The sequence below is a fragment of the Nelumbo lutea genome, chromosome 2 (genome assembly GCF_056320005.1).
Source record: "Nelumbo lutea isolate HS-2025 chromosome 2, American lotus-T2T, whole genome shotgun sequence".
NCBI lineage: Eukaryota > Viridiplantae > Streptophyta > Magnoliopsida > Proteales > Nelumbonaceae > Nelumbo > Nelumbo lutea.
In genome coordinates this window covers 12,011,190-12,155,368 of record NC_142685.1, presented here as the reverse complement: position 1 = coordinate 12,155,368, position 144,179 = coordinate 12,011,190, and the positions used below count along the sequence as shown (strand labels likewise).

General features: G+C 39.3%; 4 protein-coding genes and 1 pseudogene across 6 annotated transcripts; 4 read left to right on the top strand and 1 right to left on the bottom strand.

Annotated features, from left to right (window-relative positions):
- The first annotated feature begins 17,988 nt into the window (after positions 1-17,988).
- On the top strand, positions 17,989-19,181 carry LOC148868599 (PRA1 family protein B1 pseudogene; annotated as a pseudogene).
- A 13,489-nt stretch (positions 19,182-32,670) lies between these two features.
- Positions 32,671-36,135, top strand: LOC148868598 (putative leucine-rich repeat receptor-like protein kinase IMK3). The gene is made up of 2 exons (XM_088968327.1): positions 32,671-35,084; positions 35,223-36,135. The coding sequence occupies exons 1-2, from the start codon at positions 33,098-33,100 to the stop codon at positions 35,834-35,836; spliced, it is 2,601 nt and encodes an 866-aa protein (XP_088824453.1). The 5' UTR covers positions 32,671-33,097; the 3' UTR covers positions 35,837-36,135.
- Positions 36,136-37,728: 1,593 nt separating this feature from the next.
- Positions 37,729-47,980, bottom strand: LOC148868597 (sorting nexin 2A-like). Its single transcript, XM_088968328.1, has 5 exons — positions 46,397-47,980; positions 46,021-46,230; positions 45,376-45,636; positions 40,686-40,772; positions 37,729-37,966 (listed from the first exon to the last, which is right to left on the bottom strand). The coding sequence occupies exons 1-5, from the start codon at positions 47,459-47,461 to the stop codon at positions 37,886-37,888; spliced, it is 1,704 nt and encodes a 567-aa protein (XP_088824454.1). The 5' UTR covers positions 47,462-47,980; the 3' UTR covers positions 37,729-37,885.
- A 13,919-nt stretch (positions 47,981-61,899) lies between these two features.
- Positions 61,900-124,392, top strand: LOC148868596 (Tetratricopeptide repeat (TPR)-like superfamily protein). 3 transcript variants are annotated; one of them, XM_088971791.1, is made up of 19 exons: positions 61,900-62,299; positions 69,057-69,213; positions 69,337-69,455; positions 83,163-83,237; positions 86,051-86,144; positions 86,251-86,369; positions 88,879-88,949; positions 91,711-91,852; positions 91,989-92,164; positions 95,896-96,098; positions 96,246-96,376; positions 103,447-103,523; positions 105,896-105,970; positions 106,128-106,320; positions 111,490-111,609; positions 111,715-111,853; positions 112,340-112,380; positions 119,333-119,596; positions 123,429-124,392. In XM_088971791.1, exons 1-19 carry the CDS (start codon positions 62,153-62,155, stop codon positions 124,122-124,124), a joined length of 3,039 nt encoding a protein of 1,012 aa, XP_088827917.1. In that variant the 5' UTR covers positions 61,900-62,152; the 3' UTR covers positions 124,125-124,392. The 3 variants fall into 3 exon arrangements, with proteins under 3 accessions (XP_088827917.1, XP_088827919.1, XP_088827918.1); XM_088971793.1 differs by having other exon boundaries at positions 61,957-62,299; positions 68,962-69,213; XM_088971792.1 differs by having other exon boundaries at positions 61,957-62,299; positions 68,938-69,213.
- Positions 124,393-131,252: 6,860 nt separating this feature from the next.
- Positions 131,253-134,447, top strand: LOC148868595 (laccase-12-like). The gene is made up of 6 exons (XM_088972116.1): positions 131,253-131,421; positions 131,491-131,642; positions 131,743-131,987; positions 132,186-132,314; positions 133,028-133,984; positions 134,098-134,447. Exons 1-6 carry the CDS (start codon positions 131,308-131,310, stop codon positions 134,226-134,228), a joined length of 1,728 nt encoding a protein of 575 aa, XP_088828242.1. The 5' UTR covers positions 131,253-131,307; the 3' UTR covers positions 134,229-134,447.
- The last annotated feature ends 9,732 nt before the right edge of the window (positions 134,448-144,179 follow it).

Here is a 144,179-nt window from a genome sequence, read left to right as displayed (position 1 = left end):
AGGTATGGTATTTTGTATTACTGTGAATGACTTTTTTTTTTTTGCATCTTTGTCCTGAGTCTGGACAAGTGGATTGGTTGGAAACAAAACTATACACAACCTAACACGAGTAAATATATATATAAGGTATGGATCTCATGTAAGACTCATGTATATAGAACATTTGCGTATTCACTCGTGATAGGTTCTTCTCTCTCTCTGCTGTGTATGGTTTTGTCTCCGGCCTATCCGGTCCCTATTGTGTTAAGGTTGATATATTTCTAATTCTAAACGCAGAGGTGAGAAAGAACAAATGAAAGCTTTCCATACGATTATTATCTGACCGCTACTGCTAATTTGATTTTTGTTTTGGAACATGGATCGATTATATTAACAATTAGCTGAATTAATACTTGTCAGTAATTATATGGTTCTCTTTAGGTAAGATAAGGCTGAACCAAGAAAGGGATGAGAAGGGACGATTCTCCACGCACCCAGAAAGAGAAGACGAAAATGATGGAGAATTTGACCCATCATCCAGTCGAACTTGATGAGCCCTCCCTCCCCCTGTTTTTCCATGATTTGGCTGAAAACGCTGGAAACCAAACATCACACGTTTGGGAGGATTTTCATCGAAGTCTGAGTCTTGACCATTTTTATTAATATTTCTGTAGAAGAACCCGCGCCTAACTTAGGTATATATGCTTAACTAAGCCTTAACCTCGAAGTAGTCTAAATCCATTTAATTGGGTGTCGTTTGGCATTTTTTTTAAGATTTTCCGGTATATCTGACAGAAAAAGCATGATATATTAAGATTTTAATAGTCTGAAGACTATTTGTTTAAGGTTTGTTTTTCTGCACGATGCGGGTTTTGTACGTCTTTTCAGGACATCATTTTTTGATGATGAAATCTTTTTCTAACTAAACAGAAAAAGACTAAAACACCAAACAGACCTTACTTAGCAAGGATCTCTTAAAGTTGAAGCATACTCCACCCATCCTTGCTACCATCACCTTGGGTTTGACAGTGTAAAACGTCAAACCTCTTTGAAGTTTTCGGCACATAGTAGCTCTTAACTGTTAACTGGGGCACAACGATTCACGTTTTAAAGATTCAATTGGATTCGAGCTTCAAGCATTTCTTTCCGTTTTTCCTCTTTATCTCCAATTGAATCGGATGGTTCAATGTTATGACTGCAATTTAAATAAGGTAATTTGGAAAATGTTGAATATAACCTACCTATCATGGGGATCGTGGTGTCAATTGGATTGGATTTGGTCCAATCCGATCCCAGTCTAATGTAAATTCATTATAAATGGATAAGGTTTAATCCAATGCAATAAATGTTTTGGACCAAGTTGGACTGGTCCAATTCAATGTTTGGACCGTTCAATTTATTTAAATTCATTTTGATTTAGATTGATTTCAATTTAAGCCCGGTCACTCTCTTTCTCTCTCTCTCTCTCTTTACATATATATATATATATGTGTATATATATATATATATATATATATATATATATATATATATATATATATATATGTGTGTGTGTGTGTGTGTGTGTGTGTTTAGATTGGTTTCAACTTAAGACCGTTCAATTTATTTAGATTGGTTTCAATGGACCAGATATTGGCTTAATCCAAACCAATCCAATATAAATTTGTTACGAACATACCAGGTCCAATCCAATTTAATAAATATTTTCCACTGGATTAATCCAATCTAAAATGTCTTGTTGGTCAATCCAATCCATCCAAATTGATTTTGGATTGGGGTCTACTCCAAAATCAGTCTATTGACACCCTTAACCCCAATCTCATGTCAATGGGAAAGTGGGAGAGGAGACGAAAAACTCCAGTGATTGGCCTTGAATGACACTCAAAGAATCGGATTCTATGCTTAAAAGCTTGCATGGGACAACCAATTATATTGACGAAAAGAGCTTGACCTTGGGTAAGCTTTGTTGAGTGGCATCTATATAACCGAGAACAGATTGGCGCCCCACAGCGCCTCCCACCTAGACCTGTTCATGGGTCAGGCCAGGCTGGGCTTTTACTCTTTATTAATGGAAATATGTTAGGCCCGAGCCCGAGCCTGAGCCTGGCCCAACCAACGGGCCTACAATTTGGGCCCGAGCCTGACCCTGATAAAAAGCCTGAAGCCCGAGCCTGAGCTAATAAAAAAAATTAGAATTTTTCCTATTCAATAATTAATATAAATTAGAATTTATTTACATTAAAAAGAATATAAATTCAAAATTTATTTACATTAAAAAAAGAATATAAAGAAGGGAAAAAGGATGTGGAGAAGAAGGGTTCGGCTAGAAAAATAAGGGAAAGATGTGAAAAAAAAGAGGGGTATTCAACTAGGGTTTTTAGGTTTAATTATAGGTTGGGCTAGGCCGGGCTATTTTGGCAAATCCTGAGCCCGGCTCGAATTTATTGTGGGCTGGGCTTTTTAGCCCGAGGTTAAGCCCACGGGCCCATATATCTGTTCAAGCCCATCCGAGGGCCAGGCCGGCCCATGAACAGGTCTACTCCCACCCGCATATTAGGAACATCTCCTCTTGATAGGTATGCATGCAAATATTTAGTGTTGATTAATATGATATTAGTGTAATGATGCTTCATATAGTACTAGTGCAAGGGCATTTTCTAACATTGTAATCAAATTTAACTTTGATAAACACCAAAATCAAGACAATTATTTACTTTATATAGTATAGATATAACATTAGTTTCAATCCTCACAAGACCGTGCTCATACTGTTCTCACAGCTTTGGCATTAGGAACATCTCCGTACTTGTATGTTTTTCTTCATGGGAGATATTCCCAGGCTATAATGAGACTGTGAATAGTGTGAACGTGGTCTTGTGAGAACTGAACCCAATTTATATAGATAGATATACAAGTGTCCTAATATTTGGGGGTCGTACATTGTAGTGATGGATATTGGGTACAAGTTCGTAACTCACAATTTCATAGGCTATGTTTGGGTATAAGATTGTTAAATTTTTCTATATTTTCTTTTAAACCAAACACAGCCATAATGATTGAGTTAGGGATAGGGCTAAAATTATGAACCAAATTCAACATTAAGTTGGGTTTAGGATTAAGGCCTTTGGACAATAACATGTGCACATATTTCTATATGTGAATATTATATAAACGGGTGAATCTAATTACCAAAAAAAAATGTAAAAATCTATATATGAACCACTGATCAATACCATCTAATTGCTTACCAGTTTCATGATACCAGTAGATTGGTTACGAGTTTTCCACAATCTGTTTTATATATGTAATTATGTTGAAACTCGTTCACCTTACTGATTAATTCTTTGACTCAAAAAGAATATATCCTGCATCAGGTTTGGACTAAACGAAATTTGGCCAATCCCAGCTGAATCTGGGGTAAGGGTTAGGGTTGGGGTTCAACGATTCTAGTTGGGCATGGGAGCCCGATTTGTATTACAAATTTGAATGTTGCCAACTGAGAAGTAACTTTGTGGGAAAAACAAATTCTAGGATTTTCTTTGGGAAAATTATTAAAAAGAAATACAGTTTTAATCTCTCTATGCCATTTAAGGATATTGTAGTAAAACCTTCGTACTAAATTTCCTTTTTTCAAAAGTTACAAGTTACAACCACAAAGTCTCAAATCAATTACCAAGAAAAACTGCTTTTAGAAAAAACAAAATTAATAAAAAATAATACGAACCTTCATTTTTCTTGAATCCGTTTTCTATTCTCAGTATTTTAATAATAAAAACTAAAAAAATTATTTTTTCATGCCTTTTTTATACTATTTTGCTTCACATAATAATTAATTCTAAAAAGATATTTACTATATAATGGCGATACTTGCTTTGGGCGGATGGCAATTTTCCTCGTCACCGATGGGTACCCGGGCTCCCTGACCCGGTGGGGCCGGATATGGAGTGTTTTGGCAAGGTCGGGGTCGGGGATGGGGCTAACATTGAATCCTCGATCGGGGACAGGGACAAGGGTGGGGATGCAATCCCCGCCCCACCCAGGCATTGATTAATAGGGTTGTTCATAAGAAGGCCCAACCCAGACCGGCCCAACCCAAGTCGATCGGGTTTTCATCAGCACCGGCCAGTTTTGGGTTGTATAAATTCATAAATCGATGGTTCGGGACGGTTTCAGTTTTTTTGTGTGAAAACTGAAACCGACCCACACCGAACCGATTTAGTTCCTACTTAACTAAAAACTAAAATATCTGAAAATATATATTCCGATATCTATATCTAAAAAATATATATTATGAAATGTGTTAGATATGTATTTCCAGAAAATATATATTCCAATATATTTGTATGTATATTTTTGTTTATATATATATATATATATATATAAAAAAGTATATATTTCAGCTTTAAATATATTTTCAGAAAACTAGGTGGCCATGGGGGGCATGGATGAACTTAGAGACCAAACTAACCCAACCCGACTCAAACTGACTAGGTCGATTTTGCTTAACATTGGGTCAGTTTCGATTTCCATCTCAAGTAACCCGATCAGGTCGGGTCGGTTGGAAAAACCTCAATAAATCAATCCAACCCTACCCGATCAGGTCTGACGTTTGGCAGCAGCACTCTAAACGGTCACCTGCCACCACCACTGACGCCGCCATCTCCAGTTAGACGGTTAGGCAGTGACGGTTCTATCTCAGCAGAAAGGACGACGGCCGAATTGACAAGCACAAGGGTAATCATACCCGATCTGACAAGGGCCTCGGGACGAGTACACGAAGTGACTATAAGAGCCCCCTGCCCCCCGACAACGGGGGTATGCAAACTTTGCGCTATCTGGTATTACCTTGCTTTTGAAGGATTCTAACTTGAGCTTCGGAGCCTCTACACCGAGTTCCCCTGGAGCTTTCCCATCTCCTGCGTTTCAGGTTCCCTGCGACCCCGTTCGGAAGCAAGGCAGCGGACAGCTAAGACCAGCCGGATCGCGCTCCATCACTTTTGATTTTTGATTTTTGAAATCTCAAACAGATTACAGATCTGAATCTACTCACAAGTCGCAAATCCGGAATCTCTCTCAAGTCGGGGATTCGGATCTCTTTCCCGTTGGGGTCAGGGACGGAGGGGAATTTCTTTCTCCGACGAGGATCGGGGACGGGGGATGATCTGAAACTCAAAACCCTAGTATGGTAGTGCCCTACTCTTCTTCTTTCGTTGACCCGTTCTTCCTTCTCTCTCTCTCTCTCTCTCTCTCTCTCTCTCTCTCTCTCTCTCTCTCTCTCTCTCTCTCTCTCCAGGTGAGGCAATGCCGCAACTCAAAGCCCGTAATGGTCCTCCCTCTCTCTCGATGCTTTTGATTTCTGATTTTTGAAATCTCAAAGCATCGTTCTGATTTTTGAAATCTCTCGATGCAATCTCAAACAGATTGCAGATCTGAATCTACTCACAAGTCGTAAATCCGGAATCTCTCTCAAGTCGGGGATTCGGGTCTCTTTCCCGTCGGGGTCAGGGATGGAGGGGAATTTCTTTCTCCGACGAGGATGGGGGACGAGGGATGATATGAAACTCAAAACCCTAGAATGGTAGTGCCCTTTCGTTGACCCGTTCTTCCTTTTCTCTCTCTCTCTCTCTCTCTCTCTCTCTCTCTCTCTCTCTCTCTCTCTCTCTCTCTCTCTCATAGGTGAGGCAATGCCGCAACTCAAAGTCCATAATGGTCCATTTGGCCTGACCTCTCTCATGTGACACGTGGCAGAAACAATTGCTCGGCAAAAGGGGTCAAGCCTAGGCGGGAACAAGGGGACACACTTCGCCGAACTGACCCTTGTAACAGCTCGGGGTACATTTCGTCGAACTGACCCACCTTGTAACAGTTCGGGATACACTTCGCCGAACTGACCCACCTTGTAATAGCTCGGGATACACTTCGCCGAACTGACCCACTTGTACCAGCTCGGGATACACTTCGCCGAACTGACCCACCTTGTAACAGGTCGAGATACACTTCGCCGAACTGACCCACCTTGTAATAGCTCGGGATACACTTCACCGAACTAACCTGCCCTATAGATACCTCCGAGCTCAAGACCGCCTCGCTCAGCACTTCGCATCACCTTCTGGGCACCAAAGCCAAACAAGTCATACCATGCCTGACATTGGGGAAGTCCATGCCCGAGGGCGCCACGCCTGACTGACTTGGGATCTGACGTTTGGCAGCAGCACTCTAAACGGTCACCTGCCACCACCACTGATGCCGTCATCTCCAGTTAGACGGTTAGGCAGTGACGGATCTGTCTCAGCAGAAAGGACGACGGCCGAATTGACAAGCACAAGGGTAATCATACCCGATCTGACAAGGGCCTTGGGACGAGTACACGAAGTGACTATAAGAGCCCCCTGCCCACCGACAACGGAGGTATGCAAACTTTGCGCTATCTGGTATTACCTTGCTTTTGAAGGATTCTAACTTGAGCTTCGGAGCCTCTACACCGAGTTCCCCCCGGAGTTTTCCCATCTCCTCCGTTTCAGGTTCCCTGCTACCCCGTTCGGAAGCATGGCAGCGGACAGCTAAGACCAGCCGGATCGCGCTTCATCAATTGGCGCCGTTTGTGGGAAACGCTTCAAAAAGCCTCCCTCAAAACTTCGATACCCCCTTTTTTCTTCAAAAAACCCAACACTCATGGCCTCCTCCAACAACACCGGACGTGGCACGGAGACAAACGCCACCGGGAAGCAACTTCAGGTCCCCGTAGTGTGCGTTGGACAGTTCACCATCCCCCTTTCGGCGGATGGGATCCCCATCTTGAACACGCCACAAGCAGTGGCACCCGTAAACCCTCCTACCACAAGCGTCCCCTTTCCTCTCCCCATTGAGACAACCTTCACTGAACCAACTGTCGTCCCCCTAACAGCTAGCCAAAACTGATTGGAGGACCTGATGCAGTGCATGCGAGCAATGCAAACCCAAATGCAACAGTTCCAGCAACACCAGCTTCACCAGCACCAAGTGCTGCACAACATCTCCCAGTATCACTATCAACAGCAGTTCCCCCAACTGCCACTGAACCAACCACTACTTCCAGCTCGCCACCCCGCTCCGAGGCCGGTCAAGGCCTCCCCGCAGGATGGGCGCCCCCGCCAGGCGAAGGCCTCCCGGCCCCAGAACCACCCCAACAGTTAGGCCTCGTCCCCAGGCCGAAGAGAGAAAAATGTCATCCCCGCCTCGCAACCTGCAGGTGGGTCGGGAACCTCGCCCGCGAGGTCGGCACCCCGGCGCTCCAAGCCCGAGCTCCGGCTCACCGAAAACCGATTCAGCGTCCTGGCGGCAGACTACCAGCACTCCGGGCCCATTGAGCTCGGTAACACGGAGGCCAGCAGCGCCAGCACAAGGCCCGCTCAACGGCGAAGGCGACGACGAAGTCGCCAAACCGCCACCCGTGCCTTGTCGGAATTCAGAGGCAAAGACACGAGCTCGGACGAGGTAGGGGCTGCCCCGGCTCTCTCCGTTCCTTCCCCCCCTCGCATCGGAACTCCTGGTGGTCCCCTTACCCAGAGACTTCAAGCTCCCACCTCTGGACAAGTACGACGGGTCCTTCAACCCCAACGACCACGTTGACGCCTTTCAGTCGCAAATGCACCTCGCCAGGGCTAGCGAATCGTGCATGTGCGTGGCCTTTACCACCACCCTCAAGGGGGTAGCCCGCACTTGGTACAGGAACCTGGCCCCCGGGTCAATAAAGTGCTGGGCCCAGTTCGTGCAAGTCTTCACCACACACTTCGTCACCAGCCAAAGGTGCCCCAGAACAGAGGAAAGCATCTTCGGAGTGGTCCAAAGAGAAGGAGAATCTATTCGGGGCTACATCAAGCGGTTCAACGAAGCATGCTTGCAAATACCGCGGTTGGACCCCGCAGTGCAGCTCGCGGCAGCCAAAAGAGGGGTGACGCACAAAGAGTTCAAATGGCACATGGTGGCCAACCAGCCCGCGACCGTGACCGAATTCCTCAAACTCACGGATAAGTTCATGAGGACAGAGGAAGAAATCAACCAACGAACCGAATGCGGGAACGAGAAAAGAAAGAGAGAAGGCGAGCTCTCCAACCTGGTGAATAGAAAAAACCCGACCCGGGAGCCGAAGCCGAACCAGTCCTTCCGGGCCCCCTAGCAGTTCGGACGGACTACACGCCATTAAATACGAGGCGGACAGAGATCTTAATGACGATCAAAGATGCTCCGTACGTTAAGTGGCCACCTCGCCTAAAAGGAAATCCGAACGAGAGAAACAAGAATTTGTATTGTAGTTTCCATAGAGACCATGGTCATAGCACCGAACAGTGTAATAACCTCCGGGACGAGATAGAGGGACTCATCCGTCGCGGATACTTGAGAAACTTTGTACAGCACAGCAATAACAATAAAGCATGTCGGCAAAGGGAGCACGAAAAGGATGCCCCCGAGTCTAGCAACAGACCTGCCGAACCGTTGCAGAAGTAGCCTCCAGAAGAGAGGCCAGTTCAGGGAACCATCCATGTAATAGTGGAATGTTCGGTGGTAGCGGGGTGTACCTCGGCAGCAGCCCGGACTTCAGTTCGCGAAGCGGCCCTCGAAGAACGGAACCCCCCAAAGAGACCAAAGACCGAAGAACCAATCTTTTTCACGGAGGACGACGCGCGAGGAGTCCACTACCCCCATGATGACGCGCTTGTCATTAAGTTAAGGATTAGCGACTTCGAGGTCAGGCGTGTACTCGTAGATTCGGGTAGCTCAGCGGACATCCTCTTCAAATCAGCATTTGACCAGCTGCAGTTAAAGAGGAGCGAGCTGAAGCCTGCGAACACTCCCCTGGTAGGTTTCAGCGGAGAGGAAGTCAGGCCCCTCGGAAAAGTAATTGTCCCTGTGGAAGTCGGCACATGGCCTTGTGCGGTCATACTCAACCATGATTTCCTGGTAGTCGCGACCCCCTCCCCATACAATGCCATAATAGGGCGGTCGATCACGCATATCCTACGGGCGGCGGCCTCCACCTACTATTTGGCCATGAAGTTCCCTACGGACTTCGGTATAGGGGTAGCGCGGGGCGACCAGCTCGAGTCCCACAAGTGCTACGTTGCCGCCCTAAAGGGAAAAACCAAGGCGGCCGACGACCTCGAACTGGAGTGGCCGGTGGAGCAAGGTGAGGAGCGAGCTTCACCCACGGAGGAAACAGTCGCAATCCCGACTTTAGCTATGGACCCAGCTCGCACACTAAGCATCGGAGCTTCCATCGAAGACCCCTTACGAGCCGAACTGGTGAGTTTTTTACTTCAAAATTTAGATATTTTTGCCTAGTCCGTGGCCGATATGCCTGGCATTAGCCCCGGACTGATAACTCACAAACTTAATACTAACCCTGTAGTCAGACCCGTTAGACAGAAGAAACGCAACTTAGCCCCAGAACGCTGGAGAGCGGTCGACGAGGAGGTTGAGAAGCTCCTCGCAGCAAACTTCATAAGGGAAGTCCACTACCCAAGTTGGGTGGCCAACCCGGTGTTGGTAAAAAAGGCAAGCGGCAAGTGGCGCATGTGCGTCGACTATACCGACATGAACCAAGCTTGCCCGAAAGATTGCTTCCCCCTCCCCAGAATTGACCGCCTAGTGGACGCGACCTCGGGAAACAAGTTGCTCAGCTTCCTGAACGCTTACTCGGGCTACAACCAAGTTAGGATGGACCCATCCGATGAGGAAAAAACCAGCTTCATAACCGAGTTCGGCCTGTATTGCTACAAATTCATGCCCTTCGGACTAAAAAATGTCGGGGCAACTTTCCAAAGACTTGTAAATAAGCTATTTCGGCCCCTGATGGGTACGAAGATAGAGTGCTATGTAGACGACATGATCGTCAAGACTCAGTTTTCACAAGAGTTAATACAAGACTTAGATTCTGTTTTCCAAATCCTGCGTCAGTTTAGCATGAAATTGAATCCCAACAAGTGTCTTCGGCATCACCTCGGGCAAGTTCCTAGGCTACATTGTCAATCGGCGCGGTATTGAGTCAAACTCGGACAAAATAAAAGCCATTCTAAATATGAAACCACCTCAGAAAGTAAAAAGGTTTAGAGGCTAAACGGCCACATAGCCGCTCTAAGCCGCTTCTTGTCTAAGTCAGCAGACCGCTGCCTACCCTTTTTCAAGGCAGTCAAAGGCAAAGGGTTCGAGTGGACCCAGGACTGCCAGTTCGCGTTCGACGAACTAAAAGGTTACCTCGCTAGTGTGCCAACCTTAGCCCGGCCTGAGGTGGGCGAGGTCTTAAAACTGTACCTCTCGGCGAGCGACGAGGCGGTCAGTTCGGTACTAATAAAGGAAACAGACCGGGTCCAATGACCCATATATTATGTTAGTAAAATTTTGCAGGGAGCAGAGGCAAGGTACCCGGAGATAGAAAAACTAGCATATGCCCTAGTAATAGCAGCTCGTAAACTCCACCCGTACTTCCAGGCTCACACCGTCATCGTCGTAACTGACAAGCCTCTTAGACAAGTTTTACTCAAACCCGAAGTCTCCGGTCGACTGACGAAATGGGCCATCGAACTCAGCGAGTACGACCTCCAGTACAAACCGAGAACCGCTATCAAGGCCCAAGCTTTGGCAGATTTTATCACCGAGTGCACTTTCAGCCACGAAGCCCCACAGGTCGAGCCCGAGGTCCCCAGTTGCAGCGAACCCGGAGCTCCTGAGCCCGTAGAGTCCGAACCCTGTGAAGTAGCAGCCAGTGTGGCATCTCTCCTGGTCAGGCAAAGCGCGAACTGGGATGAGGAGCCCTAGATCCTTCACGTGGACGGTTCCTCGAATCGGCAAGGCAGCGGAGCTGGAATAATCTTGTGCGGCCTGGGCAGCACAAAATTAGAATACGCACTACGCTTTGAGTTCGCGGCATCCAACAACGAGGCAGAGTACGAAGCATTGATCGCCGGGCTGGACCTAGCGTGAAAGGTTAAGGCAAAACACTTGGTCATCTGCAGCGATTCTCAGCTCGTGGTAAACCAATTTATCGGCGAATACGAAGCACGCGATCTCTCCATGATCGCATATTTGGCCAGAGTAAAAGAAGCCCTGCTCAACTTCCAGTCACACATCATCAGGCAAATCCCGAGGTCAGAAAACACTGAGGCCGACGCCCTGTCCCGATTAGCCAGTACGAGTCACAACAATATGAAAACTGTGTACATAGAAGACTTACCTCGGCCTAGTATTCTCGGGGGGACAGAGGAGGTCGCTCCCGTCTTAGAAGCAGAGCCGAGCTGGATTGATCCGCTCGCGAGCTTCCTGATAGACGGAACCCTCCCTGATGAACGCAATGCGGCCAAGAGGGTGCAGCGCTAGGCGGCCAAATACGTCATAATAGACGAACGGTTATACCGACGGTCATACACGCTCCCCTATTTGCGGTGCCAGCGACCTACCGAAGACGAGTTCGTACTCTGTGACACTCATGAAAGCCTGTGCGGCGGACACTTGGGGGGCAGAGCACTCGCCCAAAAGGCACTTCGACAAGGATACTACTGGCCAACGATGAAGGCAGAAGCTATCGAGCTCGTCAGAAAATGCAACAAGTGTCAGAATCACGCTAACATCCACCATCAACCTACCTCCGACCTCAAATACCTCGCCAGCCCGTGGCCCTTTGCACAATGGGGCATCGACCTCCTAGGGCCATTCCCACCAGCAACAGGCAGAAGAAAATTCTTAGTTGTTGCGGTAAATTATTTTACGAAGTGGATAGAAGCCGAACCTTGGCAACTGTCACGGCTCGAAACATACAGAACTTCTTTTGGAAGAACATAGTATGTCGGTTCGGGTTACCTTGGGTACTAATCTCCGACAACGGCAAACAGTTCGAGGATATCAAGTTCCAAGAGTGGTGCCAGAACAAGGGGATTTGGCAAAATTTCACGTCAGTCGCGCACCCGCAGGCAAACGGTCAGACGGAAGTAATGAACAGAGCCATCCTGCGCGGACTGAAAGCACGTCTGGATCGAGCTAAGGGATTGTGGGCCGAAGAGCTACCAAGTGTCTTATGGGCTCACCGAACGACCGAAAAAGCAGCCACAGGAGAAACCCCCTTCAACCTCACCTACGGCACTGAAGCGGTGATCCCGGCGGAAATCAAAATACCAACGTTGCGATTAGAAACATACGACGATCGGATGAACGGAGACGAGTTACGCACCAACCTCGACCTACTGGACAAGGTAAGGGACCTCGCGCACATCCGAACAGCGGCATACCAACAGCAGGTAGCTCGCTACTACAATAGTAGAGTAAAGCAACGAAGCTTCCGAGTCGGCGACCTGGTCCTCCGTAAGATTATGGTGCCCAAACCCGGCATCGGCAAGCTTGGACCTAATTGGCAAGGGCCCTATAAAGTAAAAACAGCGCTCGGGGGCGCATACGAACTCAAAACCTTGGAAGGCAAACGAGTACCCCGAACGTGGAACATCGTGAACTTGAGGCGATACTACCTATAAACCACCTAGCGAAGTGGACGAAATCAGGCCCTATGTGCCACAAGGCAAGCCGAGGAACTTCGGCGTAGACAGCACATTATCAGCTCGGCAAAAAAATTAGTTCGCGGCTTAAAAGACCACGGAAATTTAAAAACACGTCAAAGAAACAGCTCGGGGAAGATGAGCAAGGGGAAAAAGACAATCCATTGCAAGAAACAGTACATTGGCAAAAAAAAAAAATTTACATGCCCGGAGCCACTTCTTCGCCATCGAAAGGCACTTCAACAACACCCGAAGGCCCTGCCTCTCCTTCAGAGTCCGGCTCGCCATCGGCAGCATTGGCCATCTCCTAAGTTATACGCGAAGTGGTTATGGCACTTACATCGAGGTCGGGGTATGTATTCCGGATCATCCACTGGTTCAACTTGAACCCCCTCTTGTAAGAGTCCACCATCAGATCGTCAAAACGCGAGGAGGCAATGTAGTCTTCAACTGCCTTCTTCTTGGCGTCTTCAATGCCTTAGGAAAAAATATGTGTTCTCTCCCTGATGTCCTCCTGAAGATACTCGACTTGATGCTGCAAATCCAACTTCAAGTCCGCCATATGCTTGACAACTACCCCCATGGCCTCGGCGTCACGCTGAGACCTCGCCTGTCTGGCCATCGCGACGCGAGCAGCCTCTTCAGCAGCATAAGCAGCCGCCTCAGCAGCCCGGGTATTTGCCTCTACAGCACGGAAGGCTTCTTCAGCAGCATGAGCGGCAGCCTCAGCAGCTCGCGCCTGTCGCGAGCTCCTCTCCACTTGGACCGCCAAGGCATGAATCGAAGAATTCACCTACCAAAAGAAACAAGTGAGCAAATGACAGCAGAAGCAACAAAATAAAAAAGGAAGACAGAATCTAACTTACCACCATGGCATGTGTTACGGCGCGGCAAGCGACCTGATTCAAGGGAAGATCGGTCCACGCCGCGACCTCCTCGGGGAAAGTAGCATCCCTACTCTTCTGAAGTGCGTAGTTCGGCGTCAACACACTCCTAAACTCCCCTTGAGCTCCCGAGCCTGAGGACCCAGCCCGCGTATGAGCAGACACGGAGTGAGCAGAAGCACTTGAGTACGCAGGAGCGCCCGTATGAGTGGTTTCAACGTAAGGCGCCCCGGCAGTCTCGTGCACCGGTGGAGTCACTTCGGGCTCCCTGGGCAGATCCTCTGGCGTATGGTCTGGGGCTTGGGGCTCCTCATCCAGGGGCAGCTCGGTAGGAGTTCGCTTGGCGACCTGCTTCCTCCTCTTCATACCTTGGAACAAACGCCCCCCACGAGTTCTCTCCGCATCCATCACACCTACAGAAACGAGCTCGACATAAAAAAAAAAAAAAGAAAAAAAAAAAGAAAAAGCCGCATAGCCAGAAACCTACCCGAACTCAGGCCGGCTGCAAAAAGCTTGGCCTCCGTTAAGTAGTGGTGGCACTTTAAGCCTTGCCGTGCCCATTGCTGGAGACCCTTCACCGTCTCTTTATCAAGAGTTACGCCCAAATCAGGAGCGGCCTCACCCCACCCGGTCTGAAAGGGCCATCCTTGTGCACTTCGCACGCCGAAGTAGTCCCGCTTCCAAGCCGGGACCTTATTAGGAAGATCGTGCAGAAGTTTGAAACCCTGGCGAGGAGAAAGGTAATACGCCCGTCTCCCCCCAGGAAGAGAACCCACCTGTCTCTTGAGCATCAAGATAGAGGAGAATATCTCTAAGTCTAAGGGAAAGTTCTGCTCGCAAAAAAGGGAAATTGTCCCCACCAAGTTCCGAATAGAGTTCGGATGAAGCTGGCCAGTGGTGACACCAAAGTGGTTTATGACTTCGACGAGAAGGGGATGGAAAGGAAGTCGCAACCCTGCAGCAAGCTGCTCTCGAAAAATCACGATCTCGTCGGGACCGTGTTCCCAAGGAAAGCTACCCGAAGGAATAAAATATGTGTACCCCCTAGGAAGATTATAAGACAGAAGTGTAGATTGAAGCCCCTCAGGCGTCATGGTCGAAGGGCCAAACCGGTCTAGCATCCGACCTCGGCGGGAGGTAGACGCCAAACTGCCCGAAGCGACTCGACCTACTGGTTCGTAGTCCTCAAACTCCACCTCAGGATCACTGAGGCAGTCTGGGGACACGGCTCGGTTGGTGGAACCTACATCGGCCCTACTCGAAGAATCGTCTAAGCTATCAAAGCTAGACATTGGGGAAAAGACGAATTCAAGAAAGTACTCACCGGAAAGTTTGAAGAAAAACCAAAGAACCGTGAACTGTATAACCAGCCTTGACGCGAGCTGGAAAAGACTTGGACGCGAGTTGAAAGGTTGGACGCGAACTCAGTAAACAAACCGCAGAAGTGACAACAACCGGGGTCCCCCACTATTTATAGCTACAGTAACCAAGAATCGACCGTGCAGACCGAAGACGATCTGACGGCCCACGTTCTTACCAACCGCACAACCCTTAAGGACGAGACGTGATTGGCGCACGTATTTCCGAAAAAAGTGAAACGTCAGCGCGTCTTTTTGAAACCGACGTCGCTTTGACACGCGTCTTTTCGAGACTGACGCGCCGCACGTCTCCCTGACAGTCGACCACGCACGTACAGCAGTGGCGTGCCTTTTTGAAGTGACCCGCCGTCACGTCCTAGCGGCGCGAATTGGTTTGAAATTTCAAACACGCGGTCACAACCACCAGCGTTCTTGAGTAAGCACGTTTCCAGCCTTCTCAGAAACCGAAAGAACCCTAGCAAAAGCGTCTCGAACAGTGAAGGTTCGAAGGACGGAACAAATCCACCAGCTACCTCGCGAAAACTCCCCGCACCATGGCAAGACCCCCGGCGCAAGGAGTGGGGGGCAATTGATGAAGGAAGATTTGGCCCGACCTCTCTCATGTGACACGTGGCAGAAACAACAGCTCGGCAAAAGGGGCCAAGCCTAGGCGGGAACAAGGGGACACACTTCGCCGAACTGACCCTTGTAACAGCTCGGGGTACACTTCGCCGAACTGACCCACCTTGTAACAGCTCGGGATACACTTCGCCGAACTGACCCACCTTGTAACAGCTCGGGATACACTTCGACGAACTGACCCACCTTGTAACAGGTTGGGATACACTTCGTCGAACTGACCCACCTTGTAACAGGTTGAGATACACTTCGCCGAACTGACCCACCTTGTAACAGCTCGGGATACACTTCGCCGAACTGACCTGCCCTATAGATACCTCCGAGCTCAAGACTGCCTCGCTCAGCACTTCGCATCACCTTCTGGGCACCAAAGCCAAACAAGTCATACCATGCCTAACACTGGGGAAGTTCGTGCCCGAGGGCGCCACGCCTGACTGACTTGGGATATGACGTTTGGCAGCAGCTCTCTAAACGGTCACCTGCCACCACCACTGACGCCGCCATCTCCAGTTAGACGGTTAGGCAGTGACGGTTCTATCTCAGCAGAAAGGACGACGGCCGAATTGACAAGCACAAGGGTAATCATACCCGATCTGACAAGGGCCTCGGGACGAGTACACGAAGTGACTATAAGAGCCCCCTGCCCCCCGACAACGGGGGTATGCAAACTTTGCGCTATCTGGTATTACCTTGCTTTTGAAGGATTCTAACTTGAGCTTCGGAGCCTCTACACCGGGTTCCCCTGGAGCTTTCCCATCTCCTCCGTTTCAGGTTCCCTGCGACCCCGTTCGGAAGCAAGGCAGCGGACAGCTAAGACCAGCCGGATCGCGCTCCATCACTTTTGATTTTTGATTTTTGAAATCTCAAACAGATTACAGATCTGAATCTACTCACAAGTCGCAAATCCGGAATCTCTCTCAAGTCGGGGATTCGGATCTCTTTCCCGTTGGGGTCAGGGACGGAGGGGAATTTCTTTCTCCGACGAGGATCGGGGACGGGGGATGATCTGAAACTCAAAACCCTAGTATGGTAGTGCCCTACTCTTCTTCTTTCGTTGACCCGTTCTTCCTTCTCTCTCTCTCTCTCTCAGGTGAGGCAATGCCGCAACTCAAAGTCCGTAATGGTCCTCCCTCACTCTCAATGCTTTTGATTTCTGATTTTTGAAATCTCAAACAGATTACATATCAGAATCTACTCACAAGTCGCAAATCCGGAATCTCTCTCAAGTCGGGGATTCGGATCTCTTTCCCGTCGGGGTCAGGGACGGAGGGGAATTTCTTTCTCCGACGAGAATCGGGGACGGGGGATGATCTGGAGGTCAGGGTCGGGGATGGGGAATGTAATCCCCGCCCCGAACCCACCCTATTGCCATAGACAGCTTTGGCCTCACAAACCATCATTACGAGTCCAGATGAACTGGAGACAAAATTGTATACACCCAGCTACCTATCACGGTTGAATACGCCAGTATCCAGTACAGATGGGATTCACAAAAGCGCTGGCGTGTTCACTCGTGATAGGTAGTCCACCTGGTGTATATGATTTGTTTCCAGCTATTCCGCTTACTATCATTATTTAGATGAAAAATATAAGTAGAGAATAAAAAGTATGCTTTACAGGCCTCGTTTTGTATAAAAGTATAAATATAAAGGAAAAAGACTTCTCTCTGCCTCTCTTTAAAGATAAATTCCATTTGCTTTTTATCATTATTATTATTATGAGAAATCACTACAAATGATCATTAATTGACTATGGACGATAAAAAATAAAATGCCGATATCAGTAATTATTTAATTTTTAATGAAGCTTCTCATCCTGTTCAATTGTTCAATTTCAATTAAGGATGCAAATCTGATGGGTTGGGCCAAGTTTAAGCTCAACCCAAGCCTAAACTTAAGAATTGGACTGAAAGCCGGAACCTATAGCGAGCCCAATTCTCTAACTCAAATCTAGTCCATACAAAAATTTTATACACTCGGATTGGCTCGAGTCTGAACCGGGCATGAATTAATCAATCAATCCACACTAATATATATGTATATAAACATTTATACATGCAAATAACTCTGTATTTATATATGAATGCATGTATATGACTGGAATACGCTTAGATTCAGACAAGTTCAGACTAGGTTTTGGCTGTACTTACTTGCCTGAGGGTTCCGAAATTTTGTACTAATGGGCCCGATGATCGAAAATTGAAGCCCAATCCGCGTAATTTTACATGGGCTTGGTCGGGGCTCGAATTTTAAGTTGGAACTGCCCAAATTGAACATGTAGATTCAATCAATCACCCAAAGTCCAAACTACCTACGTCACCGTCTTGCATCCAAGACCTCTTCCAAGTTAAACTTAAAACGTCGTTCCCAAGTCCCAACACGTGGGCTTCCCTTCTGTCTGCGTACCAACTGTCAAAGTCGCATTACCGCGTCTATCTTACACATTACATCTCTCTTGTTTGATAAGAAACAAGTTACGGGCTAGTGGCTACCGCTTGATTTCAGAAACTAATCCGTTGTGGCTTCCAAATTCAACACAGCATGGTATCTCGCAATACATTCTATCAAAACTTAACACCCTTGCTAATTAAGAAAAGTAGAAAAACAAACGCTTCTTTTCCCGCTTTCTTCGCTCGTTCTCTCAGTCGTCGCCCTCCCCACCCCACCTTCATTTCGGTTTCTCTCCGCTAAATATCTCCTGCCTCCAACTCCAGCTGATCCAAATCCTCGACTCCTCTGGAACCGGCGCCGCCTCCGCCCTCCTCCACACTTTTAACCTATATACGGAGATAGATTACAACCCAGATATTCTCCAAGCATGTCGTCTGCTCCTCCACACGCCACTCTCCCCATCTCCAAACCGCAACCTGTTCCTACCGCCACCCAATCTCAGCCGCCTATCGCCACACCTGCCTTCCATGCCTTCATCACCCACATCACCGATTCGGTCCGCCAAGGTTTCTCCCAACGCCGTCCATGGTCGGAGCTCATCGATCGCTCCACCTTCTCCCGTCCCAATTCCCTCGCCGAAGCCACATCACGTCTCCGCAAGAACTCCTCCTACTTCCGGATCAACTACGTCATCCTCCTCGCTGGCGTCCTCGCCCTCTCTCTCCTCTCTCACCCCTTCTCTCTCATCGTCCTTCTCTGCCTCCTCGCTGCTTGGCTCTTCCTCTACCTCTTCCGTCCCTCAGATCCCCCTCTTGTCCTCTTTGGCCGCACTTTCAATGATGGGGAGACCCTTGGCGGTCTGGTTGTGTTGACTGTCATCGTCGTCTTCCTAACCAGCGTCGGATCGCTCCTCATCTCCGCTCTCATGCTCGGCTTAGCGATTGTCTGCGTTCATGGCTCCTTTAAGGTTCCAGATGATTTATTTCTCGATGAACAAGAAACTCCCGCAACTGGATTCCTCTCGTTCCTCGGAGGTGCAGCCTCTTCTGCCGCAGCTACCGCTGCACGCCCCGCACCTTCTGTTTCTGTACGCATCTAACCATCCATTACAATCCGATTCAACTTTTCAAGGTTGGTGAGGGCAACCGACTCCGAGTTGTTCATTGTTCAAATTTCCTCTCATATCATTTATCATACTCCTTTATTAGGTTACAAAACAAATGATTGTTTGCGCCTTTTTTTTTTCTTTCATCTATAATCACATATTAAGGCTTTTTGTTTCTTTTATTTTTGTATCTTATTTTCTTCTGTTCTATACTATACTGTAGATCAGATCTGTAACCAACAAATGTAGACATGTTTAAGTAGGTATCAAAATCTATGTAATTTCCGACTGTGGGTCTTTACACTCCTCAACGTTCTGTAATTCTGTTTACGATTGATTTATTATACAACTAAATAAAGATCATGTTGATGGACACCTTTTGCATGGTTGGGCTTATGAGATTTTGTGAACCTTCCATCTAGTGTCCATTCCAGTCTGAGAGGGAGGGATTTTGGGACGCAGCTTCTGTCGTTCTTCGTTCTGAGCTGTGCCTCAAACTAGAAAGCCACGGAAAAACTACGGCTGTTGGGCTTATTTGACTTCAATGAGCCACTTTGAAGAGCTAATAAGAGCATGTTTGGGAGCTGCATTGACCCAAAGCCCTCCCATTCATGTACCAAAAGCTTTTTCACCAAATAGGGTCCGTTTAATTTATGGTCAGGATCCAAATTGAAATCAGAATTGGAATCGTATTGGATTCGTGGTGGAATTGGAGTCGGATTTCAATAGCTAGCTACTATTTGGTTCACTTGGACTTTAGGACTTCTTTAATTTCTAGGAGTGAGCACATGGATAAGTCAATTACAAGGTCTAGGGATGTATCCTATCCAATTGGACTTAGAAAAAAAGCTTTAGAACTGAACTTGCCTTAAAAAAATCTCAAAATACTTTGAAGATGTAAAGTTTTGAATCCAATCACTCTTGGTTGCAAAGGTAATGATCTCACTTGACTATTGAGTAGTGATTTGATTTTTTTTAATTTAATATTTATGTATAATACGTAATGTACAAAATTTAAATTATAATGATAAGTTTGGAATTTTGTTATTGTTGTTGTTGGGTGGTTTAATGGATGGGCATTAGAAACGATCTTGATAGAGTATTTTTTGCCTTAGAACCAAACCAAATTGACCCGTACAATCTCACTTTGAAACTCTGGAATGAGAATCCTATTACAAAATGACTTGGAATGGTCATTTCCCATATGAAGGAATCCTATTCTATCAAAAATGAAAATTGGAATCTCATTCTAACCAAGCAAACGGTTGAAATCATAATAGACCTTTCCAAACACCTATTCTATGTAGTCAAACGAACCCATAGTATTTTTAGGCTTGTAGTACTCGCCCTGCAAAGCCAGAAAGTGCTGCATTAAAGCCCTCCCAAACGGGCACTTAGGTACCGCTAATTTTTTACACTCCTTTTAGCAAAGTTTATGCGAAGTAAAGATTAGGTCCACGCCATGGAATGTTGCAAGCTTTAATTTTGAAAACCAGGGTTTAATCAAGTTGGATTTAAGCGTGGTATTGAGTTCATGATTTCTGGGTCCACTATATTGAATACGCATGCACAATACAAAAATATAATAATAATAATTAAAAAAATCTAATAAATATAGAATAAATTAATGAACAAAAATGATGAATTAAATGAAAAAGTTATGAAATCACCAACCGGTAGTCTCCCTTGATTGATTGATTCAATAGTACAAACGTTGGAGGAAAGAAAGATGCAACACATGGGTCCCAAGAAGAGAATCTAGGTATTGCAGAGTCAGAGATGGTTCAGAGAGGTAGTTCATGGAGTGTTTTTGATAATGAATGGGAGAAAGACAGGATTTATATATAGATTGAACGGGTGTCATTTTGCCTTTTCCATTGATGCGAATGCGATGACCCGGGTCAACAAAATGTTTCAAATAATAAGCCAGGTCTCAGGGACTGGCGGTCTGCACTCTGCAGGGTGCAGATGAGGATAAGTCTGGGAGGTGGGCCATACAGACTATTCCACCTAATGTAATAATAGCATACTTCAAAGCTCAAAGTAAAGGAACCACTACCTGGCTTTGCTGGCTCCGAACTGCATCTGCGTGGCAATACTTCTGAAGTAGTCGTGTACCCAGTCATCAGTGGGGCCACAGACAGTCTGATTTGTCACGAATATATGCAGGAGTCGCAAACCCACTCGTGTAAGGAAGAAATTTGGCTTCTAAATTCTAATCTTCTGAAAGATTTAAAATTTGTTATTCTATTAGAATTTGATGTCATTACATTACATAATTAATGGATATTCACAATTTAATTTGATTCAGATTCAGATATAATCAATTAAACATATATATATAAATATATATTCTTCTCTTTGTGGGATTCAGATTCAGATTCAGATATTCTTCAATACCAAAGAAGATCGTATCGTCCATATCTCTAGTCTCTTAAAAACCCACTCCAAGTTGCAAGCTAAAAGAGTGCTTTCAGTTTCGGTAAAAGTTTATACAATATTGCGAAATTCCAATAATTATTGTTTAATCCAGTAATCTTCAAGTTCATATATGATATACATAATGTACGTCTCGGGACTCGGGAGGAGTTGATCCCGTCTCCGCGTGAAGTAGTGTATTTTGACCAAGTGCCGCCTACAAGAAAAACATCTAGGACTAGGAGCTATATGAATTATTATTATTTTCACTTTTGCAGGTTCCAAAATAAAGGTGATGGGTTTTTCAAGTAAGGAGATCTTTCATATGCACGGCTAAACGTGCTTTGAGCTCGGTGTAAGACGCATTCCATGAGGAGCAGATCTAAGGCTTCGGGGAGCTCACATCAACGCCTCACAAGGGCGGCTGGGCGCCATACAATGCCCCAAAACACATCCTGACCTTATATGCCTCACACGGGGCGCTGATGTGAAATCTAGTGTGAAAGTATTTTATTATTTTAATTAAATGATCTAATGTTTGATCTTTGTCAATCTCATTATCATGGGTGTACAAGGAGGTCGGGGCGGCACTCAATACCGACCCAACTGGTGTAGGTTCTCTCACCCTCTTTCGATCCATCCCGCCGCCGGTGATGGTTGTTTGTTGCCGGCGGTAATAATTGTTAAGTCGCCGTCGGATGGATGGGAGAGAGAGGGAGAAGAGAACCTACGACACTCGAGCGAGAGGAGGGGACTCGAAAAAGTGGGTTTTGAAAGCTAACGGCGTCAAACGTTTCAAACAACCTCCCTGCATGCTTCAAACGTTTACACAATTAGAGGACGCATGGCGCGTCCTCCAATCGCGCGAACAGTGCCTGAAGCTGCCTGGACTGAAACCGGACTCCTAAACGATGTCTAATTCAGAAAACTTTGGTCGTTGGGAGCCAACAGCCCATAGGCTCAGTTGGCCCCTAACAGCCAAAATTATCCTAAGCCTGCGCAAATGGTATTCAATTGTGGAATGGTCAAATTCAAATTTAAGGGTGATACAAATTTGATCGTTTTATAAATTGAATATGGATCCACCACTTTTTTTATTCAATATCTATTAATAAAGTTGGGTTGAGTGTTGTGTTTTTATTAAATTGTTCTATGTTTATTTTTCATACAAGTAATTTTTAATTCATTTTATTCACAAAATACAATATTAAAGTCATTTTATTTTTTTTATCAATAATGTATATAATTTGGATCCGATGGATAAGATTCAATTTGAATTCAAATATAACAAATAAAATTTGGATCCAAGTATATCTAATTAAAAGCTTCAACTATGATATTGAAAACATATGATATCTGAAATTTCTTTTACCAATAGTAGCTAATCAGGTATCATTTATCAAAATTTATGGGTGGGTTTTGGTTGGTCAAAACTCTTCTAATACCATGTATTTTCCTCATCATAAATTTTCCTAAGAAGAAAATCCAAATTCCAAAGGCACTATAAAATTAAATACAGATATAGACCACCCCACAAAACACACGAAGTCAGACCTGGCAATTGGGTTGGATGGATCGGGTTCAAGTTGGGTTAAGACACTTTGAGTTGATTTTGGGTTTGGTTGTCAAATGCTATAGACCCTACCTTTAAATGTTCAAACTAGGGTTGACCCATGGATTAATTCAGGTCATCCCAAAAAATAATTGCAATTTAAAATATAAAAAAATACATGAAAATGCCAAAATTAAAACAATTAATCTTAAAATTTTAAATAAAAAATAAATAAATAATTGAAATTTTAACAATTCAACAAGTAAACAATTAAGAGTAACACTAAATAGTAAAAATTAAAGAGTAGAAACTTCTAGTAATGCAAAAATAGTCCCGGTTAGATCTGAAATTCGGGTCAGCAGGTTGACCCTGATACAACCCAACTCAACCTAATTTTTTTCCAGGTTGGATAAAATTAGGTCAATATCAAATTCATGTAGTTAAAAATGAGATTCTAACCCTGTTTTTTTTTTTTTTTTTTCAGATTACAATGGATGAGATACACAGGTGGGGTCAACTTTTTGCCATGTACACACAAAGATTTAAGTGGGTGTTACAAAATCTCCCAAACTACCAAAACAACTTCTGTGCACTCACTTCATTATCAAGAAAGATTACTTTGGGCACAAAACGCATATGAAGTATTTATATGTGCAGAAAAAGGCCCATAGTAGCATAACATAACGGGTCGTATCTACCAGCTAAATACGAATTGCGTCCCTATAAGCCATCAACTATATACCTCAATTAATTTTGGGGCAAATTGTTTAGATTATCTCTAAATTTAGGAAGTTGACCAACTATATCTCTACTTGTCTTAAATTACGCTTATTATTTAATATTCCGTCAAATTCACATCACGTGATGTGAAAAAACCAATTTTATCATTCACTCTCTTACTTTTTCTCTCTCTCCTACTTCCCCTTCGTTCTCTCCCCTGTCTTGCAGCAGTGGGTCCTTCCTCTTATTTCTGACCATCTCCCCCCATTATTTCTGGCCCTTCCTCTTCCACAAATGTCCAAACTCCAAACATCTGAATACCAGCGCCTTTCCTCTTACCACCTCCAAACCCATCGTCTAATTCATCACCCAACAACAGTGATACCACGAATACGGCGTACCCACCACCAGCCATTTCAAGGCCACCGCTGCTCAGGTGCTTGTCCATTGAGCCACACATTCGTGCCACCCTCCCGTTCATCTCATGTTCTTGTTATCTCGAGAAGAGAGACCCTACACTCATTGTGGGTTCTTCGTTTGTCCCACTGGAGTAGGATCTCCGAAAGACCAAAATGAACTCTGAAATCCATTCACCCTTGCATTGGGGCCAAGGATTTGGAGCATGATCCACTTGAAGTTCACTTTACAGAAAGTTGACCAGAGGTGATCGGGTCCCCTGTTTTATTCTTGTTCAAACTAAATAACCACCACCGCTGCAACTTCCGTCGGCGGTGGTCCTCCTCCTCTCTCTCTTTTTCTCATTCCCGAGAGTTGGGTCGGATCCCTCTCGCATGTAAGAACTCTTATTCTTCTCCTATTGATGGGCTTTTCCTGAGAAATGCCACGTAGATTCCCATTCATCTCCATTCCGCCAGCCAGCACCGCCGCTGCTGCATCAGCTGCCTTCTCCTACCTTTGGACTTCGATCGACAGTGGATCGATGGTGGAGATTATCAGACTCATGAGCTGACGTTCTAAGATACAGTAGGGCCCTAGTAGATTGCCTTTAAGGCAACTCCGACCCCCTGTTCATCTAATTAACAATTAACAAAAATTAATATACACACCCCACACCCTCAATCAATAGCAATCTAGATACTCGAATAACAACATCCCATTTTACATATCAGTGTATTTCTTCAAGTGGAAAAATCAGAAAGGTGTGCAACAAAGTAAATATTAGCAGCCCTTGGTTGTTGAACTAAACAGGGATTCTAACTCAGCATTACTTAACTTTATACATGGATCATAGTTAACAAACTAACATCTATCAACCCCGTTGCAAGTTGCATCCCACAAAAACAAATGCAGACACGGGTGTCAATCGATCGGTTTTGGGTTGGATTTAATCCGATCAAAATCTTATTAAATTGGATTTAGAGCATGATTTTTAAAATCAGATCGGACCGGAAAAATTGGAATCAGTCAGGTGGCCATTTTTGTTTTACCTCAAAACCGTTATTTCGCTAAAAATCATTAATTTGGTCACCGTTTTTATTTTTTAAACTTTTTTATTAGAACGGCTCATCCATTCGGTTCGAACGATTGGACCATTTGACTTGGGAACCAGACCCCTGACCAATCCATTGTCCAGTTTAGTTTCAAAAACCTTGATTTGGACGACTCAATATAATTATTGGATTGGACCAATCCAAAATAAATTGGTCCATATTCTTATTGGTGTGAATTGGACCTAAACCAAATTTCTAATAATCCGATCATGAGGCCAAACCATTGTCCAATTTGAAAACGATCAAAACTAAAGTCATCATAACATCTCTTTTATGAAGGCACTTTTACATAAACACTTTTATAAAAGTAATTTTATGAAAAGTACTTTTACGAAAGCATTTTAATAAAAGCAATTTTATAAAAGTAATTTTACGAAAGTACTTCTACAAAGTACTTTTACACGAAAGCACTTTTACAAAAGAACTTTTACACGAAAGCACTTTTACAAAAGAACTTTTATGGAAGTATTTTTATAAAAGCACTTTTACAGAAGTATTTTTATACAAGCACTTTTACATAAGTATTTTTATCAAAGTAGTTTTCTAAAAGTACTTTTGTGGAAGTACTTTTATGAAAACAATTTTATAGAAGTACTTTTAGCACTTTTACAAAAGCACTTTTATGAAAGAACTTTTACGAAAGCACTTTTGTGAAAGTACTTTTATAAAAACACTTTTGTAAAAGAACTTCTACAAAAGTATTTTTGTAAAAATGCTTTTACAAAAGCACTTTTATGAAAAGTGCTTTTTCAAGGCCAAAAGGGTATATTTTGTAATTTTTTATATGTTCTGTTTTTTATATAAATTTTATATTTCATTTGGTTTGGATTGGATCCAATCCAATCTATTTACATTTTAATGGATTGGATTTGGACTGGATTGTGTCTAGTCCATTTGTAAGTGGACTCACATTGGACTGGATCAGGTTGGAACAAATCCAGTCCAGTTGGCACCTCTATACATAGTGAGGGAAGCAAGACAGATAATGAGATGCGAAGTACGGATAATTGGATATTGCAATTAGACCTGTTCATGGGCCGGGCTCGGGCCGGGCCGGGCTTTGACTCTTTATTAACAGAAAAATGTTAGGCCCGAGCTCGAGCCCGAGCCCGGCCCGACCAACGGGCCTACAACTTGAGCCCGAGCCCAGCCCTGATAAAAAGCCCGAAGCTCGACCTAATAAAAGAAATTCAAATTTTTCCATATTCAATTAGACATTATCTATTTTAATTCAGATTTTTCCCCTATTTAAATGAACAATGGGCCTACAAGTGAATCAACAACCTTCTCAAATCAAAAAATTTATTCAAATGGACATCACATAGGGTTTTTACTTAGGTTTAACTATAGGTCGGGCCGGGTTTACTTAGGTTTAACTATAGGTCGGGTCGGGCCGGGCTCGAGCTGGGTTATTTTGGCAAAGCCCGAGCCCAGCTCGAATTTTATGTGGGTCAGGCTTTTTGGCCCGAGGTTAAGCCCGCGGGCCAAAAAGCCTGTTCAAGCCCGTCTGAGGGTCGGGCCGGGTCGGCCCGTAGGGCCACCCGGCCCATGAACAGGTCTAATTGCAATCCAAAGAGAGAAAACGAAGAGGATGGGGAGAGAGAGAGAGGTCCGCGATGCTGCCCACCTCATCTCATATCAAGGAACGTAGATCTGGGCCTAGGTGGCAAAGATAGATCGAGGAGACAAAGAAGAACCAAAGGAGTAATTCAAGACATGACGGAGGAAGACAAGCCTTAGCAATATGAGAAAGATGTCAAAAGTTTCATTTTGAAAATTTAAGGAAGAATGATGGGCAAAATAGTCTTTTTAATCCTTCTATTAAAGAATACTGATGATAAGAAAGATTTAGCCAATTGTTAGAGACAGTAGGGATACTTTAGGACAATTTCTTAAACCTTAGAGGTAGGTTTAAGAAATTTGCCCTATTTTTTTTCCAAGGCTTAAAAAAATGGGTCAGAATTTGAAGAAGATTGCAACCAAGGTTTTAAAAACCGATTCGGAACTAGAACTATTATGGTCACCGGTTTTCAGGTCGATAGTTCAATTGTCCCGTTTGAATGAATGACTCTTCCAACTAAAAATTTAAAAATTAAAAATAATTACAATAAAAAAATGATCAAAAACTATTGAACGGATCAACAGTTCAACCACCCGAGTCAATGAATTGTTGACCAATTCAATAGTTTTTTGCCAAGGATCGGGTTGGGAGTAAAATAGAACCATTTGCTTAAACGATTCAACCATTCGTATCAACAATGGTTCAAAAACACTGATTGCAACAACAAAATAGTTTGCAAACTTAAAAGATTGGAACTGCCTTATTAACCTATTGTACTAATGTGGTCATGTGGCTAATTAGAGCCTAAACCGAGTTCAGATATGCTCCTCAGTCTACAGGTGTAAATCGGGCCATGATGGGTTGACACGACACGACCCTCATGCTATATGTGCATAGTGTGGGCCATGTCGTGTTAGTTTGCGGGCCAAATTGAACCGTGCTTCCCTCCCCTGTGATACTTTGGGGGGTCGGCCCGGTATAGCTCAAGCCCGCACAGGCACATGCTGCAGATTAGGTTGGTCCATAGGCTAAGTTGTGGATCAAGCCAAGTCTTTTTTTTCTTTTTGAAATTTGTAACATAAATTAAAACAAAAAAAATTAAAAAATATCTTAAAATTTTATTCTGTGAATTTTGATATATACAATTATGTCTATATGCAATAATTAAAAAGATCTTAAAATTTTGATGTATACAATTGTTTTATATAGGCCGTGCTTTGTCAACCCATGGACATAAAACCCAAGGCTCAGCACAACTCCCACTCCGTCTTGCTGTGCTAGTGGCAGCATGGCCTGATTTACACATCTGCTCCTGCTCCTCATAATGCATTGGGAGCATCTTCACATTAATAATAACATCTTATGCATGCGATAGGTCTTCTCAATAAACACCTACTATATAAAATTGGTGTGAGGCGCATTCTATGAGGATAAAATCCAATCTCGTCTAAACCACCGAAGCAAGGTGCCAACCAACTGATTGGTAAGGTGTCCCGCTGATTGTAGAAGGGACTTGACGATCAAATCCCGTCTGTATCTGGATTGGGGGATGGATTACCTCCCGTTGTCTAGCCCTTGCATTCGAGTCGAAACCATCTTTTGGATGCAAGAAGCCAGGAACTTCTCAATTGGAGCTGTTCGTCCTGTAAATTCACTTCGACCCCATACCTTGCTTTCGAGTGTGCCTTAAATCGTAGATTCAAGGGCTTCATTTAGCCATTTATGAAAAGGTCATAAGTTGAAAAGCTTCATAGGACAGTTAGAAACCATTCTATTTTTAGATTGAGGTTATGCAGAGAAAGAGAGAGATGTTGTAAATAATAGCATTTAATATGGTGATTACTTGGCATTCCCATGTGTGCCTGTGCTTCACGGGGAAATAGGGAGAAACAGAGGAGAGAGGGGTCTGCCGCTGCAGTGGGGTGATGAAACAGGGGAAACAGGGAGAGAACAAAGGGGAAGAAGGAGAGAGAGAGGGCCGGAGGTGGAGGGGGCTATCGTCACCGGTTAAGGACCGAGCTAGCTCGATTTGTTGCTGGTAAAGGTAAAATTGGATTTAAAAAAAAAAATTATATCATACATGTGTACAAATTTTGATGGAAGTAAGGGCAGAGCTAATCAATTACAGTCACACATCTCTTAATTCATAATAGAGATGTGGAACTCGGATCGTTCCTAGGGGATAAAAAATTCTGTCTCCTCCGATGGAAATCAAACACGTCGTTCTTCTTAAAAAATTTCAAAATTAACGGAGTCCAGATATTAACGGTAGTCTGGACTCCAAAGACTTGTCAACTGTGGTTTAAGCGCCCTTTAGAATCCCACATTCCAAAATTTCTCTTCTCCGTATTCGTTCAGCATTCTTTTCCCTCTCCCACACAACAAATTTCGCCCGCACTAACATCATCGCACACCGCCATTGCAATCGAGCCACCATTGTTCGTCCGCTGCAATAGCCGAAGTCTTTTTCAACCACCGCTCATTCCACCACTGCAAGCTTCCGGAATAATTTCACCGCTCACTGCTGATGTTCAGAGCCATCGGTGATTCTTTCCAGAATCTTTCCACTACAACTCTCTATTTTGCCTTCTAAGACAGTTTCTATTAGAGTACCAATGAAACCTGATGATCGAAGAGAACAACGATGAACCTGATTATCAGAGAAGAGGAGGCTACCAAGTTTTCCCTTTTCTTTCTTTTCATTTTAGCTGCGCTTATTTTGGCTTGAAGCCGTTTCATCTATGTTTTTTCTAAGTTTTTTTTCCTTTTTCCCTATATCTTCTTGTTTGGAAAAATTCCGCACTATAAAGGTGTTTTATTTCTTCTAAAATTCCTTGTAAATTAATTAGATGGAAGAAGAAAAAAGTTATACGAGTCTCTCTCTGACTGTGCGACGTATGAGTTGCAAGCATATACTGGTGATCCTAACACCGCTTGTTCGTATTGCATTCGGATTTTCCGTCCACGAGGCTTATGTCGTAGAAATCATTGTTAGTGCCGTTGACACTGGTGAATTCGGCGAGTGTAATGGGTGGTGCACCACCGCCCGCACACTTCAATCCACTGCAGTCTCCGGTGATGCATTTACCATTTCCCGTATTATCAATGTTACATCTGGTGCGAGCCCAAAGACGACAAGACCATCCAAATGGTGCGATAAACTGTGTCGATACAGCGGGTGCCAAAAACAAGCCACCTCTTGTTGCGAAGCCTTAAAGTCCAGATTAAAGGGTGGAATATTGCCAGAGTGTTTTTTTTTTTTTGTAATAAAAGGATTACAGAGAAAAAGAAAGAGAAACAGATCAAAGAAACCCAATTACTTAACCATACGGTGAAGAGGAAGAAGAAAGGAGGAGGGAGGAGTTCATTAAAGCAAAGAAACATTTTGCCAGGATTCCATTAACTTGTTTTAATTAGGGTCTCTTCTCAATAGTCACCTCGGGCGAAAGAGGGCCGAAGGAAGAAGAGATACGGCGGATGGGCGGTGGCCGGTGGTTGTTTTAATTAGGATCTCTTCTCAACAGTCACCTTGGGCGAAAAGAGGGAGTTCATTACAGCGGAGGGAGGATGGTTGGTAGTAGTGGCAGTGAGAGGAGGGAATTCATTAAAATTGAGCGGGTTAATAAAATTTAATGTATCTTGGAGTCCGGACTGTCGTTTAAGCTGGACTCTATTAAATTTGAGTTTTAGACAAATAGATGCCGTGGCAGTATTTTATTGGATGGGACAGAAAATTTTGTGTTCCGTTCCTAGGGGATAGACGATCAGCTATGTAAATCCAATTCACGTCGGGTAGGAAAAGAGAATAGAAAACCCCGAGTGTTTTCTTTCTAAGATGAACTTATGTTGGGTCATGGGTGGGGGATTAAAACTTTGGCTATCAAGTATCAACAGACGCGCGCTCTCTCTCGCTCGCTCTCGCTCTCCCTCTCGGCTCTCTCTAAGGGACATATTAGTGCATACCAAACCAAATGCTCTGAGTGCTACAGTTTTTCTCTCTCCACGTGACATGTTAGTTCATACAGTGAATATGGGTTGAGCTACCATTGTTTGAAGTTGAGACGACGACGTACAACAAAAAATTGTTCAAGTTGAAGGGCTTTGGACAAGACCGTTGGGCGCTTTGGGGTTGTGTCTGGACTCTGGAGCCACAACACAATACAAAGCATTAACACCAAAATGGTGGGGTCTCGTGCTATCATTTCCATCTCGGTAAATAACGGTAGACAAAGAACCGTAGAGAAGGAAGCATCTCCACTCTCCAGGAGCTTCCGAGTTCTATCTATTTGCATGATGAAGAAGAATATGAGAATATGAGAGCGGGGATCCACCACTTCAGCTTTTACTGCACCGCTGCCATACGGATTACGGACCGACCTACCGTAATTTCATGCCATGGAAATGGACGCGTCTACTCTCTATCGGATTCAAGCCCAAAGCTTCTCTTTTGTTTTTCACTCCCACTACCGACATTTTACTTACATCTCTTTTGGACCGATCATAAACCTGTTTTAATCAATGTCAATCCTGTTTTAAATTTTAATTAATGCGTCTGTCAGATTTCAGATTCAGACCAGTTATAAAACCGTTTTGGTCGTCATCGGGTCATGGCGGGATGGACGATTCAACCATCGGGAACGATCATCTAGTACTTTTTTAGATTTTATACTGAACACCATACTGCTGAGTGATGATACGTGAAACTGAAGTTCTCTTAGCTCCATTTATTCCACCATTAAAGAAGCACAAAGCTTTTAATTTTTATCTGTAAAATTTCTTATAAATGATGATATCTGTTTACCTTGACGATACTTATAGAAAGAGAGGGACGGCTGTCCTACCTAGCTTGCATTTGCATATGTTTTTTGATCTACATGGATTTTGACTTGAGTCACAGAAAGCTGAAAAGGACATTAGCCATGGTTGGTAGAAAGGGGGGAGAGCCATTAGCCATTCCACCCATCCATCGATCATCTCCAATTAAAATCTTCTTCCTTCAAAACTATATATTACTAAAGTTTTACAAGTACTTCAAGCTCCTCCTCCTCCTCCTCCTTCTCAACTAGCTAGACTAGACTAAAAGCTTCAATTAATTCCAGTTTTATGTGCACTTTGTGTACTGTAATTAAACTACTAGCAGTGTCAACACAGTACAGTACACCCATAAAAGCTAAATCTTATTTATTAAAGAAAGAGTGAGATCCAGAGAGAGAAATCACGAAAACCTACTGTATGTATTGTATGGTCATGATCAAATTGTTGTGGTGGGCCATATATATACGTACTTACAGGATCTCAATTCAGACTTGAGAGATGGTGAGACACGTCAACTCACTGGCCAATCCCCACCCCCACCTTTAGCCTTCTGGCTGGTTTGTTGGCACTCACTCCCATCGTCCCATGCATGCGGCAGCCACAGGCCCACAGGGCACAGCCAGCAGGTCTCAAGACTCAAAGGCAAAATGACGTTACTAGTCTCTTTCTGGCTCACACAACTTTGGTGCTCCGGTCGACCCAGACCGTTTGGTACGACCAGGTTCGATTGTACGGCGTAGTAATCCGTTTCATCCGGTCTGGTTCCTTAATGCTTGATAAGTTAGAAGAAAATGATGAAGCGTCACCGTCGTTGCAGTGCCATGACCATGATGAGACTGATGCAACCACTAACCAACCAAACCAACACAAGGCAAGATTGCAAGAAGCAGGTTCGAATTTCGGAAGGAAGGGCGATAGGGCATAATCCCACGTCAGAAGAAGACAAAACGTCAAAATATCCACGTGTTCAGTTCAGTTTTTTCCCCTACCCTTGTCAACTCAACATCTGTAAGAATTACGACTGATCTCATCCTCGTCATCAAACCGGATAGGAAGGAGGCAAGGGGCATTTTCGCCATAATTGCATACTATTGTCACGTGTCACCGCCAAATTAGTGATTCCACGATTCCAGGTGAGCTGATGGGACCCACTATGATATAGCCGTTACAGGAGCGCACCGGAACGAAGACCTGAACTAGCCGTTTAACCTCCTACTTCATTTGTTTTAAAGACATGGAAGAGAAAACTAGCCGTTGGTCTCTACTCTCAACCAAGAATATGGTATGGCCTCTGAATCCTCCACCTGACTACTGTCTCCGATTTTGTCTCCCCAACAAAATAATAATAATAAAAATGAAAGATTCCTTTACTCCCCTCTCTCTCACACTCGCACTATCACCCTCTATCTCTTCTCACTAACTAAGATATTTTCACTAAACTGAGATCTTCACATACCCCCTCCCCTCCCTTCTCCCCCTCTCTCCTCACAAGACCCACCTCTCACATTCCTCTCCTGTTTCATTATTATCACCATCATCTCAACTAGATTGCAGAAATAAAAGCAAGCCAATTGGAGGGGCAGAGTGGATGAGCAAAACCAATTCTTCCCCAATCATTGGTTTCTACATTTCTGCTATTCTTTAGTGGCCATGGAGAACAGAAATCATCTCTTGGGTAGTTTTCACGTAGACCCATTTCATGTTCTGCGGCTACTTACGAGAAGAACAGCCGATCATTGCCGGATTTCAGATAAAAAGGAGAAATGGCAGAATCATTCCTTAGGCAAGAAACCATTTCGGGATGTTGCATTTCATAACGGGTTCTTCCTCTGTAACCACTTGTTCTTGCTCCTTCAACTACTGCTTTTCACCTGCCATTCGGTATCGAGCCAGCCGTGGGATGGGATAATCGTCACTCAAGCTGATTTTCAAGCTCTTCAAGCCTTCAAACGCGAATTGGTGGATCCTCTGGGAATCTTACGGAGCTGGAATGACAGTGGCTTCGGAGCTTGTTCAGGAGGATGGGCAGGGATCAAGTGCGTTAAAGGCCAGGTTATAGCGATCCAGCTCCCATGGAAGGGATTGGGCGGCCATATCACCGAGAAGATCGCCCAACTTCAAGCTCTTAGAAAGCTTAGCCTGCACGACAACGTTATCACGGGCATGATTCCTACCTCTCTTGGGTTCCTCTCCAATCTGAGAGGTGTTTATCTCTTCAACAACCGACTTTCAGGTTCAATTCCTCCTTCGATCGGTTACTGTCCATTGCTCCAGACTCTTGACGTTAGCAACAACTCGCTCACTGGAACAATCCCCACTAGTCTCGGGAACTCTACGAGGCTTTACAGGCTTAACCTCAGCTCCAACGCCTTGTCTGGTTCGATTCCTGTAAGTCTTACCCGCTCCCCTTCTCTCACCTTCTTTGCTCTTCAGTACAATAACCTCTCTGGCTCTATTCCTGATACCTGGGGTGGAACAGAGAGCTATCAGCTCCAGTTCTTGACCCTTGATCACAACTTCATTTCTGGAAGGATTCCTGTCTCTCTGAGCAAACTGGATAAGCTTGAAGAGATATCTCTGAGTCATAACGAGATCAACGGAACCATACCCGACGAAATTGGAAATCTTTCTAGGCTTCGAACATTAGATTTATCTAACAATGCCATCAGTGGAAGCTTTCCCGCTAGTCTTTTCAACCTTTCCTCCCTTGTTCTCTTGAACCTTGAGGGAAATCGCCTTGAGGACCAGATTCCGGACGCCGTGGACAGACTAAAAAATCTCTCTGTCCTTGACCTGAAGAGAAATCAATTCAAAGGAAATATCCCGGATGCTCTGGGCAAAATCTCCAGCCTGACTCAACTAGATTTATCCCAAAATGGGTTTAGTGGAAATATCCCAGTTTCACTCGCCAATCTACCGAACCTAAGTTCCTTCAACGTGTCTTATAACAACCTCTCTGGTTCCGTTCCCTCTCTCCTATCGGAAAAATTCAATCCCAGCTCTTTTATCGGGAACCTTCAGCTATGCGGGTACAGTATTTCGACTCCTTGTCCTTCCTCCTCTTCGCCATCTCCATCACCAGAGATTACGAAACCAAGCCGCCGCAAACTGACCACCAAAGACATAATTCTCATAGCCACCGGGGGCCTCCTCGCGGTTTCACTTTTGCTGTGCTGTATTCTGCTCTGCTTTTTAATCAGGAAAAGAACTACTTCAAGGGAGAAGAAGAATGGCGCAGCTAGAAGGGCTGTCGCCACAAGAGGCGAAAAGGGAGCGACTGCTGCTGGAACCGAAGTTGAATCCGGCGGTGAGGCAGGAGGGAAGCTAGTCCACTTTGATGGGCCATTGGCTTTCACTGCAGACGATCTCTTGTGTGCAACTGCAGAGATAATGGGGAAGAGTACATACGGGACAGTGTATAAGGCGACATTGGAAGATGGGAATCAAGTAGCGGTAAAGAGGCTGAGGGAGAAGATTGCCAAGACTCAGAGGGAGTTCGAGGTCGAGGTTAACACCCTGGGCAAGATTCGTCACCCCAATCTCTTGGCACTGAGGGCATATTATTTGGGACCAAAAGGAGAAAAGCTTCTTGTCTTTGATTTCATGCCTAAAGGGAGTCTTGCCGCCTTCCTCCATGGTAAGTTGATTCAACTAACTGTAGATGGCTCCTCCCTTCTCAACTGAAAGGGGGAGGGGGGGAAGGAGCTCTTTGACTCTCTACAAGAGATTACATATCCAGTCGATACTGATCGTTATATTATGATGTATGTTGCAGCTCGAGGGCCTGATACCCCCATCGATTGGCCGACAAGGATGAAAATAGCGATGGGCACAACGCGAGGCTTGTGCTACCTTCACACCCATGAGAACATAATACATGGGAACCTGACCTCCGGCAACATCCTGCTCGACGAGCAAATCAATGCCAAGATTGCGGATTTCGGTCTCTCTCGGCTCATGACCGCTGCTGCCAATTCCAATGTGATAGCCACTGCTGGTGCACTAGGCTACCGTGCACCGGAGCTCTCAAAGCTCAAGAAAGCCAGCACAAAAACAGATGTATACAGTCTCGGTGTCATCATACTAGAGCTCCTTACTGGGAAATCCCCAGGTGAAGCGATGAATGGTGTGGACTTGCCTCAATGGGTGGCCTCGATCGTTAAGGAAGAGTGGACCAACGAAGTTTTCGATCTGGAACTAATGAGGGACGCATCCACCACGGGTGATGAGTTGCTCAACACATTGAAGTTGGCTCTACATTGTGTGGACCCCTCACCGGCAGCAAGGCCAGAAGTTCAGCAAGTTCTCCAGCAGCTGGAAGAGATCAAGCCCGAACTTGCTGCCAGCTCCGCTGAGGATGTTACTGGAGTTCCATCAACAACTGAATAACCTAAAATTGCTGTCTTCACTTCGCCATATGGGGCCCATGGGGGGGTGGGTTCTGGAGTGAAAAAGAAAGGGAAACCGAAATTCTTTTATTACTTGAATTCTTTTTATTTGCCCATATGAGCTTTATTAAGTGACTGTAAATAGTAGCTTATTTTAGTTTACTAAACAGTAGTACGATGTCATCATTTTGCCTAGGTTTGATTGTAATTGATTCTTTTTCCTATTGCTATTTGTAGGAATAATCAAGCATTCATAGCTTTTTGAGACTACATTAATGTTATTATTTATTTGATAATAAAGAGGATAGGCCTACTCTGTTTTGCAATGCAAGATGAGCTTTTTTTAAGTTACATGATGAGAAGATCTGGTCCCCACAATCTTCAATCAATAGCAGCTACTAGAAAATAGCTCATCTTCATAGTCAGTTCCAAGGCAGATACCACCAGTTACAGATATTCTGCGTAGCCATCCCTGATCCAAATCACCCAGTCAAATGTCACTGTAAACAGTTGCTTGACCCCTTGTATATGCATGCAACTGAGTATTCCGCCAGAGTGTGTGCCTTCTGAGGAAAATGATGAAGGGAGGAGAAAGTGAATTTAGCATCACTTCGACACAACTCAAGACAAACAGTGTTGCACGATGCTACTAGAAAATAGCTCATCTTCATAGTCGGTTCCAAGGCAGATACCAGTTACAGATATTCTGCCTAGCCATCCCTGATCCAAATCACCCAGTCAAATGTCACTGTAAACAGTTGCTTGACCCCTTGTCTATGCATGCAACTGAGTATTCCGCCAGAGTGTGTGCCTTCTGAGGAAAATGATGAAGGGAGGAGAAAGTGAATTTAGCATCACTTCGACACAACTCAAGACAAACAGTGTTGCACGATGCTACTAGAAAATAGCTCATCTTCATAGTCGGTTCCAAGGCAGATACCAGTTACAGATATTCTGCCTAGCCATCCCTGATCCAAATCACCCAGTCAAATGTCACTGTAAACAGTTGCTTGACCCCTTGTCTATGCATGCAACTGAGTATTCCGCCAGAGTGTGTGCCTTCTGAGGAAAATGATGAAGGGAGGAGAAAGTGAATTTAGCATCACTTCGACACAACTCAAGACAAACAGTGTTGCACGATGCCTAATTGCTTTTTTTTCTTCCCATATCAATCAACGTTCACCTATCAAAAAATAATCAGTACAAGCCGAAAGTTGAAACCCACTGGGCGTTCAGCAACTATACGAAATGATCTTTTTACATTTGAAAGCGAACAACATATTAGCAATATGACAAATTTGACAATTGAACTCATCTTGCAACGTCAATTTTAGGCGATGAAATCAAACGAATTATTTCAAGAAAAAGCTACTAAAGAAGATTTAGTCTGTTTGCACGCCATCAACCCTACATTATGCTTTGAAGGTTGAACATTAGCGTTAGGCTATCCTCCCCAATCAAATTGGATTCTCCTCCTGACACACAGACCTTTTGTGGCCATGAATTCCATGTGGGTTTATGAGTTTGTGAACTTGTGACAGAGGTCCTTGGGCTTGATCAAGAGCTCAAGTGCTCAACAACCAAATCTTGAGTTCAAACACAACACAAAAATAATCAGTCTCATTAGGTGGTGTGCATGTGATTGAAAGACATTTGGTTATACCCTGCCAGAGCTACCTGCAATTTTTGGAGCATTGAGAAGCAGCATTTTATGGTTAGACAAGGCAACAACTTTTGTAGCAGAACCAATAAAAACTAAAAAGGACGACAAATCCTTGTCATACCCGCCACCAGGTCCCTGGCCCTATCCTCGTTAGAGAGCGTTCATAAGCAACATTTCATAGTTGCACAAGGCAACTACGTCGGTAGCAGATCCAAGAAAAGTTCGACAAATTTCAAGATAATTCTACCATGTACTCTCCTTTATTACAATGGAGAATGAACGTGTCGTTATTTCCTAGTAATGTACACAAATGCAATAGAAGGGAGGAGGAAGACAGCAGATATTTAAAAAAAAAAGGGGGGGGGCGCTAAATTTTACAATCAGACTTTAACTGCTCTCTTTCGTGTACCCACTTGTTTCTTCTGCAACATTTGCCCACACATTTGCTATTTTCTCTGCATATCCCACCTGTAAATAAATGAACATAACCCTACTTAAACACAGAAGATAGCCATAACAAAACTCCATTAAGAAAGAAAGAAGATAAACTGATCTGATTACAATTCAACTTGATCACCACGCAGAGAACATCACATGTGAAAGCTACGAAGCAGTTTAAATATGACGTATTTCTAGCTAAATAGCAAAGTGATAGCATATGATAATGTGTAGTATGCAAATGAATCAACAAAGTAAGCAGCATCACTCCCAGCCAGTTAGTACATGTCAAATTAATCCTAATGCTAGCTGACAGTCCATGCTTGGTATGGGTAAATGAATAAATAAATTAAAAGATATAAAACAAAATGTGTTGTACTCCCTCATAATGCATCATGCACTATGCATCTGGTATTTGTACCATTTCAGATGGGTTTCACATAAAATTAAAAAAAGATAAAGATTAAAAATTAAAGGAATAGCAATAACAATGCATACGGCATACCTAGCAAGGGCAATAAAAAATAAAGAAAGATAAAATTGCAAACAAAAATTATATTACATGCATTGTACCCTTATAATGTCAATCTTATACCACAGATTATAATTGTGTCATTTCAGATGAAGCCCACATAAAAACAAAAAAGAATGAAAGATTACAAATTTACAATGCAATACATAACGTTCTGATAATGTATACACCGCAATGGAACATTGTGCCATTAAAATGAGTGTTTGACCCAGCTAAGCTCTCTGGTAGGCCTACTTACAGACAAATCACATGCAATCTCTCTAAGTTCTCAAATAGTTAGCCAACTAACATGATCAACCAAAATGCAATCATGCATTGGATTTACTTAAATCCAGTCTTTTTTTTTTTAATAGTGTAACTTTATTGATTATGAAAAAGAATGTTATCTACGTACAGATTTGCCTTTTTGTTAGGCTAGTCTTCACTACCTAACCCTTCCTTTCATTTCATGTTTCACCATCGATTACCCCCCCCCCCAAAAAAAAAACAATTATTCTGTTCCCTTTTGACCCCTTGTCTTGCAACTGAATCATGTATTAGATGATCTTGGCACCAACTGAACTGTTGCTCCTGATTCTCTTATTAGGCTTCTTATCCCCCCTCTTAATGTATGCTTGTGATGTCATGAACCTTGACTGTTTTTCCTTAACCACCTCCCACAATTCCAGAATCTCCTTCCATGCTATGTTTCTCATGTTTAGTCTTTTGCTCAGCCTTAGACCTTGCAGGAGTAGGACAGCCATCTATTCTTCTCTTATTTAACCCACTCATATTAGTTGACACAGTTCTAATCCTACACCAATGCATCTGAAGTGCTCTGCAATCCTCCACCAGAGGTATCCATTTTCTGTAGCACCTAAAGCCTCCCCTTCGACCCTGTATTCTCTCATCATGTTCCAAGAGAGACTGATGGCCACAGAATTGATGCATTCATCACGTCATTCTTCAACCCATCCACCAAAGGAGGGAAGATAATGTATTGATAGATGTTAGGTCAGCAGTTCTTTGTAACATTTGGGAGGAAAGCAACAAGAGAATATCCTGAGAAAGATCTGAAACCAGGGAAACCTTTATTGAGAACATTTTGATTAAGTTGTTCATTGGCTTAAAACATGGAGATCTTTGCACCATTCTTGACGGATGGGTGGCAAATTGGGGTTCAGAAACGTAGCACTGTAAGGGAACTCCAAAGTTGTTGTGGGTTGGCTGAAAATTATCAGCCAAGTTCCATGGCAGTACAGACATCTTATGAGGGATGCTACATAACTGCTACTTATACATGGGTATACTGTTATACCAATAGCCTAGTTGATGCTCCGGCTAGGATAAGGGCAAACAGGGAAGTAAGAGAACAATTTCGGGTCAACCTCTAATGTAGCATATTACAAAAACCTATTGATTTAACCAACCCAGACAACAGAACCATTGACCCATTAGCAAGTTACTACTGGGTTTTTTATTTTTTATATTGATGATATCACGGGTTAACCCATTGACCCAAAGGGAAACAGTTCAACCTTGGATCCAGGTTTTATAACACTAATGAAAACAGTTGATAATGTTAGGCTGACAGTCTAACTTTAAGGTATTCCATCAGTAATCACACTGTACATATGCCATTCTTTCCCTACATCAATAAAGATGATTAGTTGTTGGTAATGAATAAAGATGATAAGTTATTGATAATGAATAAAGATGATCAATTACTCATATAAAAACAAAAGATCACATAAATTCAGCACCTACCACCTATTCTAGCTTTCTGTGCCATGGAACCTTAGTAAATAATAATATAACAACAACCACAACAACAATGATCATAACAATAAGGCAAAGGTTTATTTAACTCTTTTGCCACCATCCTAATTCTAATCCTAACGCAAGTTCATTTTTGGGGGAATGCATGTTTAACATATCCTGTATGATGTGCCTGCCCATCGATCTTGGGTCAAAAGGACTCTGTACAGTAAACCAATAAATGACTTATTTTCCTATGAGAAGCAGAATATCCATTTGATCAGTGGCTTAAATCCCTGGGACTTTTAAAGATATTGTCTTTCATTGTTAGATCAAAGTTTTTGTAACCAGATGCTATGAAACCTTCTTATTCGTGTGGTTAAGATAACTCATTGAATACAGCGTGTCAGCATGATTTATGTCAGATCCCAACTTCCTTAAACAGATAAATTAGAAAAGGACAATGTGAAAGAAAAATACCTGATTAATTACAAACCCTTTGAGCATGCCCAAGAAGTCATTACGTCTTTCTCTGTCTAGCCTCTCAAGTTCATTTCGATTGTTTTCCTGCATTTTACAACATTTTAGATCATATTTCAAAGATTCCAGAAAGAACTACTCAGAAATAAATTAAAGAACAAAGATTAATTTTGCAGAAAGGTTGACTTCCAAATGAGGATGTTATGCTAAAATAAAATCAAAAAGTTGCCAAAAGATTGACTGTTAAATTAGGGTGTTAAGGTGAATGCTTTAACAAAAATTAAAGAGAATGTCAACAGAAATGGCACCATGCAAAATAAACAGTTGCTTTCAATGAATAAGCAAAAAACTTAATGAGGTCCATTAACAGGATAGCAATATAGTGCTATCGCATGAACTAGGAAAATAGGCATTATTATATTCTAATTCTAGTTTCATACTCAAGCTGTGAACACAAGAAGGAAGTGCTATGAGCATGTAATCATGAATTAATAATGCCCGACATACACACACACAGAACCAAAACGCTATTTGCATGCTAGCATAAAGAAGGAATGATAGCTTTCCCCACACTAGCTTGATTAACATTGAGCACTGAGAGTTCAAAAAGGCATCACATTTTACATATAAATATCAACTCAGGGAATTACTCCATTTCGGTAAATTGAAAGGAAACTACACTTTTCCTTATTAAATCCTCAACTACTAACTCTTGGGGAAAATCCTTTCCAGGAACTAAATTCGGTAACTCCCATTAAACCATCTCAAATGACAAGTATTCCATATCTCACAAGTTACTATGCAGAAATTTGTCAATGAAAGGTCTCATTGTCTTCACTGTTTCATTGTCATAAACCACGTGCAATAAAAATATAAACCTCAAGGCAGAACATCTATTCCCCCCCCCATTAACTTCTTAACCTAGGAGACTATAGTGAAATAATAGTTCTGTTGAGTCATCGATACAACTTACTAAAGGATACAGGATGATTTTGAGGTGGAGATGGGGATAGGGGGAGAAAAGTATAGAAATTTGATGGAGTAACCATTCTTGATGAACTCAGGTTGGGCATAAAAACACTTCTCCAAGTGTTCCTGGCAATGCCTTTTGGCTATGGCAACCAAGAGGCAGTAAAAGCAGATCAAAAAAGAAAACCAAAGTCAATAAATCAATGGCTGCAGCACCAACTATTGGCTAGTGCATTGTCTCAGCATGTGAAGAGCAGTTCAATTGGGGTTCAAGAGCTAGATGTTCAGGGAATCAATATCCCAACAAGAACAGAACACCAGAGAAAGATATGTTATCAGTAGATGATTTCAACATACCAGTCCCACCAACCTAGAAGACACCCCCACCACCTAGAAGCAATCCTCTCAAACCAGGCTAAAAACAGAAAAAGCAAATCAAGGGTGCTCCAACTCTCACCCCCAGCTCCCATCCAAACAAAAAACCCAACACCATAGACAAACCCTTAAAGTCATAACAGCTTGAAAACATTCACCTTAATCACAAAGAACAAGATACTTCTATTATCCTAGAGGATGTGAACACATTAGAGACTCTTTCATACTCTACATCACCTTCCTCTACCAAAGCCTCTGCTTGACACTCCTCATAAACCCCTCGTTTTAATTCCAGAAAACCCAGCAAATCCGCTTTTTTCCATAAACCATAATTCAAAGATAAACCAGTAGGCAATCCATTTAATAGTTCTTTTTTGTCTCTCGCTTCCAATCTTTCTCATACACTACTGCACTTGATCAAAGCTAATACAACAGAAAATTCATCAAGCAGAAGTATTTCATCTGGCACTCTAGAAAGCTATACATAATTGTCACAGGCACTTTCAGTTCTTAATTGAGTCGAAATGCACCAAAATTTGCTTCCCCAAGATGAGAAGATTTCCGCAAGGTGCTTGCATTTGGTGACTATGAGATACCCTTGATCAAGGCAACAGGCACCATCTCAGAAGTCTGCAACATTTATTGCGCTAAAATGTTATATTTGTCTAATAATTGCCAATATAATATTATCTTTAGCATGTCATATTTCATTATTTGTAGTCTCCACTTCCAATGGTTTTATTCTCTCTTTTAAGATAATAACAGCCATTTCTTAGGAAACAGACTATTATAACAATTGAAGAGGAGGAATACAATGAAAAGGATATGAGCAATTAAGGAAGAAATGTAATTAGGGCATAATTAACATGGGTAATTCTCCATTTTTTCACTAAGCAGCTACAAGGTATATTCTGTTTCATTTTAATGAGCAACCAGTAGATATTATATTTAACATGAGCAGGGTAGCTATAAGCTCACAGCAAGCCAGCCATTTTTGTCTTGCCATAACTGTACAGTTGGATTGATATTTACCACTTTTCTTAAGCCTAGCAGGCAGTATCGTACAGTTCCATGAGCTGTTCTGTAACATATGTCTTATTAGTGGCTCAAGGAGCTAAACTGTCATAATATCCTCTCAGTAGCCATATATCGTATCACCCCAAGTGCATAAAACAATTCAATGGCCTTTGGCTTGCTGACAACAATTCGCTGTTGTAGTTTAATATTTTGTTCTTGGAAATATTCTATGCCATCAGGTGTGCAAAAAGGATTGAATCCTGAACTTAATATTAAAAATAATAATAATAAATAAAACTAAAAGAAACTTTAACCTATTGCCCATCTTTCATTTGATAATTAGCCAAATGCTTGGCCTTAATTGTGAACAAAAACTTGCAAAACAGGCAAAACTGCTCCATTCTGCTAGTGCAAGAGCACTTCTTATTTTAACAAATAACAATATTACATGTTTAGCACATCAACAATATGGCCACCTTAACATGCCTGTTAGAGATCATCAAGATTACCATGTGAATGAATGACAAAATTGTACTCATCAATTAAATGTGTTTCTCTAGCAAATCATAGTATATTATAAGCATTCAGGGGCTGCTTGAAAATGGATGAAGCCGCTGAACTGAATGACCAATTGCTTTGACTTTTAGTGTATAAAATAATTAACTAATAAAACATCTGAGGGTATAGTAATCAACCCAACTTCAGCTTCATCCATTAAGGAGCTTACAACCTCCTAAAAACTTTTTCACTAAAAGGTAAAGCAATAAGACTTTCAGTTCATCCACTTCAGCTGACATCAACAGTTCCTGCATCAAGCCTACTCATCATTCTTATTCTCCATCATTGCTAGCTTAAAATGCACAAATAGCATTTGACAACTCATCATATTGGTTGTTACTCAAATGGGATTGATTACATGTAGAAAGCATCCTTAGAATTCATGCAGGTCAAAGTCTCATTGGAAGCTGAACGCAAGACGTACATCCATGAAAGAAAGCACCCTAGAATAAAATAGTCATCCCTAAGCTAACTTAAAGCATTCCATGGAGATGGTGCAAGACTTCCTATTTCTAGATGCGGCATATTCTCCACTCCCGGAATATATAAAACCAATGAGTTTATATTATCCTAAATAAATATATCTTTAACAAACTATTTGGGTATGAAATAACAATAGCATTTGAAAAATATTCCCAAAATAAGGATTCTTTTTCTTTATTTTAGATTAGCAACAGAAATTATTACATGTGAGTATTGGAAAATGTACACACATGGACGGCATATGAAGATGTTCTTCACATTTCATATCTAATTCCACTATAGATCAGTCCAGTTAAGTATATAATAGCATGCCATTATTTTAAATATAATTCCAATTCAAGACGTATTGATAACTACTTGAATTCTAAACAATGTACTATATATGTTTGTTCATGACAAACATATATTTATACATAATTACATATGAGCATTTGTAATAGATTCTAACTTTGTTACCAAAAAATGTCATTTTTGTTACATATAGAAAAGCATACCATATTTTCAATTCTTGAAACCAACCTGGACATGAACTTCTCTGTACCATATTAGTATAAATACATCTGTATATATGCATGTATACTATGTACACATACATGTATAATTTTATAACGGATACATACATGCATACATACAGAAAAATTGTCCTACACCATATTTTTCCCTATCTATATTTAATCTTTTGCTCTTTGCTTTTGATAATATTGAGCAAATATCAAAGCTGAAAGTACGTGCAAAACTTAAATTGCTACTCTGAAAATATAGCATCTCTAGAAAGAGGAACTGCAATTATGAGAGTAGCATTTGCCTTCATGACTCTGATTTCACTGACTACAAGTGAATTACATTATATTTCTGTACTGCAGTAGCATTGAACCATAGACCCTCCAAAATTATATATATAAACTAAAGTTTTTAAGTTATGGCACGGCATGTTACCAGAAATGTTATGACATTGTATAGTGTTTTATGATAGACAAGATTTCAAAACCAGATTTTAGTAGCCTTCCTTCTCTCTTAAAAGATTGATCAGTTTTCTTGGCACCAAGCAAGGTTTTATATATGTAAGACACAGGTTCTCTACATCATGGAAGGCTTCAAGTGTTTAACACCATTAAGTCATTTTTTTATCAACTACACCATTACTTTGGAATAATAATAACTGTCACCAAACAACAAATTAGAGATCCTAACAACCTTTTACAGAAATTGCCAATAACCACAATAAAATAACAAAAAAATAGCATCAGTTTCAGGTGCATTTTGAGAATATCAGGAATACACAAATTACCTTGATCCTTTCATATTCTCTAACTGCACAACTTTTAGCATCCTCAGCAACTTTTATAGTTTCTTTCAGCTCTTCTATTTTGCGAATCCTGGATCTGTCACCACCGAATATTTTGGATGATGCAGTTTCAAGTTTTTCAGCCCTTGAATGCAAGGAAGACAGTTCTGATAGAAGAGTTTGTACTGTCAATAAAGCACTTGACCTATCTGAGAATGCACTGTGGACAGCTAGCATCAATCCAAGATATTCATGAAGTGTGTCCTGCAAGATACACAATTTGATTCAAGTATAACAAAAACAGCTATACCATACTGAAGCACAAAACCCTTGGACTAAAATCACCACTTTCATTCATCGCAAATAAGATGTTTCAGAAACTTGACAAGAGACTATGAATTAATATCTGTTGATTCAATTTTGAAATGCTTTCAAATACAGAGTATGAAACCAATTTTCTTATGAATTTAGAAATTTCTCAACTAACTTGATAAATCCACTAAAAGATATTTTGTACAGGAAATTCAGAATATTCAAACCTATAACTTGTCAAAAGGAAAAGAATATCCAAACCTTAATGCAACATCGGGTTACATTTTTAAGTTCAAACTTATAACTTCAATCAGTAACAAAAGGATTGTAATTTACCAAATACTTTACTGTCTGAGCATTTGATTCCCGATAGAATCTGCTTGCTTTAACTGCAGCTGTTGCCACGCGTTTCATATCAGCAGCTCGTATTCTTTGAGAATTGTTTACGGCCTCCTCCGTTTCAAATTTTGTTAGTTTAACAAATGCTAGACCCAATTCCCCCATTGTTTCTCCAATGTCCTGTTGGGCCTTGACAAGAGACTCAGCCTGCACAGCCAGAGTAAGGATACAACATCCTGGTGAAAAACCAACTTTCCAAGGGTTCTAAATTTAAAATAATAATAATAATAATAATAATAATAATAATAATAATAATAATAATAATAGTGAAAAGAAAACCAAATAAATATGAAAAACATACAAGTCAAACTACCTGCTGAGATGCATTGCTGAGCTGCTGCTCGAGATCCTGCAACTTCTCCTTCTTCTCTAGAAACTCCTTATCTTCCTCTACTACTGGCGGCTTCGTGCCACCCCAATCATTGGCTACTGACTGCTTCAATTCCTTAAAGATCCTCAACAGGTCCCTTCCTCCTTTGGCGGGCTGCACAACCTCATGCGGAGCAACTACACTAGCAGATTCCCCAAACAACTGCTTTGGAAGCTTGGCCGCACCATCAAGCATCCTGGAAGCCACATCGGTAGTCGTTGGCAATGGAAGTTTCCCCTGAACCTGTAAAAACACCTTAAGCTCCTCACTCTTCTTGATCACCGGATGTGCTGCCAATCGAGACAAATACTTCTCCAAGGCCACCCGCCTCTGCTCCACGAATTCCTGCTTCTGCATGACCTGACTCTCCACTACATTCTTATCCGGTCGCGGTGGAATAAAGAAACCTCTGTAAGACTCCGATAACCGATCGGACAATGTTACCACATCTTTGAAGCGCCTCCGCACGCTGAACTCCGATCCACCAAACTCGGGCATGTTAGTTCTCGTCGTGATCAGATACGTATAGTAAGTGTTTCCTCCGGGAACAAGCGAATTAGAGGTCTCCTGCTCTTTTACAGGATTTGACACCGAAATCTTGAAGTACTCAGAATTCGACGAAGCTGATCTCGATAGAACTCCGGATTTTCCTGAATCATAGATAGGGTTCTCGACTCCGTTCACCTCGCCATTCTTATCGCTGAACGGACTGAAGATGACATCTGCGTAAGATGGGGGTTCCAGGTACGAGTTCTCGGATATATTAGGGTTTCGATGGTCTCTGTTGTAAGATGGAGACGACAGCAGGGAGTCGTCGCTGTCTCCTATGCCGACGATCGGCGGCGACAATGGATGGTGAGTTTCAGAGACAGAGACAGAAGACATCGCGCTCCGGTAATCAGAGAAAGATTTTCCGTTCGAAGGCTCATCGAGAATGAGGCTCTCCATTTCCTCTCGAGATGCAAACAGCTGGGCTTCATCGAAGTCCTGATTACCAGAGCCCATCATCTTGTTCCGATTTTAAATTGAACAGTGAAAGAACAGAATAGTTTGCAATAAAGGAAAGTGAAAATTTCTAAAGCGTCCTGAGCTTCATAGTGAAAAAATCTAAGAAATAGAAGTGGATAGGAATTCTAATCCAGGAAATTGCAGAGGGCAATGAGAAACTCTGACTCATGCGTTTGCCATGGAGGCTATCTTGCGCCGGAATGGAAGAAAAGAGGAAGAAGGAAGGAAGACAAACAGGAAGAAATATCAGTGGTGGAGCTGCACGTGGCTTCGGGCATCAGAAACGAACGATGGATCGGGAAATCGATATAATGGTATATAATAGTCTTTTTAACAACGAGACTGTATTTGGGACGTCGTGGGTTGGGGGGCTGTTTTGGCCATTGGGCCGGGTTTTGTCTGATCAAGTGGCCAAATGACCTAGAGAACCATATGGTGGCAAAGATTGCTACGCCGTTGATCTCATCAACGGTATATAGACCTAAAAATCTATTGAGTACCGGACAAACTTTTTCCGTTGTCCCAACTCCCAACTCCACTGCGAACTAGAAATACGTGGATGAATGCACCGACGGTGTCAGAGGCCGTATTATCCATCTAATTTCGTACGTGGAGAAACGTTCAATAATATTTGGTGGCGGTTGATAGGGTGGGTTCTCAGTTCTCTGTTCACCCTATAGAGGGAGAGGTTGTTGGGCCATGGGTGATGATGGACCATCAAAGACAGAGGTGTTTATTGTGGATCGGCGTTCAGTGTACGCGTGCATGTATTCAATGATGATATTTTTGCCCTCGCGAGTTAGGCTTCAGTCAAGGCAAAGCCCGTTCGAGTAGCTTTTACTCCCTTTTGTTGATAATATCTCAATACTTGCGTGCTAATATTTTATGACCTTAAATTCCCAGGGCAAGATTGGGAAAGGCCGCTAGAACGACGTGGGTATAGGTTTGCCTTATAAAAGCTGATCTGTACCCTGGCCCGTATCATAATATAATTAGTGGGGATTTGTGTGATGTATGGATTTAGTTATTAAAAAGAAGATAAAACAATCATAATTTATAATTAGAAAAGGAATACAATGGTGTTTTAAATAATTGATTTTTATTTTAATAATTTGTTATAGAAACTATTTAGTAATTTTGGATTAATTATATTAAGAAGTTAGTAATTTAGTATTGATAATTACTTAATAATATAATTATTTTTCCATACTACTTATTGGTGTTCCTTTTTTTAACTTTATTTTATTAACGATTAAATGTTATAACTTTTTGTAAATATTATTTAAATGTTTAAAATACTTAAGCATTAGTAAATATATAAAATTAGGCTATAATCATAATTAAATTAATCTATAAATTAACTTTTTTAGTCATAATTAATTTAATCTAAGCCCAAGCTCGAGGTTTAAGATTGAGTTAGGCTTGGGTTGATCTTCATCATGGCCCAACCCTCCCAAGTTGCACTCCTGAGAGCAATTTGACATTTTCAATTAGATTTAAGCCCCCTCCAATCTAACTTTTATAGTCCATTAATAGTTTTTAAGGTTGCCTGGTCTAACCTTGCCCACACCTCAAGCATAACAATATTCATATAGGCTTAAGATGTGGACAGGCTTACCCGTGTTAATTATGAAACTATTATTTTTTTGCTTAATTTTAGGTATTGTAAATATATATATAACAAACTCACTATCTAAATATTACATAATAACATCTACCATATATACATTTAACTTCCACATTGAATTTGGGAGTTGCTTAACTTGGGCCTTATCCACCAAGGCTATCATTGGACTCCAAAAGTCTAATACCTAATTAGACTTCGAATTCGATAATCCATGCTTTTGATGTTAGAACTTGCACTTGATAAATAATTGAATTGGATGCAAATTTAACCTCATCTGATTTGATAAAAATCCATGTCTAATAATAGATTATTAGTATATATGTGTAGTATAATTATGTATACATATAGATATTATGTGTAATTATATAAAAATTATAATAATAAATTTAATATTTTATATTTATATGCATTTACTATACATGTGTGTTTTAAAAATAATTATTTTATTTACCTTCTAGTTTTTGGGTCATTTAAAACACAATAAGGTTGTTACATATTAAAATTGCTTTGATTTATTATATTATTAACGAGGATAGGAGATAAAAATTTAATAAAAAGAATGAAGGAAAAAAGAGAAGCCAAAAAAAATAAAACAAAACAATATAATGGAGTAATTGAGAGGAGAGAGAATTTGTGGAGCAATTGAGTTATATCCGAATATGATTCAATTTGATATCACAAATGATGATTTGAATCCAAATCCATTGAGGAAACTAGATATCCAAATATTTTAGGGTATATTTGGTTCACGAATAGGACCATAATTGGAATCGTTTGGAATTAGAATTAGAATCACCTATTATTGACACATATTTGGTTCATAAGCAATCGAAATTAGATTATGATTGTTGTAGTTTAGTTAAATTGGAGTTTGAATTGGAATCAACTAACAATTTTATTAATATTTTATTAGTCTTTAATAATTAATATCTTAGTATTTATAATGAATATTTTATGTTAATATATTAGTTGTGCTTAATAATATTTAATTATTAATACTAATATTTTTATTTTATTATTAGTAATATCACTTAGTTATATTAATATTTTATTTATACATTATTATTATACTTAATAACTAATATATTTGTTTGCTATTATTATTTTATTATGGCACTATTATTTTACTATTATCTTATTTTTAATTTAATAATACTTTGTTATTTTATTGATATTAGGGCTTTGTATCATGAGTTATAACTCTCTCTCTCTCTCTCTCTCTCTCTCTCTCTCTCTCTCTCTCTTGGAAATAGTGTGCAGCTTTATGAATGATTATGATATGCAGCTTTATTAATGACTATGACTATTATTTTATATTTTAAAACAAACAAACAAAAATGAAAAAATGAAAAATGGGAAATTATATCGGTGCATATGTTGAAAGGAGAGGGTTGTTGACATGCATATGTATGTATGTATATACGAAACGTATGTATATACTATTAAATGTGCGCGTGCTTTGAACGTGGTAATTTTAAATGATGATAATGATACTAATAATGTATCAAAAAAATTTTATAAATATATTTTTATTTTTTTGTTTACATACATTATTAGTATCATTATCATTATTTAAAATTACCACATGCAAAGCATGTGTACGTTTACTAGTGGTAATTTTAAATGATGATAATGATACTAATAGTGTATCCAAAATTTTGTATAAATATGTTTTTTTTGTTTTATATGTTTTTTGATTTTTATGATTAATCGGATGCATATTGCAAAATCCAAATCTAATTACATAAACACCTTATCTAAATATTTGATGATCAGACCGAGTTGTGAAATTTCAAGTATCATTGGCAAGTCTACCTATTTGGCTAAATTATTCATTTTATAATATTTTTATCTTTTTGATGTTTTCTTGTTCATTTATCAATGAAATGTAAGATTTAAATAGATAAAATTGAATGAGGTGAAAATAGTATTTCGAATGTTCAATTTACAATTTAAACATCACAATTAAATAGGGACTAAATTCATAAATGAGTATTTTAGACAAAAGAAAGTTCAACGATCTTATTTATATCTTTAATAGTAGTGTACAATTGTAAATATAGAATTATAGATGTATTCAATTATATATATATATGTTTTTTTTGTTAAAAATAATTCTAATATGTCACACTTACTTTTTGTTTAATATAATAATTAATTAATATTATACATGTGCCTAAATGATTTTTTTTGTAACATTTATGTATTTTTATATGTTATTTACAACAATAAATGTTAACACATTTGACCACCCAAAAGTTGAACCAATGTTCTTTGCAAAATAGTAAAATAATTTCATTGTTGGTCAGTTTTAAAGTATATATTTCATTTTTCGTTATTAATATTTGTAATGTTCTATTTTTATTTTTTATTTTTTTTATTTTATTACCTAACTATGATTTCATAGGTTTATCATTTTGATTATGATAATTGAAGTGCTTAGCCACCACTTGGATAAAGAATGGTTTTGTTTTTTAACCTATTTTAAAATATATGGATTTATATTGTTAAAAATACTAACATAACTTAAATAAATTATTGGTGAAAAATAACTTAAATATATGATTTAATAAGAGAAAACGAGAGTTAATACCTTTAAGTACAATGGACTAAATGAGGTGGAAAGTAATAATTAAAGTTATATTTTCAACCCTTACAATTAAATATGTAATAAATAAACAAATATGGGCATTTTAGTAGCCATAAAAAATTATAATTAAATTTGTAATAAATTGGCTTTCATACCCTTTATCAAACAAATAAATAGAAGGTAATTTTAGTAAAAAAAAATTCACTATGCATTCACACTTTTGTATATAGTACTAATAAGTGTGCATGTGCTTTGTACATGTCAAATTTAAATGCTGGTAATAATAGTAATAATATATCAAAAAATGTATATAAATATGTACTTTTTGTTTTTTTTATTAATATGGTTACATATACACATCATCCAAATATGTGATAATTGAATCAAGTTGTAAAGTTTCAAGTATCATTGATAGGCCTATCCATTTAGTTAGATTATTCTCTTCGTAATGTTTTATCTTTTTTGTGTATCTTATTTTTGTCCAATTATAAAAAAAAATGTAATATTTAAATATTAGATTTTGAATGAGGTGAAAGAAGTAGTTTAATTTATAATTTAAGCCTTGCAATTATAAAAAAAAATGTTTTTTTTTGTATTTCTATGTGTTAAAATAATTTTGATACGTCACACTTACATTTTGTTTAATATGGTAATTATATGATACTATACATGTGCCTAAATGTTTTTTTTTTCACAAAATTTATGTTTTTTTCATTTTTTGTGTTTTTATATTTTATTAAATTTTATCATTTATTTATGACATTAAATGTTAACACATTTGACCCAAAAGTCAAACTTTTTGATCTTTGCCAAATAGCAAAATAATTTTTATTTTTGGTCAGTTTTAAATTGTGTATTTCATTTTCATTATCAATAAAAGTACAGGTAAATGACTTAAGCATAACATAGGTTTTCATACAATGACTTAATGGTACCTTGAATTTTTAAAAAAATACTTAAATATACATTGTGACTTTTTTTATCCTTCATTTTTCTTTCAAAATTTCAAACTCATGTAAATAATCCATACAATAAAAAAATACCAAAAAAACAATAGGTCTCCAACCCCCAACATTTACATGGCAATCTTATTGATGGATGGCAATGGGTGATCGATTGCACAAAGCGAAGTATGTGACTTAATTTAATTATCTCAACATAATTCATAGTTACAACTATTGTCATTCATTATCCTATCCTTTACAGTTCCTTAAATCCCCTCTTATTTCTCAACTGGGCTTTAGCTACTCAAATTTTGGGTCTCTCGACATAATTGACAGATCTCTTTACTCCTCTCTCCAAATTAACATCTAACGTCCTTAAGGTTAATTTCCGGGCTAAATGTATCTTTTGGTATCAAATGTTCAAAGTTGTACTACATTTGCTAATGAAAACTTACTAGCATGACTGAATGGACCAATGATGGAATAAATGCAACACTCCAACACAATTGTATTGCACTTGAACCAAAACATATTTTCTTTTATTGGAATAATACAATGGGCCGATGTGGTAAGTAAGGAAAATGGAACAAAGTTATTTTCTTATCTTTCTTCTATATTCCAATGTTTTTTTATTCTTTTTCTTCCACCTCACTTTTCCTTTTCATAACCAGATGAGCAAATTAGGATTTTAAAAGCTTTGAATCAATTCATATGTGAAGTTTGGTTGATGGAAGGTATGTTTAAGTCTAGTGGGGTCATCCCATAAGATACATTTAAGTACTTTAGAAAAACACAAGGTGCTTTAATGAAACCTCAAGGTATGTTTTAAGTATTTTACCCTAAAAATAATTATTTTATGTTACACTTATTTTTTTTAATTTGACTAATAAAAATATCATAAAGGTGTATATTTTTGTATACATTTTATAATATTCTATGTTTATTTCAGTTTTTAAGAATTTATTACATAACTATGACTTCATATGTTGATCAATTTGATTCAGATGATTAAATTGTCTAGTTACCACTTGGATAAATAATGGTTTTTTTTTTACTTAATTTTGAAATATATGGGGTTATATTATTAAAAATATTGACATATATCTAATTAGTAGCATTTGTTAGTGAAAATAACTTAAATATAGGATTTAATAAGAGGAAATGAGAGTTGATACTTTAAATATAAGACTTGATGAGAGGAGATTAAATGAGATGAAAAGTAATAATTGAAGTTACATTTTCAAACATTACAATTAGATGTGGAATAAATACACAAATATGGGAGTTTTAGTAGTCATTAAAACCAACATTAAAACTGCAATAATGACTTTTATACCCATTACCAGACAGAGAAATAGATGGTAATTTTAGTCATGAAAAACTTTCACTCTACATTTACACTTTTACATATAGTATAGATAGATCTTTTTTTTTCCTCTTATTCATTTATCAGTATATATATATATATATATATATAGGGAATTAAATTAGGTGAAAAGTAGTAGTTTAATTAACAATTAAATAGGGACTAAATTAAAAAATGACTATTTTAGTGAACATTTTAAAAAAATCGGACCAAACTAGAATGTTGAACAGTTTGACCTGGGAATTGGTCAGCTCATTGATTCCGTTTTGGCCCTAAACCACTATTTTACCAAAAGAAAACATTAAAATGGTTAAGGAACTGTTGATCCAGACAGTTTAATCGCTAAAATGTTAAACCCGATTAATGGTTCCCGGTTTGCTTTCAAACTAATTCTAATTTTTTTATTTACTTTAAAATATAAATTAGAAAAAAACTTTCATATCTCAAAATCTTGTTCGATTATTCCCAAAGGCCAAAGTTAGTTAGGGTTTATAGTTATTCCATTTTGATTTCGAGTTTTTTCTCTTCTTTTTTTATTATTTTTAAGTTGTAACAACAGAAAAAGGTGTAACTCCAATGAAGAAATTGAAAAATTCGGTGAAGGATATAGTAGATTAAACATCAATCTTATATTAAAATCTGATATACATGCACCAAATGATATGGGATTTAGAGAAATATTTAGAGTGATACTTTCCCCCGAACCATTTTTCTCCAAAGTGCTAGTTGTGGGATTTAATTCAGCATCAACACATGAACAATCCAAATAAGGCACCAATGAGCCAGCCCTCGGTTGGTTAATGGTTCTATACATTAGTTGCAATAAAAAAATGAGTTTATTTAAGAGGGCGACACGTAGTTAAGCATTACATTGGCATTAAATAAGCTTGGGAGCTTGGCTATAGTTGTAATGTCTACGAGGAGAGTTCATCATTGAGGTTGGGGGGTGGATAGGTGCTTTTTCTGAGAGCCGTGTTGGGGATCAACTTTGTATTTGTTAGCTTCTCCCTTGTTTTGGGACAGGTGTTGTGTTCGGCCCTGAGCCACTTTTGAATCGATGAGAGATTGTAGGTCTGCTCGGTGGATACGATTACAAGATCGATCATAATCTCAAGAGAGATGGGGGCATCATAAATCCTTGGGTTCAGGTAACTAAGCACCTTCGAGTCGCAGGTGCTTAGTGGTGAGTCACGGGTCGATGTTGAACAATGCCAACCACCGGGTGCTTAGTGTCATCAAAAACCCTCTAAGGTCAGGTGACTCACCACTGGTTTGTTTGGAGGAGGAATAAGATGAACATTGTTTTTGTTTTTATTTAATATATTTTTTAAAAATTTTAACTTATTTTATAAATTAAATTAAAAGGATTATTTTTAGGGTAAATCTTTTAAACTACCCTTACTATTCACTAAATTGACAAGATATACCCTTACTATTTACATATTGCCTAACGCTACTCCTTTTGTTTCTGACAATTGACTAGTTGTACCCCTATCGTTAGCATCTATTAATGCTTTGTCACGATCTGTGCACATGTGACTCCATGTGACCTATATTTTTTTTCAATACCCTCGTCCTGAGCCCCCACTCTCATTCTCTTCATTCTTAGGCCTCCCCTTTGCTTCTCTCTCTCTCTCTCCTTCCTTCATTCTTTCTTATTAATCTTCTTCAATTGTAATAACAGTCATTCCAACCGTTTATCGCCAGATTTCTTGAAAAAAGAAGACAAAAATTGGCATAACGATCGGATACACCAGAGACACCAAGTTTCCAATGACTTGTGCTCATGGAATCCACTTATCAGTTAACTCGTGCTCGGAAAGTGCCTTGGCGCCCAGAAGACGTCGTCTTCATTCACATATGTGTTCATCGCAATGGTTCCGCCGAGATTGAATCCTTTATAGTAAAAAATTAAAGATGAACCTTGCGTTCTGAAATGCCAAGGAAAGCACACTAAAACGCCAAGGAATGCATAGTGGTCTAATTTTGTTGTCATGCTTGAAGCTCCCGTGATGGTAAGGCTTAAATTCGTATGAAACCCAAGTCTTACAAAGTACTCTAATGGTGGGTTTATTGTCAATGATCAAAACACCTTTACTGCTTACAACTAGTTGTATAGTCCATATTTTTGTTTCGATTAGGAGAGAGAGAGAAAGAAAGGGATGACACATCTCGTTCACACCAGTGCCAATTCGGGATCTATCATGTTCATCTCCACCATCCCAATAATCTTCACTCCTTGTGTAGCCTTTAGCGTTGCTCACTCAGTTGCTAGAAAGAGATTCCACTACGACTTCCAAGCACATTATACGAGTATTGCAATCTCTATTAATTTGTACCCATGACTCACTATAAAACCTAACTGACTTAGTCCATAACAACACCATTGCATGAGGTGGTGCCCTGCTTTTAAAATATGGTTGGGTTGCTTAAGCGGAAATAAATGTTGGTCCCACCCATAGTTTCCATGCCCCATAGGTAGCTTTAGCTATTGGTGTGGAACATTGATAACGTCTAAAAGTAGACAGAACATCATCAAGGGTGATGATGAAAAGCTTGCAGTGGCAGTGGATCACTCCCTTAGTAGAAGAGGCGATGGCAGAGGTATACACTTGAAGCAGGGGTCAAGCTAAATAGATGGAAAAAAAAAAAGAAACATGAAAAAAATGGGGTGGGAGATGTCTGAGAATGGAGAAAGAAGGAGAAATATGACACCGCCATCGTGCATGCTATCTTCCGATTACCACTATGAAATCCGAGTGTGTTAAACAACACAGGATAAGATCTTGAAGACTTTGGCTTTGTGCTCAGAGTCCACTAGTAAGGCGAATTTTGTAGTTGCATCTGTTGGGATAATGGGAAAGGCCATGGAGAAGGCAAAGCTTTGTAGTGTTGTCAATAGTAACCCCACCAATCTTGCTTCCCCTGTTTCAGTGAGCACATCATTGTCACTACATTCTCTCCGACAACCATTAATAGCCAACCACGGGAAGATAAGGTTATGTCGGAGATTAGTTTCCTCCCCTCTCTATGCTGAAGAATGGTGTTTATGATGGGTAATGCCGACAACAAGTGCAACCCTCGTCATCACTGGCTTTTCAGATTACCCACCTGGTTCTTAAACCAGTTGATAATGACACAAGATGGTAGAGTTTTTAGTTTTTGGGTTTGCATTTTAGTTAAAGATCAATTCGAAACATCATTTCTTTCTTTTAGTTGGGCTTTATTTTTAATTTTGAGGAATACTGAAGGGCAAATTCGACATTTCATTTCTTTCCATTAGCACTTAACGGCGATGTCACTGTTTAAAAACAATAAGGGTAGTTTAAGACAATATGTAAATAATAAGGGTATAATTTGTCAATTTAATGAACAATATGGGTAGTTTAAAAGATTTACCCTTATTTTTATTGATATTAGAGCCCAAAAGTTGTTATTATTAGTTATAATCCCTTAAACATAACCTAAAGAATAATGCTTTAATTTGGCTAAGATGGGGTAGCTCCTTCCATAATTTTGCTTAATAAATTAAAGCCCATACTTCATAAATTTGTATATGATATGTATCTTAAAATTTCAATATATTTTTATAAATTATTTATTTATATTTTAATTTACATTAAAAACAATATATTTGTTATTTACAAAAACAATATTTTACAAAACATCAATAATATAGTATTAAATTGAACATATCAACTTCACTAGTTTAATTTTATACAAATGATGATTTCTTATTTCAAAAAATTTACATAACTAAAATTGTTAACAGTTGTTCCATTATTTTTGTAATTAAGAATTATAGATTTGCATATAATATGTATCTTATAAATTTTAATAGATTTGATATATTTAAGTTAAGATTATATGTTTTTATAAATTATCTGTTGATATTTTGATTTACAATTTATAATGACAAATTTTTTGTTTACAATAATAAATATATTTTTTATCAAACATTTCAAATTTTAATATTTAGTTGATTTTTTGTTAATGTTGAAAAGCATAAATAGTAAAATAGTAATTAATATGTGTATATATATATAGATATATATTTTAAAGTCCTAGACTCTTGATTAATGGATTATCAACAAATTTGTATAATATATTTTCCTAGAGTATCCTATGTATTTATTTGTCTTTCGTCTGTGCCTATGCATTTTCAAAGCATATTCATATCAAAGTTGTCTAATACGATACCCAATACCAATACTTTAATCCTTAAATATTAGGAAATGCCTTTAAAATGTGGCTTACGATATTCATAAAGCTATGCTTGGTAAAAACCATTATAAATTAAAACTATTCAAAGTAGCTTGTTCAAATTGCGTGCGCTTAACAATCACAACAATTATGGTTCAATCAACTTAACTCACATGATCACTAGGGGTGAGCAAAAAAACCAAAAAATCGAACCGACCGAAAAAAACCGATCGAAAATGAATCGAAAAATTTGTTAATCGTATCAATCGATATATATATATATATATATATATATATTTTTTTTATTAAAGGAGTTTGACAGTCTGAGAGACTATTGGCATTGCTAGTTTGATAGTGCCAGACTGCTAATCTTGAGTGCCACAGTTCGGCTTGAAACTTTCAATTGTTTTTTTTTTTATTGGAAAAGTAAACTTTCAATTTAAAGTTGGGCAATGCAATAATCTCCATTAATTGTCCATCGGTTTACTAACTTTACTTTTCACACCACCAGCACAGCAGCAACTGCAACACTAGTCGTCGCCTCACTAGAAAACAAGCACCAACAGCAGCACTAAGCCCGTCAAACAGACTTTGGTCTCTCTTCTCTCTTTCTCACCTCTCCTCTTGGCATCTCCGCTAGACTTTCGACAGCAACCACTGGCACCAACTAATGCCGACACCAATCCACCATCTTCTAAAAATCCGACACCGACAACAACCACCGAGTCACCGATAATTTTAGTCTTTATTTTAAGTGAATAAAAAAGCTGAACCACGGTTAATCGGTTAATCGATTGCATCGGTTTGGTTTTGGTTTATATATTTAAAAAAACAATCAGGTCAGTTCATTGAAAAAATACCCTACGGTTCGGTTAACCAAACCATGAGCACCCCTATTGATCACCTCCAACACAAAAGCCCTTCTAAATGGGCTCATGAGATATATGGGACTCTGTAAACATGGCAAATTGACCTGTCCCTATGGGGCTTGCCTAGCCCTGGTTGGGGCAAGTTCAAGGAAAGCCCGAAACTCTGGGGGTTGGGGATGGTATTTGTCCACCCCAACCTTGACTATATTATATAACATAATACATATAAAATTATTAATATATGCTAATATATATTATATTATAATATATTACATGATATAAAATAGTTTTACATATGTTTAAAAAAAGTAAAAAACAAATTTATAATATAAAAGTAAGAATGACCGGGGTGGGTGGGGCAAATTTGGGGGCGGGAAATGAGGATGAGGTCAAGATTTTTAGCATTGTGAGGGGTTCGAGGTAAGGATGGGACGAGGAATTTCAATTCAAGGTCAAGTATCGAGCAAGCAAAACATGGCCATGCCCTATTGCCATTCCTAGGGCTGTGTTAGGCAAAAGCGACACTATGGTACATGGAAGTCAAAATCTTCGCAAAAGGATTGGTGCATGTTTGGAAGGGCTTTCGGGATGTGACATTTGGCATTTCAAGTTGGGCTCCACTTAGGAATGACAAAATTTGTGTACATTAAAAGTTTCAAAAGTTAGTCTTGAATTCCCAAACTACTGCTCAAATATATATATTGCTACTCTGATTTACTTTATGGAGCACGGACGCTCAACCACTGCTTAGTTAATACAATGCACTCCAACTAAAGGATTTAAGGCTCTGTTTGGTTTTTGGGAAGATTTGAGTGGGATGGGATGGGATAGGAAAGTGTAAAAATTAAACTTTCAATTGTTTGGTTGTTGGGATGGGATGAAAAAGTGTAAAAGGGGATAAAAATGGCACTGTTCACATTCATCTTCAGACGAACAGAGGCGGCGGCTACCCCTTCATCTCCCACCTCTCGCACTCTATTTTTCCTCTCTTCTTCTTATTTTCTTATTCTCTTCTTCTTCTTCTTCTTCTTTCAATCTATTTGTTTCCTCGACCTATACACCGACAACCCATGCTTAAACTCGATGGTAAAAAATTCTTCCACCTCATATAACTTTCAATCTCGTTAATGGTGTTTGGCCTTCCCTTAAATCGTCAACAATCGGCACTGGCGTGACCTCCCTGTTGCTGACCTCGGACATGATGCACACCGCCCCATTACATGATGTGCCTATTCTCTTTTTAGACAAATGCATAATAGAACCAAGAAACACTGAGTGTGTGTCTCTCCTTGTTACTTAACTTTGTCGTTCCGTCTACCTCGGTCGAATATCCTCGTCTAATAATTAGTTTTAGCTTGTCGATACTCGCAATATTTTTTTTTCTTCCTTTTTGATCACTTAAGAGGTTTTCTTCAATGTCCATTTCAATGGAAAATAGAGAGTTCGTTCATATGGACTCACTAGTTGCATTTCGTTTACCTTATTGCTCTAGAACGCATGCTCCAGTTGAATTATGGAGATTGAACTTGTTGATATTGATGGGAAATTATGATAATTTTGGCATTTTTCTGAGGATTTCAATATGCCCATATTATTTATGACTCAAAAAGAAAAAAATGGTGTCTTTGTAGTTTCTAAGGATTCCAACTTGCCGGAGAATATGCATATGGGACTCTCAACGTCGATTTCTCTAGTTTTTGTTAAATTCATTTTGTATAAAATTTTTGGAATATTTGGTGTGGTCGCTATGGATTTCTCTAGTTTACACTTGTGGTTTTCTTTTATCAAAATCAGATTTCTCTGGTTTACGCTGGTGGTAGCATGCGCTCTAGAGCAAGGACTGTGTTGCTGTTAATGCACATGGATCTTTGGCGTCGTCGTTTACGGGAGTAGGGAGATGAAAACTCGAGTTTTCTCAAAATTTTCCACCAAAGTCACACGGGTTTGGTGCGACCCCATATTATTGATTTTGGATTCTGACATCCCACCTTTTTCTCACCCATCCCACTATTTTCCTTAAAACAAATATGAGAAAATAAAATATTTTTGGAATATTCCATTTTTTATCATCCTCATCCCACAAACCAAACGGAGATTAAATGGCCTTTAAGAAGTGTGTTGAGTTGTAACAAGTGTTCTCTTTGCTGTGCCATCAAGTGCCATTCATCGTACCTACAGTCGCCACTCCAGTGTCCAAGTGTGTGTCATGGGTGGGCTATGCATGTACTTTTGTATGGGGGATTGCCGATGGCATTATTATAATATTGTAGTATGATTTTTCACCATTTTGATGTTTCTTATTGTCACTCCCCCAAAAGCTTAACATACTCTTTGAGGGGAGGTAGGTAGTCGAGTGAGTCATGGGCATGTAAAGATTAAGCATGAGATCCTCTCGACACTGAACTGTGTGCTTATCCTTACCATCCATTAATGCAATACAAGTAGCATTTTTCTAATTCGTGTGTCATCTTTATTGTCTTTTTTTTGTGTTGTTGCTTGTTTCTTAGTCTTACTCATCGCATTCGAGTGTCGCACGAGATTCCAATGACTAGCCCCATGACAAAGTGGTTCCACACGTTTTTTAAAGAGCCCTCCGGAACATGGATGCTTAACATGAGCCGCTTTTTAACAGCTCAATCCAAACGCTGAAGCCTTCTAGGTTCTTGCGATAAGCGGTGTGGGTGTATGGACGTATGGTGGTACGGGTCAAAAGTTAAATTCGAAACTCCAGTTCGGGTCATAACTCTTAAGTCACAACTCACTCCTATCGTCCTAAACCCGAATCCGGTTCCAAAACATTGATCGAAATATTACTCGTCACCAAACATCCCATTTAGGTTTTCGCACACCGAGTTTGGTGTACCTAAAGGGCGCCATTTTGCCAACACGCAAATCCGAGTAATCCCATCCAACGGAGCCGACGCCTAAAACCCCTTCTTAGTTCTCTTCACCCCCATTTTTGTTTCCTGAAGTAGTCATCGGAGGAGGGTATCTCTCTAACGCACATAGACAGACGCAAATGAACGAATATATAGATTAGCTAGAGAGAGGAACGACTCCAACGAAACCCTAAGATCCTAGCGGCAACTGTAATGGCGTCAAAGTTCGGCATGGCGGGGGGAATTCCGGAGCGTCGGGTTCGACCGATATGGGACGCCGTTGACTCTCGCCAATTTAAGCATGCACTGAAGCTTTCAACTGCTTTGCTCTCTAAGTATCCCAACTCTCCCTACGCTCTTGTAAGTTGTCCTCCACTGTTCAATATATATGAACGTTGCGCTAACAGTGGAATATTGTGCCTTTACCTGCCGTTCACACTATCGTCTTTTGTATTGGAGCTCCGAGTCTAACAATGAACTATTATTACTTACTTTATTTGATGCACTAATTGTTATTACTCCTTTTGCTATTGAAAAGAAGTATAAGCAAGCTTGCGTTTGACTTTGGGAAAGATTGAAGCATGCATAATTCTGTCATGTGCACGTGTTCTTGTTTTGTTCATAGTTAGATAAAATTTTCACTATACGAGAGGTGAAATCCTGCTACCATATCACTCTAAAGGTGGATGCAATGCCAATAAGTGGCATTTTGAAGTGCTTCTGACTTAACACCTCAGTTACATTGTGATGATTCTCTTTTTTGTACATTTAATGTTATGCTTTTTTGATTCCAATGTCGTTTATTAGGAAGAGCCGGATGGTTTGTTTATGTTTATTGTATAGGCTGTTAATGCTATTACCAGTATAAGAAATTGTTTGCATTTTTCTGACGTGAGACCTTTGCTCCTAGAAATGTAGGCAGTGTTGGAAGTTTTCTCTTGAGAGGGCCAGTGGATAACTAAAATAAGGGAAAATGCTTATTTTCCCCCTAAAACATGTTCATCATTCCGTTTAGACTATGTGTGGTTAAAATTCTTCAAAGAATTACTATTTGAAGAACTGGGTTTCAGCCAAAAATATTTCTCTTCTGAATATAATTTTTTTAGCTTCAAAGAATCAATAATTAGAATGTTTTTTCTCTGTTAAAAAAATATAATGTTTTCTCGGAGCTCAGAAAAAGGAATTAGTTCCAACGGTTTTCATAAATTCAAACTTAAAAGTGATTCTTGGAATCACAAAATTCATCAAATTAATGAACGGAAAAGACGGCAGATGCAGCCTTAATGCATTAATGCATGCAATGATTGAGTGCTTTTATTCATCACTTTGAACCCATATTACAATTAGTAGAAAAATGAAACAATTTAAATATGTGACAGAAAGCTATCAAAGAACAATTTTATTTTCATCAATTAATTATCAAAAACAATTATTATGTCATCAATATAACACCTACTTATATGGTCTTAAATAAACAGAGAAAAATCAGAATCACAGAATAATAAATGAAACAGTTCAAATATGTAATAAGAACCTAGCGAAGAACAATGATTCTGAATAACAACGTCATCGGTATTAAACCTATTAAATAATATGGTTATAAACAAGCATATCAAAAAATAAATTATTCTATGATCACTAATACAGGGTGCATTACTCGGTGTGATGGTAAAATCTCGGGCTAAGCAAGCATGAGAATGTAGGTTTGAGTCTGAGAGCAGTCATTTTGTGCAAAAAATGCCTAAGATTAGGACCATATCCAGTCTACTGCTCCCAAGATCCCAGACAGCTTGGACCAATATTGGAAAGTGTTTTTTTAGATAACTTCTTTGATACTAATGTGATCACGGAGATTTTATTAATAAGAAGTCTAAGCCCCTGATTGATAAAAAAAGAAGACCCAACACCTGCTAAGTGCTAAATATAGCAGGGAACAACACATAAACTACATTAACTGAGAGAGCAAAAAAATGCAAAATTACATGCTTTCTAGTTTTGGAACTCTAATAGTGGGCCTGGAGCTCCCATAACAGTTCATATTTACTAAATGCTAACCTCTCATTTGGCTAAAAAAATTGCCAAGTTGGGCCTGGAGGACCTTAACAAATACTCTGTATTAAATAATAGCTAATATAAATTGACTAACGGAGTTTGACAAAGATTATATGAGATGAACCTGGTCCATCTCAGCAAACCTTTAATGAATTAATTGATATAGTGTTGGTTAGAGAAAGATGGAGCTTCTTTATTTCTTTTTGTCTCTCTGCCTTGATAATTTCTTTTTTAGAGAAAAATAAATTGAATATTTAAATACTTTTTTCATTGATTTTTTTTCATAGAGAGAGGCAAGATGATGTTTTTTTTTTTTCTGTTTTCTTTTCTTTTATTAACTATATTCTTTTATCAGAAGTAAATTTTCCACTGATGGAGATAATGATTGTGGCATCTTGAATTCTTTCCTTTTAGGTAACTTAAGTAGTAGCAATTAACAAAACTGTGAAAGAGAATGTTTTGTATTGGTAATTGTTCTTTTTCTTTGTTGGCTAAGATTGGTATTGCTCTAATTAGACAATGGATTATGGATTAAGAAAAGAAATGGCAAACATGGAATTTATGATATTTCCTATTGATTTGGAGGAAAGGTCACATGAGTCTATATTTTAGAACAAGCTAGGGGCCCATTTGGCGTGTCTTTTTGGGAAGATCTTTTGGTAGCTCTGACATGCAAAAGGTGCATTGAGCTTTTGCATGAAGATCTGAGCAGCCCGAAGCACATTTGGCAGACGTGCGTCTCTCTGCGCGAGAAGCTTCATTTGGAGCTTCCCGAAATCAGCCCAAAATGGGCTTCTTGCGTCTTTTCGGCATTCCGCCTTTTGGTGGCTAGATCTTCCGTGTGCCAAATGGAAATAGACTGAAAATCGGTCTTCCCGACTTGTAAACAACTGAAAGACTACACGGAAAGACGCGCTAAATGGGTCCTAGATTGGTTCTATAATTGGGGACCAATATTAAGGTAATATTGATCTCCTCCCTCTCCCTCCCCCCTCTCCCCAACAAAAAAAAATCATCTCTCATTGGCAACTTTGTAGAAATTTGCAGGGGTCCTCCTTGCAATTGTCCAAGGCCTTACACAAGCATACTCTATGGCCTTGTTGGCTTGATTGTTGAAGGTGACTGTCATGTGCCGCTGGTTGTCCTTTAGATAGGTAGATCCATTGCCTCTCAGATTTCAGCATTTGGACTTTGGACTATAGAAGTAAGACATTTATCATCCTCCCTGAACTACTCATTCAAATGGTTCCACGATTGGAAAATGAGAGTGCTGCTGCTCTAGCCAGGAAGGGGTCAACAGGAAGATGCTAGTTTGGGGTCTCTAGGACTGGAGATTAATGTAGAAGTGTACTGTAGTTTGATTTGGTTTTGAATGGAAGCCCTGTCCCTGTGTTTGTATGATATGTATCCGATCTCTATGAATTCTTTGTAATGTTGGTTTATGAATGAGCAATTAGAAAAGGCTCATTGCACATTATGTGATGGAGCAAATACCAAATGTCACCTCCAGAGGCCGCGATCTGCAAATCGGTGAGGCGATAAAGGCACCGTGGCATCCCATTCAACCACCCAACCCTATTAGACGAGATATGCATTTGGCTAATAGCCTTGTCACATACGGAAGAAACACGCGAATGCCATAGGGGACAAGCAAAGGAGAATGTTCCAAGCTGGATATAGGCAAAGCGCTTGGTCTGTTGGTCTTGGGTGGTGAATCTTTTACAAGGAGAATGTTTCAAGAATTGGAGGAAAATTACATATCACCGACTAAGGAAGCTCCTGCTGGTTACAAAAATATAAAAGTATTGAGAGGGATGCTCCATGGAGATGATGTAGTGGTTTTCGGGTGAGGCACAAAGGAGATGAAATCAGCTTATGGGGTTTGTGAATGGAAAGGAATTATGGATTTTCAATTAGCTTTCTTGAATTTGTTTATCGATGAGCTGGGTGATGGTTTTCCAAAAAAAGGTGGGTGATGTTTCTTTGATAAAATTTTGGGAGGATGATTTGGTGGGAATTGGTAATTGTGTGATCTTTTTGCCCAGGGAGGTACAGCTTAAGTAGGAAGAACATACCTATTGCGGATAGTTTTGATTATATGACCTTTGCCCCATTGGGAGATGGAGGAATGTGTGAGCTTGTTGTCAAAGTTGCAGCTAATTTAAGTTCAAATTGGAAGAAGGGACTTAAGATTGTGGAAGGAAGCTAAAAATGGCTTTCTCTTTGTTCAATCGTTTTCTAACGCTATTGCAAGAAATCAAGTGGAGAAATCAGAGAGGAGTACAGTGGCAAGGAGGATGTTATTTATGTTCTGAAGAGATTGTATTGCACTTGTGTATAGATTGTTGACTTGTTGTTTCATGAAATACATCTGGGGGTATTTCTTTGGTCTTTTCAATTCTGGCTTTTTGGATCACCAGAACTCTGGGGTGGATTTTTTGCTAGGTGGCCTTCAAGTGGAGAAATCAGAGGGGAGTGCAGTGGGCAGGAAGATGTTATTTATGGGAAGTTTCTGAACACTTGTGTATAAATCGTTGTTTCATGAAATACATCTGGGGATATTTCTTTGGTCTTTTCAAATCTGGCTTCTCCGATCACCAGAACTTTGGGAGAGGTTTTTGCTAGGTGGCCTTCAATGTGAGGAAGTATCAAGGGGAAGATTGCTTGGAGCTTTGTTTCTTTTTACCATATGTAGGGAAGTTTAGAAAGAGTGAAATATAAGGATTTTGAAGAAAAAGAAAAAAAGAAAAGATTAAATAGTTTTGCTTTGCAGTAAAAGAATCATGCGGTGGATTTTATCTTACCAGGAGTTGAGGGAGTCTCCAAAGAAGATCTTGGAAGTGGTTTTTGGTCCTTATTAGAGCTTGAGATTAGAAGTTAATTCACTGATTTTTTTTCTGAGTTGTATTGCTTTATTCTTTGTTATGGAAAGTTTTGATCGTTTGGTGATATCTCATTACCATTATGGATCATTCGATGTACTTTTTTTTTCTTTCATTAATAAAATTTTTATTTTTTATTTATTACCTAAAAAAGGGACAAGCAAAGGATAAGATAGCTTACATCCTTGAGGACACATGTTGGGAAAGGGGATACCCAAGTACCAAAGCCCTAAGAGGACACATGGCGACATCCTGACCAACCTGTGCTGCAGTGAATCGGCAGAATTTCGAACCTTTTGGTTTCATTCTCTGGCACAATACAAAAAGGAAGCCTTCTGTGTATAGGAGATCAGAGATCTCCATAATCTCCATGCAAAGATATCTATAAATACCAAAAGATGGTGGCTCAGTTGGTAGGATCTCTGACTCGTTGTAGCAGAGACCTGGGATCAAATCCCGCTGCCACCAGGGTTGGGGGGTGTAAGGGGATGGGGGATGGGCGACCCCCTGTTGTCTAGCCCCATGAAGCAAAAAAAAGAAAAAAAGAAAAGAAAAAGTATGATGGCCTTTCCATGCCAAAAAAAAAAAAATCTATAAATACAGGATTTCACTGAGGGAAAGGGACATGAAGTATCACCTTGCCCTCTAGAAACCCTAAGCTTACCCATTCCCTTCTGCCCAAGCTCTCTCTATTTCCGAAGGAAGCCATCTTCCCTTCAGGCAGACCCCCACCATGCTCAGCCCAGCCCTCCTAGAGTTGCGATTCCACCTATTTTTTCCATTAGAAAAATTATTATGTACTGTTTAGAACAGACAATAGAGTTGGGCCTCCTGTTTCTTCTCCTATACAATGAAGGGCAAATGTTGGTAAAAGCGGTCCATTTTTTCCTGTTTGTTAGCATTTCAGGACACATGATATCTTATATCCATTTTGTGTTAGAAAAACTTGTCATGTGTGATGAGTTTTCTCATTTGAAAGAGTATAAGACTATAAGTGCATGAAATATAAGACTCACACCTCGTTTTTGAGTCAGAATGCTATTAAAGAATTACAATTTTGGAAAAAGTAACGAGAGATCTGTATTTTTAGTTATCAATATATTTATACATGTTCTTCTTCAGGCAAGTGTGAACCCAGGGAAATACATGTAACAATTCCATCGGGAAAGTTGCATTAAGAGAAATCATAGGAAGTGATAACAATGCACTTGCAGATTTTGATGATAATGGATGGTTCCTGTGAGTGATGAAAAAACTATATTGTGGGCCAGCTGCTCAAAACCTTTCAACTTTATAGAAATGTATTTAAATAGAAGCGTCAAAAAGGATTTTTATACAAGCCTTGATATACTAAATATAATAAACGAAATGATGGACAATAAAAGGAAAAAAAATTCATTACACCTTAATCCTTTGATGGAACATTTAATTCTAAGTTACAGTCTTGGTGTAGGGTGGACTGGTGCAAGGCATGAGCCCTACCTTGGTGTCTGAACTTTAGAAGGTTTAGCCCTAAGATGTGCCTCAGGTCCTTTTTATTGAGCTTTGCATATTTTGTTTCTTGAAGGATGAGTTCATGTTCTGTTTCTTTCTGCCTGCTGCCTGTTGTCTTTAAGACAAATGGATAAGTCCTTTTTACTTCCTTTTGTTTGTGTTATTAGTAGAAGCAGTGCATTTAATATGGTTAACTGGGTATGTATGATGTACATATATAATATATTTTTTGGCTGCACTATCTTATAATCTTTAATATTAACTTTTGCCACCTTTTCTTCTTTTCTTGATGAGCAACAGTGGAATATGGTTTTATTGACAAATGTCGTGTTAAAACTCTCATTCTGTTGGGGGGGGGACATGAGACAGATACAACAGCTCTAGGCTGTTTTCCCCAAAGGCTTGGTTCTACAACTGTCTTTTCAAGAAAGAAGTTGTTAAGCTAACATGATTGGAGAACCAATAAAAAAAGAGGAAACGTCCCACTAACAGGATTGGAGAATTAGGCTTGTTTTTGCTCATATTTCTTCATGCAAATGTGCATTTATGTTATTGGCATGTAATTTGCAGATACTGGGCAATTTTTTTTTGTAGCTGTACTTTTGAAGAATGAGAATATAATGCTCATGTGCTGTGTTGGTCCTTCAAGAGGCAATCTTGACAGCTGATGCTTTCATCATCTCTCATAGGCACTCAAGTCTCTTATTTTGGAGAGGATGGGAAAACCTGATGAGGCACTGTCTATCTGCTTAAATGCCAAAGAGCAATTATATTCTGAAGATGTTGTTCATATTGATGATCTTACCCTTAGCACCCTACAGATTGTTTTCCAACGTCTAGACCGCTGTTAGTATTCACTATTCTGCTTCAATGTTCAAAATATTAGTTTGCATTTATACTTATGTTCTCTTTTCCACTTATTTTATTATTTATTTATGTATTCATTTTTGGTTCTGCTGCATTTACTAGTGGATCTGGCTACTAGTTGTTATGAGTATGCTTGTTCCAAATTTCCTAACAACCTGGAGCTGATGATGGGTCTCTTTAATTGTTACGTTCGTGAATATTCATTTGTTAAGCAACAACAGGTTGGTTGCTATCCAAAAACTATTATTATTCATATTATATAATGTTGACCTCTTAACTTTTACTGAATTATATTTTGCTGGGAAACATTGTCAGGATGGTAAGTGCATTTCAGAATCAAAAGCAATTTCTTTGGGAATGATCTGGCGAGTGACTTAAAAGAATGTTCAAAAGATCAGAAAAACAGTGTTGGTTAACTTGACATGTAGGTTTTACTTAGTTAAGCAATTTAATTTTTAGAGAGGAGCCTTTGAAGTCCTAGTGGTAGTTCATACAAAAGAAGAGAAGAGAAAATATAAATTTACTGATGAAAGAATAATAAGTCATGATAAAACTTAATAACAATTGTCTGGAGGGATATGTTTTTTTTTTTTTGCTAAAGTAATGCCATTTGAGAGATACTGACACCTATGATACTTGGATACCTGTGAAAAGGTAATGTATTAAAATATCCTCCCAAACACCTATGGTACTTTACCTGTAAGGTTTTTGAGTGAATCAAACAACCCAAATCACCGGGTTACAACGAGTATGAGGAAGTTTAACCTCTTCATAGAGACCTTTGAGTTGCGGGACTTACCTATTCAGAGGGCAAATTATTCAAGCAGCTCCCACTTAAGTTAGACAGGTTCCTATTCACAATTGATTGGGAAGTGGCTTGGTGGGGATTAGTAGTTACAGCACTGCCAAGACCTGTTTTAGACCACTGCCTAATGACTTAGACCCAAGAGAGGTTGGGGGTGGCCCCTGTGCTTTTAGATTTCAGAATATGTGGCTCCTGCACCCTGAATTCTTGCCAAAGGTAAAGAGTGGTGGGAGGAAGATCAAGTGGATTTCGGATGGAAGGGTTATAGATTCTATAAGAAATTGCAATTGCTGAAAGTAAGAATTTAGATGTGGAATAAAGAGAGTTTTGGAAAGATTGAGGAAAGAAAACAGGAAATTCTTAGTAGAATAGAGGAGCTAGATGGTGAGGAAGCTGAGAGAAGTTTGAGTTCAGAAGAGAGGAAAGAGAGATGGGGTTGAAAAAGGATCTAGAAGACATTCTAAGAAAAGAGGAGGTTACTTGGAGACAAAAGTCTAGATGTCAATGGCTCAGGGAAGGGGATGACAATGCCAGCTTTTTTCCATACGTTGGCAAATGGGAGAAAGAGGAAAAACTCAGTGTTGAAATTGGAATGGAATGGGCAAGTATTGACAAGAGATGAGGACATAGCCCAAGCCTTTGTGAATCACTTCAAAACACTCTATGAGGGCCCAAGGAGGTCAAGAGAAAACTTAGAGGGCTTGGACTAGAGGGTTGAAAATAGAGAGTTGTTGGATTCCTTGGAAAGGAAATTTGAGGTTCAGGAAGTGAAAAATGTAGTCTTCACAATGAAGAGATCTAAAGCCCCAGGACCTGATGGTTTTACAATGGCTTTCTATCAAGATTGTTGGGAAATAATTGGGGGTGACTTGATGGAGGTTTTTGATGAGTTCTATGAGAGGGGCAAATTTAACTCAGGTGCAAATGCAGCTTTGATATGCAATTTTAGGCCCAAAAGTCTGATAGGAAGCATGTACAAAATCATTTCCAAGGTTTTAGCCCTAAAAATAAAATATGTTCTTCCCTCGATGATTTCTCCAAATCAAGGGGCTTTTGTGTTTGGGAGACAAATAATGGGTCAAATTCTCATTGCCAATGAATGGGTAGAGTTTAGAAGAAGGAAAAAGCAAAAGGGACTGGTTTGCAAGTTGGACTTAGAAAAAGCTTATGACATGGTGGATTGGGAGTTTCTGTTGGAAATTCTTAAGCGTAAGGGTTTCGGAGAGAGATGGTGTAAATGGGTGAAGGGTTGCATTTGTTCATGTCATTTTTCAATTCTGGTAAATGGAGTAGCAAGAGATTTTTTTCCTGCCTAAAGGGGCCTTAGACAAGGAGATACTCTATCTCCCTTCCTTTTTACTCTGGTAACTGATGTGTTGAGTGAATTGATCATAAGGGCAGATGCCAACAATATGGTTAGAGGCTGGAGAGTTGGAAGGGATGAAGTGGTGGTTACACACCTACAATTTGCAGATGATATTCTTTTGTTTTGTGAAGGGAAAACAAAAGAACTTATGAACCTAAAAAGGATAATCCAGAAATTTGAAAAGATCTCCAACCTTAAGATTAATCGGGGCAAGAGTTGTGTGGCAGGAGTAAATTTAGGGAGTGAAGAGGTGATTCGTCTAGCTTGACTATTGGGGTGTGAAGTAGGGGATTGGCCATTACAATATTTGGGACAGGATTGGCCATTACAATATTTGGGACTACCATTGGGAGGAAATCCTAATATAGGTAGTTTTTGGTATCCAGTGATTGAGAGATTTACAAAGAGACTTGTGAATTGGAAGAGAAACTACATTTCTTTGGGAGGTAGGATAACCCTAATAAAGTCAACTTTGGCTAACTTATTAGTGTACTTCTTGTCTACCTTTAGGATACCGGTGAAAGTGGCAAACCAGCTAGAGAAGATTATGAGGAACTTCCTTTGGAAACAAGGAGACACCAAAAAAGACCACCTAGGGAAGTGGGAGGTGGTTTCTAGAAGTAGAGATGAAGGGGGCCTAGGAATAGGAAATCTTAGGCTAAGAAACATAACATTATTGGAGAAATGGTTATGGAGATTGCTGTTGGAACAAGACAGACTTTGGCATTCATGGATTGGCAGACAATGGTTGGGATGCAGGAATTGACCCTCGGGCTTCTCGATGCTCTCCTTGAAAAGCTATTCATGGTATTTTACCTTCATTCCTTCCTTACGTCAAAATTGATGCTTGTGCAGGAAATAAAGTGTTGTTTTGGGAAGATGTTTGGGTTGGAGACATTCCCCTTAGTGAAAGGTTCCCTTCTATATTCACTATCAAAAAATAAAAGAAAAGTGATCTCTTAGTTTTTATTGATACTTCTTGGGACTTGGGTTTGAGGAGAGGTCTAAGGGAGTCGGAAATGGCAATGGTGGATGAATTAATTAACCTTCTAGGGTCAACCTACCTAGATCAATCTTGTTTGGATAGTAGAATTTGGAAACCTTTCCCATCTGGCGTGTTCACTTGTTCCTCCTTCTTTGATGTCCTCATTCAATCATCAAACTCTTCAAGGAGCTTTCCTTCAAAGGAGATTTGGTGTCAACTTGTACCCCCAAAAATTCAGGGTTTTTGTTGGGAGGTGGTTTTCCAAAAAATAATACTCCAGATATGTTGCAAAGAAAAAGGCCAAATGTATGCCCATCACCCCATATTTGTAGCTTCTGCTTGGGCTCTAGTGAGATGATCACACACCTATTAATTTCTTGGGCATTTTGCGCTTTATTTGGGCCTGGTTCTCTTCTATCTTTGGTTGTAGGTGGACATCTCCCCTAGATGTGGCTAGCCTTTTTGACCCAAGCTTTTTCAGGCAATTGAAGAGGTGTGCAAGATTAATGTGGAGACCCACAAGAGCAGCTATCTTATGGTCAGTTTGGGAAGAAATGAACAATAGAATCTTTAAAGGAGTGGAGAAATTCAAGGAGGCAATTGTAGAAAAGATAATCATTATGACTATTCAATGGTTGAAAACTTTGGATTTGTTTAAAGTGTTCTCAGCTGAAGACATTTACAGTAATTGGGAAGTGGTGGCATCTACAACTTCCATAAAACCTACTGTGCAGGAATTGTGGTCTCCACCAACACAACAAAGAGTGAAATTGAACTTCGACGGGAGTTCCAGAGATAACTTGGGCCCTTCAGGTATAGGAGGAGTATTCGGAGATGAAAATGGAAGAATTGTGGCTATGTTTTCCGGACCAATATGAGTGGGGGACTCATTGAGAGCGGAGGTGATGGCCTTGTTTCAAGGTGTAAGATATGCCAAACAATTGGGGTTACACCAAATTGAGATAGAAGGAGACTCTAAATTGTTGATTGAGTGGCTGCAATCTGGTAAGTTGGGAGCTTGGATTTATAGGCAACACATAAGGGAAATCCTCAACACAACAAGGGAGATCGGTGCATGCTTCAAATGGACAAGGAGATCAGCTAATGGTTTAGCTGACACGTTGGCTAAAGAAGGGACTGTGAGGGAGAGAATGCTCTGGGCAGTTTTGTAAGAAAGATTACTGGGGGCTCAACACCTGTTTAGGGGTTGACAGCTGTACTTAACTCTGGAAAGTTATTCTTAAGTTGTATTAATGAAGTTACTGTTTCCAATAAAAAAAGGTATTATATTGTGTCAGATACTTCAATTTTTAGTGTAAAGTCCATTATCTGATGCCTTGTCCTCCATGTATCTGAGAACCATATATTATTGCTTTATAAGTAAAAAGGAAAGGGGTAGACACCCTACATTCAATTAGAAAGACAGATGAGTGGAGCATGGTGACATGACCAAATAATACAATCATATACAAGAAGAGACAGAGGATCTCATGTGGGCTGTTCATGCTCCAGAATATGTGCTCTTTCCACATCATCTCCTGCTGATGCATCGGCCATAGTATTTGTGGACCTGGGAACCCATCTTAACAAGTTGTTCAACGCGGATGTTTATGATCTTTCCTCTCTTATGAGGGGTCAGAGTGACCAAGGGCCATCAGAAAGTAAGGAAGGAGCATCCAGATACTAATATCTGTGAATGACCTTTTTGAGCATTCTCTGCAACCTCACTGTCATTCTTCTTAACCTTTTTCTAAAAAAAAAGGATTATTATGTAGTTTTGGGAGTTTAAAGGGCCTATCTATAATTTTGTAATTGTGGTAGTTTTTTTGAAACCTTAAGGTAAAGTATTTCATTTGAAAATTCCACAAAAAATACAAAGATCTCCCCTGTACAATGAGATTCTGTACAAGGATATAACTGTATCTGACCCTTTACAAGTTCCCAAATACATCAGGAAGATCATTCTATAGCTTTACAAAAAGAAAATTCCAATAAAAAAAGTATTTGAGTATCTACTTCTAAATGAATAGTTGCTTGCCGACCAAGAATAGACCATGCCCAAAAACTTTTTGAGAACCTCTTCTTCTGAACACTGATTCCCCTCAAATATTCTGCTATTTCTTTCGCTTCATACTGTCCAGAACATTGCAGCCATGACTCCTGGCCTGCCATGCTTAAATCCTCAGATGTCAAGCACCCATAAAACCTTTGACATAAGTCATGACTACTAGAAATTTATGGTCTTTTGGACCAATTTAATTTGAACTATGAGATAATTTAGGGTTTGAGGGAGTAGGGAAAGATTGGCTGTGCTGATTGTATTTTTCAATTTTCTCATAGTGGATTAATCTCCTCCTGTGGGCATAGGCCTTGTGGTCAAATATGTAATTATTGTCTTTTTTTTGATGTAGAACCTAGCTTTGATACAAAATCGTTGCAGGATGAGTCTGCAAAATAAGATTAGATAATATAAAATAACCTAGAAATTAACATTTAGAGGAAACATTAGGAACCAGAACTTTAATATGTTTTTGGAAGAATTTGTACCATCAAGAGAGTTTGACATGCTAGGGAAAAGATCTGCAGTTCCAAGGAGAATGGGGGTCTAGGGATCGGATCAGTGAAAAATATCAGCACAGCCTTGCTAGGGAAGTGGTTATGGAGATTCAATGAGCAACCAGATAGTCTGTGGAGAAGGTTAATAGTGTCTAAATATGGTTCAAGCAGCAGGGAGTGGGAGACTGAAGAAGTTAGATCATCCTATGGATGCTCTCTGTGGAAGAAAATTAAGAGAGTTCACCCTTAGTTTTTGAAGGGAATAAAATATGAAGTCGGAAATGGCCTCAGCGTACTTTTTTGGAAGGACTTCTGGTGTGGAAATGGCTCTTCAGTGACTCTCTTCCCTTATCTGTTTGAGATTTCTGTTAACAAGGATGCAACAGTGGCTGGTTGCTTGGAGAGGTAGAATGGACAGTGTATCTGGAACCCCCAATTCAGGAGAAATTTAAATGATTGGGAGGTGGCTTCTTTGGTCAGCTTGCTCCAAATTCTGTATGACTTGAAGACAACTGGAGTAGGGGAGGATAAAAGGAAATGACTCTGAGAGAAACTGGGCACTTTTTCAGTGAAATCCTTTTTTTAACAGCTTGACAAGGGAGAGGGACCTTCTTCTTTTGCAAGTGACAGGATTTGGATTAGATCTGTTCCTTCTAAACTGGCTTTCTTTGTCTGGTCGGAAGTGCTGGCTAAGATCTTAACAAAGGAAAATTTAGTTAGAAGAGGTCTAGAGGTGGAGGATATGGCTTGTACTCTATGTGGAGCCTTCTGGCCATTTATTGATTCACTGTAATTTTTCTTATTGGATTTGGATGAGTCTGCCGAGATTGTTTGGGGTTAAATGTGCTTCTCGGCCGATGTGAAGGGATTTATAGGGGCATGGGCACTTGGAGGTTTATCTAGGGCTGGAAAGATAACTTGGAGCATCCTCCCTGCAGCAGTTTTCTGGGCAGTATGGTGTTAAAGAAATAGTAGATTATTCAAAGGAAGACAATCCTCAAAAGAAGTTCTCAACAGGATTTTGGGGATGGTGCATTCTTGGTTGACAATCCATCCATTATTCAAAAATAGACATATTTCTTCCTTTTTTGATTCAGATTTTTTTTTGTATGGAATTTATTTATTTTTGATCAATAACTTAGAAAATTGATTTCATTAAAATTAAATGAAGCAGTACAACCATAAGTTGTGAAGGAAACAAAGAGGACACCAGATTTCCAAACCCCCAAATATTACATATAGGCCCAAAACATAGACTGTCTTTGTACCCCTTGTTTAGACAAACTATCTGCAAAACTGTTGGCTGATCTTCTGACCCAATTAATTTGAATCAGCATTATCCCTGGAGAGCCTTTTGAATCTGCTAAGGCCATTCCTTAGGTGCCAAGAGACTCCTTCCCCTTTCCTTAAGCAGTCCACAATTGTTTTTTGTAAGGAATTAATAGCCTTTTTTTTTTTTTTCTGAAGGGTGGCTATATTGGTAAATCTGTTTCCTTCTGTTTCTCTCTGTTCAGCTTCTCATTGTACAGAGGCTTCATTGTATTTTGGCTTTTTGATCTTAATGAAATACTTTTCCTTACACTCCCTTTGTTTTCTGTTTTTGGGGAGTCTGTTTTTGGGCTAGTTTTTAATATTTTCTCTTTGCACTCCTTTTGTTTTCTGTTTTTGGGGAGCTAAGATATTTTATCTTCCCTCTTGCATCCATATTCCCTCTTTTCTTTTAATTTAATGAAGCTGGTGTTATTGATAAAAAAAAAACTTTTCCTTACACTCTAAAAAAAGAAAGTTTGACATCAACACTAAAGAAAACTAAACCAAAGGCAATATTTTAATTATGGTCCTCCTTTGTAGCAATGATGCAACCTTATAAACTTATTTCGCTAATCTAATGACTCCTAATCATTCTCCAATCATTAGTTGATTAGCTTCAAAAGTGAATAGAACTTTTAAAGAACCTAAATATCAATTTCTGACTGATTACAATTTTTACACAAAGTTCTAAGAGGGAAACAATCTCTGCAGCAATTACATACCAAAATAAATCCTAAAACTACTAGAACTTTAACTCAAAATCCAAAACAATCTAAAGAATAATCCCTTCATATATTCATCAACTGCCAATAAATTGTCGTATCTTGCTTAATTCATGTCCAGATTGTATGATCTTGGATTTGTTGCATGAATCATTGAATTATCTTCCTAATGTCATCAAAATCTAGCCAAATGAGCAGATTTGGACACCCCATTTTTTCTCCATGTAGAGTGACTAATGGCTTTAGGGATTTGCCAATAGAACTAGTAGAGGACAAAAGCAGTAGATGAAAAACAGTAGATCAATCACACAGCAGCAATCTGCGTTGAGGGGAATAGAAATTTGTAACTTCTAAAAGCAATACAATTTGAACAGAATTGATATATTTGTGTGTTCAGTGTTCTCTACAATTTGCCTCTATAGGCATGTAGACAAATCTGCTGTCTTGTCAAAATAGTCCCAACTTTAATGATAATTCTAAATTCTAATCCTAATCCAAGACCACTGAAATGATGGATACCAAATTTATGGATGCAAGCTTAATAGACTTCTGGTCTTAACAAATGTTTATAAACTTTCTAGAAGAATTTATGAAACTATCCAATTCTGGTCATAACAAACGACTGATTGTAACCCACAAACTACTATTTTTTTTTTGATCATCAAAGGTATGTTTTATTAAGCATTATGTTGAAATTGAGCTTACAAATTTGTGGGTAGTTTACCCACACCCATAGGAGTAAACAAATACAACTAGAGTTGCAATCCCCAAAAATCAGCCTTACAATTTAGTCCAAAATAAGTGCTGCGTGTTTGCCCCCTGTTTAGCTAAAGTATCTGCCATGCCATTAGCAGTTCTTCTCACCCACTTGAAAGTAACACTCAGTTCCCTTGTTATCATTTCAATTTCCCTAATCCTTTGCCTGTAAACCCAAGGGATTTGGCTTTGAAATTTTTGTCAAGGAAATCACCACCTGAGAGTCTCTTTCCACTTCTAACCTTTGAAAACCAAACTGTTTTGCAGTTCTTCTCACTCACTTGAAAGTAACACTCAGTTCCCTTGTTATCATTTCAATTTCCTTAATCCTTTGCCTGTAAACCCAAGGGATTTGGCTTTGAAATTTTTGTCAAGGAAATCACCACCTGAGAGTCCCCTTCCACTTCTAACCTTTGAAAACCAAACTGTTTTGCAGGTTTCAGCCCTTGAAGCAGAGCCATTAATTCCGCTGTCAGTGGATCCTCTTGCTCTACAGGACCCAAATAAAGTGCTAGTACCTCACCTTCTGTACCTCGAAATACACCCCCTAAACCAGTCTGCCCTTCATTTCCCAAAAAACTTCGTCAAAAGTTAGTTTCACAAAATTAGGTGCCGGTGGTCTCTATTTCTAAGAAACCAGAAAATCAGAAAATAAATTTTAATAAGTATAAAAAATGACTAAATCTAATATCCCAGAAATTGTGAAATTTCCGCTGGTTTAATAACTCTTGATTTATTCTTCCGTAGGTTTTCCTTGCTTTCATATTTGCATCAGAGACAGATTAGAGATTTTTTCTCTTCAGTATTCTGATTTAAAACACAAGCAATTCACCAACATTTTTAAATGTTTGACTCTTCAGTATGTCTAAATATCATCTCTAGGAGAACACCTAGAGGCACTATTAGAAATTGACACCTAATACCATCTTGAAGGAATCAATACTGTCAGTAAATTTGGATTACCTTTCAAAAAAAAGGAATGAACACTGGCAAAAAAATTCCTTCTCAACAGATGACATCATCAGAAAGTGGAGAGAAGCGGCAAGCACATCCTCTGAAAAAACTAGCCTTTAGAAGTTGGACGCCACTTGATAGGGGGCTCTTGAAACTCAATTTTGATGGAAGTGGTAGGGTAACCCAGGGAAGTCAGGTGTCGGGGGAGCCTTTTGAAATGAGGAAGGTGTTATTGTTGCCTTGCTTTCAGGTCTGATTGGTGTGGGGTGCAGAGGGCGTAAGAGATGAATGTGAAAATCTGATCATTGAAGGAGACTCAAAGTTGGTAGCTGGGTGGCTGCAGAAGGGAGAGGCTGGTCTGTGGTGCTACAGGAATGAAGAAAATAAGGTTCAGGTAGCTAACTAGATACATGGAAGTGAAGGTTGTATGGATTTCAAGAGCGGCTAACAGCTTGGTGGATTCTTTGGCAAAGTGGAAAGGGAACATTTGTCTTGGGAAAAATTGTAAGAAAGATAAAAGGAAACGTAAAGGGTAGAAATAAGACTTTTTATCTCTAAAAGTGATTTCTTACATTGAGATTCTTCACATTTCTTTAGTAAAATTTTATTGTTATTGATAAAAAACAGTCACCAAATCTGAAGTCTTTCCAACTTCATAATTAGAGCAAACATTAATGTTTAATGGACAACACTTAGGGCCTTACATTTATCAAAAGAAAAAAAAAACACTTAGGCCTTACATATATTTATAGGCAAGGAAGTGAGGATGACCCAGCCCTAAGAAATACCATTCACAAACTAACTTGGAAAAGGACAAGTCCTAGTTGACAGACTAGGATTGAGACTTATTAGGACAAAGGTAAGACAAATCCTGCTTTATGACTATGACACTTACTGATATAATTCCAATTTACTAAAGTAATTCTTAATCCGGTTAGGAAAACAAATTATAGCAATTAGGAAAACTAACTCCTAATGCAAAAAAGAAAACTACTAATGATCAAAGACCAAAAACAGATACTGAATATTTACAGCAATATTCCCTATTATCATATTAAACACATAAAAAATAGATAGTTCTGGATTTGACTCATTGGTTCTTGCATCACTTTCTATTCTGAAAATTCTGCACTCTCTCAAAGCTTACCTCGTAACTGTATTATAAGTAGGGATGCAAGTCAGGCATGCAATTTGAAGAATTTACACAGCATTGGGGCTGTGTTTAACCAAATTTTAACAAACTCTCAACCCAAGTCTCCCCAAGTTGCACCCTTAATTATGAGGTTTTCAAATAGGTACCTTTTTAAATTTTACATGCCAAACAAATATCCATCAAAACCCAAGAGAGAGCAATAGTTTCAGAACTTGCAATCAATAAAACCTTTCTGCCCTAAGATAAGTCTCTATCTCCAATTATTTCAGACTTCATAGTATAGCGGAATATGTATAGAATTCCTCAGTAGGTCAACATTTACCTTATATGTCCTCTAAAGTCTCTCCAAAACCTGAGAGTCCTGGATTGCCAATTCAGTGTCTGGTAAACTTTGGCTTGCCTTTTTGTACAAAACTTCTTTTATCAGTCTTATTTATCAATGAAAAGTGTGCATTTCTGGAGCAGAATTTAATACCCAGCGCATCCTCATAAGATTGAGTTCATTGAAATCTCTTGGAGTTCTTTTATTAGGACAAGTATGCTACCGTCACTGTTATCAACTCTTTAAGAATATCACTCTATTGTTCCTTGACATGAACGTTCTTGCATTCCTCGCTTCCTGAATACTGCAAAGCACTGCCACTCTTGTGCATTTCCACAAGTTTTTCCTCTCTTGAGTGTCCATTGAGGAAGGTGCATTCCTCACTTCCTTTTTACTGCAAAATTGTACAATATCAAGTTCATCTTCTTGAGTGTCCATTGAGGACAACTGCTTGGTTGGACATGGAGCATTCCCACTAATCTGTTAAATATTGGTCTCTTGGCAAGGTCTAGGCCATGAAAGAGGTTGTTGTTAGCTCAATTGGAGGAACTTTCGGTAGGCTTAAGCTGTTAAACAAATGCTTGGTTGGATGTTTTGTAAGTTCTGAACCAGACGTGGAAGAAGTGTGGTCTTGGGTAATGGTAAATGGAAACCAAGTAGGTCCTTTCAGGTGAGGAGACTTAGTGCAGGGTTCTTTCTTTTTTCCCTTAGAAGTGAGAAGGAAGCTCTCGACATCCTAGATTGTGAACAAGATCAAATAAGGCTTCTAGATTTAAGGCTAGGGAGATGGAATCCTCTAGTTGAAGCGTTGAGAAACATGGGGTCATCGAGCTTCGTCTGGATAAACGTTTTTGGCATTCCTCTGTATGCCTGGTGCTTTCAAACATTTAGAGATGTTTGGGATGCATGTGGGAAGTTTAGGTTCAGAGATTCAAGAACCACTGAGTGGAAGAACTTAGTTTGTGTGCAGATATTAATTGAGGTGAAGGAAGTTCATCTTGTCCTAGTGGCCTCTCTACTTCAATTTGGCAATGAATTTTTTGATCTAAGAGTGGTGGTAGAAGGAACTTATCTTGGTGGTTGGTTCTTGCTTTCTGGGAAGGAGGATAATGGTTTTCAGTCATTGGCTTGTTCGAACAGGAAGTCAAACGGGCTGGCTGTAGAGGAAATGCAGGAGGTTGAATATGGGGGCAGTTTGGGAATTAAAAAATCAGTAGAGTAAATGTTAATAGTGGGGTTGATATTATGGGCTTACTGAACTCTTGAGACTTTGGGAAGGTAAAAGGGGAGAGTAGGGGTTTGAAAAAGGAAGGTGTGGGGCCCACCCGAGGTCAGCTAAAGAAAAGGTTGGGGCATACCACCTGTGTGAATTAATGACTATTGATGACACAACAAGGATAGGGGATGCGGGGCACCTTGCATGCCAAGAGGAAAAAGGAATGGGGTCTTACGAGGGAGATGAAAAGTTTCCTTCGTTGTGTATAGAAGTGGTGTCCTATGATGGGAATGGGAATGGTTCTAGGGCCCTCCCTCCAAAGTCTCTAACAAAAAGCAGAAGGAAGAATGTGGTCCCTCTTAGGCTAGGGGTCGATAGAAAGCATGTAGTGAACTTAAAACATTCAACGACTATTAGTGGGAAGGGATCGAGCAGATCCATTTGGGATAAGGCTTGAAAAGGGAAAGAGATAAGAGGGGAACGAGAGATTCTCAGAGGCAATTAAAGGAAAAAACTACCAAGAATTTTGGGAAGGTTCCTGCTAATTGTGATATAGATCAAAGTCTTAAGAATAGCGTGGAAGTTCTTGCTTGCTGCGTTCAGAACAGGGGCGCTCCTATGAAGGGTGTTGAAGTTGTGAATCAAAAGGTGCTCAATGGTAAGTCGCCTTCGGATTCTAACCCTACAGTGAGGAAGGTTTGAGTGGTGCAAATGAGATTCATAAAGAAGATGAGAATGGTTTGAAGGAGAGGGAGGTGGATTTAAGAGACCCTGTTGATGCTGATTTAGGAGGTGATCATGTTATTGGCGTTGATGAAAGTGGAATTGTTGGTGAGAACCATTGTGTCTTGCCCCAAATCGAAAGCGTAGTAGATGATCATCATCACTTCGAGGAGGTGGTGATTGGAAAGATAGGTGTAGATTTGGGTAGGAGGGGGGCTAAGAATGTTTCAGACGTGGCTGAATCAGTGAACTCCAAAAAATGCCAAGGAGTACCTGGAGTAAGATATTCTCATACTGTTCACGTCACCAAAACTTTTTCTTGACTAAAATGTGGCTAGGTTGGGACTGGTCCTACAAAGAACTGCAAGAAGGTATGATATATAAGAGTAGGGGCAGTAGTCTTACAAGGTTGGCAATTGAAGATGATGTTGGCAAGGGTTCCTGGATTGATTCTAACTAGGGTAACCATTTGGGGACTTTACAGCAGGAAGAAGCATTAGAGAACAATTCTGAATCTACAGAAAGAGTTTGATAAAAACATCAAGAGGAAGGTGGAGAAAACCAGAAGTATATCCATTGAGGAAGCGGCTAAAAAAGATGTAGAGATTGGCAAAAGCCTGGGTATATTCTTCTGGGGTGGCGTGGAATTTGCTAGGAAAGCCTTTGATGAGTTGAACTTTGAAGAAAAAGGAAAACAGATGTGGGAGATGACAACAGTCAAGAGAAGTTGTTTGATGGGGAGGATTAGGGCCCTGGCTCTGCTAGGCTTGTTTGTGCTCGTGTCACAGTTGCTTCACTAGTGAAGCTGTCTGTTATGATCCTAGAGGTGTTATCCCTCCTTTTTAATTGAGACTTGTAGTTGGTGGAGGTTCTATGTCAGCAGTTATTTTCTCTATTGGGTGATATCTTATCACCTTTCATTTGCATTCTTCTTTTCTTTTTAAAGAAAATTTTATTTTACTTTTCAAAAAAATGTTTTTCTTCTCTTAGTGGCCAGAAAGAGGAAAAATGGTGCACATATGTATAATGCTGTCATGTTTACTGTTGTTATTATTGCAGACAGCCATCAAAATGTACAAACTTGTTGGTGAAGAAAGGTTTCTGCTCTGGGCTGTTTGTAGCATCCAGTTACAGGTTTTCCTTCTCTTATTCATCATGTTTTTCCTTTTCTGCAAATTATTATTATTAACCTGCTGATCATACCATAGGCTGTTTATTGCTTTCTGCTCAATAGTTAAATTATTTAGAATGTTGTATTTGGATTCAAAAGGAATTTATTTTCCTTTGTGGCCACAGAATTTGCCACGTGAAGAGGATTGTTTATATCAGAAAAACCATTTACTGGCAAGAGTATTCTTCTTTGGCTTAATAATTTTTTTGACTTGATAAAAAAGTTCAATAAGGATAATGACATCTTCAAATGTGACAAAAACTGGTGAGACATTGAGCAGTTACGTGTTTTCTTTTTCTAATTTTTTGAATGAGGGTGGGCCTTGATGCAATGGTTGGGTTGCTCCATTGTGACCTGGGTGACCAGGGTTCGAATCCTGGAAACAGCCTCTCTGTATGTGCAGGGGTAAGACTGCCCCCTTTTTTTTTCTAATTTTTTGAATGCTTTGATTGCTGTTTTCTGAAATCTTCAACTCCAAACAGATATTATTGTAGACAAAGAATGTTCCACACCTATTCTTAATGCAAAATAACGTATAAAAGATCATTCAACAGGATGCATTTCTGTTGCATTGTCCCAGTGGTTTAAAAGGCACACCTAGGTGACAGGATACTTTGAATATGTTGCCCAAACCATGCAACTGAACTGCATCCTGTTGACATGCCCAAAAATGATTTGGGTGCACCACACTGTGGGTGATTTAATTTGATATGGCCACAGCACATTTTGCATTCTGTTGTGTGAGGTATTACTGAAACATGAAGAAGATTTTATTATTTGGGGTAGGGCTGCAAATGGATGATAGGAAAACCCAAAATTGATTTGTTGATATTCGAAATTGAATTGGATCTTATCTATCGTGTGTGTGTGTGTGTGTATATATATATTAATAGCTAGAATTTGGTTTGCAATTGGATATTGAATAGTATAAAGAAGTTAAATCTAAAATGATTAACTATTATATATTATTAATAAAATGGATCAAAATGACTTTAATATTGTATTTAATTAACAAAATGAATTGAAAATCACTTGCAATGCAACTTTTATAATCTTTTATATGTATTTATTTATATTTATATATATATATATATATATATAGCTAGAATTTGGTTTGCAATTGGATATTGAATAGTATAAAGAAGTTAAATCTAAAATGATTAACTATTATATATTATTAATAAAATGGATCAAAATGACTTTAATATTGTATTTAATTAACAAAATGAATTGAAAATCACTTGCAATGCAACTTTTATAATCTTTTATATGTATTTATTTATATATTGGTGCTAACTTTTATAATCTTTTGCAATGAAAGAAAGCCATCCTTTATCTTTTTCAGCATGTATAAATGTATGTATTCATGAGAACTTTCTTAATGTGTTGAGTTGTGTTGATTTGTGAAAGTGCTCCTAATTGAATGTAGTAGTTAGCTTTCCTAATACATGACCTCACCTTTGTTTGCTATGGGGAGGAATCTCATGGCCAATTCCATACTGTCTGCCAGATAGCTAAACCATTGGATTGGTCATCTGCACAATTTCTCAGTCTACAAGCCTAATAGCCAGTTTTGAATTTGGAGATTTTCCCCATTGATAATAGCTTTTAAATACTTATTTTTTTCAACATAATAGTTGCCCATATAGAGGATTTATTTTGAACACTGGTAACTTTTTCTCCTCCATGAATGGATGTTAGTTCAAGAAGGTTCTTTTTCATGAATTAAAGGGAGGGAGGGGGAGGGGAACATAGAGGCTCCTTTTGAGCTCCTAACTAAGTTGCTATTGTTGTAGATTACCCTTATCCAGCTAATAATATTTAATATATTTATCAAAAAGGGGATAAAAAAGGAATACACACGCAAGTAATCCACATCTAATAATATAAGAACATATAGAAAATTCCTCATTAGTTATATACATTGGTATCAAGTACGTCGCTTGGCTTCTCAAAATCCCGGCTATGTATTCTGGTCCAATAGGTTTGGGGGACTCGCTTAGAGCTGAAGTGTTCACTCTCCTCCAGGGGCTCAGATTGGCCAAGCAATTGGGCTTTCAAAAGCTAGAAGTGGTGGGAGATTCAAAATTAGTAGTGTGTTGGCTGCAATCAAATAGTTTGGGAATGTGGTCCTTTAGACAACCTGTAAGGGAATTATTGAGCCTCACAAGGGAGCTGGGTGCACAAGTTTATTGGTCTAGGAAGTCAGCAAATGCTTTAGCTGACAACCTAGCAAAGCAAGGGGTGAATTGGGAGGTTTTGTTTTTGGCAGTGTTGTAAGTTGTTTTTGTTCAGGGGTCACCTTTCACTTTAGTAGGTGACAGTTGTACTTGTACTTTTTAACTACTGAAAGTTACCATTTCCTATAAAAAAATTATTACATGATAGGATTTAATTTAATTATAAGGGGCCTATTTTAAAATAATTAAAAGAAAACTAAGAAACCCTGATACATTCTTTCATACTTTTGGAAATTCAAATTCCAAATTTTGCTCATCCTTGAATTTTGGTTTAACATGATTCCTTTATTAGATTAAATATGGACTCTAAGAACTATTTGGAAGGAAATCATTTTATGTACTAATATTATTGAGATAAGTATGTGGGTTGATGATTCTTAAATTGCCTAAGTCTCTAAATAGTTATTCCTCTGCACTTGTACCCTATCCTACACAACAAAGACATTTCCTTTTGTCATTGAAATTCTCTATTTTTTAAAAAAAGATCTTTATTACTCTTTCTTATTTTTTTTTTCTGGTTTTTTGGAGTCTTCTAGGTATTCTGTGGTGATGGGGGAGAGAAGTTGTTAGTCTTAGCAGAAGGTCTGCTTAAGAAGCATGTTGCTTCTCATAGCTTGCATGAACCAGAAGGTTTGCTCTTTATTTTCAATTCACCAGTTTATCACAAACATTCATGCATGCATGTTACCTGCCATTTCAGTTGATATTTTCTATAAGCAGCTTGAATCTGTTGCAGCCCTTCTTGTTTATATCTCCGTTTTGGAGCAACAAGCCAAGTATGGGGCTGCTAATGAAATTCTGTCTGGAAAATTGGGATCTCTTCTATCAATTGAAGTTGATAGGCTACGTATGCAGGTACTTTCTGGAACCCACCTGTATTCTTTTGTCTCAAAATTTAATGCTGTTTTATAATTACTCTAGGCTAAGTTGTTATTACAAGGAAAAATCTATGCTATTTTTCTCTCTCTCTCTCTCTCATTATTATTATTACCTGGATTAACAGAGAACTTCGTATGTTTTTCTTTTGTGAATAATGAAATGCTTATTTTGGGAAAAAACGATACACACTAGTGCAGATTGCATTCCTAGACCTGGAGAAAGGTGTAACAACTAACTGTAATTATTCTCTCTAACTTTGGGAAGCAAGGCAGCTGTTAGTTTAGCTAATCTTGGGATACAAGAATTGACCAGAAACACAACCTAACTGCTCTAAGAACTGACTCCTCCTTAATATGTGATATATTGTTACAATGATCAATTAGATCTTGTCACTTGTAGGGAAAAGAAAAACTAAGAGGGACCCATATGTAACCCATGAAGACACTCAGGTGGTGGTGTTTGATAAATCTGAAATCTGAAAAGTATGCTTTTCTACTTTTTAGAGGCCCTGAATAGATGAGGTTGTTTGCGTTGGATCAAACCTTCAGCATCTGAAATTCCTTGATTTTGCTATTTTACCCCTAGAACAGACCATATTGTAATTTTGAGTTCAATTTGCACTATCCCATAAAAAAGAATGTATCAAATTCAAAATAATATTGAAATAATATGAATAAAAATTAGTATAGTAATTAATAATTAATAATAAATAAAATAATTAATAATTAATAAATAACACAAATGAAAAATAATAAAATAATTAATAACTAATAAAAATGTTGAAATAATTAACACTAATAAAGATTAAAATAATTAATAAAAAATAATGAAATTAATAATTAATAATTAAGATAAATAAAAATAAAAAAACATACTTAACAACTAATACAAATATTAAAATAAATAGCACTTATTAATAATTAATAATTATTTTTATTTTTTATTAATAAAAGCTAACAAAATTAGTAATTACTAATTACTTTGAACTACGCAATTCAAAGATTCAGCCATGTCCATGGGATGAGCTTCCCAAGAACAAAAACTCAACTAAATATAAAATACAACTTATAATATTAATTAATAATTTACAGAAATATATAATCTAAACTTAAAATATATTAAATCTGTTAAAATTTGTAATATACATATTAAATGTAAATTCATAATTTTTAATTATATAAAATAATTATTTCATTATCAATACTTTTATTCTATAATTTTTCTGAAATAAAAAAATATTTTTTGATATAAGTGTAGATTAGTGGACTTCATAAACTGAACTTATAATTATTTTCTCAAATATTTTATAAGCAACATTTTTTTAGATAATGAATATGTTGTTATTTAATGTAAATTTAAATAATAATCAATAATTTATAAACGTATATAAATATTTTATGATTCTTGTCATGTGTAAATTTATAAATTTTAAGTGCCAATATAATTTTATTATTAATATTTTTGTATAAATTTATTGATATTAAAAGTCATTTTTTGATATAAATGTGAATTTGATAGCTTATTTATTGTATTAGTTTATAAAATATCAATTTTGAATATTGTTCTTTTTAGTTTTTCATTGAAGTTGTTGAACATTGACATATGCTATTTGTTTGAACTTTGGATTGCACGTGGATGCTAAGTTAATAACATTTATCTTATTTCATTTATTATCATTAAATAGAGGAAGGCTTAGTGGTATAAGTTAGCATAAAATTTTGAGCGTTATGTGACCTGAGTTCGAATTCTGTTAGCCACAGTATTTTTTTTTTAATTGAGAGATGTGACACACAGGCATGTATTTATTGGTTTGTATTGTGCCATTTCGTTGCATATCGGTCAATGTGACAGAATACGGGACAATACAGAAGCATATCGATTCAATATGCTTGACTCAAGGGATACACTTCTTTTCGTAGTGTATCTTGTATCTGTGTGTATCAATACCAATACGATACGTCCGATATGGGGTGTCTTGTATTGATGTTTTAAACCTTGTTTATGACTTTTATCTAACTGTTTTCCGTGGCCAGCAGCTGGCATTACCCAGAAAACAGAGTAAAACCCAAATTTCTTTCTGATAGGAGAACCTCAAAATGTGATCAAGAAAACCCAAAAATAGAATATAGACCCTTTTTTATTCTCCTTTTTGTTTTTTTTTTTTTGGCAAAGCACCTCTAATGCCATTTAGTTGAGAATCATCATGTGCATTACTGGTCGCTGAATTTATCTATATCATATATTATTGATTAAAATATATATTTCATTCATGAGCTTAAGGGGTTTTTCTTTGCCTTCCAGTTTTTTCCATAGAATATCTATTGTCTTAATGGGTCTAATTTATAATTATATGATTTACTAAAAAAGTTTGGTTTGACATGATTTTCTTTTTCTTTGTTATTAAGATACTATTTCTGGGACTAAATTATAATTCATGGTTCTAAGTTATCTGCTTGCTTTGTAATGTTTGACTTTAAGTTGACAGGGGAGGCTTCTAGCTCGTGCATGTGACTATTCTGCTGCTGCAGAGATATTCCAGAAAGTTTTGGAATCATGGTATGTTAATGGGATTATTGATTTGTCATTGGTAGGAATATATCATATTTGCTTTGTATTATATATCTTATACATACTATATATGTGTATTTAGAGGCAGACAAGGCCCCGGGGCCTGATGGGTTCACAATTGTGTTTTTGTGGTAGGTATACATCCTATTTGCTTTGTACAATATATCTTATACATACTATATATATGTATTTAGTGGGAGACAAGGCCCCAGGGCCTGATGGGTTCACACCCTGGTTTCTTGTTTCCCTCTAAGGCTTTGTATCATATATCTTATACATCCTTGTCGGAATCCATGTAACAAAGACAAGTAATTGAAACTTGGTTTTATTATATGTGTTATATAATACAAAATATTATATATAATGCACAAAGTACATTTAAGGTTGTAGATCTGAGCTATGCTCTTAATCATAGGTGTTAAAAATGGTTTGACCTGTGGTCACCCCTAATCTACATGTCTCTCCATAGTAGCTTCTTTTAATGGCTTCTTCAAAGCAGATCAACTAAAGCAGCTCAATCAGATATTGAGTTCTCCCAATTGGGCCCTACATTGGCTTTGGATAAATCTGGGCCAGTCCAAGGATTCTCTAACTTAAATTGACTCAAAGTTGTAAATAATGCTATGTTTGTTCTTTTTGTAAAATGAGTATAAAATTTTTTACAAAGAAATACTCCAGCTATTATTTCCTTCATATTGCTTTTTGGTCCATCTAATTTTGTTTTAATGTAAATTTGCTCCTGAACTTATTGAAAGGATCATCATCAAGGCTATACATTGGCTGAAAGCTCTAGATTTGTTCAAGCACTTCTGTACAGATGACTTGACTAGAGGACGGAGTATAATAGCAGGGTCTTCAGTATCTTGTTGAACCTTACAAGCAACTTGGTCCCCCCCCCCCCCTTTACAGTGTACTGTGAAATTAAACTTTGACGGCCGCTTTGTGGGGAACCCTGGACCATCTGGAATTGGGGGTGTGTTTAGAGATGGGGGAGGAAGAATCTTAGCTATGTACTCCGGTCCAATAGGTGTGGGGGACTTGCTTAGAGCAGAAGTGTTGGCCCTCCTTCAGTGTCTCAGATTGGCTAAGCAATTGAGTATGCAACAGCTAGAAGTGGAGGGAGACTCAAAGTTAGTAGTAGGGTGGGTGCAAACAAATAGTCTGGGAACTTGGTCCCTAAGATAAGCTATAAGAGAATTGTTAATTGGACTAGGATGTTAGCAAATGCTTTAGCTGACTTACCAGCAAAGCAAGGGGTGAATAGAGAGTCTTTGTTTTGCGCTGTCTTGTAACATGATTTTTGTTTCAGGGGTCACCTTGTCCTTCTGTAATGAAAGCTACTGTTTCATATAAAAAGGCAAAAAAGAAAAAAAAACAAAATTTTAAGTGGAGAAACTAGATTGATAGTATTTTACCATTAAGTGTGACCTTTATTGATAAAATTTGGCAAGATTTCATTATGTTTCAGGGGTAAACACTTAAACCTCCAATTACTTTTGCAACAAATACTAAAATTTCCCTAGTAGTTTGCTTAATCCTTACACAACCACTGAAGGCAAATTAAAAATAATTATTAACTAATTATAACAACCAGAGGATCCAAAAAATGATTTTGTAATAATTTTGAAAGACCTTTGGTCTAAAATGACCATCAAAATTTGGAAGGTTAGGCTGTTCCAAACTAATTTACAACATGAAAGATTCTTGGGCCATTTAGGCTGTTCCAATATGTACTTGTGATGAGCATCTGTGCAAATGTTTTTCTAATGATAACTTTGGTCTGTTCTGTTGAATATTGATGTAGAGAATTTCTAATGTTTGAAACCTTGAAGCTTGATATTTCATGCTTTTTCCCCATTTTTTTAAATTCTTGGAGACTTCAAAACTTGATTGCAGTCAAGTTGTTTTGAATATCTTCAAGGGACAGGTATAGAAATGTTTCTCTTAATCTCCTTTTCTGCCAAGTTCTGTTTTGCTTGCCTTATCAATTAATGAATAGGCTATGGGAATTACTGTGGCATGGCCTGTTGCTCTTTTCTAACTTCTGCTTGGATATAAGTTACTGAGCAGGGCTCTCAACCACTAGCTTGGCCATCAAGTTCCTAGGCTGGTGCTGTTGGTACTGGGCTTAAGTCCACAAATACAATGCTGTGCATGGTATCAACTTGGATCTCTGGTGTAAGAGGTCAAATGCTGTACCACTGAATGGATGGATTTTATTCTCGTCCTTTATTTGAAAGTTCACTTTTGTGAAACTTTCAGACTGTTGTTCCTTCTCTCAGTGTGTATGCGTTTGGAGTTTGGATCCCCTTATCTCTGTTAACTTTTACCCATGAATTGATCATTGTGGGAATTGTATCTTCTGTTCTACTTAGCTGGTATTGTTTACAATTGTATCTAATCTGGATTCCCAGAGAATTAAATTCAACAGCTAATGGTTTAGCTAAATCGGGTACCTTTAGGGAAATTATGTACAGTGAAAGAAATCTGCCTCTGTAATTTTCTTCTGTTGGTTTAGCTGTAGTATGTACATCTCCTCATGTACCTTTCTCCTTTTTTAATATAACCAGTTAAATAGTTAACTTTTTCTCTCAAAAATAAATTAATAATAAAAAAAAGTTGTTAGTTTTAGTTAATCATCATCTGTATTCAGAAAATGTTTGTGTTTCCCATTGCGGTGATATTGTGGAGAATTTCATGCTTAGATGTCGCATTTGCTTCCATGCATAATTTTATTTTCTCTTTGCAGCCCTGATGATTGGGAGTGTTTTCTACACTATTTGGGCTGTTTGTTGGAGGATGACAGCAGCTGGTGCAGTGGTTCTATCAATGATATAATCCATCCACCAAAATCTGTTGATTGCAAATTGTTTCACCTGACAGATGAAGTGGTACATGTTTACACCTTGTGTCATGGCTGCTGTTGTTGTGTTGCTTTATACTTCCTTCCATGCACATATGTGTTAAATAACAAACTTGCTGTAGTTTCTCAGCATGGAGTTTAATTTGTGAAAATTGGGACTGCAGTTTGACTTGCGCATATCCCAAGCATCCTGTCTTGTACAAAAGTTACAAGTGCAGGTGGGCAACGATTCTATAAGAGGTCCTCACTTGGCAAATCTTGAAATTGAAAGGAGGAAATACCTATATGGGAAGGGTGATAATGCTAAACTAATTGAAGCATTATCTATGTATTTTTGCAGGTCTTGTTTCCAACTTTCTCTCTCTTTGAACTTTATTGTTGTATCATTACTATACTACTTTGTATTTTGTCGTAAGCATATTTTTTATACAATTGATAATGGAAGTTCTATTAGAAGGAAATAAAGGAACCCAAGTAGAAGGTCTACTCCAAAGGAGAGGCAGTAGGAACCAGGAAACCCATGTGGCTAGCTGAATGTCACATAAATAAATTGGTGCAACAATTATCTTTCTACATCCTATCCCAAATAAAGCAGCTCTCTGTTACTAGTAACCCTACCCATGCTATTAGTCAATACATAAATTGTCCTTGGGCTTGGAATGTTCACTGATAGAAGGGATTATGGCAAAGGTGGCACTTTGGGTAAAGTCATTGAGTTTGGTTTCAGATATTACCTTTGATGGTCTAATAAGGAGTTGGGGAACTTGCAGATCTACCTTCCTCCAAGAAGAAAATCATAAGGGATTGGCATTCTCCTGATTTGGGTTTTCTTAAGCTGAAATTTAATGGAAGCAGCTTTGGTAATCCTGGTCCTTCTGGAATGGGAGGGGTAATAAGAAATGAAAATGGGGAAATAGTGGGGCTGTTTTCAGGCCCTAGTGGACTGGGTGACTATAAAAGCAGAACTGTCAGCAGTGGTTTTTGTGTTGCAAAAGGCAATGTAGTTGGCAGTGAGAAAGATGGTAACCAAAGGGGACTCCAAGTAATTATCAGCTGGTTGAAGCAGAATGAGCAGGTTCCTTGGTATTTCAGAAAAGAGATTAAAAAAGGTTAAGAGGCTTTCAAGCGGCATTTAAATGGTTTTTCAGTGGACTCCAAGATTGGCTAACAGTCTAGTGGATCAGTTAGCAAAACAAGGGGTCACTAGGGAAAATTACGTCTGGACTCAGTTATAAGATAAAAAACAAAAGGTTTCTTGGGATCATAGTGTTGTTTACAGGTTGGTAACTGAGGCTACCCTTGTTGTACATGTTCACCTTTCAATTAATTAATAAATTTTTGGTTACTGATGAAAAAATTGTGCATCCTGCCTGTAATGGTGTTGGAACCCCCCCTTCCATCTCAGCCCTCTCAAAGAAAAAGGAATCTATAAGCTTGAGATTCCAAAGAAGTGCTAGTATTTTGGCTCTGAAAGAAGTTCCCTTTTTATTGGATACATGTGGACCACAATAATCTCACCCATGACCTCTCATTGCTGTGGCACTTAGGTTTTGTAGTGACTGCCATCAAAGTTGATATTGGTAGCATCATGTGTTGGGATACTGAGTTCTGTTTGCCCCACTGTTTATGCATTGATGAACCTTTGAGATCTGTCATCCTGTTACATTCTTTGGTTGTTAACTGGTAAATAATTTTACTAATAATGAACAAAGAATTGTTTAAGAAGATTGATGGTAAAACAGGTCTTTCTTTTGCACATAGAATATGGTGTTGGTGTTGTGGTAGTCTCTAATTTATATACAATCCAATGGATGATGGGCAGGATTCTGTCGTTAGTGTTGTGGCACTCTCTAATTTAGTCTGATGGGCAGGATTCTGACATTAGGTTCTGTCTACTTACTACTGAGTCCTTTCTTTACTAGAGAACCAGCTCGTGAATTTGCCGACAGTGGAATCAAGGGGAAGTTTACATCAGTGGTGGATGTGTGATATGTAGCCTCTGTGACTAAATATTTTACTTGCCAAGGTCCAGCAGTCTCTTTCATCCAGTTGATGATTGTGTTTGAGTCTCCTTCAACAATTAATCTCCAATAACCTAGAGATTTGGCCAATCTTAGCCCTTAGAGTAAAGCTCAAGGTTTCTGTTGGGCATAAGTACACCATTGCAATTTCAACCCCTCGTCTCCAGAAGAACCACAATCTTTTATGACTGGTTTTGCTATATAGTTAATGAAGTATACTTCGCTTTGTTTTGATAAAAAAAAAGAGAGAAAACCCAGCTTGGTCACATGCTTGTTGAGCCCAAACTGACTGCCTTCTCCCTTCTAGTAGAAGTAGCTGCCACCACGGTCTACCCATGAAGTGTATCATCTATAGTGAACATAGAAAAAATGTAGCTTTGTATTTTGCTCAATGCATGACCTTTAAAGTAATAGTCCTCATTGCTTACTGTGATTGCTTTTTGCTTGAAAAAATTCTAGCATTGTGTTCTTCCCACACTATCCATAAAATGGCTTCTCAAATGCACTCATAAAGGACCAGTCATCTTTTCCTTCTTGGGGAGAAAAAAATTGGAAGTGTGTATGCATGTCTTGTGGTGGAGTCCACCTGGCACTAAGTGAAGAAAAGAATTGTCCCCAAAACTAGCAACAGATGTAGGAGCTTAGTAAATGGAAAGTGAATTGGAACCTTTCTTACGTAAAAAGCACATGAAGGTTGAGAGAGTCCAGGCGGGCCTTCCGTTTTGCATTCACCTCCAAAGAGAAAGACATTAGGGCCTTAGGGTTGAGAGAGTCCAGGCGGGCCTTCCGTTTTGTATTCACCTCCAAAGAGAAAGACATTAGGGCCTTAGGGGTGTTGGGTCTGATCAAGGGCCTTGGAATGGGAAATTTTGAGAGGGTTGAGGAGATTGGTCAAGAGCCTTGAAAAGTTATACACCTTAGGAAATCATTACAGGTTGGTGGCATTTTATTCTGTTAAAGCCAATTACCAAAATGTTCTGAGCTCTTATGCCCTTTCTAGAGCATTTGGTGTAGAATGGTCCATCAAGATTACACCTTCCATGTTTTTGATATAAAGTACTATCAGGAGAGAATGAACCAATAGCTGCATACTTGAAAAAATAAATTATGGAAGTGTAATGAGCTACTGTAATAGTGATTGAATCAATGGCAACCTGTACAGTATGCGCTCATCCTAGAAAAATCCTGGGATTTCTTTTCTCCAAGAATCTTTGGAATAGCCAATAGCAAACTTCTTTACATGATCTTCCAGTGTTTCTTGAATGACTGTTTGGTAAGTCCATAGTAAATTTACAATTTCTCTTGGCATAGATCACATTTCCTGTCATGCCCTGATATGGACTCTGATGTGGATATATTAATGCAATGAATGGGGATGTGACTCTTCATTTCCAAGGTCCCTAACATGGATAGTTGGATACAGGTACAAGTATCCTATGTAATATGCTTATCATCCTTCTATGTCTAGTTTTTGAAGTTAAATTTGATATCTCAGTATTTTGTCAAATTTAATCCAACTTCTAACATTTAAAATTTTTTTAGGTAATATGATTTGCTAAGTAATACAATTTTGCATATTTAAGAGTTTCATATTGCGGTATCTATGAAACTCATGTATTGTTTCTTACATTTGTAAAATTTGTTATTTATTGAATCTTATATTCAATTGATATTTGCTTAAGATCTTTATTATCTGGTTTTCTAACACATACCATCTGTCTTTTCATGAGCTTCTATGCTTTTTTTCAGTCTGCTCATTCAGCGTTTTGTGCAATTGATCCAGTAATGATTCAAATATTGAATTTTGTTCTTAGATTCAAAGTTAACTATAGGTTTCCATGGTCTGTTGTTGGAGTGCATCTTTTTGTTGTTCTTATGCTTATCCCGTGATCTTGGTGTTAGATTTTACTTTGAACTTTTCTTACTCAAAAGAGGTTGTTAACTTTGATTCACTGTATATAATATTTTTACGGCCTTGTTCCGTTAGTTATTGTCCTGAAAAGTACATGTTATGTAGTTTTATCATTTGGACCTTCTCTTTTGTATACAGATTTGGTCACTTGCCTAACTTCACATTTGATGTTGAGATTTTCCTCAAAGTGTTAAATCATGATGAGAAAATGGAATTATTGGAAAAATTGAAGCAAAGTTGTGACTCATCATTGATATCTCCAACAAGAACACTTGGGCAATCAATAACCATATTTAAGGTTCAAGAACTGATTGGAAACATTTTCAATTCTCCTTTGGCTGGTGAGATGCCTGCCTCTTGTTCCTTGTGTTTCTATGTTATCCCGACATATCTTCTTTTCTGAAACCATCCGTGAAATTGATTTCTCACACTTCATTCATTTCTCTATATGGCTCTTTAACTAATTGACTTAACTGTTTTCCTCCCAGAACTTGAGGGCACTGCTGTATCAATGACAGAAATTTACTGTAAAAATCTTCCACTTTCAAAGAGCTTGGATCCCCAAGAAAATATGAATGGTGAAGAACTTCTATCTATGGCATGCAATGTACTGGTTCAGGTATTTGATGTGTTTTCTTATAAATATTCATCAATATTTTATTTTCTACAAGATGCAATCTTATTCTTTTACCAAGAGTTTTGCCTGAATGATATTGTTTATGTTTGTTATTATATTGGGTGAGAAGATGTCCACCAGTAAACTCTCTGCTTGCTAGAATTTCTGAACAGCAAGATAAACTTGATGAAAATTCAAGAATATACATTGGATATTTTGTTTGGGGCTGCTGGAGCAGGAACTTGTTAGGAACCTGCCTAACTCAGGGCTCTTCGAGGGAGCCAACCTCCTGAATTCGAGAGATAGGGGAGAGGGAGAGAAGAGAGAGAAAGAGGGAGGCAAAGAATGATGCAGAAAGATTGATGCCTTTATTTCTCCTGTTTTTGATTATTTATATTGTTTACAGAGCTCCTCTTCTTACATTCTTTAATTTCTTTCTGTTAAAACCACTGCAAGTGGACGGTCAGTTAGCTGAGCTGTTGTGCTGACGTGGCCTTCTCTTGTAAAACTGACTAATTGTTTTCCGTTGTTCTGTTTCAGTGGCCTTAACAATCCCTCCCTCAAGGTCTAATTTGGGAAAATTTGTTTGCAGATCCAAGTAAGATTCCCAGGTTGCATCCTCTTCTAGATGTTTAGAGCAAACAACCAGTGCTTCTGGAATGACTCTTCCGCCACGTCGCACCCATCTGAAATATATGATGTGGGCTGGCTCAGTTTGCACTAGTCCTTCATATGAAAATGTGGGAAGAGTGGCACTTGTAATGATTCCTGGCTTCAGTAAAGAGATATGAAATACAGGATGTAACTTTGATGATGCAGGGAAGTGCAGTTTGTATGCCACAGACCCTATCCTCTCAGGGATTTTAAATTGTCCAAAATAGCGCGGGCTGAGTTTGTTCCACTTTTGGCTTGCTACTGAAATTTGTCTGAAGGGGTGTAATTTGAGAAACATCCAATCACCGACTTCATATTGGACATTCCTATGATGTTTATCATAAGTGCGTTTCATCCATTGTTGTGCTTGCAAGAGATGATTTCTCAACTCTTTTAACACCTCATCTCGCTGTATCAATTGTTCTTCTAAGTCTGCTACTGTAGTGGTCCCTTTTTCATTAGGAAATATAGGGGGAGGGTCCCAACCATATAGAGGTTTGAAGGGCGTCATCCCGACAGCTCTATGGAAAGTGGTGTTATACCACCACTCAGCCCAGTGGATCCACTTCACCCATTGTCTTGGTCGATCTCCCGTGAAGCATCTTAGATATGTTTCAAGACTCTTGTTAACCACCTCTGTCTGCCCATCAGATTGGGGTTGGTAGCTAGTTGATTTAAAGAGTTTAACCCCACACAGACGAAGAAGTTCAGCCCAGAAACAACTCATAAAAATAGAGTCCCTATTAGACACAAGTGAGTTTGGGAGCCCATGAAGGCACACAATTTTCCGAAAGAACAGTTCAGCAACTGCTATTGCTGTGAATGGGTGTGATAGAGGTAGAATATGCTTTTATTTCGTCAATCTATCAACCACCACAAGAATAACGATTTTACTGGCGGAAACGGGCAACCACGTGATGAAATCCATTGATATATCATCCCAAACTTGGGTTTGGATTGAGAGTGGTTGTAAGAGGCCTGTTGGGGTTGTAGTAGCTGCCTTATTTTGTTGACATATTGCACACTCGGCTACGAAGTTTTGATTCGAGGTACGCATGAATTTCCGATGAAATTGTGTGGTAATGCATTTTTGCGTTCATAGAATGCCAGAGTGATCACCTTGGGTGAGGCATGAAATAATTCAAGGAGCTTCCTGAGATGTGCAGAATTTGCTGGGATTTCCAAGCATCCCTTGAAGAAGAGTAGATGATCCTTGACGGTATACCTAGGGTGGTGTGATGGATTTGCCAATACTTGGGCCTTTAATTGATGTAACTTTGTATGGGAGTGGGCTTCCTTTCAAAGCTGATCCACGAGTGGAGATGTTGGGGATGAAACGAGTAGCTGAAACGATTGTGGGTGCTGTGAGAGGGCGTTAACAATGCGGTTATTAGCCCTTGCTTTGTATTCAATTGTGTAGTCATACCCCAATATTTTGGACATCCACCATTGTTCCGGTGATAGGACAACTTGTTCTAACAAGAGCTTCAGACTTTGATGTTCGGTCCGAATTATGAATCGCCTACCGAGTAAGTAGGCTTGCCAAAGCTACATTGCTAAGACCACTGCTATTAATTCTCGTTCATAAACTGATTTGACCCACTTCTGTGATGTCAAGGCCTTGCTAAAAAAGGCTAGTGGTCGGCCTCCTTGCATGAGGACAACCCGAACACCTTGACTAGAGGCATCACATTCAATGATGAAATCTTTTGTGAAATCGGGCTGTGCTAATGTTGGAGGTGTCAAAACAGTATGTTTCAACTGCTCAAAATCTTGTTTGGACTGGGTTGACCAGTGAAAGGCATCTTGTTTCAGTAATTGGGTCAAAGGGGCAACTATTAGGCCGTAGCTTTTGATGAAGCAGCAGTAATAACCTGCCAGGCCCAAGAAGGCCCTTAATTCTTTCACATTCTTGGGTTGTAGCCGGCCCAATATACAAGAGATTTTATCCGGTCTGCTGCTACAGTTCCATTTTCTACAACGTGTCCCAGGTAATATACTTGGGTTTGTCCAAAGGAGCACTTGGACTCTTTAGCGAACAACTGACGAGCCTTAAGTGTTGCAAGGGTGACCTATAGATGGTTCAGATGTTCTTCCTAGTTGGGGCTATAGACCAATATGTCGTCAAAGGGAACAAGAATTAACTTATGTAAATATGGCTGGAATATGTCGTTCATTAAGGCTTGAAATGTTGTTGGGGCATTGGTCAACCCAATTGGCATGACCAAGAATTTGTAGTGGCCATCATGTGTCTTGAAAGCCGTTTTGTGAACATCCTCCACAAGTACCCTTATTTGATGATAATCAGCCCTTAAATCTAATTTTGAGAATATGGTGGCCCGACTAAGTTCATCAAGTAATTCATCTATGACCGGTATTGAGAATCGGTCTTTAATGGTGATATTGTTAAGGGCCCTATAATTAATACAAAATCGCCAAGTCCCATCCTTCTTTATGACTAATAACACTGGCGAGGAGAATGGGCTATGGCTGGGTCGTTTTATTGTTTTCTCAAGCATATCATGAACTTGCTTCTCAATTTCAATTTTTTGGAAATAAGGGTATCTGTAAGGTCTTACATTGGTTGGGGCGGCTCCTAGCATGAGAGGAATGCGATGGTCATGCTCTCGGGGTGGTGGAAGCTCTTGGGGTTCTTTGAGCACGCTGTCATATTGCTGGAGGAGTTGTTGTAGGCGGCTGTGGTAGTCTCCAAGCCCATTTGAGCTGCTGTTAGCTAAGGATGGGCTGGCCCAATTCTAGTCCATGTGCATGAATAGGGGCTGATTCAGATTTCCCATTTTGCTTTGTTAATGTTGCAAGACTGATGGGCCTTGGGCCTTTGCATGTTTGCCCTTGTAGATGGACTGTAAAGTCCCTCGACGTGAAGTCCATGGTGAGACAAGCCCAGTCACAGATCTTGGGGCCTAATTTTCTTAAGCACTGAATGCCTAGCACCATGTCTGCTCCACTGAGATGAAGGGGGTATAGGTCCACCGAAAACTGGTGACCCTGAACCTTTAGTAGTAGGCTCTGACATATACTGTTTCAAGATATGCTATTACCGTTGGCCACATGTACCGTAAAAACCATTGTTGGTTGAACTGGGAGTCCCATTTTATCCACAAAAAATTGAGTTATGACGTTAATGGAACTGCCATTGTCTGTGAGGATTGACACGTGGCGCCCTTGGATTAACCCAACTACTCTCATTGTTTGTGGGACGCAAGTCCCATAAGGGCTTGTAGAGATATTTTAGGTGTCCCATTGGTCTGTATTTCCCGCCCGAGGATAGATTCCCCGTAATCGGTGAAGCCACCTTCCTCCTCGGTCTTTGTTTTAAGGAGAAATGCTTCTTGTTTCTTGCACCGATGGCTCGACCTGAATTTTTCTTCACACTGTAGTAGAGGCCTTTGTCTTTGCGGGCTTGCATTTCAGCCTAGGTCAGTCGTCTGAATGGGACAACGGGTGGGTCTGAACCTAATATTTCTTCCTCCTTGTCCAGTGCTGCTAGTCTGGTTACAGAACCCCCTGGCCTATGCATCCTTCTTGCTCGAGCGGACTTGTCTTCATACAACCTTGCTAGTGTTGCTGCGTTTATAACCGAAGTAGGCTGCATCGCCTTTACTTCCAGTCGTAGTTCTTCCTTTAAGCCGCCGACGAAGCTTCCCATTAGCCCCTTTTCCATCCACTGTTGGACTCGCATAGCTAGTTTTTCAAACTCCATCTAGTAATCTTTAACCGATCCCATCTGCCACAGTTTTGCAAGATTCTCATCGTGATCTTCGAATCTAGATGACCCAAAACAGATGGTCAAGGCATTGGTGAAGCTTGCCCAAGATTGACGAGGGTACCCCCGTCGGTACCATTGATACCATAGGATAACTTCTCCCTCAAGATGCGCCGAAGCTAGAGCCACCCTATCTTGCCTAGGTGTCTCATGGTAATCGAAATATCGTTCGACTTTGAGAATCCAGGGGGTCGGGTTGCCGCCTGAGAAGATGGGGAAATCGATTCTTGCGGCTCGCTTTGTTGACATATCCTCCAGCTGATTGAGGAGAGTGGTGAAATGTTCCTTCATTTCTATGAGGTCTGATGACATTCGATGGATCTCTTCCTCCATCTGATCCACCCAGGCATCTACTGATGCTGTCCTTGTGTTGGTCATGCTGGCTCCGATACCAACTTGTTAGGAACCTGCCCAACATAGGGCTCTTCGAGGGAGCCAACCTCTTGAATTCGAGAGAGAGAGAGATTTCATTTGGGTGCTGATGTTAGAAATACTCTAAGTGGATACAGTTCAATTGTCCATCAATGTGAATCATGATTTTTAGATCTTTGCTCGTGGCTTACTGACAATTCTGGTATGGGCTTTTCTTAGTGGGAATTTCTCAATTCTAAACTTTGATGTATTTTCTTTAGGAAGCATTCTGCCATTGAGTTTGGAAGAATTTCCAGAAATAACGGTTGGCCAATAAATCTAGTGCAACTTGTTTGAATTGTTGACTGGGCAACAGCTACTTTCTGTGTTCCAGAGCATAGAGCATCTGTTCTGTAGCTGTGATCCATTAGAGTATTTTTATTAAGGTAGATTCTCAGATTGTGATAGAAAAAGTGTGAGGTAGAATAAGTAATTACTCTTGTCTAACAGATCAGTTCTTTTTGTGTGGTATGGCATTTGTATTGCTCTTGATCTTAGGGTGACATTTTCTCAAAATTTTAATGGATATATATTTCCTTGGTTTGGGAAAACTCTTAGCTCCTTTGTTGTGATAAGGGATTCTTTTTTGCTTGGTTTTTTCTTATATTACCCTTTCCATCCTATGCTGCTTCTCATTCTTTTCCATTTCCTATCATTCTTTTGTCTCTGTTCTAAAATTTTTGCCAGCCTCATCTGCTTTGTTCTTTGTTTGCATTTGGTTATCAAACTGACTGAACCATTTATATCGGTTCTGGACCTTCTGGTTCTGTGGTTTGTGCCCCGATTAATTATTGGGTTCAGACCTGTTCTTGCTGTTCCAAGCCGATTGTATAGTTAGTAACATATAATGGTCTCCTTGTTTTCTTATAATTTTTATTATATTTTATGTGTAAAAGGGTAAATTTCATAGACAGTATATAATATAATTTCACTTAAATCACTTAATCAATTATTAAGGTTATATTATAAAAAATGAAGTTCCAAGTTGTTGTTATCATGAAGAATTGTATATGTCAATTATATTCGGGTCTAGTTGGGTCAGACCTGATTATTCCGTTTAATAATTGGTTTGATTATAGGTCTATTTTATGGAACCGATTAATAATTGGTGTGGGACTGGTCTACCCTGTCCCAAACAAGACCCGACTCATTGACAGCTTTAAAGCTCGACTTATTTTAGGGTTGCTTCTACTTTGATACATCACCCTGTAGGGTCCACTCCCTCACTTAGATTGTCTTTTGAATTTAGTTGAGTCCCTCAAGAAGGTGAAGAAGTATATATATATATATATATGTGTGTGTGTGTGTGTGTGTGTATTCATTTTTTTTTGTGAATAATCAAAATATTTTGTGTGTGTATTCTTATACCGTGTCAACTTTTCTATTTCACGTGTTAACCAGTGTTTCCAACCTGCAGTCGAGCTGGCTGGTTGGACTAATTGACCCGTCACCTGTCCATATTTCTGGGTCCATTTTATCCCAAACTGTTGACTGCAAAAAACTGTTGACTCGGTAACCAATCTGGTGAACCCATCTGGTTAAATTGTTTGACCTGGTTATTTGGTCATAGGTTATATTTTTTGTCTTTTCCATCATCATTAACAGTAATTCTCATTTTTTGCACTTCTTTGTGTAATATAATGTATATATAATATTAGAGACATGCCCATTTTTTGCAATTTTCTGTATGTTTATTTTATATTTTTATTGTTTAATTTATGATGTCACAGGTTGACCCCATTTGACCTGGATGGTTGAATCGCTGACCCGCCATGTGGATGGAAAGGCGGTTCTGGTTCTGTTTCCGGGTTGGCTTTAAAAACATTTATGTACAATTCTGTTGGTGATAATGTGTGTGATTCTGTTTGTACACCGGCCCTGGATTATATGGTTCTTCTTTGTATGTACTATGTAGTGCAGGTTTTGTCTATTCTAGTCATTGTGATAGTTTTCATGCAGAAGTCCTGCTGTTGATAATGTTTTTCCAGCACATATATTTTCTTTGCTCTTGTCACTAAGAACTGGCATGTAATGGATGTTTGTTGGGTCTTTCTGTATGTTTTTGGAAAATTATTCTGTTTTTGTGCTGTTCTCTGTCTCTTCTAAGTACTCGTGCATTTATGCCCATATTTATCCATTACTTTTTTTTTTATTTTTATTTTTTTATTTTGTCATTCAATCAAGGGTTTAGTTCTCATATTCAAGTTGACTTATTCTGTAGTTATTCTGGCGGACCCGGAATCTTGGTTATTTGCTAGAGGCAATTATGGTTCTGGAATTTGGTTTGACAATCCGAAGGTCAGATTTCTAGACTGGCATTTTCTCCTTAATTTATTGTTATCTTTAGTTCACCAAATTCTTATTATCTTTTTTTTTTTTTATGGTTCAACCCAAGCTCAGGTACTTTTCTTTTTCGAAATTTCTTTTTTAGATTGGGTGGAAATAGCGCAGTTTGGGTTCAAAGATAATATCTCAGTTTTGCAAGCATGAAATTGTGGGTTTGAGTTTGAGAGAGGCCATTTCATGCCAAAATATTCTAATTGTTAGATCGGTATCCAGTCTAACATGGGAAATTTGTTTATTTTTTCTGTCCTCATGGGAATTTTGAGGCCAAAGATGGAGCTAACATCACATCCAATCCAAAGATTGTTACTACACCATTTTAATGTCTATATGTGGAAGCTGAAGTTACTAGCAAAATATTGCACTACGATGAGATTTATCTCCTACATCATACCACCACAGACTTCTGCTCATGCCTGTGACTCAGAGGTGGATATAAATTCAGGGTCCGTTTGGTTTAGGATCGGAGTTGGAATCAGATTCGGAATCAGAATGGTCTATTCCCATAGTCTGTTTGGTTCAGACAGGAATGAGAATAGGAATTGGAATCAGCAGGATTGGGATTCATTCCCAAGGAAGGGGTAGGGAATGCCCATTCCCTCTAATGGGGGAATGCCATTCCACCAGGAATGGAGATGGCATTCCAATTCCGCCCAACCAAACAGTTGGAATTGGAATAGCCCATTCTGATTCTGATTCCAGACCCCTATTCTTGTGAACAAAATGCGGCCTCGAGTTTTTTTTAATAGAATTGTACAGTTAGTTAAGGCCAAGGAGACTAGTTCAAGCTATAATCTAGAGATACTAAAGGCACTAGAAGAAATATCTTCCACTAATGGGGCTTTGACTTGTGAGTTGTACAACTTGAGACCACTTTGAGTTGGGGATTCGTTGAGGGTGGAATTTTGCTGGTAGCAGCATTGGCAATCTGGGCCGTTCTAGTGTGAGCGGGGTGTTAGGGATGGAAATGGCAAGATCCTAGCAATTTTATCATGGACGAACTGGTGCCAGTATTCTTTACGATCAAAATTAACAGTTGTTCTACAAGGCTCGAAGCTGACATGGTTAATGAGTATTTACAAAGTGGTGATAGAAAGTGATTTTAAGGTGGTGGTCAGTTGGGCTAACAGTAATAGCCAGGTGATTTGGCAGTAGATGACAGACAATTTAGACGATTAGGTGGTTGATGAGGGTAATGGAGGTATGATACCAGTGGGTTCAAAGGTTGGCAAATGGTATGGATGATGCGTTGGATAAGTTAAATACTCATTAACCATGTCAGCTTCAAGCCTTGTAGAACAGTAATAGCGAGGTGATTTGGCAGTAGATGGCGAACAATTTAGAAGATTAGGTGGTTGGTGAGGGTAATGGAGATAGGATACCAGTGGGTTCAAAGGTTGGCAAGTGATATGGATGATGCATTGGATAAAAAAGCGAAGGTGGAATTCTTCCATCCTATATATTGGGATATATAATAATTTGTACATAAACATTCTTCATAGACGGAAATAAGAACTTAATTTACCTATAAAAAAACTTGAGACCATTTGTGAAAATATAGAGCTCTTTCTTGGATCTTGGAATCTCTCAAGGGATGGTGGAAGTCTAGAAATGGTGAAAGAGTTTGCCCAATAAGGGAGATAGGTTCTTGCAGATATTTGAATCATGTTGGAATTGGTGGAAGTGTATAAAAGAATGAAGGATGTGACTTAGAGAGAGAAATGGCGGAATAAGGGTGATATCTGCTCTCTTGTCTTTATTTATGTTTATCTTGTTTTCTCTACCTCATCATCCTCATCATCCATGCCTTACCTCAACTATATGGGGTCAGCTACATGAATCCTGTTTCGCCAATCCATTCTATTTAAAACCATATCTACTGTTAAGTTATTAGTGCTTAAATCATTTCTTACTACTTCTCTACATTACCTCTTTTTAGAGAAGAAGTTCATTAGCAATACATGCAGAAGTAGATAGTCAGTTTACATATATAACAGTAAGCCTCCATGATCTCTTCATCGAATTCTGTTTTGCCATTCTGTTCAGTTTAGTACCATATCCATTGTTAAATGATGAGTGCTAAATAACCAAAAGAGTTGGCAAAAGTTTCAATGCCAGATGCCAATTTGGAATGACACTCCTTTATCTGGGCATGGAATTGGCAGTTAACTATTCTCTTTCTTCAATTGATGATGATCTCCAATCCTTGATTTACATCTATCATTATGTATGTAAGATCACATTTTTGGTCTGTAACATTTCTTTCTTTCCAGAGGTTGTCTCTTGCTGAAGGTAATGACACCTGTTTATCTGGTCCTTTTTAGCAGAAATATGTGGCAATACAAGATTCTATTGTTGCACTTATATTCGCACTTGAGCGCCCTTCGATTAGCCTATGAATGGTAACTTCAATCTAATACTGTCAAAATATTCTTTTTGGTTCATTAACTGTTATTTTTTAGCTATCTTTCACTACATTCAGTTCTTTGACTATTTTGATTATATAGCCATACCTAGTTGGGCCTTATTGACTATCACTAAATACCTCTTCTTCTGTAGGTATAAAACACTGGAGATAAAGAATATCCTGCTGGAAACAATTTCTCACCATATTTTACCCCAGATGTTAGTATCTCCCCTTTGGAATGAGCTAACTGACCTTCTAAAGGATTATCTCAAATTTATGGATGATCACTTCAGAGAATCTGCTGACCTTACCTTCCTTGCTTATCGACATCGTAATTACTCAAAAGTATGTGTTGTGTTCTTCAGGATCTGCTTATACTTTCTTCATTGCCATTTTCCAGGGTTGCCTAAAATATTATGCTTGTTCTTATTGCTATTTTGTTTAGACTATGGGTTATGCATTGCCTACTGCCACTCCATCCATATCTCATAATTAATGTTTTGAATCCTGGTCTGGAGGCTGAACTGCTCTTCCCCTTGGTAAATGATCTGTTGCAATGTTTTAAAAACCGTCCCAGAGGATGGACCAAATTTCCTTCTAGGTGGATGGGCCATGTTCAACCATTTGCATCACCAGGTCGACCCCGTGATATCATACGAACAAAAATGTTAAAAAAATATAAATATAAAATGCAATGGGCCATAAGTTAACTGAACCCAGAGTTGTGATGGGTTGACAACATTATTCAGCAGTTAAACTGTCTTGGTCAATGGGCCAACATGTGATACCATAACAATAATTTTTTATCAGTCCATAACAATAAAAAATTGGAAAAGTAAAGTAATACAAAGCTAGCCAACAGTTCAACAATCTGGTTTTGCAGGTTAGAGGTTGATCCAAGCTGAAATTGTGACCAGTGATTTAAAAGGCTTGCCTAGGCGCATAGGCGAGGCGCATTTTGGGTTTTACATCACATTAGCTACTTGAAGCAATGCAATTAAGGAGAAAAAGAGATTGCGGGTTTTACATGCTTGAAAATGCTTTATATGTTTGCTTTTATTTTTAAATTTTTATTTGAATACGCTTTACATGTTATATTTATGTTTTAACTTTAGATAATAGGTTTTTTAAAGCATTTATTTTAAAACTTTAGTTTATATTTTTTATTAACATTATGTTTAATATTTTTTGAATTTTTGCAATTATTTTTTTTTTCATTTTTAGTTTTTTTTTGTAATTTTGCACCTTTCTTAAAATGGCGTGTGCCTCGCCTCAAGCGCAAATTGGCCCTTGCACTTTGAAAACACTGATTGTGACTAGGTTATCGGTCTTACAAGATGGGTCTATGAACAAGTTGAAAACACTGCTAATAATATAGAGAATGAGTAATATTATGAGAGTAAAAAGGATACATATATGCCTGAAAAAAGTATACAGATTTGCATGGATTTGGTCGGGAAATGCATGTAAAGATTAAAGTACATAAAGAAATCCTATATATATATATATTCTTAAAGAGGATATTTTCTAAATGCGGTGCCCCCTTGGGAGGAATGCTCTTAAACAACTATGAGGTTATAGGCTTTTCTAAGGCATATTTGCTTTTTTATCATCCAATTTTTGATGAAGAGGAGCTAAGGTATCTTAACTCCCCAAAAGTTGGGAATGCACCCAAACTGATAAAAACAACAATTACAACTGAGCTCAGAACCCAGAAACCCTATTAATCCCTTGCCTAGCTAATCCTTCAGCAAAGGAGTTTGCATTTCTCTTTACCCAAGTACACTGAACTTCCATCTTGATCAGCCATTTGAACTTTCTCTTTGCATTACTGTAGCTCCACATCTTAGAAGTGTCTTCTTTTAGCCAGTCCACTACGATCACATAATCACCCTCTATAATCAATTTCTCAGCCCTCGAAGAGTCTCCCACTTCAATTGGGCCAGAGAACATAACTATTACATTACTTTCTCATCTCTTAACACCCCCAGTACCCAAAGACCCTAGATTCCACATGCTACTGCCATCAAAATTCAGTTTAATAAAACCAGGAGGTGGAGGGTTCCATGTGAGATTCGAGGTTTTCTTAATTGAGACTGACCTAGCAATTTCTTTCCATTTTCTTAACATATCATCTGTTGAAAAATCTGTGAACTCTTATATGAATCACTTCTAGCATAATTGCCAAACCTCTCTCCTTTTCTGAAAAGATCATTGAATTTCTTCCTTCCCATATTGTCCAATGAACATCAGCTCTCACACATCTCCACATGATTCTTGATCTTTTTGTTGGGCAGTCAAGAGAAAAGGAAAACAAGCTTTGCACATTTGTTGGGGAGATCCACCTGCACCCAAACAAAGAAGCAAACCATTCCCAAATTTTTTTTGCCAAAACACAGGATATTAGTAAGTGGTAACCGGACTCACCAGCAACTTTGCAAAGAACGCATCAGTGTGGAGATAAACAGCTATTGGGTCTTCTTTGAAGTAAATCACCTGTGTTAACTCTTTCCAAGAAAGCTTCCCAACAGAAACTCCCAACCCTTGGAGGTATAGGTTGACACCACACTTCCTTGACAGGGAATGGCAAGCCAATGGGAATTTCCGGTTGTATTAGGGCTTTTAAGAGGGAGGCACAAGTAAAAGGATCCGGAAGGAGACAAAGTCCAAATCCTACTATCTGTTTTTGTAGGCTCCAAGAAAACCCCAACAAGAATGGACAAGAGAGTTGAGGTACTATCCAATTCTGTATCACTGAGTGCTCTTCTCAGTGCTTGAGTCCATTTCAAACCAATGTTTCAAAACACGGAGGCGTGATGCGAGGCATTCCACTACCTAGAGGCGTGAGGTAGTTCAGAACGCAAGAGGCGTAAGCCTCCTTAAGAGGAGGGGGATGAGGAAGAAGAGGAATGAGGCGCATGAGGTGTACACCTCTAGCACACCTTATGAAAAAAGCATATGTGACGCATGCCTTTTGCACCTGAGGCGTGCGCACGCCTCAGCAGTGTCATTGCCTCTGGCATACACTTCAGGGCGTATTGAGGGCACCTCGCCTCCTGCGCCTTTTAAAACACTGTTTCAAACATATGCAGCATAAGGGTATTTTGCTCATTCTTTTAGAATTTTCTCTTTAAAATTTTTAAATATTTTGAGTTCCAAAAATTAGACTTGTATTAATACTGGAAAGAAATGCATTAGACTGAGAATGGAAGGGACTCTTTTATGCCTTCTTTCACCTGGTTAAACTGATGATCTATTATATCTTTAGTTCTATATGATATAAACACATGGTTACATCCATTCAGTCTGTTCAAGAAAAAACTTTTCCTGCATATATAATATTTGTATTTTGTGGGATGAAGGTGCCATTGTTGTGGATAAAGTTTTTCCTGCATACATAATGTATCTTGCTCCTTGTGCGATGATATCTCTGTGAAGATGGTAGAGAATTGTCCGATATGCCATGATCCTCTACTACAGATGAATTTAGAGAATTTGTCCCCCATTCCCCAGTCCCCATACTAAGTAGTGCTTTGAAGTTCTGATGCACACTCCCTAGAATACTGGGCTTTCAGGAGGATAAAGCTTTCATACGAGTGGTGGGAGAAATATCTTTTGACCTACTTGGGTGTTGGGTCTAACAGAGTTTGTCAGTCTGGTAGATTGGTTTGTGCTGTCTTAAATGCCCTCCATCAGAGTCTTGGACTTTGAGATTTGGACCTGTAAATATTAGAAAGAAGGAAGAGAGTTATGAGAGGGAAGTGGAGAACATAGGAAAGGCAAGCAAAGACGCATTGGGCAGTAAGAAGAATAGGACAATCAAATCACTTGTGATATTTATGATAAACCAAGTAAAAAACATTGATGCCTCTCTATACATTACATAGTATATTCACTACTGCTAATATTGAACATAGATGGTTGATTTTCAGATGTTATGAAAGGAGAACAGATTTCTCTACCTGTTAACATTTACCATAATAAAACCAATCCACTAAAATATGCTTGCTGTTGTGCACTTGTACTCCTATTATGGTACTTTGGATTATGTGCAATTTTTATTGCTGTTTGTTTGTCATGGTATAGTCCTGTAGGACCTTCAAGGACAATTCCCAACTATCCCAGGAGAGTGTTTTCTTATTCATGATACTAGATTACCGCTAACAAATGTATAATAATCTAAATTAGTTTGCTCTGAAACTTTCACCATAATAAAATCCTTCTTGTCAGCCTGATTTTACCACCAGACCAAGCAATGGTGCCTTGACTGGCTACACTAATATGTGCACACATGTAAGCACAATGAGAAAAAGGAAAGAAAAAGCTTACCAAGTCAAGCATAATCAATAAATTGTTATTTCTGCAGTATTCTTTCTGAAATCCAATTCTCTCAAATTCTACAAATCTTGATTAGTTGACATTTCTAAAACATCTGCAATTGGCTACCTTAGTTGCAACTGAAAAAACTACCCTTAAGAGACATTTACATGGTTGATAGGGGGCAGCAAGCCAGCAATTATGAGAGAATTGGAAGGATTAATAACCACTGGATCAAATAACCTGTAAAAGCTTCCATTGGCAATTTGGTAGTCTTTCGGGGGTGTAGAGAAATCTTTAGTTATTTGAAATTAAGATGTGGACAGTATTCCATTTCTTTTTTGCTGTTGATTCAGAAAGCTTCTGAAGGAATTCCATACAATGCTTTTTTGGTGTTTCAGAACCTGTTTATAAATTTTAACTTAGGATATATATTACTGTATATCCCCACTGTACAAATCCTTGGTGTACATGGTCACTAACGTTTTTGTAATCATTTTGCCATATGATACATGAAGTCAAAAGAAAAAGAAACAACCATTTCAGCATAAAAAAACTGCATGAAGCAGAGGTTTACTAGGCCTAAGTGATGAATGATGAGAAGAAAATTATTCAGTAAAGTCTCAAATCTCCATCAAATTACATGAAACTTGAATCTTATTGTCCAGAAGTATCCTGTGGAACAAGGCTTACAATGGTCCATGATGTCAGAAGGTCTTCTTGTGGCCATGATCCTTCTTTTGTGCTTTGATAGAAAATTGAAGGTCTTCTTGTGACAATGATCCCACAGATACTTTTTAGTATTCATGCTTCTCCATGCATTAAACATTATATTCAACACATAGGTCGATAAAATTTATTGATGTAAGGTGTTTTGTAGTAGAGGGCGACTTTTGTTGACTGGTTAGACTAGGTATCAAGTATCTGTGGGTCCTCCAGCATTTTATAAGAGGTGAGAGCCCTGGCTTATGATGCCTGACAATGTAGCTAGAGGAGTTGAGAGCTGAATTGTATTGGGTAGACTCCCTTGCTCAATGCAGTCACTATAGTGTTTCTTTTCCTTGTATTAGCAATGTATTGTCTTCTGTGGGTGTTGTACTAATGCATTCCTATTAACCTTACATAAAAGTGGAATAGGGCGTGGATATTGATGATGATAATATGAAATGACCATATTTTTTATTTATTGTCTTTTAGGTAATTGAGTTTGTTCAGTTCAAAGAGCGATTGCAGCACTCTTACCAATATTTGATGGTGAGGGTTGAATATCCTATTTTACAACTGAAGCAGAAAGCAGACAACATTGAAGAAGAAGAGGTGCCAAATGTTCTGAAGTTCTAACTTCTAAATACGATTTCATATATTACTGTTCTCTTATGTTTAACAGTTCCTATATATTAAAATGTTTATTCTCTATTTCAGTGTATTCTTGAAAGCATGAACTCCGGTATTCAGTCACTTGATCTTTCAAATAGGGATGGGTGCAAATCTTTGACCTTCAATGAAGATATGCAGTCACGACCTTGGTGGACACCTACACCAGATAAAAATTATCTGTTAGGTTGGTATAATATGTGCCTTCTTTACATCCGTTAGCCTTTGCCTCCTAATTAATTTATATTCACTTGGCATTTAGTTAACTGATTAATTTGGTCATGCGTCCTTTTTCTCCTGAACCTTTCATTCTTTTGGTAGAAGCAACTTGTTGGAATTGTTAATCATTTTCTCTCAGATTTATATTGGAAAGCTCTGTTTGAGAAAGTGAAAGGAAAATGTATTGTAAAAAAAGTTAAAACTTTTGGATAAATAATTACACAAACTCTTATGAAAAGCTTGCATTTCTCTAACCGTGTTAGTATTTATGCAAAAACAAAAAAGGAACATGTTTTTCTGTTTTGGCAAGTTTTTCTTCTAAATTTCGTTAGAAAATTAATTAGTGTACACATTTTTTCAAACAAACAATAAATACTTATGGCATTTATGATTTTTTTTTTGCATTTATTAAAAGTCTTTTTTGTATATTGATTGCTTAATTTTCCATAAACAGGACCATTTGAAGGTGGCTTCTTTGCTTTTAGAGAAAATATGGTATGACATTTCTCTGGTCATTCATTTTTTACATTGACTGAAAAATTTTTGTGCTTCCTATCCTACTTTTTTTTCTTTTCGAAATGCCTTTCTATCCTACATCAGTTGCTTTAATTTTTCCTATATGCTCTTAGGGGTTGTTCTGTACTGTGGATCATTTGGTTCTCTTGACAGTATGGCCGGCCAAAAATAAGAGGAAGAGAAGAGAAGAGGAGAAGAAGAGAAGAGAAGAGAGGAGAGAAGAGAGAAGGGTTTTGCAATGTAATAGTGCTGGCAGTGCCAGCCTTTATTTTAATATATATAGGGCGGTAGAAATAACAAGGGAAAAGACCCTTGTGCCCTTGTGTACAGTAACATACATAACAGAAAGAAAAAAACACAATAAAAAACACTTTAATTAGCGAAACAGACCCTAACATTAGCAACTAGATTATTGTAACACTCCCCCTCAAGTTGGAGCATAGATGTCAATCATGCCCAACTTGTCACACAAATCTTTGTGCCGCACATGATGGTATCTGCAAGTTCTTCTGAGTTGACATATGGTGTACACACTTCTCCACTTTCAAGATTCTCTCTAATAAAATGCTTGCCCACTTCAATGTGTTTCGTCCTATCATGCAGAACTGGATTAGAATCAATATTGATGGCAGCTTTATTGTCACAGTAGAGTGACAGGATTGCTCACTGTGAAACCCAGTTCACCTAACAAATTTCTTATCCACATGATTTCCGCAACCCCATGAGCCATTGCTCTATACTCTGCTTCAGCACTGGATCTAGCCACTACACTTTGTTTTTTGCTTCTCCATGTGACAAGGTTTCCTCGTACAAAGGCACAATACCCACTGGTAGACTTTCGGTCATTGACTGCTCCTGCCCAATCTGCATTAGTATATACTTTCACTTTTAAGTGATTGTGTTTCTGGAACAACAAACCAGCTCTAGGAAACTTCTTGAGATATCTCAAGTTCCTCTCTGCAGCCTCAAAGTGAATTGTCCTAGGGATGTGCATGAATTGACTAAGGACACCCACTACATAGGCAATATCAGGCCTGGTCATAGACAAATACAAAAGTCTCCCCACGAGTCTCTGAAACATCTTTACATCTTTCAAAAACTCTCCCCGACTGTCTCCCAGATGGTGATTAGGTTCAATAGGTGAGTCAAATGGTTTTACCCCCAACTTGCCTGTATCTTCTAGTAGATCTAGTGCATATTTCCGTTGAGAAATAAAGATGCCCTTGTGAGAGCAGGCAACTTCAATTCCAAGGAAGTATCGTAAGGGGCCTAGATCCTTCACCTCAAATTTAATGGCTAAGAATTTTTTCAGTCTTCAGATTTCAGCCTCCCAATCTCCTGTGATCTCTATGTCATCCACATACACAATAAGAGTTGCAATTTTACCTTCACCTCTTTTGACAAATAGAGTATGATTTGACTAGCTTTGTTTGAACCCCATCTGTTGAACTGTTAAATGAAACTTACTGAACCAAGCCCGAGGTGATTGTTTCAACCCATATAGAGATTTTTTTTAACCTGCACAGCTTTTGTTCACTGCCTTTGGCACAGAACCCTAGGGGTTGGGTCATGTACACTTCCTCTTCCAAGTCACTTTTTGATGTCCAATTGGTGAAGATCCCAGTCAAGATTTGTTGCCAAGGAAAGAAGAATCCTGATAGAGTTCATCTTGGCAATTGGAGCAAAAGTCTCTGCATAATCCACTCCATATACCTGTGTAAAGCCTCTTGCTACCAGTCTAGCCTTGTACCTTTCAACAGTTCCATCAGACTTTTGTTTCACTGTGAACACACACTTGCACCCCACTGGTTCCTTCCCTTCAGGAAGGTCTACCAACTCCCAAGTGCCATTTTTGTGTAAAGCATCAATTTCTTCCTGCATTGCATCTATCCATTCAAGTTTAGACAAAGCTTCTGCCACAGTCTTAGGAAGGGGGACACTGTCCACAGAAGAGAGAAAGGCACGGTATGACGGCGAAACATGCTCATAGGACACAAAATTAGAAATACGATGATTAGTGGTGCAAGACCTAACACCCTTCCTCTTAGCAATAGGAATATTAAGGTCACTGGTGACAGGTGAATCAACATTTAGAGGAATAGATATATCAATGGAAGCAAGTGTACCTGACTGATGAGACGGATCTGCCTCGGGTGAATCCGATGATGTTGGTTGCATAGTGTCAGGCTCCACGGCTCTTGAACTCTGCTGGCTCTAATGGCGACGATGAAAAACCCTAAATGGAGGAGGGTCGGGTAAAGGAGGTAGTTGAATTTGAATCGCTGCCTGTTTCTCCTCAACCATACTTTCCCCTTGAGGAGAAACCGAGAAAAAATGTTGATTCTCAAAGAATGAGACATCAATGGAAACATATACTTGCGAGCAATGGGATCATAGCAGTGATCCCCCTTTCGAGATAAAGGGTAACCAAGAAAAAAACAAAGAATAGCCCGGGGATCAAGCTTACCACGAGTAGGGGACAGGTTATGGACAAAACAACGACACCCAAAAACACGCATCAGAATGGTGGACAATGGGGCTGTAGGGAACAAGAGCTGATGTGGGGCCTTATACTCTAGTAGCCGAGAGGGCATGCGATTGATGATTTATGTCGCACACAAGACTGCATCCATCCAAAACCGTTTTGGCACATTCATATGAATCAATAAGCCACAAGCGACTTAGAGAAGGTGACGGTTCTTCCGTTCAGCTACACCATTTTGTTGGCGTGTCCTGGCACAAGAGCTTCGCTGAAGTGACCCACTCGAAGCAAGAAATTTCGTGAGATCACTATGGAAATATTCCTTTGCATTGTCCGACTGGAAGATATGGATTTCCGTTTGGAACCGAGTGAACACCATGCGTTGAAAATCTTTCACAATTTGTGGCACTTCATCTCGAGATCGCATAGGGTAAACCCAAGTGTATCTAGAATAATCATCAATCAAGGTAATGAAGTACTTATAACCAGCCGCAGTAGGTAGAGTAACAGGGCCCCAAACATCAGAATAAACAATATGAAATGGAAATTCAGATCTTTTATTTCTCAAAGGTAAAGAACTTCTACAATGTTTACTCAATTGACATGTTTGACACTGTAATTGACTCACTGACAAGGACTCAAACAACTTTGGGAAAATAACCTTTAATGACTCAAAAGAAAGATGACTCTCACTTGACGAACTCATGGGCCACTAGACCAGCATTATTCTCCAACACGTAGAGGCCATCCTCCATGCTTCCTCTACCAATCGTTTTCCCCGAGGTCAAATCCTGAAACACACATGAAGACGGAAAAAAAGTGACTGAGCAGTTCAAGGAGTGAGTCAAACTACTAATTGGCAGCAAATTAATAGGTAATTTCGGAACATGCAGTACATTATGAAGAGTATGGCCAAGTGGGAGAGGTATGGTGCCTCGACCAACTATGGTAGAAAAAGAACCATTAGCCAGTCTTACCTTATCTCTCCCAGAGAGAAGGTTATATGTTTGAAACAAATTTGACTTACCGGTCATGTGGTTTGAGGCTCTGGAGTCAATAATCCAAGGAGAATCAGTAGTATGAGATCACACATGGAAGGCTGTGGCATTATCTGATGTAAACGCAAACGAGGTAGAGGGAGTAGGACCGGAATCCATCTGGCGGAGAGTCCTACCACACATCCAAATGTTCACGGAAGGAGTTGATAATATCTTCCTTAGGGTCAGAATTGGGATGCCTCTCTTGAGTTACCAAAGGACTAGTCTTTGTTGATGCCATATTAGCTGAGTTATACCTTTTTTGATTCTGCTGGCCTGGTTTCTTGCCCTGATTAGGTGCTGACTTTTTACCCAAGTCCCATGCCCATTTAGGTTTTCCATGGAGATCTCAACATGTATCTTTCGTGTGTTGTGTCTTCTGGCAGTGAGTGCACCAAAGTTTGCTCTTATCATCTGATTTTTTCTGGGTGTCACCCTTTTTAAAACCATCTCCGACATTTGTATCTGAATTTCCTCGGACAGCTAGGGCAACTGACTCTCCTTGTACACCATTCATCACACTTATTCTGATTTCTTCTGACTGCACCAAGGCAGACACCTCTTGAACTGATGGCAAGCCTTTACTACCCAAGATTTGCACCCTGATGGACTCATACGAAGGATTCAGCCCTAGGAGGAAGGCAAACACTCGTTGCTGAGATACAAATGACTTATAGGCCTTTACATCTTCATCACACTTTCAATTCACATTCTGATAGTTATCAAGTTTTTTCAATATTGATGTCAAATTAGAATAGTACATCGAGAGACTCCTCTCCCCCTGCTTGCAAGTCGAGGATTCAGTTTACAGTTGATATATCTTGGCATTGTGTATCTACTCTGAATAGGTGGACTTCGCTTGTTCCCATATCTCACAAGCAGCTTTAGCTCACATAAAAGTCTTCCTTACTTGTGGCAGCATTGAAACCAAGAGCCAAGACATCAGCATACTGTTCTCTTGGTTCCACCTATCATGCTCAACACTTACATACTTCGGTTCCTTCACTCTCCCATTGATGTATCCTATTTTCCTCCTAGCAGTGATGTAGAGTTTTATTCCCCTAGACCACTCAAGGTAATTCAGACCATCAAAGGGAATAACAGCCATGGGATAGCTCATATTCATTCCCCCACTCACTCCATTGTGGCTCCCTGAAATCTCTGAAGTAGCAGAATTCTCAGTCGACATGGTCAAACAGATAATCAGTCCCAAACACCGGACTTAGGACCCCTCCTTACTCCACAAAACAATGCTCCACTCAGTCCACACCCACTCACTTTGGTTTAACAACCAGGTTGAGCACAAACAGTACCAACCAGGTTCGGCAGATTTCAGACCTATATAGTTTTAACAGTCCCAACCTACCAGAATTCCAGAATGTCTAACAGCTACTAATCAGCAGGAGAGATCCTTATTACTTATAGTCAAATCAAATCATTGAGAAAGGTCATCCTTGACCTACAATTGTCTTAACACATGAACAGGATCACATGATCCAAGAAAAACAGGGGTATACAGATTCGATAGCATTCAGCCGCCCAAACTCATAGGGTTTTTACTCGGCACATGACCAAGGAGGGTAAAGAAGAGAAAACAGGGAGAATAGTAGCTGTTGTAGAGCTGTTTTTTCAGTCCAGAATCAGATTTCTGTTCTGCCCAGGTTCAGCATGTCTGTTCGATCTGTTCTCTCAGTAAGGTTGTTCGATCTGCTCTCTTTAATCAGTATTCTCGCTCTGATACCATCTTGATAGTATGGCTGGCCAGAAATAAGAGGAAGAGAGGAGAAGAGAAGAGAGGAGAGAAGGAGAAGGGTTTTGCAATGTGACAGTGCTGGCGGCGCCAGCCTTTATTTTAATATATATAGGGCGGCAGAAGTAACAAGGAAAAAGACCCTTGTGCCCCTGAGTACAATAACAGACATAACAGAAAGAAAAAAACGAAATAAAAATACTTTAATTAGCCAAACAGACCTTAACATCAGCAACTAGATTATTTTAACAGGTTCCAATCCATGTGATGGTGTAAAAATTGTTCATTTGAGGTGTAGCCAAGTTCAGTCTACACTATAGTGTGGATTGGACTGGGTTATATCACAATTTCCACACCATAGTAGATGCAATCATTATTGTAAAGTGTTGTTGCGATAACTGACTGAGGTATTTTGTTTGTCAAAGCATCCACATCACAGTGCAGAATGCCTTGATAGAATGTGGTGTGACTGCAACTACACCACAGTAGGGCCCAGTAGATTGAAACACTCAACGCTTTATTGAGCCACAGTACCACCTTAATGATTGTGTTGATATTGTACGAGAGATTCATACAACTTTTATTTTTGCATGCATGCACTTTTTTGTGTGGTATAGGTGATTTACTTTCATGGAAGATCAACAGGTGTTGGATAACTTTCTTGCATTTGGGATATTGCATTAATGCAATAGGCACATAAACTGTACCTACCTGCTTCTGTGTAGACGGATTTTCTTGAACTTTTGTTCTGCTAATTCAGTCAATTGGATGCAAAACCTGTGGAACATGAAATAACCATCTTGTAATGATGATATTTGCTTTCACAAGCTCAGTAGACTGCATTTGCCAATTAAAATGAGAAGCATGTAGAATGTTTCCCCAGTTTTGAGTGTAGCATGGTTCTTTCTAGGTAATGTTTACTGAGTTTTACTTTTCTGCGTCTGTCTGCATGTAGTAATGATTTATGTTTTTTCTTTTGGTTCTATATGCATGTACTTTGCTACTTTTCTCTATGATGTTCAAATTCTACACTTTTCTTAGTTGGAAGAACTTAATTAGATGCCACACACACCATGTAGTGCCTGCAGCTAGGATTGATGGAGCTTAGATTCCGGATCTACCCTGATCCTTACCTGCATTTAGTGGCCTTGGCTTATCACAAAAGTTCCAGATGTTATATATTTGATTGATCTGGATTAAAAAATGTGCATCCATATAAATTTTAAGTCTGTTATAGAAACCAGAATACTCCTTAAGAGGTGTGTACAGTTAGATCCGGCTAGACATCCTTCTGTCTTTTTGACTTCTGAATCTGTTGTTTATATGCATGTCATTTGCAGTAATGATTTAATTTTTAGTAAGAGGTGTGTACAATCAGATCTGGCTAGACATGCTTCTGTCTTTGTGACTTCTGAATCTGTTGTTTATATGCATGTCATTTGCAGTAATGATTTCTTAATTAGTAAGTTGGAAGAACCTAAGATTACTGAGTATGATAAGACATGTTTCCTTATGTTTGCATGCATATTTTTTTTTAGTTTTAAGATTCATGTTGATTGCATAAGCTTGTTCCCATAGGATTCTTATCTGCTAACTTGTGGTTTAGTGTTTTGGACTTCGATGTCATCTAAATATTTCTAATTTGTTTACGTCCGCTGGCAGCACGAACAAATTAAGGAGAGGGAAGCAAATGCATGGAAAGTGCTTGAGAGGAGATCACTTCTTCCCCGGTTGATCTATCTGTCTATCCAGTGTGCTTCCTCTTTGCTCAAGGATAACCTAGATGCCAATGGCTCTATCTCCGATACTAATAGCTCCTTAGAGCTGAAGTGTTTGCTTGAACGCTGTGCAAAAAGTCTTGGCCACTCTTTCACTGATGCTGTGGATAGGATTGTTGAAGTTTCAAATGGCCAACATTGTTTTGAGGTATGAAATCTGTGTCTTCTTGCTATTCTAGTCATTCTTCTATCTATGGCACCACATTCAATCTTGTTTTGTAAGGGTCTTTATTTTATTTTTACTTCATTTCATTTGCTGGTGAGTCAGGCATTAGAGCTGGGAAAGATTGATTATGTGACCTATGCACTCTAGTGAGAAACCCTTACAGGTGTCATGCGAAGATTCTTTGGTTTTGGCTAAATGTGGGTGGAAACCCATGTTAGATTCGAAAGTGCAGCATTGGCCTGTTTACTCTCTAGGGACACCTTCATTGGTGTCATGCCAAGATTATATGGTTTTGGTTAAATGCAGGTAGATCCACATTGATTTGACAGTTTAGCAATGGTAAACGATATCTATGAAGAGCTACAAGTAAGGTGGGTCATTGGATAGGGTAGGGTATGACTGAAGGGGTTGGAATTAGAACACCCCAGTTTAGCAAACCAGCTAATGGTCTGTCAAATTTTTTGTGTAAGGGCAATTCAAAGCTGGATTGAGATTTGAGGGCTGGATGTGCAAAAGTAGAGGGTTCTATACTCAGAACATAAAACAGAAATTACCCAACTTTGGTCAATGGGTGTTTGGATGGAAAATAGAAAAAACTCTATGATAGGATGCCTGTGTTTTGAAACTAAAGTGCAGAAGCTTAATTTTTAGCAATTAAAGCATATATCTAGATGGTAGACTCGGAAACAGGAGGTTTACAGATATCACTTACTGTTTAAGGTTCTGGGCATCATTCCCTTGGGCATTGAGAATCAAATTGACCTATGAATCTGGTGAGAACTGCTAATCACAGGAGCCTTTTCAAGGGATACATGTCCTCCTGAAACGAAGGTTGAGGGAAGAGAGAGGAGAGAGGCTGAAGATAGGTCTGATTATTTGATGCCCTAATGCAAATCCCATATCTGGCCTTTATATAGTACGCTCAGATATTACACGAGTGTATAAGTAACTTCAGAAGCTGCAGCAATGACTTCTGACAGGGAATCTTGTGTGGGTGTCAAGCGGTTCTTCCTTGTATTGAATAGGTAAGAGATAGGTGGATGCGAATCTTGGGCCTCCCTCTGGATGGGGTGGACGGGTCCCAACAGGATCCCCCTAATTGCAATATGAAAGAAATTTCAATTTTACTTTCTGAAAAGTTTATCTGATTACCATAATGTAGCGTTGAATAACCGGCTTTTTCAGAACTTGTAGTGATTCAAACAAATAATAAAGTGCAGCTCCTAATTAGCTTAAAACTAATAGTAGTTGACTTTGACGAGTCTGATGCTAATATTAATAACATACGCAAAACCACTCAATTCTCCACTACACGAATCGAAGTAAACTAAATGACATAAAAACTTGCCTGAAGTTGAGGCAGGTTTTGGAGTATTGAGGTTTTGAAGGAGTTGTTTGAGCCTCATGGAATGTTCGGACGCATCTCATAATAGTTCCGAGTGCTGGTCAGCTTCACGTTGAAATCTTCCACTTTCTTTCTATCGGCTTTCTACTGGGAGTGTTGGCTGTTGGGTCCATAGAGCTGTCAATGTATTGGATTCAGATTGGTCGTGGATGGGATTTGAGGTTTTGAAGGAGTTGTTTGAGCCTCATGGAATGTTCGGACGCATCTCATAATAGTTCTGAGTGCTGGTCAGCTTCACGTTGAAATATTCCACTTTCTTTCTATTGTCTTTCTACTGGGAGTGTTGGCTGTTGGGTCCATAGAGCTGTCAATGTATTGGATTCAGATTGGTCATGGATGGGATTTAGATATCATGTCATTAATAAAAATAAGCTAAAAAATAAATGTTATTGATTATTTGAGTATATGACCCTTTATGCACTTACAATAGTTAAACTACTTTTGCCGAGATATATATTAATTATTTAAAGGTATGCATATATAATCTGATTGGATTGGGGCAATGTTCTGAAAAGCGTAGTCGTATCGTAAATTGTAAGATTTTTTCTGATTTTTCTAAAAATTGTCAAAAAAACTATAAAAATACCTGAACCCCTTCAAAATTATGAAAATGAATGACCTTGTACTAATTTTTAGCCTATTGACATAACATAAATAGGTAGTAGTAGTACTATAGTAGTGGACTGGTAGTGAGTCTGACATTTAAACCACTTTCATAAATCATAATTCAATAGATGCCATGGGTATGATCAAGTTCAACTTCAATTTTAAGCAATAAACAATTATATCCTTAATTGCATTGCTATTTGATATGATCATACTATTATATAAATATGAGCTTTACTTGACATCATGTTCATGTTCATGTCTTTCAAGTTTCAATAATTTAAGCCAAATCATCAATACAAGAATACAATAGTGAAACAATGCAATTAAAGAAATTAAATTCTGAAATCTATTTTTTTTTTGGTAATTAATACCATTTCATAATTGGACATAACTCATAAGAACATCCATTGACATAAACAGCTAAGCAACCAAAGAGATGCTATGTGGACAAGTATAATAAATTACAAATATAGCCAAATCATAAGCCTAACCATATCCACTAAACCAACATAAATAAAGACTTATACACTGATGCTAACAAAGAAATCTCACTGATCAATAAGGAATATAGAGTTCTTCAGTGTTCAGCAAAGATTCCCTATTCTTTCGTTGCCTCCAACCATTTGTAAACAAAAGGACACCTAACAAGAAGAACACAACTTAAAAATTAAAATATACACAGATAAAATGAAAAGTCTTATGAAATAGTGAAAACATAACATGGGTCAAAAATAAGATGGAGAAAAATGGGGGTGAGACCTTGTTTTGCATCAGAAAAAAAGTATAAGAGGGTTGAAGCCCCTGTGTTTGTGTATAAAAGAAAAATGGGGGTGAGATCTTGTTTTACTGGGCAATAGTAACGATGATAGTTATGGGAAAAGCTTTCTTTTCTCTTTCAATGCTTTTCTTATCCTACTTTGGCTACATGACATCGACCTACCTTGTATCAAATGGTTAAGCCTTTTGCTGGATGTTTCTATGCATAAGATTTGATAGATTCATTATGACTGAGTTTGTTATAGGATAGATGCATAATGATTCCAAATTCTAACACATCTGGACACGTTGGAATCACATTGCAGAGGTTAGGGCTTTAGCTTCTAAAGTGATAAACTCATTTAGATGGAATCCAAGGTCAATGCTTGGGAAGCTTTTACAGGGCCAGTGGAGATGGGACTTGGGATGAGAGCTCTTCTTTCCACCTGCTTATGCAGGGGATGTTTTCTGATATTGTTTTAGTTTATTGTTACTTTATACCATAATTTTTAAGCTTTTTCGTGGACTTAGTCCCGCCCCGGCTCACTCACTCGCCTACGCTTCGACAAGACCCCCCCTTTCAACTAGAGCTAATCCTCTTAAGTCCTGATCTACGCCTCACACCTCTAGGTAGTGGAATGCCTCGTGTCACACCTCTGCATTTTAAAACATGTTTTAACTTATCTGTTTTTAATTTTATAGTTGCTCTCTAAATTGATAATATAATAACATAATTTTTTAATTGATTGAACACTGTTTAGTTGCATGTATGTCAAAGCTTCGAGGAATTTTGGCACCTTGTTCTTCCACATTTTCTTAATTTCTGAGTTGCTTTCTGATGGATTTCCAAGTTTTTGTCTTTCCCATTCTTTATTAATATTTATGGAATTTGGTTAGTGAATTTATTGATATTTTATTCTTTGCTTGGTTCTTATTTACAGAATGTGCTTTAGTAGATCATTTGGTAGTAATATGCTTTCAGAGCAGTGATCTAGATTCTCATTTAACAAAGATTTACTTTTGTACTGGTGTAATCTGAAACAGGCATTTAGTTTGGACGTGGTTGAGTGGATGAACTTTGCGGTGTTTTTGCATGCATGGAACTTAAGCTCCCAAGAGCTTGAGGTGCTAGTTGGAGAGAGATCCTGGCCAAGTTCATGGCACCTAGTCAATAACCTGGTTCAGAAATATTTCCTTGAGGGGCTGAGAATGATGCAACCGGTTAGAAAATCTCCTGGAGTTGATTTACCAATTTTGGTACAGATGGTAACAGAACCACTGACTTGGTACAGTCTTGTAATTCAATCTTGTGTTCGATCCTTGCTCCCATCTGGCAAGAAAAAGAAGAAAAGTGGTCCTGCAGATCAGGTAAACTCTCCAATGTGTCAGGCAATACATAGTTCGATTCTATCATTGCATGATGCAATACAGGAGATCACAACATGGTTGAAGGAGCAAATACACAGGCAAGAGGATGAAAATCTGGATACTCTGTTATCTCCTCTCCAGAGAAAAGGACTTGGTGAAGGACCTGGGCTGGTTTTCCAGATTCTAGAATCTTTGGCTTCTTCTGCAGGTAACCTTGAAGTTGGTGATCGGATTTGCCAGGCATTGCAATCATGGAGTCCGGTTGATGTTGCAAGGAAAATAATAACTGGCCAATGTACAGTACTTTCTGAGTTTCTTAAAATATGTGAATCAAAGCTGAAGCTGTTGGAGGCATTGAAACAACAAATATAGTTAATGACATCATGAATGCAGATTCCCACTAGTGTTCATAAGAGTTGTCCAGTTTACAGCTTGATCCACCAATGTTTTTGCTACTTCAGGGTGGCAAATCTGGTTCTGCAATCTTCTCTCCCACCAAAGTGGGCATTGCCATTTGAGTTGTGTAATTTGTGTTCCATTGTTTCTTTTCTTTTGCATTTTTGTTTTTAATTGCTTTTCATCAGGACATTTCATTGTAATTTTGAGGTTGATTAGACTGGTGGTGCTCTATTTCTTTTCATTTTGTTCACTCCAAATGATTTCTCGGCGTTTTTTGTTCCATTAGATTGCAGAGAAAATATATACTAAATAAATATCAATGTGTTTGTTTAGGCATGTTTCCAAGTCGAGAAGATTGTGAAGGATTTGTTCATCATAAAATTTAGCCCGAGGCTTTGTTGAAGTTTGGGCCTTTAATTTGTTCTAGTGGACTCGAAAGAATAAATTCGTCGTTCAGTATGACCATGTACAACGTACAAGATCAGGCCCACGTTTTGTGGAGATGAATGGATTTCTCTACGGGCAAAGTATGCATACTCATGGTGGAACCGACTTTCTACTTTATTGCATATACTTTGAGGTGTTTTCTATTTTCTCCCTTGTGTCTTTTTAAATGGATGATGGCAAGATCAGCCTATCAGGTTCGAGCACACGGAAACCTGTTGGAATATACAAACCCTTGGGATTCCATATCAACAGTGCTGCTTGAACGAGAGGTGTCCTCGCTCTTCATCCACCGTTCCACACCACCGCTGAACCCGGGGTCCTTGAGTCGACACAGACGAAATCTTATGAATAAAAACTCGCTTCAGATGGTGGTTCACCGATGTGCTTGCTTCTGAGTTCCGAATCTCTGATTTGGTGTGTCTATTGTCTAGAGCCTGATTTTCACTTTCCACGAATGATTTCTATCCGAGATCGGAGTGGATCTAACTGTACTTAGTGGTCGCCGGCCCAGTGCGTTCGCAGCCCTGGCTGGTGCGACTCTTGGGTAGGAGATGACTTTATTCTGCAATAAATACAATGCTGACTACTGATTATTGAGGATAGGAAAACCGGTGATGAATGGCTTGCTTCACCTACTATGGCGTGGCCTATGCCCAAGTCAAGGAAATCCCTTATATAGAAATCATTCGCTTTATATTGAATGCCCGTTTAGGGCTTTAATGCAGGAATTGGGATCTGCTCCTCACACAGGGCGCCTCACACCGACCACCTCACATGCACCTCTCACCATGCATTGGGAACATCTCCCATGAATAATAATAACGTACAAGTACGGGAGATATTCCCAATGCGTGGAATGTGCCTGTAAGGTTGGTATGAGGCGCCCTGTTTGAGGGGCAGATCCGGTCTCTTCATGCAGTGGTTTTCTGTTTTCTTGGTTGCAGGGTTGGCCCCATATGGAAAATTCAGAAGCTATATTTGGTGAAAAACTCGAAAAGCCGGCATATAAGTTGGTTCAGGTGGTAAGTACTTTGCGGCTAAGTCAATACAGTTCAATCAATTATCAAAACTGTAGCCCTCTCAAGAACTAATGAAAGTCAATTGCTTCATATTTCTTCGGGCCACACTGGTGGCTGGAAACCGTTTTCATGTATTGGTCTGAAAGAGAGCCTGACTCGCTGACACTCATTGCCAAGATGATATGTCTCGGCAAACTTGAGTCATTTGTTGATGCCTTGAATAAAGAGAACAAACTTTCAAATAAAAGAGAATAAAGGGACAAAGTTTCATCATTTTACATGGTTTTTGGAAGTGTGGGTTTTTTTGGGACTAATTTTCAAGAAAAGATGTTCATGCTTTTAAGACCCGTTTTTCACAAAAAATGTTCATGCTTCCAACACTATACTGTTTGGTAAGGTGATTTTCATCACCGTTTTTCATTTATGTGCTAACAGGTAAGCACTACATAGGATACACATCAATCAACCGTTGGGGGAAGCGGATTTTCATGCATCCGTGGGGTCTCGATTTTCGAGGCATGCCCAATTTTTTAATAACTGGCTGAACCAAAAACTGAGATACATGGGTGTTTGTTGAAACACCTATGTAGATCCGACATGACACCGTTTTTTTTTTTTGAAAAACGGCCTTGGTTCCAAACATCCCCTTAGTTATTACCATGGTTATATTTACTATTTAGAAGAGTGGCATCCAAAAACAAACCATTTCTAAATTCTAATGGCTCAGTTTGGATAGAGTACAAATACAAATATGTATTGTAGAAATACATATAAAATATTACAAAATTCAAGGTTTCGTAATGTACATATATGTTTTTGCACTCCTTCCTAAGTGGGCCAATAGATAAACCTATTACAGAAAAGCACTGCAATGTAGGAAAAGCATAAATCTTATAGAGAGGGAAGTGAGTCGGGTGATGTCAAACTATGAAATTCATGAACCCAGAAATATATATATATATATATATATATATTTTTTTGGGGGGGGGGTAAGATCATAAGCCCAGATTTGCTGTTTGCATCATTGTGTATAATGGGATTTACTCTAGCATTTGCATAAAAAGTAGGGTAAGTCCCTTAAAGCTATCTTGGTTTGTTTGATAAAAAACTTCCCTCAACTATGACCTCCCTCAAACCTACCTACCCTGACATTTGGGGATAAAGGGACTTATAGACTCCTGCTACTTTACCGTTAAAAATCTAACTGCAACTGCTGATGTCAAGAACCTAAACATGTTATAATGCCGATTATACCCTCATATAGACTAAAATACTTTTAAACCTTTAAAAAAAACTCTTAAACCTCTCTTTACCCGAAAATGGGTTTGTTTATGTGGTAAAAAATGAAATACTAAAACATATTTACTCATATTAAATATTCGAGGGTAAAATTGAAATTAGAAAAAAAAATCTACTAAGTTGATTGGAGAAATTAGTATGGGCATAATAGTTATTTAACGCTACTGTCCACTAAAAAGTAACGGAAGGGGTCTATAACATGGTTTTCAAAAACTGGGGACCGGATGGCCGGACCGGAAAAACCAAGAACTGGTTCCGTTTTTTCCCCAAATCGCTTTTTCTCCAAAAATTGTTGATTTTGGTCAACAAACTGTTGAACCGGCCGGTTAACCATTCAAACCGTTTGAACGGTTTGACTGTTTTTCAAAATATTAATTTTTTTATTTTTTTATCAAAATGGGCCGATCGTTCGGGTTCGAACCGGTAATTGGACCCCTGACCAGTTTGATCATCAAGTTGATTTTAAAAACCATGGTCTATAAATACAAAATAATTTTACTGATGTAATAGTTGTTTTTGTTTTTGTTTTTGTTTTTAAAGAACCAACCATATTGTCAAACACCCCCTTTAAATCTCATATCATGTAATGTTACTTTTAAAACAAATGAAACCAAGAAAACCTTTATATTATATCTCAAAGATAAATATGTATGGTATTAATACATTTTGATATTTTGATCCTTGTTTATGCCTTACAGTTCTAAAATCACAAAGGATGCTTACTTTTTCAGGAAAAAAATCCTTTTTTTTAATTAATCACAGGATGTTGAATGGAAAAATTGAAAATTCTGCAGACTCCAGTCATTTTTTAAAACAAAAAAGTAGCTTATGAGGAACAGGGCCCAATTTTTTCAGAAGTTACCAAACACACCCTACATGGCTGCATCATCATGATATATTTCCAATTTAAGCCAACATTATAGAAAACAGGACTTAGATTGGGTTATGGTTTCTTCTAGAAGAGTATCAAAATACCTTCTTATTAGTTTGTCACAACTCACAATCATTCACCACCATCCAATATCAGTAGACGACACAAGCAATGAGTAGATTTTGAAGAGGAAAGTTCATGGTGATGGCATTCTCCTGCACCGTTTGGTCAATTACCAAAATGTCCCTTTCTTACATAGGTTTAGTCTAGAATGTACCGAGTATTGAAGATAATTGAGAATAGGGGTGTCAATTGCTTTGGATTTGGTCCAATCTGATCTGGTCCAGTATGAAATCATTGTAGATGGACTTGGTCCAATTAAATCTGGTGAATACTCTGGACCATTTTGGACTAATTCAATTCAATGTTTGGACCATCCAGTCTGTTCAAGTTCAGTTTAATTTAGATTGGCTCCAACCGAAATCTGGTCCATTAACACCTGTATTTTTATCTTCTACCAATGGGCTGGATATTGGTTCAATCCAACCCAATCCAATAGGTACTCTGGTTCAATTCAACGAGACTGAATCTGTTCCTCACATAAGGCACCTCACACCGGTCTCATACGCACATATTGCCACGCATTGGGAACATCTCCTGTACTTAGAAGTTATTATTCACGGGAAATGTTCCCAATACAAAGGTGGATGTGCCTGTGAGGCACCTATGTGTGAAGAGCAGATCCATCAAATCAAATCACTCCAAAAAAATTGATTCTGATTTAGACGGGTGCCCCTATTGTTGGCATTTCGTCCGTTAACTTCATGAAACATTCGTTTAAACATTTATAAAACTCCAAACTACTCTTTATATTAATTTATGAGATCATTTTATCGTTTTAACTTGGTTATTTTAAAATCCTATTTCTCTGATGTCCTTCAAATATCCTTTTATCTTGAAAAAACCTTGAGAATGGTGGGTTTGGCAACACCATTAGAACGATTTATATTTCAGAATGGTTATTTTCATCACTTAGATATGTTTTGTTATCACTTATCAGTACATAGAATCTTGAATGCGTTTCATAATTTTTATCTTCAAATCAATCCCGTTAATTGGTAAGAGGGCAAAATACTGTAATCTAAAAGTTCAAAGAGGTCTTTCTCACAAACAAAGTTGGGGGATTTAAGTACAGGATGGCTACCTCTAAACATTCATCATCGTTCTTGCTAAGTTAGCACTCCTCTATTCACTAAATTGTAACCTAAAAAGCATGACCTAATGACCATATTCCATCATGGTGGTAGCGTGGTAGGACCCTCAAAAACACTGTGCGGATGAAAATATTGTTAGCTAATGAATGTGTGTGTGTTAGTTAAGTTAGCAAACTCGGAAATCTTTTCTGGTGCTTCGTTGTGGATTTTTATCTTGAAATTGTGAAGTAGATTGTTAAAAAAATAAAGCATGCGAGATGGGGAGCCTAACCATCACCAGAAAGGAAAGATAAGTGGAAAAAGTTGCAAGACAGACGTCACATTTTCACTGTTTCCTTTTTCAGAACCTCAATTTCAAGTCGATAACGAACTTTCCTTTTCTTACCTAATTGATATTTATTTCTATTCTTGTTCACCCAACTAATTCTAACTAACTCTCTGTCTCTCTCAATCTAAACTTCCTTTCAAGGGAAGAGATTTAACGGTTGCCACTCACTTTGCAGAAACACCCTAAAGCAGTTTTTGAAGAGAAAATCATGTTTACTTGGGCTGTAAGAAACTTAAGATCAGAATTTTCGATTTCTCTTCTTATCATTCCTTCGAAATTTTGCTACCATCATGTTTAACGTATGGCGTATTGACTTTAAAGACCAACTGGGGCTTCTCATTTGCCTGAAAGAAAAAAAAAAAAGAAAAAAGAAAAAAAAAAAAAAAATCTCTTTGGGCTTGAATTTATTGCTCATTTTTTCAATTCAAGCATCCTTAAAGCCCACAAGAACGCCGACTTTATATGTCGTCATTCATGAAGAAATGTTTCTGATATGGGACTGTAATGTTTTGTGGGTAGCAGATTTCAACTCTAGTACATAACCCGAAATGATATGGATGAGATCAGTGGCCTTCACGTTGCAGACGACTTCAGATATGTGCCCCATAAGGGCCCCACAATGTCCCACAGCACATCCCTGCCGTGTATTGAGAATATCCTCCGATGATAGTATCAGAAATGATGATGTCATCATCGAAAGATATTTCCAATACAGGGCACATATGTGAACTCGTTGGAGCCCAAATTAAACCATGGAGGTCAAATAATGTAGCCCACAATGCCATAAGGTCATACAACCCATTGAAGCTTGGTTCAGATTGGCCTGTTCAAATATGTTAATCTCCATAAACAACAAAGTTTTCAACTTTCTAATGACTTAGTCGATAAATTATCTATTATGGTCCTAGATGCTAAAGTGCTATTGACTTAACGCATTCCATCAATCTTAAGACTAATCAATGTAAAAGTTGTTAGCTTAACTGCTTAATTACCTGTAACCGAATAATTATGTATATACCATAATAAAAGGATGAAGGTCGAGACAATGACGCGGCTATTGTTTAGACGGAGAGTCTTTAGTCCAAGCTTTGTGCTAGGTAGACTTATCATTTGAAAGGTAACCATAAAGCTAAGTTGTCATTTGTTAACAATATGAACACGATAAAGCTAAGTTGAGTTTATGAAGTTGTTCCTGTTTAGATGCCTGTAGGTTGGACGGTCCCAACTATGATTTGGTGGGCCATGCATGATCAATTCAAACCTAATCCTATTGATGATGGTTGGCATCAGATCAGACTCAAATTATAATGTGTGGAGGATTTAATTTCACTTCAGACCTTGGAGGTTCTCCCTCTTTTAATCTATACCATCCATGCAAATGAAAAGGCCAAAATGGCAATTGAAAGCAAAAATAAAAGAAAAAATAATAATTAATTTAAGATTGCTTTTTCTCCCTTATTAATTTAACCAGATATCACCTCAACCACATCCAATTCAACAAACCCCAGGTGTGAGAATGGAGAGGTTAATTTCTTTTAAAAATGAAAAATGGCTTTGACTATATATATATTCTCTGCTTGACATAAGAGTATAAAGTGATGAGTAAGATTTCATTCTTTTGTCTGTGACCAAAGGAAGGCTCAAGTGAAAAAATAGTGTTCATCAATTACCAAAAATAAAGACTATACCTACATCAATGGAATAAAAAACAATAATATTATGTTTTGTTGAAAATTGAAATCCAACCCATTTGGAAGACTTCTGAGGCAAGAACTAATGAAATTTTCAACTTCTGATAGGCTAGTGGGTGCACCAACTCCCCTAGGATTTAACCATGCCTTAAAAAAATCAAAACCTAATCTGCCAACCTCATAACCACTCTCTTTCCTCCCCATTTTAATGTCATATAAAGGAGCCTTTCTTAGTCTCTCCCGCATTACCACCTTACCTTTCCTTCAATACAAGGACTTAGTAAAGGATGGAATTTTACATCAGTGTCAAGCCATGGTGCTTCTTTCTAGGCCTCCTACTCCTCTTTGCTTCTGAACCCGTGTCCTTGGCGAACCCAGAAACTCATTACCATGACTTCGTTGTATGTCTTCTTCTTCTTCTTCTTCTTGCAGTAAAACATAGTATTTTTCTGATAATTGAATTGAAACAGGTTCAAGCAACGCCAGTGAAGAGGCTGTGCAAAACCCACAACATAATTACGGTTAATGGACAATATCCAGGGCCAACCTTGGAAGTAAGAAATGGGGACACACTAGTCATCAACGTTGTAAACCGAGCCAGATACAATGTTACGCTCCACTGGTAAATGCCACCTTGCATAAGTACTCATACACATATAATCACAGTGATAATCTATTTCTTATTCTTCTGTCTGTCTGTCTGTCTTCTTCTTCTCCTTCAGGCATGGCATTCGTCAAATGCGAACTGGGTGGGCGGATGGGCCAGAATTTGTTACTCAGTGTCCCATCCAACCAGGAGGGCGATACACTTATCGGTTCACGATCGAGGGACAAGAAGGAACACTGTGGTGGCATGCTCATAGTTCATGGCTCAGAGCCACTGTTTATGGAGCTCTAATTATCTACCCCAGACTGGGTTCTTCCTACCCATTCACTAAGCCCAGGCGTGAAGCACCCATTCTTCTTGGTACGTAACATATATGTAGTTCAATTCTCTATCTTCAATTTGATTCTCATATTAAAGGAACTAATCACTCTGGTTATATTATAACTTTGATGGGCTCGGACTGATGACAGAGATAAGTAGCTTGGATTTCATAATTAATTTCATACTGAAATGATAATTGAAGTGATCGGGGTGGTCAATTGAGTGTATGATGAGCAGGTGAATGGTGGGATGCCAACCCCATTGACGTCGTGCGGCAAGCAACCCGAACAGGAGCAGCTCCAAATGTGTCTGATGCATATACCATCAATGGTCAACCCGGTGACCTCTACAACTGCTCCTCCCAAGGTCTGTTTTTAATTTCTCACTAACTTAATGACTAGCTACTGACCCCGTAGACTTTTTTTTTTTTCTTTTTTATATTAAGTAGTAACTAGTAACTAGTGAGTACTAAGTACACGTAGACCTTTTGCAGTTGTTTCATAAAATAATATATTTCATTTTCATAGACTGGCTTGGGGGCCGATTGAAGCTCATTTGTCACTATATAGGATTTGGTTTGGTTTGGGGAATAAAGAGAAAAAAAGTAGAGAAACAAAAAGTTAAGGCAATTAATTTGTTTCAAACTTTGAAGAGTTAATATTTGTTGGGAACACCACCTATACAATGTGGAGCACAAATTAAACTGACGTGGACTGAAAGACTTGACAGTTGGCAAATACAAAAAAGTTCCTTTAGGGCAGTTCAAATCTGCCATATCATCCCTTCATATTGTATATATATGGCCTAAACAAGGTATGACTTGATTGGGGTTCTTTTTCTGTATCTCTAGTCCGAGCAATTAAGTAATTAAGGAGCTTCATGACATTACCTGCCATATTTTACCACGTGGAAGGATGATGTGGCCAATCCAAGCCCCCACCCAGAGGTCAGCAAGGTACCCCTCTGGGCGGACCATGCATCCATTGCTCCACTTATTGTTGTTGCTGCTGTTTTTAAGAATTCTGTGAGTAGCAAGTCAAAACGAAAGCTTACTGATCTGATCAGTGATTACCATGCAGATACTGTAATAATTCCGGTGGACTCCGGCGAGACCAACCTTCTCAGAGTCATTAACGCGGCATTAAATCAAGAGCTCTTCTTCACCGTTGCCAACCACCAGATGACTGTCGTTGCCGCCGATGCTTCCTATACAAAACCTTTCACCACCTCGGTCCTGATGCTGGGACCGGGCCAGACCACTGACGTCCTCATCACCACCAATCAGCCACCCGGCCGGTACTACATAGCTGCGCGTGCTTACCAGAGTGCTCAGAATGCAGCATTCGATAACACCACCCCCACTGCCATCCTTGAGTACAAGAGTGCCCCCTGCCCGAAGAAGGGGTTGTCCGTGCAACCCATCTTCCCGTCGTTGCCTGCCTACAACGACACTCCCACAGCCACCGCCTTCGCAGCCAGACTCAAGAGTCCATCCAAGGTTGATGTCCCCACCGACATTGATGAGAACCTTTTCTTCACGGTAGGCCTAGGCCTCTTCAACTGTCCACCCAGGTTCAGCCGGAGTAGATGTCAAGGCCCAAATGGCACCCGCTTAACTGCTAGCATGAATAATGTCTCTTTCGTGCTCCCATCCGACTTCTCTATACTGCAAGCTTACCAACAAGGCATCCCAGGAGTTTACACCACCGACTTCCCTGCTGTCCCACCAGTTCAGTTCGACTACACGGGCAACGTCAGCCGAGCGTTATGGCAGCCTGTTCCAGGAACCAAGGTGTACAAACTCAAGTTTGGTTCGAGGGTGCAACTTGTATTACAGGGTACAAGTATCTTCTCAGCCGAGAACCACCCAATTCATATCCATGGATATGATTTCTACATTGTTGCAGAGGGCTTTGGGAATTTCAATCCGCAAACTGACACGGCTAAGTTCAATCTTGTCGATCCACCAATGAGGAATACTGTTGCAGTTCCAGTGAATGGATGGGCAGTGATCAGATTTGTTGCTGATAATCCAGGTAAAACACCAACTCTAATTATGTTCTTATTTGGTATTACCTCCTCTGTATCTTCAATTATAGTTCCACCAATCTGATGTGTTCATTTATTTTATTTGGGAAAAAAAAAACAGGAGTTTGGCTGATGCATTGTCACTTGGACATTCACATCACCTGGGGATTGGCTATGGCCTTCCTGGTAGAGAATGGAGTCGGGCAGTTGCAGTCCTTAGAACCTCCTCCAGCTGATCTTCCTCCTTGTTAAGATATTCAACGACAAACAGCCGAAAGTTGCTGTTGATTGATTTGTATCTGTTAGAGACCGGGATTTCTGTTTCTTGTCTTTTGTTAGGCTTATCTGCTCTGTATTGTTCGCCTCATTCGGAGACCATGTTCTTCTTTTGTTTTTCCTCTCTTATTTCTTTTTCTTTATTTCTTTTCCTTTTTACTAATATACAACGGGTGGTGTTGTCTTACAACCAAATTTTTAGAGTGCAAAATTTAGTCAAGAAACCGAAACATTTGTATGTTCTAGCTAGGCCGAACCTTCCACTGTCAGAGAACAAACTTCAGAAGAGCATCTCACCTGATCCAGTCACGAACTTTGAAGGTCCCAGTGCAGCTCTTAACTCTTAACAAGAGGCAAGCGTTTCATATTCTTCAAATGCCTCTGTTTTTGCAAACTGCAATTGCCGATTGGAAATCCAAAATCTACAGAATGACAAAACAAATAAAAAGGACCACTAGTAAGCAAACAAGTAGTTGAAAGTTGAAGCCATTTGAGAACCATAAGAAACATAAATACAGAAATATCTTCACTTTATCTTGTTTCTAGTTTCAGAATGGCAAATTCAAGGAATAAAACTTGTAGGTCCAAGTTCTGTGATGATCTTGACATTTGATAAAATCCTATCAACCTGCAAGTTATATTCATCAAATCATTAAAAATTTATCTCTGAAGAAAGTACCGAAGAAACAGAGGAAGAGTTATTTCGGCCACTTAAGCCATAATCAAATAGCCCCTTGGTCAATAGGTACACAATCGATAAGGGTTCATATGGAACTTGAGAGATATACTATTAAAATTGGAAAACGAAGACTCGTGCCCTGATTGAAAAGGAAATCGTAGACTCGTGGAAAATTGGAACACAACGAGGGGTCATTGCTTGGTGTAATGGTAAAGTACAAATTTGAGAAAGCGGGTTTGCGTCTGAGAGCAGCCACTTGGCAAAAAAAAAAAAAGCTTAAGGATAGGTTCATATCCAGGAGAAAAATCTGCTATTGGATGAAATGCAAACACACCACTGGTTTGTTCACATTTCACTGAGATCGTATCACCAATTTTCCTAGAAGCTGAGTTGAAACGTATGCTATTGGATGTAGTTGTGCATATACTGGGATGTTTCAGAGAACCATGGTGGCCCCTAAGACCAACCAAGACACAGAATTAATCAACTGACATGGGGAAGGATGTCAACAAGATCATTTACAGGTAAGTTCAGATATGGTTTCACTTGTTTAAAGTTTAAACTTTAAACTATGAAAGTGATGTATTGATTCTCATATTCTGGTAAACTGAGATCCCTTTGTAGGTTCTACATTTTCCAAACAAGGCCAAATGAAAACATGTGCCCAATGTGTCTGGAAGACTCGGGCTATGTTTGGTTTGAAGGAAAAGGTAGGGAAAGGAAGGGAAATACAGGGAAACCAAACATAGCCTTAATACTAGTCTGGATGAAAATTTGTTGAGGGTTGGCAGGAAAATATGGAAATTGATCCCTCCAAAATTCGAACTTTTCTGTGATGATTAACTTTGTACTAAAGCTAGGTTAGCTGATTTTGGTTTAAATGATAATTGAGTGTGCTTGTGTTGCAAGGCTGAAGAGGAGTCTATCCTCCATTTGTTCTGTTTTTGTCCGTTTTGTGAAGGCTCTGTTGTTTGCTTCTCCTTGGGGTTTGGTTCTAAATCATCTGGAATGTGACTCTTTTATGGATTATTATTTTTTACGAAGATCTTGAACAGGCTAAGTCAAATTAAGATATTGAAAAGATTTTTAAATTGGTTGGCTATAGCTTTTTATTTCATTTGGATGGTTGGAAATGATTTAATATTTAATAATACTGAGGTCTGTGCTTTGGATTCTATCTTCAGTTAGGGAAATATTTTTGTGGAATTGACTGCTCCTTCTGATTTGCTGCTGAAGTTCCAGGCCCCTACTTCAATTACTTCAGACAATTGGGTTTATCTGTCCTATGAATTCTTTGAAGCCACCGTTAGATGTGATGGGGGTGTGATCCAGGGAGTGGGGATCTCTTTTGGTTTATGTGTTTTTAATTCGGACAAATCTTTCATTCAGGCTGCAGGTGGCAAGATGTTTTGCTCAGGCAATCCCTTTTTGGTGTGAAATCGGCGTTGGAGATCGCTAGAGATCACAAGTGGAATTCCATTCTGATCCTTTTTTATGTGAAATCTGTTTATAGGTTTTTTTGGATACTGGATCACCTCAGCTCTCTTGGACTGTTTTAACTGTATAGATGTTATTAATACTTGCGGGGAGTTCTTTTTGTTCTCTTTGTATAGCTCGGTTAGTTAAGAACTTCTCATCTTATGTCTTTTAGTTGGAGCAGACCTCCTTGTATTGAACCATTTATTGCCTCTTTCTGTTAGTAGTGTGCTTGTTTTATTTATCTGAACAAAAAAAATAAAATAAAATAAACCTGTCCCGTTACAAATGATCATCTTATGCCGTTTCACCATAGAAAATCTACAACCATTTTATGAACAAATGATCGTCTTTGAGATAACTGAACCAAATCAACCATTAAGGCTGCGTTTGGTTGCAACGCAAATAATTTTGCATTGATGCAAAACAGTAACAGTACAAGTGATTTGAGTGTAAATTCTAATCTATTTTTGTTTTAAATTTTAACTTATTTTATTTGATTGCATTATAAATGAAGTAAATTAAGACATGAAGCAGAATAAAATAAAATAAACAAAATTTTGCATTTTTTATATTTGCACTCCCATGCATTTATACTAGTACAAATAAAATTGCATTACAACCAAAAACAGCCTAAACAAGTATTCAGCTGCTGCATTGCGGTGCACATAATGCAATTATCTTAGTCATGGTTTTCAAAACCGGATCAAACCGAATGATCGGACCAGAAAAATCAAGAACTGGTCAGGTGATCGGTTTTAATTTTCCCCAAAACCGGATTTTCTAAAAAAAAAACATTGATTTTGGTTAGCAAGTCGCTGGCCCTGGCAGTTAACCGTTTGAACAGTTTTGACCTTTTTATTTTTTATTTTTTAAATTTTTTATTGTTTTGTCAGAATGGGCCGACCATTTAGTTCAAACAGTTGAACCGTTTGACCCGATAACTGAACCCCTGACCGATTCGATCTCTGAATCGGTTTTAAAAACCATGATCTTAGTGCAATATATGTATTTTGTATCAAAACAAAGAAATAAGTTAAAAGCACCCAAAATCTGGGTGGTATCATTTGCTTAACCATTTTGAAATCTGAGTGCAACAAGGATATGAGTTTCCGAGTAAGATCTGTCACATGAAGTTGGAGGACGGTATCTTACATATAGAAGCTGATGCAAAACACCAAAAGAGTTGCATTTTTTTAACACTGTTTTCTCTTCATGTTACCAGGTTCAGTACGATGCCCAAAAGAGGTCTCCTTGTGCTTTTTATCCATGCCTGATTCAAAGGGTGACATACAGTACGGTGCAATGCTTTAAAAAGTGACCCGAAACCAAAAGGTCTAGAACTATTCTGGCCACCGGTTTTCCGATTAACGGTATAATCGTTTGATTTGAATAAATGGCCTATTCTGACAAAAAATTAAAATAAAAATTGGTCAAAAACTATCAAACAGGTTGATATAGTTCGATTACCTAGATCAATAGATCGTTAACCAATTCAATAGTTTTTGGCTAAGGACCAAATATGAGGTAGAACGAAACCAGTTTCCTAAACGGTTCTCGAGCCAAATGATTCAACCTTTTGGGTCAACAACAGTTCAAAAACCATGATATGATGGATTCAAAGGGCCTCTATACATTTGTCATGATCAAACAACCCTTGAGTGACTGTCATCTCAAAACTGGCAACATGACCATTATGCTTGTTGTTGTACCATTTGTACTTCAAAGGTGAGGTATAAAGATAGCTTGATTTGAGAGGATTCTAAAGCTTGGAAATTAAAGAACCAAACCATGATCACATTGAACTGGAAAACTAAGAAGAATTATATAAAAGCTTTATGGATTAGGGTGATAACGTCACAAGATAGCTTGCTAATATATAAACATCAAAATCTTAGAAATATAGGTCGAATCAGTCATGATGCAAAACTGAGTTGTTTCCTTTCATACACAGTGAAATATCCTTTGGTGAATGGAGATAATAAATGTAACTATGTCTTACGATTCAAGCACATAATCTCTTTAGTACATTAGAATTCATTTTTACAACTCATCCACCTATGGTGGAGAGATGGGTAAAGTGCTGCTGGTAGCGTGGGTGAGGTGCTTGTCGCTGTGGATGGGTACCATCAGCCGCTGGGAAGGAAATGGATTAGGGCTAGCAAATATATTAAAATAAATATAGGATAAGTGGACTTCAATCTACCTCAGAAATTTGAATTATAGCCCCCTCCTACTCTATTAGTAGCTCCTTATAAACCGTATCTTGTCCATGAATTTGGCATCAATCCACAGGCAGGATTCAGTCCATCCCTAGAAATTTTAGCTTCACCCTAGGGGTGGACTGAACTATAAAAACCCCTAAAATATATTATTAATATATATATATATATATTGATATTATTAGGCTAGGCTCAGGCTTGAGTCGGGCTTAATTAAGAACTATCAAGCCTAACTTGAAAAAAATAATCGAGCCTAATGCTTTGAGTCTAAACCCATAAGTCTAAAATTATGTCCAAACCTGATAAAGAATGAACTGGTTGGACTAGCTCATTGGGCTACCTGACCTATAAACCGGTCTACAAAGTACAACCAATCAAATCAAGACCCTAAACTAAGGGGTGAGCATGGGTTGGGTCAGTTCGGTTCCATGGCAAAACCTGGAATTGACCCTTATAGGGTAGGTTCCATGTTTTTGGAACCGTAACCTACCCTATGAAGGTTGGTTCTGGCCTTGGCGATTCTAGGGTTGGTTTTAAGGTCTACCAGTGAAACCTATTTTTTCTTTATTCTCGACCTTCAAGAAAAAAAAATGAATCATGTCCTTCAAAAAATTGATTTCTAATAATGATAATGATGCGGCACGATCCGGGCACTCCTAACTGGCGGCTGACTGGCTCCTTGCTGGCAGCAGACGGCACTTGAGAAGATGAAAGGAAGGATTCCCGTGGATTTTACCCGGTGGGAATACTCCGATGCTTAAGTTAGAACGCAAGAAAGAAGGAAAAGAAGAGTTGGTAGCTAAGAGTGTAGGTCACACTTTATCACTATACTCGAGAGATTAGAGGTCTCTAGAAGAATATTCTCTTCTGCCCTGAGGGCTTTTATAGGGGTGCTCTTGCAAGATCAGGCATAACTGCCACTGGGCCTTGCCATAGCCGTTACCTGCCAGGGTTGCGCAGGTGGCCGTTCTGACGTACTCGCCCGGGTGAGTGACACGTCTCCAAAGTGACAGGCATGCCTCCGCCTGCTGAGAGACATGGGTGCAGACTGTCAAAAGGACAGGGATTGCGCCGTTAGTAAGGGACGTGGCACAGTCTAATCGGTACAGCCTGCCAGATAGAAGCTTCCTGAGGAATGCTCATGCGGCCCATTCGCGAGCTACTTTGTAGCAAGCTCGAAATATTTCAGGAGTACCCTAAATAGAATTGATCCTCAGGATGACTTGTCTGCTTGGGAGCTCGGGCGAGCTGGTTTTCTTAGCTCGCAAGCTAAAGTTGCCTCGAAATATCCCTTTAGAGGTAGCTCGGGGAACCCGGAGCTCGCTATAACGCGAGCTCCTCCTTTTGCGCGCTACGATGTAGCGAGCTGCTTTATGGGCCCATTACTTGGTTGTACTGGGCCTCGATGCTGAGCTGTCGCTTATGCTGAGTCAGTGTCTCCATGTCACCGCTTCATAGGTTGGGTCAAATCATACTTCATCAATTGCCCCCCATTCCTCAAGCTAAGAGTACTGCCTTAGCGCGGGGAGTTTATGAAGTGCGATGGACTGATTTGACCGAAATTCAAACTTGATTGGCTGCTCATATTAAATGTGTGCACGAGAATCAGGGGATTTCTAACTTTTTGAATACCGAAAACACGCTGAAGCGGCTCTTAACTCTGGATGTCGTGCAGCCGCCATTACCTCAATCATGGGAGACGTGCAACCAGTCATTTCGGTTTCAGAAAGCGTGCGGTCAGCTTGACTGCGAACCGTCGGATCTGCCTCAATCTGGGCCATTGATTCAGAGGCGTAGTGGATATAAATAGGAGGGCCCTCTAGGCCTCATTTCTTCTCATGCTATCTTGTTGTCTTCGGATTCTGAGGTCGCGCATCCATCTAGTTTACCCGAGCACTTCCATTCACTTCGTTTTGTCTTTTCTGGTGAGTCTCAATCACTATCAATCATGTCTGGGTATCCGTACCATACTTATTACCGGGATGGTAACTAGGACAACGACGCTCCCTCAAACTTGGGGGGAGCTTGGGAGCAGGTTCTGGAGGCTCGAGAGACCTCTAGTGATGTGGCCTCTACTTCTCGTGGGAGGGAGCCTGACAACTTTGGTCCCTCCTCTATGACGACGGAGAGACTCAGGTCCCTAATCCGCTATTTTCACCTTCCTGGGGATCTTGTCTACAGTCTCCCCACTGGTAACTTCCCTTGGGAGCATGGTCCCAATGATATAGTTATTTTCCAGGAACAACTTGAGCCTGGCCTGCGTCTTCCCCAACACCCCCTAATAGTGGAGGTGCTAAACCATTTTAATGTTACTATCGATTAGCTTCATCCCAACGCTATCTGAAACATGGTTGGGACCATTTCTTTGTGTTATGAGTACTGCCTCCCCTTGGACCTTGACATTTTTACTTCTATTCTCTGTATAAAAAATGCTGCTCCTGGGGTTCCTCTAGAGTGGCGCTTTTATTACCTCTCTCCTCATCGCGGCTATAAGCTCTTGTACGAGCTGCCGAATAAGATTCCTACCTGGAAGCGGGATTACTTTGTGGTCCGTAACCTCGAGGGGTGGCCCTTCCCCACTGCTTGGAGGGGCACCATCCAGGACCCCGGGGCCGAGCTGGACCCCGAAACTCAGAAAACGATGCTGTCCTGGGCGTCGGTAGGCTTCCTTTGCTCGGACTACTTGACCGAGGAGAAGCTCGTGCAGGCAGGCTTGAGCCCGGGTAGGTCGGCCTTTTAGGTCGTGTAGTGCCTTGTGACAGAATTGTGTACACATGTATTTTGTTTCTTGTCAAACTAATATCTTGTGGTCTTTTGGCAGCCATCATGTCTAGTGCTGATTCGCGCCACCTTCTCTCGGGCAGCCAGAGACGTCATGTGAAGAGGACGCGCCCTGACTGGACCCCTCCTTCGGGAAGTACTGAGTTCAGGTCTGCTAAGGCGGTTCTACCCTCTCCTCCGCCCGAGGTTCCGATGCCCCCACTTGAGGGGGCTAGTGGGATTAACCCTAGGGGAAACGAGCTCCCTCAGCCGAGGGAGGCTCCTTGTAATCCCCTTCAGCCCCGTCCTTACCCCCGGTTCCCAATGGGAAATTGGGAAGGGGTAAATGATTATCTAGTGGCACGTTGGAGGAGCCAAAAGGCGATCACTAATGACGAGATTGCTTAGTGGGGAAACATGGAGCCCGGGGACCTCTCCGCGTTCGCCTCTGCTCATTGCATGGTGGTAAGTGGCCTTTTTCCCTTTTTTCTCTCTTGTTTTGCCCTTTTCCGTTGTCTTCTAATCTTCTTTTTCGTCGGTAGGTGAATTCCGCCATCCATGCCATGGCTCTCCAAACGCGCATCCATCGCGTCGATGCCCTCGACCAGCGGGCTGCCAACCAGAAGCTCCAGGGCGAGCTCCATCACACCCACAAAGGGAGGGAGTATCAAGAGCTGCTTGTCTACAACCAAGAGGCTCAAATCGCCCGGCTTTATGAAGATAGCACACCTTACAGGGAGGAATCATCGAGGATGGCGGCAGAGAGGGAGCTCCTTAGGTAGCAGGTGCAGGACTTGGAGTCCACTCTTCTAAATCGGACTCGAAACTTTGATCAAATGGTGGAGGTTGAGCGAGAGAAAGCGGTATGGGATTTTAAAGACTCCAGGAATTTCAGGACCTCCAAGCGGAGTATGGCTCGGATTCGTACCGCTCAGGGTTTAAGCTTTGCCGGTGGCTGGTTCGGAAGAAGTTCTCCGGACTCAACCTCGGTAGCATTACTATGAAGGGTCTATCTCCTGAGACGGCGAACCAAGCGGAGGAAGAGGAGCCTGACTCTCCAGAGGATGAGGAGGTGGATCCTTGAGGCGGCATTTCTCTGGGCTTCTGGTGGCTTCGGGGTGTCGTAAACATGGTCTTTCACAATTCTTTGGTTGGGTGGTTGTGCCCTGTGATAGTCAAACTTTTTCATGAGTTATTTAGCTCGTTTACTGCACTTGTTATTTTTATTCTCTCTTTTCTCCTTTTTTTTTTTTGAAGTGACAATGAGAGTTCTTTCCTTCTCCTGAGTATGATGAACTCCCTTTATTTTTGCTAAAGCGACCTCATCATTGGAGCTTTTAGAGCTACATGCCCGAAGTAGGACTTTTCGGTAGTCACTATCCTGATTTGTCCTTTAACGTTTAAGGCGTCTCTATGGTATACCGCGAAGTGATTACCATGCATGCCCGAACTATGCATTGGTTGGTTACTCAGTTCAACCAACATATTGAGACGAGTTGTGCTTCGTAAGGCATCTCTATGGTATACCGCGAAGTGATTACCATGTATGTCCTTTGCCACTGAAGTGCCTAAGTCTTTCTTGATGCCGAGGTCTTTGTTAGCTCGATGTTTTGGCCCTTTGGCTGAAGGGGGTGACTTATAGTCTGCCCTTGAAATTTGCCCATGCCATGGAGGCGACTGGGTCTTATAGCGTCGAGGTCGTGTTAGCACGGCATTTTGGCCCTTAGGCTCTGGGAGCGACCCGTGGCCTACTCGGTTGTTACAGGTAGTATTGTCTCAAGTTGACAATATTCCATGCCCGAGGTACTTGTTTTCCTTCAAGGGTCCCGAGCTCGTACGTTCCTTCCCCGAGCACTCACTTCACTCGGTAGGGGCCTTCCCAATTGAACCAGAACTTGCCAGCACCGGGCTCAGGTACCATAACTTTACGAAGGACCAGGTCGCCAATGCGGAGGTTCCGCCTCTTGACCCTGGCGTTATAGTACCGAGCTACTCTCTGCTAGTAGGCTGTGGTTCTGATGAACGTGAGGTCCCTTACTTCATCGAGTAGATCGAGGTTGGTACGTACCTCATCTTCATTCGTCTGATCACTGTATACCTCTAGTCACAGCGTGGGCACTTCGATCTCTGCAGGGATTACTACTTCAGTGCCGTAGGTGAGATTGAAGGGAGTTTCTCCCGTGGCAGTCTTCTCTATGGTCCGGTATGTCCATAGAACACTAGGTAGTTCATCTGCCCACAATCCTTTGGCTCGGTCCAATCATGCCTTTAATCCGCGGAGGATGGCTCTGTTCGTTACTTCTGCTTGACCGTTTGCTTGAGGGTGTGCGACTGAAGTAAAGTTCTATCGGATTCTCATGTCTTGGCACCAACCTCAGAATTTGATGTCTTTGAACTGTTTGTCGTTGTCAGAAATCAATACCTGAGGTAATCCGAAGCAGCATACAATGTTTTTGCAAAAGAAGTTTGAACATTCCGGGTTGTGATCGTTACGAGGGGTTCGGCTTCTACCCACTTGGTAAAATAGTCCACTGCTACCACTAAGAACTTCCTTCCACCCGTTGCTGGCGGGAATGGCCCGAGTAGATCGATGCCCCATTGTGCAAAGGGCTACGGACTGGTGAGATACTTGAGGTTGGCAGCGGGTTGGTGGTGGATATTGGCATGTCTCTGGCATTTGTCACATTTTCTAATGAGTTCAATGGCATCTGCCTTCATTGTTGGCCAATAATGCCCTTGTCGAAGTGCTTTCTGGGCAAGGGCTCTGCCCCCAAGTGCCCGCTGCACAAC

Bases quoted from the DNA above. Each gene is read 5' to 3' on its own strand.
- LOC148868598 (XM_088968327.1), top strand. From the start codon at position 33,098: ATGGAGAACAGAAATCATCTCTTGGGTAGTTTTCACGTAGACCCATTT. The intron at 35,085-35,222 runs GTAAGTTGATTC...TGTATGTTGCAG, and splicing joins TCTTGCCGCCTTCCTCCATG to CTCGAGGGCCTGATACCCCC.
- LOC148868597 (XM_088968328.1), bottom strand. From the start codon at position 47,461: ATGATGGGCTCTGGTAATCAGGACTTCGATGAAGCCCAGCTGTTTGCA. The intron at 46,231-46,396 runs GTAGTTTGACTT...CTGGCTGTGCAG, and splicing joins TCAGCAATGCATCTCAGCAG to GCTGAGTCTCTTGTCAAGGC. The intron at 45,637-46,020 runs GTAAATTACAAT...TGTATCTTGCAG, and splicing joins CTCAGACAGTAAAGTATTTG to GACACACTTCATGAATATCT.
- LOC148868596 (XM_088971791.1), top strand. From the start codon at position 62,153: ATGGCGTCAAAGTTCGGCATGGCGGGGGGAATTCCGGAGCGTCGGGTT. The intron at 69,214-69,336 runs GTTAGTATTCAC...TGCATTTACTAG, and splicing joins TTTCCAACGTCTAGACCGCT to TGGATCTGGCTACTAGTTGT. The intron at 86,145-86,250 runs GTTTGCTCTTTA...AATCTGTTGCAG, and splicing joins TAGCTTGCATGAACCAGAAG to CCCTTCTTGTTTATATCTCC.
- LOC148868595 (XM_088972116.1), top strand. From the start codon at position 131,308: ATGGAATTTTACATCAGTGTCAAGCCATGGTGCTTCTTTCTAGGCCTC. The intron at 131,643-131,742 runs GTAAATGCCACC...CTTCTCCTTCAG, and splicing joins TACAATGTTACGCTCCACTG to GCATGGCATTCGTCAAATGC. The intron at 132,315-133,027 runs GTCTGTTTTTAA...ATTACCATGCAG, and splicing joins CTACAACTGCTCCTCCCAAG to ATACTGTAATAATTCCGGTG.